The 116,212-nt window shown below is 48.5% G+C and overlaps 3 protein-coding genes across 3 annotated transcripts; 1 reads left to right on the plus strand and 2 right to left on the minus strand.

Annotated features, from left to right (window-relative positions):
• Positions 1 to 2,369: 2,369 nt before the first annotated feature.
• Positions 2,370 to 48,610, minus strand: HCN2 (hyperpolarization activated cyclic nucleotide gated potassium and sodium channel 2). Its single transcript, XM_033136903.1, has 8 exons — positions 48,160 to 48,610; positions 22,788 to 23,211; positions 14,870 to 15,031; positions 12,655 to 12,873; positions 8,803 to 8,949; positions 6,774 to 7,014; positions 5,419 to 5,583; positions 2,370 to 3,379 (listed from the first exon to the last, which is right to left on the minus strand). Exons 1-8 carry the CDS (start codon positions 48,534 to 48,536, stop codon positions 2,370 to 2,372), a joined length of 2,745 nt encoding a protein of 914 aa, XP_032992794.1. The 5' UTR covers positions 48,537 to 48,610.
• A 7,985-nt stretch (positions 48,611 to 56,595) lies between these two features.
• On the minus strand, positions 56,596 to 96,884 carry POLRMT (RNA polymerase mitochondrial). Its single transcript, XM_033136742.1, has 21 exons — positions 96,785 to 96,884; positions 94,447 to 94,542; positions 92,396 to 93,108; positions 89,946 to 90,076; positions 88,962 to 89,148; positions 87,820 to 87,969; positions 85,685 to 85,846; positions 83,456 to 83,626; positions 82,035 to 82,274; positions 79,603 to 80,385; positions 78,924 to 79,046; positions 77,570 to 77,692; positions 75,659 to 75,838; positions 73,722 to 73,808; positions 72,986 to 73,099; positions 69,794 to 69,846; positions 69,025 to 69,123; positions 65,348 to 65,420; positions 63,212 to 63,303; positions 61,835 to 61,908; positions 56,596 to 56,873 (listed from the first exon to the last, which is right to left on the minus strand). Exons 1-21 carry the CDS (start codon positions 96,828 to 96,830, stop codon positions 56,824 to 56,826), a joined length of 3,747 nt encoding a protein of 1,248 aa, XP_032992633.1. The 5' UTR covers positions 96,831 to 96,884; the 3' UTR covers positions 56,596 to 56,823.
• Positions 96,885 to 100,391: 3,507 nt separating this feature from the next.
• GPX4 (glutathione peroxidase 4) lies at positions 100,392 to 112,421 on the plus strand. Its single transcript, XM_033136507.1, has 7 exons — positions 100,392 to 100,495; positions 105,937 to 106,031; positions 107,780 to 107,924; positions 108,060 to 108,211; positions 109,780 to 109,804; positions 111,601 to 111,660; positions 112,262 to 112,421. The coding sequence occupies exons 1-7, from the start codon at positions 100,421 to 100,423 to the stop codon at positions 112,292 to 112,294; spliced, it is 585 nt and encodes a 194-aa protein (XP_032992398.1). The 5' UTR covers positions 100,392 to 100,420; the 3' UTR covers positions 112,295 to 112,421.
• The last annotated feature ends 3,791 nt before the right edge of the window (positions 112,422 to 116,212 follow it).

The raw sequence follows: 116,212 nt of genomic DNA on the forward strand, positions 1-116,212 counted from the left end.
ATTTGGTACAATGCGGTATCTTGGAGGAGACTGGCGGGGACAATTATTATTATTATTATTATTATTATTATTATTATTATTATTATTATTATTATTATTATTAAGATTTGCATACTGCCCGATAGCCATAGATCTCAAAGCAGTTCACAATGTAAAATTGCAATATGGAGAATGCAAAATAGATGACAAAAACAACAACAAGAAAAGCAGTAATCTCCTCTTCCACAACAGATTTTTAAAGGGCATAGTACGTCAATCAGCCCAAGCCTTGGTTGAAGAGGAACGTTTTCACCTGGCGCCTAAAAGTGTACAGCGGCACCTTGGTTCTCGAACGCCTTGGTACTCAAAACAACTTGGAACCCAAACACTGCAAACCCAGAAGTATGTGTTCCGGTTTGCGAACTTTTTCAGAAGCCGAACGTGCTCCGTTTTGAGTGCCACGCTGAGGTCCGTCTGTTTTCGCTATTTATTTGGCGTTTTTGTATTTGCGGATCTTTTTCGTTTTGTTTTTGTGACTGTGCGGAACCCAGTCCAGCTACTAATTAATTGACTGTGTGACTGCTGCAGTACATTGCTTATTGCTTTCGTTTTATGGATCTCGCTAGATAGCAAAATCCATGCTCAATTGCTGTTTTAGGGGTTGTTTTTAAAAGTCTGGAATGGATTAATCTGTTTCGCATGACTATGGGAAAGCGTGCCTCGGGTTTGGAACGCTTTGGTTTCGGAACGGACTTCCGGAACGGATTAATTTTGAGAACCAAGGTACCGCTGTATATGTTTTGCGAAATGCGTTTGTTTTAAACCATTGGTCACGCTGGCTGTTTGTGGGGGGCTGATGGGAATTGGGGGTCCCTGAGTGGGCACACACAGAGGGCCTCCAAATTCCCCCCCCAACTCCACACACAAACGCCCCATGCAATTGCATTTCCGCTGATCACCACTGTCAGGTAGACTGCCCCTGAATGTGGATGCTCTGTTTTAACTTTTGCACTTAAAGTAAGCAGTCAAAGTAAGGAAAGTAAAATAAGACAAATGGAAGGAACACTAAGAAGCTAAGTTGAGCCCCGCTGGAACAGATCACCAGTCCATCAAGCCCGGTATCCCGACTCCAATGCTAGTAGGAAGCAGCCAGTGATATACTGCCTCCAGCGATGGAGGCTCCATCTCGCCAACAGCATCCGCTTAGGCCCAACCTCTGCGAATCGGTATCAACTCTCTCCCCTGCCCCCACCTCGTTTTTTTCTTTTTAAAGGGTTTTTTGTGGCGCTTCAAAGGGCCAGGAAACCCACAAATCCCGCCAACGCACATGCAAGGAAACAAACGGGGGGAAAGGTTGTCGCCAGAACTGCCCTCCCTGAATTTTGCCCGAAACCTTGTGGCAGTGAGTTCCGTAAGCTGCTAACGACAGGCTTGCAACAGGAAGGCACTAGAGCGGAAGGCTGGGGGGGGGGCGGAATAGCAGACAGGCAAAAACACGCAAATCCTTCTCCCTGGACTGGGGACGTCTGGAGAACCGACTCGCCATTCCCCAAATGTCGCACCCGGCATTTAATATGTGCCCCCCCACCAAAAAATAAAGCCTTTTAGCAGGCATGCAAAGACAGGAAAACTAGGTTTTCACAGGATGAGGATGGTTCAACTGCTGGCAAGGTATGGTCATTGTCTGCCGCCCCCCGCCCCCGATCCCCTCTCTCCAACGACCCCACTTTTTCCTAACTGCCCCCCAAAAAAACACAAATCCCCTTCCTTTCGGGTTTCTCCGTGGAGCAAGTTGCATAAGGCTGTGCGCATGTGGTCTCTTTTCCCCCCCGTATAGATATCTATAATTGATATATCAGTTTTGGATATATTATGCATTTATGTATGTATACACCTTACACATATTGGATTAAAGTTGCGCGGCAAATCTAGATATGGCTTTCGGTGGTGCGGTCACAGCAGGGCGAGGCGGGATGGAGAAGAGATGGCAGCGGGGCTGGGAGGAGGGGGTCACCGGGAGCCAAACTTTGGTCAGGAGCGACGGGTGACGGGGGGCGGCTGGCTCTCTCTTTCTCTCTCTCTCAACACACACTCAAACGCAAACACCCCCTTTTCCAGTGAGAGGAACAGGGCTCCCCCTCTAAGCAAACTTCCCCCAGCTTCTGTACGCAGCAGCCATCGGGGGTTCCTGCCCCACTTTCCCTGGAAGCAGGCTTCGCGCTCCCCGGTGGGCACGGGCGCAGCGACGGGGGACGACACCCTGCCCCCCAAAGATCTAGCCTGCCCCCCCTTTCCCCCCTCCGCCGCCGCCAGTTTTTGTGCAGCAAAAGGAATGGTCCGCAAGAGAGAAAAGGAGCCGCGATGGTGCTGCCGGCCGATCGGATCAAAGGTCACAAGTTGGAAGGAAGCCTTGATTTTGCTGGGTCCGTGTCGGGCGTGCTAACGGCAGAGTCCTTGCGGGCGCCGGCCGAGTCCGGCGGTGGCGGCGGAGGCGTAGGGGAGCCCGTGGGGGCCGGGTGTGTCAGGCCCCCTCGGGGCGGAGGCGCAGCCCCCCGGGGCGCCGCCTGCGGGGCACCTCCAGGGCTCTGGGCGGAGGGGGCAGGCGAGGGGGAAGAGGAGGCCGGGGACGGCCCCTGCCCAGCCGCGATGGAGGAGGAGGACTCGCGGGCGGAGGGCGGCGGGCTTTGGCCCATGGTCTGAGAGACGCCGTGCGGCAGCGAGGGCTGCGAGGCCGAGAGCGGGCGCGTCTCCTGGCTCAGGCTGCTGGTGGGGAGCGCCTGCGTGCTTTTGTGCGCCGCCAGCCTCTGCGGCGAGCCGGGAGCCTTCTGTTGAGTCAGCGAGAGCTGGGAGCCCGACTGGCCCTTGGCGCCGCCGTAGGGGAACGTCCGGCTGGCCAGGGGGCTTTGGACGGGCGGTCTGGGCGCCACTGCAGAGAAGGGGGCGGGAGGCTGCTGCGGCGGGGGGCGCTGTGGCAGTGGCTGCGGTGGGGCGCCATGTTGTTGTTGTTGTTGTTGTTGCTGCTGCTGCTGCTGTTGCAGGTTGAGCTGCTGGTGTTGTTGCAGCAGCGCCGGCGAGATGGCAAAGGGCCCCGGGACGGCTCCTTGGTACTGCAGCCGGCGCACCATGCGCGGGGAGCCCAGCCCCAGGGGCCCCACCAACGGGCTGGCCATCTGCGGGCAGAAGCTCATGGCCACGGCCTGCTGCAGCGTGGCGATGGCCGACGTCACCTGCGGCTGGGGCGGCGGGGCAAACATGGCCGCGTGCTGGTGCAGCTCTGCCTGTTGCACCATCTCGCGGTCGTAGCGGACGATCTCCTGTATGATCTCGTTCTCCTGGTTGTTGAAGACGCCCGAGTTGAGGTCGTGCTGGACTTTGTGCAGCAGGATGGAGTTCTTCTTGCCTGGCAGGGAGAGGGGAAAACAGAGATTGGGTTGACATTGTAGCATTATTATCATCATCGATAATCATCCCCGACCCAGGGAGCTGGGTATGTTTAGCCTGGAGAAGAGAAGGTTAAGGGGGGATATGATAGCCATGTTCAAATATATCAAAGGATGTCATATAGAGGAGGGTGAAAGGTTGTTTTCTGCTGCTCCAGAGAAGCGGACACGGGGCAATGGATTCAAACTACAAGAAAGAAGATTCCACCTAAACATTAGGAAGAACTTCCTGACAGTAAGAGCTGTTCCGCAGTGGGATTTGCTGCCAAGGAGTGTGGTGGAGTCTCCTTCTTTGGAGGTCTTCAAGCGGAGGCTTGACAGCCATCTGTCAGGAATGCTTTGATGGTAGTTTCCTGCTTGGCAGGGGGTTGGACTGGATGGCCCTTGGGGTCTCTTCCAACTCTAGGATTCTATGATTCTATGATGTTGAAGCGCTAACAGGCCAGTGTGATGAATCAGATCTAAGTTAGGGGCTGTTCAGAGACCCTCGGTGTTTTAGGAGTTAATGGGCACCCCAATTTGAGTGGCAGATAACCCTTGGGAGGCGGGACAATCCGCTCTTTAAAAAGGAGGGAGGAGCCATTAGTGTGAGTTTGGAGAGTGGTGACTGGAAGAAGGAGGGCGTGGGGCCAGGATAGTGGTGGGTAGGTTAGGATAGGTTAGGATCGTTGAAGATGTGTATATGTTGCTGAAAGGAAGAGTTTACACTGTTATGAAACTAAGCTTAAGAACCATCACTGAAACCGTTATGTTCTGTAAGAAATAAAGATCTCTTAGAAATTTAAAGGCTATTAAAAAAATCGTGAAAAATTAGATATCTGAAGCAGAATCAATGAATATAAGTGCTTTTAGCTATATGATGTTAGGTTAAAATAGTATATTAGAAGTAATGTTTATGGAATGTTTGTGATATTAAGTGTAGTAATAAGTATTAAGTGATAAGTTTGATATTAATGGATTTGGATTAAGAATAATGATGAATGATGGGAAAATAGTTACAAAGTTACTAAAGTAAATTAGTATTGAACGCAGTTGAGGGAACGGGGGAAGTCCCCACATAAGATTTGAAATTAAGAGTTAAACAATAAGGATAGATTGTTCCTGTGTTCGTGTGTTAGGTATGTATAAGTTTTCTTTCTTTTTTATTTTTAGTTTGATATTGTATTTGCAGTGTTTTAATTGTATTTTTGTGATTTGTTTCTGTGTTTTTGTTGTTTAATGTGGAAAATTAATAAAATCTTTATAAAAAAAGAAAAAAGAAATAAAGATCTCTTGTTGTTGAGCTAAGAAAATATCGCCGTTCATTTGGTCCAGCGAGTTATCTAGGCTCTTGAGGAGGGGAACTCAGGGAAAGGACAAAACTAACCTGAAAGGCGATAATTTGTGTCTTGGAGTTCCTTCAGGAGGGGCTAGCGGGCGGAAACCCTGGTATTGCTGCTAAGAGGGCTTAGCCAACTGATATAGTGAGGGGATCTAATAAGGAGAGACCCCGAACTGTAGGCAAAGGAGAGGTTAACCCCTGAAGCCCAGAGCAGAGGATATATAACCGGCCACGGCCACTGGACAGGAAAACTCCCGTTACTAAGAAATTCCCAGATTATTAATCAAAGGGAAGGGCAATAACAGACGGACCTCAGAGGGACAGGTGGGGTGCATTGTAATTTGACCCTGATTAAAAATTCACTTAGTAACGAGGGGAGAGTCTGAAGTGGAGGTTCGTCGCAGCCAGCGCCTTTGGTTTAAACCACAGAAGGTCGGCGGTTCGAATCCCCGCAGCGACGGGGTGAGCTCCCGTTGCTCGGTCCCTGCTCCTGCCCACCTAGCAGTTTGAAAGCACGTCAAAGTGCAAGTGGAGAAATAGGTACCGCTCCGTAGCTGTCAACTTTCCCCCTTTCTTAAAGGGAAATTCCCTTATTCCGAATAGGATTCCTCGTGAGAAAAGGGAAAAGTTGACAGCTATGCTCAGAGCGCCCATGGGGTGAGGGACCCCGCAAAATACCTATGCGGTCTAGGCGGTCGATGGCGACTGTCTCAAAAGCTCTCCTCATCATAGGATATTCTTCCAAGACTTCGTTGAAGTTGTCCACCGAGAGGGAGTACAGGCGGCAGTAAGTGTCTGCGCGGACGCTGGCGGTACGGCGGCCTCTGGTCAGCAAGCAGATTTCTGCAAGGCAAGATAGGGAAGAAGCTTAATTTTCCCACGGCACACAAACACACAAACATACCCAACACGGATTTCAGTCACAACCCCCGCCAAGTGAACAGAAACCCCACCGCACCGAATCGCCTCACCTCACCAAATAGAAAAAAAGCTTACTGTAAAATTGGGAAAGGTGCAGGAATCGCAGAATAGGCAGATCAAGTCGATGGATTTAGGCCGAAATGGCAAATGTGACCGGAGGAATCAGAAATCGGGGAAACCAAAATGATCTGAGTTTTAGAAAGCGTCTGAAGGCAGCCCTGTTTAGGGAAGTTTGTGATGTTTGATGTTTTATCGTGTTTTGACAAAATTAAAAAAATAAAAAATTCCTTCCAGTAGCACCTTAGAGACCAACTAAGTTTGTTCTTGGTATGAGCTTTCATGTACATGCAAACTTTCGTGTTTTGGATATTCTGTTGGGAGCCACCCAGAGCGGCTGGGGAGGCCAGCCATTATGGGTGGGGTATAAGTAATAAAATAATAATAATAATAATAATAATAATAATAATAATAATAATAATAACAACAACAACAACAACAACAACAATAATAATTTTAAGATGAATTCTAAATTTCCCACATTCTATAATCAGGTAGGTAGCCGTGTTGGTCTGCCCTAGTCAAAACAAAATAAAATAAAAAATTCCTTCCAGTAGCACCTTACGAGACCAACTAAGTTTGTTCTTGGTATGAGCTTTCGTGTGCATGCACACTTCTTCAGATACACACTGAAGCTCATACCGAGAACAAACTTAGTTGGTCTCTAAGGTGCTACTGGAAGGAGTTTTTTTTTCTATTTTTTTTTCTCTCTCTCTCGTTACCAACAAACAGATGAGCCAAATCGAGAGTCAGCCAACAGCCGAAACGAAGAGGCTTATAAGATAAGATGTGGGAAAATTACAATTCATCTTAAAAACCACCATAAGCAGTTAGGATCGTTAGTAGGGTTGGAACGACGCTTGTAGTGCAATGGTGAATTTTGGATACAATGGATTTGGATGATCATAAAAGATGCAGCAGGAAAGTGTTAAAAAAAATTGATCCAATTTTTTTATTTTCTTAAAAAAAAAAACCATTGATTTTTATCCACTCTGCCTGGAAGGTAGTGGGCTCTCCTTCATCGGACATGGTTTTTTGTGGGGACACAGCCTCACCTCCGAAGTAAGAGCCATCCGAGAGTTTCATCTCTTTGTTCCCCTTGGTGAGGACACTGACCACGCCATGCTGAATGAAATACATCTTCTTGCCAATGGTGCCCTCGCGGATGATGTAGTCGCCCGGCTGGAAGACCTCGAACTTCAGCTTCGTCAGCATGGCGGTGACGAAGTTGGGGTCGGCGTTGGCAAACAGCGGCATGGAGGCCACCAGCTTGCGGCAGTTGAAGTTGACAATCTCCTGGAGAGGAGGGCAGGAGAAGGAGGCAGGTTTACATATAAGCTAAACAAGCTACAGCTTAGGGCCCCACTCTCTTGGAGGCCTCCCAAAAAAATTAAAGGGGGAAAAAATCCTGGATGTACATTTCCAAAATATAAGGTAAAAGGCAAATCGAATCAAACCTACATCCAGCGACAGTGTTTTGTGTTGTGTAGGTTCCTGTGATGGAAGTCATGGGTCCCGTCTGCTAGCCTGCTCCCTAAAATATCACTGGTTTGCTCCTTTCTATATATAGGGTCCATGGAGTTTTCTTGGCAGGGATACTGGAGTGGCTTGCCAGTTCCTACTCCAGGTGGATGTTGGGAAAGATGGAGGGCACAAGGAGAAGGGGACGAGAGAGGATGAGATGGTTGGACAGTGTTCTCGAAGCTAGCAACATGAGTTTGGCCAAACTGCGAGAGGCAGTGAAGGATAGGCGTGCCTGGTGTGCTCTGGTCTATGGGGTCATGAAGAGTCGGACACGACTGAACGACTGAACAACAATATATAGGGTGCTGGAGGAGACTCTTGAGAGTCCCATGGACTGCAAGAAGATCGAACCTCTCCATTCTGAAGGAAATCAGGCCTGAGTGTTCACTGGAAGGACAGATCCTGAAGCTGAGGCTCTAATACTTTGGCCACTTCATGAGAAGAGAAGACTCCCTGGAAAAGATCCTGGTGTTGGGAAAGATGGAGGGCACAAGGAGAAGGGGACGACAGAGGACGAGATGGTGGGACAGTGCTCTCGAAGCTGCCAACATGAGTCTGACCGAACTGCGGGAGGCAGTGGAAGATAGGAGGGCCTGGCGTGCTCTGGTCCATGGGGTCAAGAAGAGTCGGACATGACTGAACGACTGAACAACAACAAATATATAGGGTGCCTAAAATGGTAAAGGGACCCCTGACAATTAAGTCCAGTCGCAAACAACTCTGGGGTTGCGGCGCTCATCTCGCTTTACAGGCCGAGGGAGCCGCCGTTTGTCCGCTTCCGCAGACAGTTTTTCCAAGTCATGTGGCCAGCATTACTAAGCCGCTTCTGTCAAAACCAGAGCAGCGCATGGAAACGGCATTTACCTTCCCGCCGGAGTTATACCTATTTATCTACTTGCGCTGGTGTGCTTTCAAACTGCTAGGTGGGCAGGAGCTGGGACCGAGCAACAGGAGCTCACCCTGTCGCGGGGATTCGAACCACCGACCTATCGATCGGCAAGCTCAAGTTTAACCCACAGCGCCACCCGCGTCCCTATAGGGTGCCTACATTCTGCCATTTATAATTATTAGTAGCTTGCATCATATATTTACACCATCTTATTATTTCATGTTATAGCAAGTTTCTAGAGACTAGATTATGACTCTTTGTCAATTGTGTTTCTAAAGGAACTCTTGTTATGGCCAAATGACAATGTGTTTGCATTATTAAGTTTGCTATGAATAAAAAAAAAACATTTTAAGTTGGAGCTTAATAATTATTTCACGGTTAATATACTTCTTCTTAATTGTATTTCAGTTCAACAATTACTTTGATAAAATACATGTTTTGTGATGTGCAAATAATAGCTTGAGATAGTTATGAGGTCCATAAATTGCCATATAGCATATATTCAACATTAAAAAAACAGCGACAATTTGTGGTTGACAAAGGACAGCTGCACATATATAAAGGGCCCCATTACCTTCAGGAGCTGAGGGCCTCATCAAACCTAAAGCTGGCCGTGCGCAAAGGACTAGTCTCTGCCCTCTTTTTCCACTGGGTCCGGGGACAATCCTTACCTCTCTCAGAGGCTCGTTGAGTTCCTCAAGGATGCTGTCCTCATCGAACATCTTGCCTTGGTAGCGGTGCTCATAGTAATCGTGGATTTTCTGTCGGAAGTCGGCGGGAAGCTTGTGGAATGACATATATTGCTCCACTTGTTTGTACTGCGGGGAGGAGAGAGAGAGAAATGCAGGAGGAGAGAGAGAAATGCAGTGAGCACGGAGGCGTTTCGAACCCTTAATTGCATTGGGAAGTACGGAAGAGAAAGCTAAATCAAACGACATAGGAGCAGAACCTTCAGTCGGCTGCGCAGCATCGTTGGATGCCAGAAAAACCCATATAGACAGAAAGAAAACAGGCAAAACGGTCCTTTCTTTGAGACGGCAACCTCCTCTTGTGAAAGATAGAAAGCCAGAGCTCTCCACCACGGCCTGAAAAACCCGTTGACCTAAAAATCCTAGGAACAAAAAAGTCCAGAATCTCCTGGTAGCTGAATCTGGCCGTTTCCCATCTGGGGTCAGGTTTGCCCTACAGATTTGTGTACAACAAAGCAGCACAAAAACGGCGCACACAAATCTACCAAATCACTCCACGTATTGAATTCTATATTGGTAGTCCAATCAAAAAGTGAGCAATACAAGAAGTCAAACAAAGAAGCCACAAACAGAAAACTCATTCAAGTTAGTACAACAGGACCAGATTTGGTACATTTGAGAAAGAATTTATTGAAGAAGAAGACTAGATGTTCTAGTTTAGATGAGATGTAACATGTAAATTGTAAGTATGGATTTTTGTATTTGTCTGTTCAGACACTATTTACAAACTTTGATACCCTTTGCAGTGTATGTTTTAATACTAATAACGTTTGACGTATCCCACCAGTGTATGTATGAATATACAGTAAATCCTGGGAAAGTAATTTACTGAAGAAGCCCAAAATTGTCCATGGGCGAAACAGGGGACAAACGCCGGCACCCTGTCTAATTTTTGTGCGTCACATCTTCAATATTCCATCTGATTGGACTTGCTTTCATCTATTAACATCTGTGCGTATCATCTGACTGGACCTATTTTCATCAATATCTACAGGAGCCTGGCTAAAGACATTTATAGACTGAAATTGTCCTGTTGTGCTCATTAAAGAACCTTTTAATGAGGGTGAAAGAGGAGAGCGCAAAATATGGTCTGAAGCTCAACATCAAAAAAACTAAGATCATGGCCACTGGTCCCATCACCTCCTGGCAAATAGAAGGGGAAGAAATGGAGGCAGTGAGAGATTTCACTTTCTTGGGTTCCATGATCACTGCAGATGGTGACAGCAGTCACGAAATTAGAAGACTCCTGCTTCTTGGGAGAAAAGCAGTGACAAACCTAGACAGCATCTTAAAAAGCAAAGACATCACCTTGCCGACAAAGGTCCGTCTAGTTAAAGCTATGGTTTTCCCAGTAGTAATGTATGGAAGTGAGAGCTGGACCATCAAGAAGGCTGATAGCCAAAGAATTGATGCTTTTGAATTATGGTGCTGGAGGAGACTCTTGAGAGTCCCATGGACTGCAAGAAGATCAAACCTATCCATTCTCAAAGAAATCAGCCCTGAGTGCTCACTAGAAGGACAGATCCTGAAGTTGAGGCTCCAGTACTTTGGCCACCTCTTGAGAAGAGAAGACTCCCTAGAAAAGACCCTGATGTTGGGAAAGATGGAGGGCACAAGGAGAAGGGGACGACAGAGGCCGAGATGGTGGGACACTGTTTTCGAAGCTACCAACATGAGTCTGACCAAACTGCGGGAGGCAGCGGAAGACAGGAGGGCCTGGCGTGCTCTGGTCCATGGGGTCACGAAGAGTCGGACACGACTGAACGACTGAACAACAACCAATATAGAATTCAATACGTGGAGCGATTTGGTAGATTTGTGTGCGCCGCTTTTGTGCTGCTTTGTTGTATACTGATTTACCACGAGTATTGGCAGCATAGGTTTAATTTTTCAGCTACAGATTTGCATGGCAGGGATGCCAAGGCGTTGGCGAGAGAGAGAGAGAGAGCTCTATTTTGCTTTCTGCACCTTGTGCCAATCGCCAACCCCACAAGACCGCTGCTGTCAGAAGTCGGGTGGCAATCGCATCCGGAGATCGCTCAGTCGAAGCGGGGGTTTTTGTTTTTTTTAGCAGGGGGGTGCCTCTGTGGACCCAACGATGTTGTCAAAAAAAGAGAGAGCCTTTTGCTTCAGGAACGGGAAGAGGACTGGTCAAAACAGCCTCCAGCCTTCGGCTCTAAAAAGGAGCTGTCATCTTTCCCTTAGAGATTTTCACGGGGAAAGGGAAAGGAAGGATTCCTCAATTTAAAATAAATACTGTTTAACGGAAAGCAGAGAAGAGGGAAATTCGCATGTTTCAAATACAGGTGAAACTCGGAAAATCAGAATATCGTGGAAAGGTTCGTTTCTTTCAGTAATTCAACTTAAAAGGTGAAACTGATATATGAGATAGACTCATGACATGCAAAGCGAGATATGTGTCAAGCCTTTATTTGTTATAATTGTGGTGATTATGGCGTACAGCTGATGAGAACCCCAAATTGACAATCTCAACTTTGGGGTTCTCATCAGCTGTGTGCCATAATCATCACAATTATAACAAGCAAAGGCTTGACATATCTCGCTTTGCATGTCATGAGTCTATCTCATATATTAAACTCCAGTAGCTAATGAAAACAATTGCTTACATAAATGGACTTTTCCACGATATTCTAATTTTTCGAGTTTCACCTGTACTTTAATCCTGTTTTCTTCTTTCATGTAAACACCAGGTGGAAATTTCCCCCCATTTATTGCTGCATTTATTTTTCTAGGTCTCTCTCTTTCTTGCCTTTATTTTTATTGTTCCTTCCTTTCCTTCTTCCCGCCCCCCCCCCCACCTCGGGCAGGCCTTAGCTGCAATTTTACTGTTTTATGGGGAAATCTCAACAACGACAACAAAAACTGATCAAAAGAAAAGAAGAAGATTGAGATCCTCATGATTCTTAAAAGACTCTTGGTTCTAAAGGAAAAAATAAATAGGAGACCTTATTGCTCCCTATATACTGAAATACATACCTATAGATTAAATAATATCTACTGTGTCTCGGGGCCCTTGGAGAACCCGAAAGGAGGGGTTGTAATGGAAATGACAGCTATGCGGAACAGCAGCAGGGCTCTGTTTCTGTTTTCCTATTTTCCCCCAGCTAGATGGAGCTTCCACATTCAGGAGCAGTCTACCACCGTGGGAATAAATGCCGAGGAGCAGGAACGTATGAGGTCTGCCACCCTCGTGCTCTCCTGGCGAGCTCCCTGGCACAGGGAAACGCAACCCGACGGACCACGCGTCTTTGCGTAACCTCGCCTTCTGTCAGGAAAGCCCCCTCCCTCCCACTGCGGCCGGGATCGCAGGAGTTTTTAGAGTACAGAGACCCACGTCCGCTGTTTACGAGCTACTCCTCCTCCTCCTCCTCCTCCAGTGGAAGCTCGCATACCACACATTCCTCAGGCGGGGAAGGAGAGGGGGAGACAGAAAGGCAACGTAAAGGCTTAGAAAGAGTCGGAGAGCCGAAACAGCACAGGGAAAACAAAGATAGAGGTCAGGTTCTCACGCTACGTGGTGGGTCAAAGAGGGGGAGAAGGAGGGGCTTCAGGTTTCCCAAGCTGCTCTGTTGGAAGGGAAACCGAAAGAGTTCATTCCTGGACACTGATGAGTAAGGGAAAGGACGTTTGAGACTTTGCTTTGCTGTACATAGCTTGTACAATAAAGAACTTAGTTTTTAGAAGTTCTTTGCCTTGGACTGTTACTCATGAGCAACCACTAAGCGTCCTTACACCTTCCCTGCCCACAAATACCTTCTCTTGGTATTGGCGCCGGGAGGAGTCGAGGGACTGGATGAGGGCGGTGGCGTGGCCGATGAACATGGCGTAGCACGTGGCGCCCACAATCATGCTCAGCATGGTCAGCCAAATGTCGGTCATGCTCTCCGGTGCTTGGCGGCCGTAACCGATGCACAGCATGTGGCTCATGGACTTGAAGAGGGCGAAAGAGTACAGCTCGCTCCAGGAGTCGTTCTGGAACAGAGAGAGAGAGTCAGGTCACAGGAGGAGGAAGTGTGGCAGCCTGGACACGACACAAGCCATTCCTCCTGCCCGACAGGTCCGTGTTTTCGCTATTACTAACTCAACCAGCGCCGGATTTACGTATAACAGGGGCGGCCAACTCCTAAGAGACTGCGATCTACTCACAGAGTTAAAAACTGGCAGTGATCTACCCCCTTTTGGGGGGGGGGGTTCAGGTCAAAGTTGTTGAGCTTTTCTTTAAGGAAGCAGCAAGGCCCATTTTTGGGGGGTTTGGGTCAAAATTGTTGAGTTTTTTCAGGGAGGTAAAATATTCAACTTTTTTTTAGGGGAAACACAGTTGTTCAGTTTGTTTGGGGGGAGTCAATGATCTACCAGTGATCTACCGCAGACGTCCAGTGATCTACCGGTAGATCACGATCTACCTGTTGGACATGCCTGACGTATAAGATAAACAAGCTACAGCTTAGGGCCCCACTCTCTTGGGGGCCCCAAAATAATAAAAGGGTGTACATTTCTGCAATATAAGATTAAAAAACACAAATAAAATAAAACCTACATACAGCATTTTGTGTTGTGTCGGCTCCTGTGATGTAAGTCATGGGCCCCGCCTGCTAGCCTGCTCCCTAAAATATCACTGGTTTGCTGCTTTCTATATATAGGGTGCCTACATTCTGCATGGACTGGTTGCATGGTGGGGGGGAAGATGCATAGTGGGGGGGGGGGGAGAGACGCATACCCCTAAACCAGGGGTCAGCAACTTTTCCACCGTCCCTCAGACCATATGGTGGGCTGGACTATATTTGGGGGGGAGGGAATGAATGAATTCCTCTGCCCCACAAATAACCCAGAGATGCATTTGAAATAAAAGCACACATTCTACTCGTGTAAAAACACCAGGCAGGCCCCACAAATAACCCAGAAGTGCATTTGAAATAAAAGGACACATTCTACTCATGTAAAAACACGTTGATTCCCGGACCGTCTGCGGGCCGAATTTAGAAGGCAATTGGGCCAGATCCGGCCCCCGGGCCTTAGGTTGCCTAAGGTAAAGGTAAAGGGACCCCTGGCCATTAGGTCCAGTTGCGGACGACTCTGGGGTTGCGGCGCTCATCTCGCTTTACTGGCCGAGTGAGCCGGCGTACAGCTTCCGGGTCATGTGGCCAGCATGACTAAGCCGCTTCTGGTGAACCAGAGCAGCACACGGAAACGCCGTTTACCTTCCCGCCGGAGCGGTACCTATTTATCTACTTGCACTTTGACGTGCTTTTGAACTGCTAGGTTGGCAGGAGCAGGGACCGAGCAATGGGAGCTCACTACGGTCGTGGGGATTCGAACCGCCGACCTTCCGATCGGCAAGCCCTAGGCTCTGTGGTTTAGACCACAGCACCACCCACGTCCCATAAATGCGTATAGGTGTCTGTAAATGTGGGATGGCATTCAATTTTGTTGTACTATGTACAATGACAATAAAGTATCTATCATCTATCTATCTATCTACCTTCCCGCCGGAGTGGTACCTATTTATCTACTTGCACTTTGACATGCTTTCAAACTGCTAGGTTGGCAGGAGCAGGGACCGAGTAACAGGAGCTCACCCCCACGCAGGGATTCGAACCGCCGACCTTCCGATCGGCAAGCCCTAGGCTCTGTGGTTTAACCCGCAGCGCCACCCGCATCCCTACCCCTGCCCTAAACCTTTTGTGAATCTTTGAGCTCCGGTCCATTTACTGCATTCATTTCCCCCGATTTGAACTAGAAAATGGTGGTTTTCATGAGTACCCCTAAACATTTTTCTTTAAGGGAAAAAAGCACTGTGTACTAGAGAGAGAGAGAGGGATAAAGGAAGGGGAGAGAGAGGGCCTATGTTTCCCCGAGGTCTGCATTTCCGTGATGAGGAGAGAGGGCAGGCAATTAGAGGAAGAGGGTGTTCCTAGTCCTTATGGAGGCCAGCCAAGAAAGGGGGAGATATCGGGGCAGCCGGACTCACCACCATCCCGTTGATGGAGACCCAGCAGTCGCTGGGGAAATCCTGGAGCATGGGCACCAAGAACTGGAGGCAGCCATCCCAGTGACACAGAAGTAGCATCATCCCAATTAGGTTGATTATCCTCATGACGGCGCTTGCCAGGTCGTAGGTCATGTGGAAGATCTGCAAAGGAAGCGCAGAGGGGGCGTCAGAATCGAGGGGGGGGAGGAGAGACAGAGCAATATGCGCCTCAAACAATGCGCAGGGAGAAAATTTATAATGAACTTTAAAAAGTGTTGAAAAACACATTTACTAAGAAACCAGAGGCCTTTCTGCTGGGCATGACCAATCATGAGATCCCCAACAAAGATAGAACATTTTTTTATGTATGCCACAACAGCTGCTAGTATTTTAATTGCTAAAAACTGGAAAACGGAAGAATTACCAACAGTGGAAGATTGGCAGAAGAAATTAATTGAGTACATGGAACTCGCAGAACTGACCGCGAAACTCCGAGACCAGAGGGAAGAGAAGGTGCAAAGAGACTGGAAGAAATTTAAAGAATATATGAAACGACGTGAAAAGTTAGATATTTGAAATTGAAATCAGTGGATATTATAGGCGATAGCATTTAAATGTTAGTTTAAAATAGAATATAAGAAGATAGAATTGTGATTATAATTTTTTGTATCTTTATTAAGAATAAAGTGATAGATATAAGAGGATAGATAAGGATTAAGATTAATTGTAAAAGTAAAGGGGTTAGAAAGTTACCACAATATATTTGAAATGAACGCAGAAGAGAGGGCGTGAGGAAGTCCCCTAAGTAAGATTTTAAATAAGATTAGAATAGTTAAATGAATGTTTGATTGTGAGGTTTTGTCTTTGTCTTTTTAGTTAGGTTGTTGTTTATTATGTTTGTTTGTATCTTGTATTTTGTAGTAGTATGTATTTTTTTGTATTTTTGCTTGTTAAAATGCCAATAAATTCTTACAAACAATGCTCAGGCTGCAAATTCAAATGCATCCCTATCGTGTTTTATGATTGCCTCGATATTGTATGTGGGCTGGAACTGGTCTGTGATCGTAATAACAGATTCATTCAATGTGCAGGCGAACCGGTAAGGTTCATTACTCCGTTACCTCTTTCCACCTGGCGGACTGGGAGCGGCCGCCAAGACCACATTAACACTGGTCCTGAAAGACCTACATCGGCTCCCAGGGCGTTTCCGAGCACAATTCGAAGTGTTGGTGCTGACCTTTCAAGTCTTAAATGGACGGGGTGGGCAGGTGTGGGGGACCCCCTGGTCCTGAATGGGGTGACTGTGCCCCTGAAGGACCAGGTGCGCAGCCTGGGGTTCATTTTGGACTCACAGCTGTCCATGGAGGCGCAGGTCAATTCTGTGTCCAGGGCGGCTGTCTACCAGCTCCATCTGGTACGCAGGATGAGACCCTCCCTTCCCGCAGACTGTCTCACCAGAGTGGTGCATGCTCTGGTTATCTCCCGCTTGGACTACTGCAATGCGCTCTATGTGGGGCTACCTTTGAAGGTGACCCGGAAACTAAAACTAATCCAGAATGCGGCAGCTAGACTGGTGACTGGGAGCGGCCGCCGGGACCATATAGCCGGTCCTGAAAGACCTCCATTGGCTCCCAGGATGTTTCCGAGCACAATTCAAAGTGTTGGTGCTGATCTTGAAAGCCCTAAACGGCCCTGTATACCTGAAGGAGCATCTCCACCCCCATCGTTCTGCCCAGACACTGAGGTCCAGCTCCGTGGGCCTTCTGGCAGTTCCCTCCCTGCGAGAAGCGAGGTTACAGAGAACCAGGCAGAGGGCCTTCTCGGTGGTGGCTCCCACCCTGTGGAACACCCTCCCACCAGATGTCAAGGAGATAAATAACAATATGACTATTAGAAGGCATCTGAAGGCAGCCCTGTTTAGGGAAGTTTTTAATGTTTGATGTTTTCTTGTGTTTATAATATTCTGTTGGGTGCCTGCCCAGAGTGGCTGGGGAAACCCAGCCAGATGGGCGGGGTATCAATAACAAATTATTGTTATTGTTATTATTGTTATTATTATTATTAATCTCCAGTTTGACAAGATCACTCTTCCTCCATGGCTGTGAGATTGCAAATGGTGAATACTGGCAATTATTCATTGGGACAGTGCGATTTTTGCTGCTATTGTCAAAGTTGCAGAACAAGAAAGCACAGGATGGAACAATGGAGAATTTCTGACACAAGCATGGGACGTCATCTCTGCCCAAAGCTTGATGGAGAACAGCAACAACCGGGAAAAGGTAAGACATAACATTTTACAAGGACAGGAAGCAATGTCATGGACAGAATAATTGCCACACACAGGAAGAACAAGGATATAGGTTTGAGTGCCTCACTTGTAGTTTTATAAATCGACATGAATGTGTCAACACGGATAGAAGTTGTTGTATATGGGATTATTATCTTGACTGGGAAGTAATTGGAATTAATAAGATTTTGGAACGCAGATATAAGGAAAATCATCAAACCATCAACTCTAGCACGTGGGGGGGGGAGGCACCTAAATTAATTAATTTGGTATTTGGAGAGAACTTTCTGACAGTAAGAAATTTGAAATGAAAGATAGAAAATCATAAGGAAGGTTTGAAGGAAGTCGGGGCCCTGAAAATCCAAAATGTATAATATAAGGGGAGATATTGCAATGGAAAGCATTAATGTAAAACTAATAAAAATGATATGTAAAAAGAAGTCAGCTTCCCACAGATCTTCTCCCGCCCCCCAAGTAAGACAAAGAGCTTAAACCTCTTTCCGCACCAGGAAAAACCAGTGCCAAAAGAGCTTTCAGGCTCTCTGCCTTGTTACCATTTATCTTGCAGAATTTCACCCAGAAATGGTTAAAAACACATGTGGGTCGCGCACTGTATTTTATCTGTTGTTTCATTTTGCCGCTTTCATTTGTGGAAGACGCCTTGAGTCCCCAGTCTGCGAAGAGGCGGGTTCGAAATATCGCTAACCGACTGAGCAGGAAGGTTGGGTGAGAGAGGAGGGCCTCTGGTATTCTTAGGAAGTAGAGGTGCCAGGAATTTGAACCCAGGGCTTTGCAGATGCCACAGAGAAATAAAACAGCTCCCCGCTTCCCAGAAGGAGTTAAGGCAGGATTCGAACTGGCGACCGCAACCATTTGCAGAGGGGGGGGGACTCTCTCTCACCTGCCCTGCGGACCACCAACGCTGCAGCTTGGATCGCAGGCTCCAGGCGGCATGGAAATTGCTCTCTCTGTGTGTGTGCGCGCGGAGGAAACGCAATCACAAAAGGCTCGTCGTTTGACGAGGGCGTATTAATTGTTCCAACATTCAATCTAGCGGGTAATTACAACTGGGGTCAGGGGAGAGACAAGGGCCTCTCCGCTGCGCGTGGCCTGCGTCGAGGGGGGAGCCGGCATGTGCCAGCTCGCAGCCGATGCACAGATGCTCCCCTCCCGGCGCAAATTACGACGCGGGGATGCAGAGGACAAAGAGAGAGAGAGAGCTGCAGTTTCAAGCGCCCCGGTGCGACTCATAGAATCCTAGAGTTGGAAGAGACCCCAAGGGCCATCCAGTCCAGCCCCCTGCCAAGCAGGAAACACCATCAAAGCATTCCTGACAGATGGCTGTCAAGCCTCCGCTTCAAGAACTCCAAAGAAGGAGACTCCACCACACTCCTTGGCAGCAAATCCCACTGTCCAACAGCTCTCACTGTCAGGAAGTTCTTCCTAATGTTTAGGTGGAATCTTCTTTCTTGTAGTTTGAATCCATTGCCCCGTGTCTGCTTCTCTGGAGCGGCAGAAAACAACCTTTCTCCCTCCTCTATAGGACATCCTTTTATATATTTGAACATGGCTATCATATCCCCCCTTAACCTTCTCTTCTCCAGGCTAAACATGCCCAGCTCCCTAAGCCGTTCCTCATAAGGCATCGTTTCCAGGCCTTGGACCATTTTGGTTGCCCTCTTCTGGACACGTTCCAGCTTGTGAGTATCCTTCTTGAACTCAGAGGAGGCTGGGCGACACCGAAGGACAGGGCAAAGGGGTTGACATGAGGCCGGGTCCACCTTTGGGGTTCTGCCTTGTCCCACTCCAGGCCAGTGGCTCCATAAACACACACCCTCCCTGGCTCCATAAACTCATCCCCTGTGCCCCCTACCCTACCAAAAGCATTTACAGTCGTACCTTGGATCTCAAACCCCTCAGCTCCCGAACGATCGAAACCCAGAAGTGACCGTTCCGCTTTGTGAACTACCGTATCTTCCGTCTATAAGACGTCCCCCCACAATGTATAAGACACCCCCTATTTGGGGGGACTCCGATTTAAGAAAATGGGGGGGGGAGATACTATCCTTGTGGTTAAACCACAGAGCCTAGGTCTTGCCGGTCAGAAGGTCGGCGGTTCGAATCTCCGCGACCATAGTGAGCTCCCGTTGCTCGGTCCCTGCTCCTGCCAACCTAGCAGTTCGAAAGCACAAAGTGCAAGTAGATAAATAGGTACCACTCTGGCGGGAAGGTAAACGGCGTTTCCGTGCGCTGCTCTGGTTCACCAGAAGCGGCTTAGTCATGCTGGCCACGTGACCCGGAAGCTGTATGCCAGCTCCCTCGGCCAGTAATGCGAGATGAGCGCCGCAACCTCAGAGTCGTCCGCGACTGGACCTACCGTCAGGGGTCCCTTTACTTTTATATGATTCCAAGTGCATCACACTCTACTCTCAAGTAAGTAACTATGTGTGCCAAATTGAAGCCCTTCATTTCTCTCCTTTTTTTTTATAACGGTCCCGGTTTCCTATTGCACAATTTCCCCGGGGGGCACCGTTAGGATCTTAGCTGCCCATGTCTTGTTCCTGCTTGTCACTTGTTGTAGTTTAAGGTGGCAAAACTGAAGATCTCTCCCTGTTAATGAGCGAGGAAGTGTCAAATCTTCGGGGAGGGGGGGGGAAAGGATGCAGAGGAGGAGGGAAATCGTAGACTTGCAGAAACCACGTGGCTTTCAGGACCACGGACAGAGGACTAGATTTGCCTCCAGGACAGAGATAAATTGGCTTCCATTCCTTCCACACACACACACACACACACACACCCAAATTACAAAAGCCTTGCATGTCAAGTATACTCCCAACATCCACTGTACACAGAAGACAATGTCAGGCGGATTTACAGCAAAAAAAACTTAAACAACTTAAACCATTCAAAGGCAGATCAAATGAAATCCGTGTCAACTTCAGAGGGGAAATAACACTCTCGGTTTTCCTTGTTTTCCTCCTCCCCTCCCCTCCCATCTATGGTTATAAATGGAAATTTGAATATAATCCAGATAACATTATAAGTAGCAGTGTAAAATGAAGTACTATGGAAACCACGGAGGTGGAGGGAAGTTTAGGGATTCAGGGAATCATATATATGTATAAAAATGATTATATTTGAATGCAAAAGATATTTGTAAAAACTGAATACACCCACCCACACCATATTTTTCCGTGTACAAGGTTTTATTCCTTAAACGTACAGTGGCACCTTGGTTTAAGAACCAGGGGTCAGCAAACTTTTTCAGCAGGGGGCCGGTCCACTGTCCCTCAGACCTTGTGAGGGGCCGGACTATATTTTGAAGAGGAAAAAAAATGAACGAATTCCTATGCCCCACAAATAACCCAGAGATGCATTTTAAATAAAAGGACACATTCTACTCATGTAAAAACATGCTGATTCCTGGACTGTCCGTGGGCCGGATTTAGAAGGCGATTGGGCGGCATCCGGCCCCTGGGCCTTAGTTTGGGGACCCCTGGCTTAGTTTATGAACAACTTGGATTAAGAACGCTGCAAACCCGGAAGTAGGTGTTTTGGTTTGTGAACTTTGCCTTGGAAGCAGAACATGTTTCGCTTCCTGTTGAGTGTAAATTGAGTCCCCCACTGCTATGGGAAAGCACGTCTTGGAAGAAGAAGAAGAAGAAGAAGAGGAGGAGGAGGAGGAGGAGGAGGAGGAGGAGGAGGAGTTTGGATTTGATATCCCGCTTTATCACTACCCGAAGGAGTTTCAAAGCGGCTCACATTCTCCTTTTCCCTTCCTCCCCCACAACAAACACTCTGCGAGGTGAGTGGGGCTGAGAGACTTCAGAGAAGTGTGACTACCCCAAGGTCACCCAGCAGCTGCATGTGGAGGAGCGGGGAAGCGAACCCGGTTCACCAGATTACGAGTCCACCACTCTTCACCACTACACCACACTGGCTCTTTAAGAACGCTTTGGTTTAAGAACGGACTTTCCTGAAAAGTGGGAAGGCCAGGCTGTCTCCATTTATTCAACCATATGTCTTTACCTACTAAGAGTAAAAGAGTAGACCTTTCGGAGCATCCATAGAACGACTTCAGCCTCTGTGGTCCATTAAGTGTGCACTAATGTTACCTATCAGGTATGGATGGAGCCAAAAGTTTCCATCTAGTCCAATATCCTGTTCTCACAGTGGCCAGTCAGATGCACTGAGGGGAAGCCTGAAAACAGGACACAACCACAGCACCAACTCTTCCCAGTTCCCAGCAACTGGTAGTGCCTCTGACGCTGCCACCATAATCCCATAGCCATTGACAGCCCTCTCCTCCTCCATGAATCTGCCCGATACTCTTTTAAAACCATCCAGGTTGGTTGCCGTCACTGCCTCCTGTAGCAGGGAGTTCCGTAGTTCGGCTATGCGCTGTGTGGAAAAGGGCTTCCCAAGGGAGCAGAAAAGTCTATTTATGTACACGGCTGTGTGATTGCTACTAGCCCAGAGATGGAAAGAAGAAATAAGTCCCTACCAGAGAAGAAAGGCAGATCAAGTTGATGGACTGTGCCAAAACGGCAAAGATGACCGGAAGAATCAGAAACCAGGAAGACCAAAAATTTAATAAGGAACGGGGTGGGGGATTTATAATCTATCTTAAAAACCATTGTAAACAGTTAAAATCATTAGTGGGACTGGAATAGCACTTGAATGGTGAATTTTGGACATAATGGAGATGCCAAAGATTTGGATCATTACAAAAGATGCAGGAGGAAAGGACCCACAAAGGGGAGGAGGGAAGTCCAGGAGATTCTGTAGAATCTCGTTTCTATATTGTATGCTGATATGTTGTTGTAAAATTTTAATTTGAAAAACCGAAAATAAATACATTTTCAGAAAGAGAAAGAGAAAAAGAACTTCCTTGTTCTGGGCTCAATCCAAATTTTGGTTCCCAGAACAAAACAAAACAAATATCAGACCAACAACCCCCTACCACAAACATGCTTCAAAGGCCATAGGATGTTTCAAAGGCCTGGTTATATAGAAACATTTATGCCTGGAGCCTAAAGATATGTTAATGAAGGTGCCAAGTGAGCCTCCCTGGAGCCACAGCACTGAAAGACCATCGCGGAGCTCTCCGTGGTCCTGAATGATGACTGTGCTCTCCGTGGTATCGAAAGACCACATGAAACTCTCCATTGTGCTGAATGACCACTTGGAGCTCTCCATGGTATTGAAACACAATCTCAAATTCCTTCATAACACTGAATGGCCACTCCAGAGCTCTCCACGGCACTGCATGGCTTGCCTGATCTCCCCACCTACCTGGGAGCATAGCTGTCAACCCTCCCTCTTTTTGCCTTCCCTTCTGGGGGGGGGGTGTCAACCTTCCCCCTATTCCAGCTATGGTTGGAATAAGGGAATTTCCCGCAAAAAAGGGGAAAGGTTGACAGCTATGCTTGGGAGCTCTCTGAGCTTCAGGGAAACAACTACCCCAAGCTCAGAGCTCTCCATGGTGCTGAAAGACTACAGGACCACAACTCCTATCATCCTTGACCACTGGCCTCACCGGCTGCTGCTGAAGGAAGCTGCAGTCCAGCAAGATCGGAGGGGGGGAGGGCAATGGGTTAAGGAAGGCCGCAAATGAATAAACAACCCTACCTCCTCCCATTGGTGAATGTAACGGATGAGCCTCGAAAGACGAAGCAGCCGCAAGAGGCTGAGGATCTTGGTGAAGCGGACGATGCGCAGAGCCCGGGCGGTCTTGTAGACCTCCGAGTCGATGCCCTTCTCCACAATGAGGAAAATATAATCCACAGGGATGGAGGAGACCAAGTCCACCACGAACCACGTCTTGAGGTACTTCTTCTTGATGCGCTCCGGGTCCAGGATGATCTCCGTGTTGTCCTCAATGACGATCCCCGTCCGGAAGTTCATCACCAGGTCCATGAGGAAGAAGGTGTCAGAGACCACGTTGAACACGATCCAGGGAGCCGTGGTCTCGTCCTTGAAGAAGGTGATGCCAACGGGGATGATGATAAGGTTCCCCACCATGAAGAGAAGCATGGTGAAGTCCCAGTAGAACCTACAGAGGGAAGGGGAAAAGACGTCTTAGGAACACAGGAGCCAGCCAAACAGCGAGTGTCATAGACTAATTGGATGCAACATCAGAAACCAACTGAGGAACCCCCTGGGGAAGAAGGCTCAGAGCCAGGGGCTGCGCGTTTCCGCTATGTAAATAAAACGTGTGTGAATTGCATAGAAATCGTTACAAAAAATGATTGCCGAGTACCTGCAGTTATATTATCTGTTAATATTATTGTTGTTGTTTATCACCGCTTGGGACACTGGTGGCGCTGTGGTCTATACCCCTGATGCTCTTGGGCTTGCCGATCAGAAGGTCGGCGGTTCGAATCCCTGCAACGGGGTAAGCCCCCGTTGCTCTGTCCCAGCTCCTGCCAACCTAGCAATTCGAAAGCACGCCGGCACAAGTAGATAAATAGGTACCACTGCAGCGGGGAGGTAAACGGCGTTTCCGTGCGCTCTGGCTTCCGTCACGGTGTCCCGTTGCGCCTGAAGCGGTTTAGTCCTGCTGGCCACATAACCCGGAAAGCTGCCTGCGGGCAAACGCCGGCTCCCTCGGCCTGAAAGTGAGATGAGCGCCGCAACCCCAGAATCGCCTTTGACTGGACTTAATCATCCAGGGGTGCTTTACCTTTTACCTTACCTTATTTATCATCATTATTTAGCATTACCTGATATTTTCAGAAGGTAAAATTAAAACGCTTTGGTTTCCCCAGAGAAGTTTATGTGCTTCTTCGCCAAACATATACAGTGGTACCTAGGGTTACAAACGCTTCAGGTTACAGACTCCGCTAACCCGGAAGTAGTACCTCGGGTTAAGAACTTTACCTCAGGATGAGAACAGAAATCGTGTGGCTGCCGCGGGAGGTCCCATTAGCTAAAGTGGTACCTCTGGTTAAAAACAGTTTCAGGTTAAGAACGGACCTCCGGAACGAATTAAGTTCATAACTAGGGGTACCACTGTACTTGCCAAGCTGAACGTTGTCCAATCACACAAAAATAATACCAGATTTGAACCCCTCACACCCCAAAAAAACCTGTTTTTAAGACACCTTGCTGAAGAAAGTTGAAAGAACTAACTTTCACCCCCTTAAAATGACACGCCGTGCTCTTATACTGTAGTTTAGCAGCGATTGAAGTGATACCCATTCAGTTCAGGAAAGAAGACAGATCTGAACTTTGAACACCCTGATCATAATCATAGGTGCCAACTCCCTGGGGCCCTGGGAGCACCCACAAAATTCCCCATGAAACGGCCGGGCACCCACAAATTTTGGTGCCAGGGCTGTGCACTCTGCATGGCACCCCCGGCCCCGGACACCCATAGTTGCCGGACGAAGCTGGAACCCCTGGTGACCATCATGTAACCCTGGATATATGTAAAAGATCTGCAGCACAAAAATAAGGCACATCTTTCAGGGGAAGGGGCACGGGTGGCGCTGTGGGTTAAACCACAGAGCCAAGGGGCTTGCTGATCAGAAGGTCGGCGGTTCGAATCCCCGCAATGACGGGGTGAGCTCCCGTTGCTCGGTCCCTGCTCCTGCCAACCTAGCAGTTCGAAAGCACGTCAAAAGTGCAAGTAGATAAATAGGTACCGCTCCGGGGGGAAGGTAAAAGGCGTTTCCATGTGCTGCTCTGGTTCGCCAGAAGCAGCTTAGTCCTGCTGGCCACATGACCCGGAAGCTGGACGCCGGCTCCCTCGGCCAGTGAAGCGAGATGAGCGCCGCAACCCCAGAGTCAGACACGACTGGACCTAATGGTCAGGGGTCCCTTTACCCTTAACTTTTCAGGGGAAGGAGAGGGGAGTTGGCTCCTGCGCCCCCCCCAGCTCACCCACGCACCCTTCCTCCCTGATCCCCACCAGCCATGCGACTCAAACCATCAGTGACCTTCCTCGAGAGCCTGCAAGGTCGGGCCAGGCAGCATGCAGCAATTTGGAGATCGCTGTGCATTGCCGCTCAAGATTAAACGCAGCAACACCTGGCTTCTTCACCAGTCAGACTCATCTCTGTCTCCTGGTCCCCCTCCTCTCCTGCCTCTGATTCCGGACTGCTCTCTGCCACAGACTCTCCCCTCTCACTAAACCCTGTCCCCTCTTCGGTTTCCAATGCCTTCTCCTCCCAGTCTTCTCCCTCTGACCACTCGTCGTGTCCCACCACTACTTCCCGGGCTCTGAGCCTTCTTCCCCGGGGGGTTCCCTTGGGGGGTTCCCCAGCTGTTGCCCACCCACCACTCCTCTGCCTCCAGCAGTCCCGTGACACAAGGGGCTCTTGCACTAGCAGATGGGCGAGTTGTAGCACGGTGTGACCGAAAAACGCAGCACAGCAACTGCATGGAAACCTGTTGCAGAACCAACCTCCCAGCCAACGCTATTGCATAACAACATTCCCCCCCCACCCCCGAGTTATACTGCTAAGTGAATTAACTCTGTACTCCATGCTTAGGCACCCGCTTCCGGGATGAAGCTCTACCGCACCACTTTTAAACAGCAAGGGCTTCCCGGGAAACTGTAGTTTGCTAAGGGCGCAGCGAATTGTTAGAAGAACACACACCACACCCCCGCTCCATCTCCGCCACTGAGCTATCTTTCCCAAAGTTCCCCACGAACAGGGATTATTTGAGAATCGTGGCTCTGAGGAGGGGGAATTAGGGGGTTCTCCTAACGATTCGCAGCACCCACAATGAACTACAGTTCCCAGGATTTGGGGTGGGGTGGGGTGGGGAAAGCCATGACTGCTTAAAATGGTGCAATGCTGCTTTAAATACACAGTGCAGATGGAGCTTCAGTTGGATTCAGTTATTTTTAAAAGCCGGGGCAGAGTCTTAAGAAACAGCGAGTGGGGGGACAATTCTCTCCAGGGGTTGTAGACCCATCACTTGGAGACAGTAAACTGGGTAGAAAAGGAGAGAGGGAGCCATGTTTGACTCCTGACCTTAATCCAATGACAGCGTTTTGGGAGCAGAGGGTTGCCGTGGCAACTGCCTGTGATGTCACAGCCGCGCAATTTTGACTTCAGGGATGCTGTGCTGGCTCCTGGTGTATCCTTCAACTCTCCCTAGCGACTGCAGCAAAGACTGAACCAAAAAAAATCACCAGAGAGAGAGAGAGAAAGAGAGAGAGAGAGAGAGAGAGAGAGAGAGCGGGAGGGAGGGAGAAAGGCGAGCTGGCCAGCCGTATTATGAAGAAAACTGAAGGGCATTTACGTATTTTTGTTTTTTTTAAGCATCCCAGAGTAGCGTAAGGTCCCCAAAACACACGGCACTAAAGGAAAGAGGAGGGGGGAGGGAAGAGGAAAAAAAGCAAACTCAAGACACCGGTTCTTCGGTGTTAAGGTTTCTCCCAATAACCAGCTGGAATGGAAAGTTTCAAGAGCCAAAGATTAACAGCTGGAGTTTCCCTTGGGGGGGGGAGAGTCATGGGAGTTATAGTTTGTTCAGGGTGCTGCAAGTTGTTAGGAAACTGTAAGAATTGACTTCTTACTCTGTTCAATCATTGATTCAACTGACCAAAGCATTAAGAAACCCCAGCCAAAGTACAGAAACAAGAACTTAACATGCTCCTATAACAAACCCAAACCGCCCCAGAGATGAGCACCGGAGACCACAGGCACGCTTCCAAATTTAGGGGCAAAGGATAAATGGAAATTTTAAGAAGTGATCCAGCCCTGCTTTCTGCATTAACTACAAGCAGATTTCTAGCTACTGGCCCTGAAGCCCATTTACAGATGGGGAAAACTGAGGCACCCTGCGCTGCCAGCATTGAGAGGTTATACCCAGAACCAGATGTCGTCCATGGAGATTCTGGTCTCGGTTCTCCAAACACCCCTCCCGTTTTTATTTCTTATGCCCGCCGACAGCGGTACCTCTCTCTCTCTCTCAACAAAAGGCAGGCCGGCCAATCCACAGGGGCTTTTTGTTATTTAATACAGCGTCCCACTGCACCAGCGCCAGGCAAAAAATAGCAAGCCTCATCTTTGAAGGGGGTGGCCCGTAATGGCTATGTTTTGTCCTTGGCTGGCTGCAGCCGGCCGGCCAGCTTTGCCTCCCTCTCCTCTCTCTCTCTCTCTCTCTCTTCCCCACCTCCCCAGTTTGTAAACTGACCCCAATTCTCGTCATCTGCTGCAAAATGTCCTCGTGGCTATTTGGGATGCAGAGCTGCAGAGATTGGGGAGGGGGGGCGCAGCGGAGAAGGAGGAGGGCCGGAGATGGATGGAGGATAGAACAGGAACATGCACAGAGAGAGAGAGGCAGCTGCCAGCGGAGGGTTTGAGCAGCAGACTGGTGGGGGGGGCGAAAGTGGGGGGGGGAGCCACAGCCAATTAAAAGCATGTCATCATTCCTTGAAGGAGAACTACCGGATTTTTCCGTGGAGAACACGCCACCATGTACAAGACGACCCCTATTTTTTGGGACCGCCAAAAAAAAAAAATTGAGAGGAGGAAATTGAAGTTGTTGAGCTTCTTTTGGAGGGAAGTTGCCCAGAGTTATTGAGCTTTTTTGGGGGGGGGGGACTGCCGGCAATCGCTCTACAGCCTCCCGCCACTGCAAATCGCAGCACGCATCAAGGCGGCCAGTGAGCATTCAGACCCAAAAGCCTACCCAACGCAGCCACAGCCGATTGCACACATGCCTTGCCGCAGCCGTAAATCAACGTCTGCAGGCCTTGCTGCAGCAACCAATCACACGCACAAGGTAAAGGGTAAAGGGACCCCTGACCGTTAGGTCCAGTCGCGGACGACTCTGGGGTTGCGGCGCTCATCTCGCGTTACTGGCCGAGGGAGCCGGCGTACAGCTTCCAGGTCATGCGGCCAGCATGACTAAGCCGCTTCTGGCGAACCAGAGCAGCGCACGGAAACGCCGTTTACCTTCCCGCTGGAGTGGTACCTACTTATCTACTTGCACTTTTGACGTGCTTTCGAACTGCTAGGTAGGCAGGAGCAGGCCTATAGAGCGAGATGAGCGCCGCAACCCCAGAGCCGTCTGCGGCTGGACCTAACGGTGAGGGGTACCTTTACCTTTACGCTGGACCCTCTTCTTGCCAGAGACCAGGGTGCAAACAGCAATATGAATGATGAAATATGAAATCTCGCTGGCCACAGATCTCAGAGACTGCACTTGGCGGGGGGAGAAGAGACAAGAGGCCGTCACCCGGGGACAGTTGCGTAGCTGGGCTATTAAAATATACATTTCGGGGAAATAAAAATAGGATGCCCGGAGGGGAACAGAGGGGTGGGGGTGGGGGCAGAGATCTTGGCTCTCCTTCAAAAAAAAGGGATCAAAAAACCCCAGGCGGATCAGAAGTGATGGACTCAGAGGTAGAAGAATCTGGTAAGAGCAGGAGGAGGGGCGGGGAGAGAGAGATGTTTGCTTGGTATCCTATTTCAGTCCGCTCGAATTCCAGTTGCCAAGCAGCCACCAAGGGGAGAAGGCCTTTCAGACCCCGGCTTGCCGTGGCAGCTGGAGTACCGCAATGCGCTCTTCGCGGGGCGTCCCTTGGAAACGTCCGCCTGTGCCGAATCCTGCAGTCAAAACGATGACCGGTGGAAACGATCGAATCACTCTATCACCCTCTATTTTGCTACTGGGCTCATTTCTGGGTGCAATTCGCAGCGTTCTTTATTCCCTCCGAAGCTCTAGTGCCAAAAGATCATTGAGGGATCTCCTTCCTGTTAATTTTACAGTTTAATATCCCACATATCAATCATAAAAAAGGAAAAGAATAACAAAAATCTGAATATCCCCACCACCACCACCCTATGACTTCCCTCAACTTCCCCTTTCGGCACTTAAAAATTTGCCGCTTCTGCTTAATTTATTTTTCCTTATTCTGTTAATCTTTAAATTAAATGCTCTTTCCAATCATGTCTTGCCCCTTAATTAATTTCCAAATTGCTACTTCTTAATCTTTACATTTGTTTTCTTAGTTGTGAGTGTTTACTCAAATCCTGCTAATGAGTCCAATTCTTTACAACGTTCCTGTAGATACAGCATCAACGGTTCCCGGTCTTTTTTTAAAGTCTCTGTTGTCTGTCATTGTCTCGAAGTCTTCCTGTGAGTTTTAGCCATTTCTGCGTATTCCATAAGTTTAACTTTCCATTCTTCTTTTGCTGGTATCTTGTCGTCTTTCCATTTTGGGGCTAGGAAGATCCTAGCTGCTGTTGTAGCATACACAAGAATAGCTTCTTCTGTTCTTTTGGCAATTCCTGTCCTTTAATAGGGACGCGGGTGGCGCTGTGGGTTAAACCACAGAGCCTAGGGCTTGCCGATCAGAAGGTCAGCGGTTCGAATCCCCGCGACGGGAGTGAGCTCCCGTTGCTCGGCCCCTGCTCCTGCCCACCTAGCAGTTCGAAAGCACGTCAAAGTGCAAGTAGATAAATAGGTACCGCTCCGGCGGGAAGGTAAATGGCGTTTCCGTGCACTGCTCTGGTTCGCCAGTAGCGGCTTAGTCATGCTGGCCACATGACCCGGAAGCTGGACGACGGCTCCCTCGGCCAGTAAAGTGAGATGAGCGCCGCAAACCCAGAGTAGTCCGCGACTGGACCTAATGGCCAGGGGTCCCTTTACTTTTACCTTTATCCCTATAATCCCCAAGAGAAAGGCTTCTGGTTGTTGTTTTTACAAACCTTCTTTTAAACATCCTTTGTATTTCATTGCATATCATTTTCCAGCAAGCCTTAACCTTACTACAAGACCATCGCATATGATAAAAAGAACCTTTTCCCTATAATACCTTGTCCTATAATACCAAACAAAAAGGCCTCTGGCTTTTTAACAAAAGTTATCTTCTTCAGTTCATTATAAATGATTTCCCAATAATTTTGGATTACTTTACAACTCCACCACATATGGTAAAACAGGAATATTGTTGTTACAGGTAGGTAGCCGTGTGGCCTGCCATAGTCAAAACAAAATAAAAATAATAAAAATCCTTCCAGTTGCACCTTAGAGGACCAACTAAGTTTGTTCTTGCTATGAGCTTTCGTGTGCTGTATCAGCTGCTATAGCTCTCTCGAACATCCCAAGGGCCCCTCTTCCCCTGTCTCAAGGCACACAGATCACCTTCTCCCTTTCAGGAAGCTTTTACCACTATTGCTATTTTTTAAAAAAATAAGAATTTATTGGATTTTAATAATAAACACACATATAATACAAACACTACAAAAACTGCAAAACAAAGTACACACAAACAAAACACGTATTTATCCATCCTTATCCTCTTATAATCCTTAGTTTGGGACTTCCTCACGTCCTCTCTTCTGCGTTCATTTCTAGCCTTCTTCAGTAACTTTGTAACATTATAAAATCTTCTTTCTCACACCTAAACTTAATCTTACAGCCATAAACCTCAAACCTCAAATCTTATTCTTATCAAACTAAACATTACATTACATAACTCAACCTCTTATATCCTCTTAATTTAACTTCTAATACTGTAGCCTATATATCAACTATTGCTATTTTTAAGTCGTTAAGCCTCATTTACTGAGCAGCGTTCTCAGTTCTCATGTGGGATATGTAATCGTTTTAACGATGCGGGTGACAGGCCGATAGCCATACACGGTCTTCACTTCAGACGCAAAAGGTCCTGGTCAAAACATCAGCCGCGCTGTGAATTTCCCGCTTGGCTTCCAAGGGTTGCCCCAGGAGCAGTGCGCTGCAGTAGCCCAGCTTCAATTATTTGCACAGGTTTTCCGTGATCCATAAAACTAAGCCCCGTACCACCGACATTTTTCTCCTTACAACATCGCTCGCGTCCCTCTGTTCTGTGGTGCTGTGCACCACTCAGAACCCTTTGAAAATATTTGCATCTTTAGAAAATACTTTTAAGTGGATAACAATGTTGTTGGACCACAAATCCCATCAACCCAGAGTCCATTTGGCGGAGGCTGATGAGAACTTATGTCAAACAACTTCTGGAGGGCACTGGGATAACTTAAAAACATAGCCCGTGTCAAAATTCTACAAATCCTACATTGTCTCCAAGTACATTTCTGAGCACAATTCAAAATGTTGGTGCGGACCTTCAAAGCCCCAAACGGCCCAGTATCCCTGAAGCAGCGTCTCCATCTCCATTGTCCAGCCCACACACTGAGGTCCAGCTCTGAGGGTCTTCTGGCGGTTCTCGCCCTGCGAGAAGTGAGGTTACAGGGAACCAGGCAGAGGGCCTTCTCGGTGGTGGCGCGCTCCCTGTGGAACGCCCTCTCATCAGATGTCAAGGAAATAAACAACTCTCTGACTTTCAGAAGACATCTGAAGGCAGCCTTGTTTAGGAGGCTGATTGCCGAAGAATTGATGCTTTTGAATTATGGTGCTGGAGGAGACTCTTGAGAGTCCCATGGACTGCAAGAAGATCAAACCTCTCCATCCTTAAAGAAATCAGCCCTGAGTGCTCACTAGAAGGACAGATCCTGAAGTGAGGCTTTGGCCACCTCATGAGAAGGGAAGACTCCCTGGAAAAGACCCTGATGTTGGGAAAGATGGAGGGCACAAGGAGAAGGGGACGACAGAGGATGAGATGGTGGGACAGTGTTCTCGAAGCTACTAACATGAGTTTGGCCAAACTGCAAGAGGCAGTGAAGGATAGGCGTGCCTGCCGTGCTCTGGTCCATTGGGTCACGAAGAGTCGGACACGACTGAATGACTGAACAACAACAACAAATGTTTGCCTAAAGAAAAAAGTTTTAGCAGGCACCAAAAAGAGGCAGGGAGGGAGTTTGAAAGTGAAAAGATGGATGTTTCAGATTCCTGCATCGCAGGGGGTTGAACTAATGACTCTCATGGTCCCTTTCCAACTTTATGATTCTATGGCCAGCCAGTTTTCAGGTCACCACCCCGTGAGGTTTTGTAGGGTCCAGGGTCATGGGTAAAACTTGCCCCGCCGTGCCGATTTACGTCCAAGGTCTTTGCTTCGGATCCAGAAAGTGATCCTGAAATGCTCTTTAATGCTCCACACTTTATAAATGATTCAGAGCTGAACACTCCTCTCTCCAAAGCCATTTGGAAATCTGTTCAGACGGGAGAGACAGCCCAAATGGGGTGTGCGAGACAGAGAGAGAGAGAGAGCACACTCCATTCATTTGCAAATCACACAAGGAAGGAAGGTCGGAGGGGCTGGTCCACAATGCGCAGGAAATGGGAACGTCTCAGCTAAAGAGGGGTCTTCTTCCCTTACGTACTGGCTAGAGCAGGGGTCCCCAAACTAAGGTCCGCGGGCCGGATACGGCCCAAGCGAGCCAATTATCCGGCCCATGACAACCCTCGCTGCCCGCTGCTTGCTCTTACCGGCGTGGCACGGCGCGGCTGCCCATCTCCAGGTAGGCGCGGCACCGGAAATAGTTTGCACGCATGCGCAAGCATCATTTCCGGCGCACTTCCGAGTCTGCGGAGGCCTGTGCCACACCGCACAAGCTATTTCTGGTGCTCTGCTGCCCTGGAAGTGTGCCGGAAATGACGCTTGTGCATGCGCGCAAGGTATTTTCAGCGCCGCGCCGACCCGGAAAAAGCATGTGCGCGCATGTATGGGCATGCGCTCCCCTGCCCTCCGGCCCACCCCGCGATCAGCGCCGGAGGAACCGGCCCAAGGCCAGGTAAGTTTGCCAACCCCTGGGCTAGAGTGTTGAGCGAGGGCTGTGGAGCGCCGGATTCAAATCTCCCACTCAGCCCTGGAGCTCAGTGGGCAGCCTTGTACACAAAATAACGAATAAATAAATATTAAAGGGAGTCTGATACCGAGTAGAATATATGTACAGTAGTACCTTCGTTCCCAAACTTAATTCGTTCCGGAAGTCCGTTCCAAAACCAAGCGTTCCAAAACCAAGGCGCGCTTTCCATAGAAAGTAATGCAAAACGGATTATTCCGTTCCAGACTTTTAAAAACATCCCTAAAACGGCAACCTAACATGAATTTTGCTATCTAACGAGACCGTCGAGCCATAAAATGAAAGCAAGAAACAATGTACTGTGGGCACACAATCAATCCATCAGTACCTGAACTGGGTTCCACACAGTCGCAAAAACAAAATGAGCCGCAAAACAAAACGTAAAATAATAGTGAAAAACAGATGCACCTCAGAAACAGAAGCGTAAAACTCAAAACTGAACACATCTGGCTACTGATAAAAGTTTGCACCCTGGAACACTTACTTCTGGGTTTGCAGTGTTTGGGTTCCAAGTTGTTTTGAGTACCAAGGAATTTGAGAACCAAGTAAGATTATAAATAAGATTAAAATAGTTAAATAAGTGTTTAAATGTAAGGTAGGTTTCTTCTTCTTCTTTTTTCTTTGTTGTCTTAGGTGTGTTTTTATGTATTGTATTAGTTTTCTTTTGTCTTGTATTTTGTAGGTTGTATTGTATTGTGTATGTATTCTTTTTCTTGTGTTTTGTTCAAATACCAATAAATTTCTTTTTTTTAAAAAGAGAGAACCAAGGTACCGCTGTATATGAAACAAAATAAAAAATAAAATAAAATTGGAATTTTTTAATTTTAATTTTTTATTTTGTTTTGACTATGGCAGACCAACACGGCTACCTACCTGTTAACTGTATCTGAAGTTCGTTTTCAGCACCACGGACAGCACCCCGAGGAATAAGGATTTCTGACGGCTGGGGTTCGGCTGATAACTGCTCCTTTGCAATGTCCCAAATCTCCCCGCTTTCAACCATTTTGGGGGGGGAGCGGGTTTTAGGGACAGTCCACGCCCCCACAAAAAAATTCAAGGTGCTTTTCACCATTTGGCGGTCGATTACAAGCACAGCGCAATCCCGTTTACTCAGAAGTCAAGCCCCACTAAATTCAACGGGACTTACACACTTGTAAGCGCATTTCAAACCGCGGCCGTAACAAACGGCGCTTCCCCCAAACCGCCCTTTCTCCGAGGAGTTCGGAGGACACCGTACACTGCCCTTCCCCTCATTTTATTTCCCCTTTATTTATTGTCCTTTATGTCTCAAAAAGCAGAGTCTATTTCTGCACATTTAAGTGCTTTAGATAGGAATTCACAACTGTAATCCTAAAACAAACCAACAAACCAACCCAGACTTGGTGGAAGGTGTTTTCCCAGGTGTAACTTCAGCGACACGCAAATCCGGCGTGCCTCTGAGCATGTGCGGAGTCCCTTACCATCACCACAGCCTGCCTACCCAAGTCCAGGGATGGAAGGGGACAGAATAAGTTTTTAAACTGATGAAAAGGCAGCCCCATGTCGAGCGCATGGCAGTAGTCCAAGCGAGAGAAAACCAGAGCATGCACCACTCTGGTGAGACAGTCTGCAGGCAGGGAGGGTCTCATCCTGCGTACCAGATGGAGCTGCCCTGGACACAGAATGGACCTGCGCCTCCATGGACAGCTATGAGTCCAAAATGAGCCCCCAGGCTGCGCACCTGGTTCTTCTGGGGCACAGCCACCCCATTCAGGATCCTGTCCCCCCCCCCAAAAAAAGACAGTGCTTCTATCTTCTCAGGTTTAACCTCAATCTGTTAGCCGCGATCCATCCTCCAACTGCCGCCATAGCTGATGAAAACCCCAAAGTTGAGATTGTTAATTTGGGGTTCTCATCAGCTGCACGCCATAATCATCACAATTATAACAAATAAAGGCTTGACACATATCTCGCTTTGCGTGTCATGAGTCTATCTCATATATTAGTTTCACCTAATTGAATTACTGAAAGAAATGAACCTTTCCACGATATTCCAATTTTTCGAGTTTCACCTGTGTGCAAATCTGCATGTGCAAATGGCTATTAGGTCCATCAATGACCATATAGCATATATTCAACACAAAAAACACAGACAATTTGTTGTTGACAAAGGACAGCTGGACATATAAAGGGCCCTGTTACCTTCAGTTGCTTAGGGCCTCATCAAACCTAAATCTGCCCCTGATCTTGATATAATTTCTTCACTATGGTGAATGATTTTTCCCCTCCTGTACCCATCCGTCATATCCCTGGTTGCTTCAAAACTAATCCCCTATCGGTTTCTGACAAGGATAATGCCAGGAACCTCTTTATCAGAAGGTTATCGCAGCGCTATTAAGAGCGGAGGAGGCAAGATGCTGTCGCACCGCGTTTTCCCGTTGCTGTTAAAAACCCAACCGTTTGATAAGAGGGCAAGCGATTGTTCCCCATTCAAAAAAGGTGTAGGCATGTCCCAGAGGATAAACTAGTAACCCTCAACCACCCAATATCGACCCAAGAGATTGAGGATGCAATTAAGAACATGCAACTAGGAAAGGCACCAGGACCAGATGGACTAACAGCAAAGTTTTATAAGACTCTTAAAGATTGGCTTTCGCAGCCTTTGAAAGAAGTTTGCAACAAAATATTGGAAGGAGATAGGGCGCCAGAGACGTGGAAAGAAGCCTTTATCACACTGATCCCAAAACCAGATACAGATAGAATGCAAATGAAAAATTATCGTCCAATTTCCCTTTTGAATGTGGATTATAAAATTTTTGCAAATGTTATGGCTACAAGATTAAAAAGAGTGCTGAAAGATTATATACATAAAGATCAAGCGGGTTTCCTTCCAGGAAGACAAATAAGCAACAATACAAGAATTATTGTGGACATTCTAGAAAAACTGGAAAGAAACATAAATACAGAGGCAGCACTATTGTTTATTGATGCGGAGAAAGCCTTTGACAAGATATCTTGGATGTTTATGAAAAAGAATTTGGAAAAGATGGGAGTTGGAGAAAGATTCTTAAATGGTATTAGAGCCATTTATACAGAACAAAGAGCAAAAATAATAGTAAATGGTGTGATATCGGAGGAAATTGAAGTTGAAAAAGGAACAAGACAAGGGTGCCCTATCTCCCCTTTATTATTTATTACGGTCCTGGAGGTCCTCTTAAATATGTTACGAAAAGAGAAACAGATAAAAGGAATTAGGGTGGGAGAGAAAGAATACAAACTACGCGCCTTTGCAGATGATTTGATGCTATCCCTACAAGAACCAGAAAGCAGTGTCCCCAAAGCCTTGGAATTAATTGAACAATTCGGACGTGTAGCTGGCTTCAAATTAAATAAACAGAAAACCAAAGTTTTAAGTAAAAATATGAGTGCAGAACAGATACAAAGATTACAAGATGGCACAGGCCTCAACTTTGTTAAAACTGTAAAATATCTAGGTATCAATCTCACAGCAAAAAATGTGAACCTGTACAAAGATAATTATGAAAAACTGTGGATAGAGATAAAGAAAGATCTGGAGATATGGACTAGATTGAAACTGTCGTTAATGGGAAGAATAGCCGCGATTAAAATGAATGTCCTACCAAGGATGCTGTTTTTATTCCAAGCCATACCGATTTTGGATAAAATGGACTGTTTTAAGATATGGCAAAGGGACTTATCGAAGTTTATATGGCAGGGCAAAAAGCCGAGAATTAAGTTTAAGGTTTTGACAGACTCTAAAGAGAGAGGAGGCTTTGCCCTGCCGGATTTAAGACTTTATTTTGAAGCAGCTGCCTTTTGCTGGTTAAAAGACTGGTTTAAATTAGAGAATGTAGATGTGTTGGACTTGGAAGGACACGATAACATGTTTGGTTGGCATGCATACCTTTGGTATGACAAAGTTAAAATTCACAGAACCTTTAAGAGTCACATAATCAGGAAATCTCTGTATCAGGTTTGGATTAGGTATAAAGACTTGCTGGAGAGAAAGACTCCTAGATGGATATCACCAGTGGAGGCCAAGGCCTATAAGAGACCAAACATGTCTGCAAGTTGGTTACGATACATGGACATATTGCAGCAGGAAGGGGACTCATTTAAATTGAAAAGTTACGATCAAGTCAAAAGTCAAGTCCCTGACTGGCTGCAATATCACCAGGTACATGAAACATTTAAATTAGATAAAAAAATTGGTTTTCAAGTGGAAAAATCAAAACTGGAAACAGAACTGATCGAATCGAACTCTAAAAACCTTTCCAAGATGTATAATTTGTTGCTAGAGTGGCATACGAAAGACGAATTGGTTAAATCAACAATGATAGATTGGGCAAAAGATGTGGGTCATAACATTATGATGGATGACTGGGAGAGATTGTGGCGGAAAGGTATCAATTTTACTGCATGTAATAGCTTAAGAGAAAATGTAATGAAAAGGATATATAGATGGTATCTGACACCAGTTAAGTTAGCTAGAATGAATTCTAAAATGTCGGATGTGTGTTGGAAATGTAAATCGTCGAAAGGTACCTTTTATCATATGTGGTGGTCATGTTCAGGGGTAAAGGCCTTCTGGGATAAGATTTATAATGAGCTTAAGAAGGTAATGAAAATTACCTTTTGTAAGAAACCAGAGGCATTTCTTTTGAGCATGACCAACGAAGAGATACCCAGTCAGGATAGAGTATTTTTTATGTATGCCACGACAGCGGCTAGAATTTTATTGGCAAGAACTTGGAAGGGTGAAGAGATACCGACAATTGAAGAATGGCAGATGAAGCTGATGGAGTATATGGAGCTCGCAGACCTGACCGCCAGAATCCGAGACCAGAGGGAGGAGAAGGTGTCGCAAGATTGGAAGAAATTTAAGGACTATTTAGTTAAGCATGTTAAATTGAATGTTTGAATATTTGTGCAGAAATATATAAAAGAATCGGCTTTAGAAGTTTAAGGTTAGTTATAATGGTCTTAGAAGAAATTTTGATGTGATAGATCTATTTGTATAAGAAGGTGTTAAGATACAGAATATAAGTTAAGAAATATATTGGTTTAGATAAACTTAAAGAACATTAGGATATTGAGCATGAGTTAATGGGAAAAGAAATGAAGCTACCTAAAGAGTATATATGTTTTTGAAGACAGAGGAGGGATCAGGGGAAGTCCCCCTAAGAAGTAAAAATAAGTGGAGAAACTAAGATAAGTATTTGGCAAGGTTTGTATAAGTTTTCTTTTTTGTATGGTATTGTTGTGTTTTATATTGTTGATTGTGTATTATGTTCTTACTGTGTTTATGTATGTTTAATGTTATTCTTGTTTTGTTTTATGGTAAAATAATAAAATCTTTAAAAAAAAAAAAAAGGTGTAGGCATATTAACTAAACTCCAGAAAGTATGTAATCACAACAGGGGAAGGGAAAAAATTTCTATTTTTCATCGGGCAATGGCATTTCCACCTATGACTTTGAGAACAGCAACAGCAGCAGGGAAGAGAAGAGTTCAGGGATATATTTGTTGCTGTTCAGTCGTTCCGTCATGTCCGACTCTTCGTGACCCCATGGACCAGAGCACGCCAGGCACGCCTATCCTCCACTGCCTCCCGCAGTTTGGCCAAACTCATGTTAGTAGCTTCAAGAACACTGTCCAACCATCTCATCCTCTGTCGTCCCCTTCTCCTTGTGCCCTCCATCTTTCCCAACATCAGGGTCTTTTCTAGGGATTCTTCTCTTCTCATGAGGTGGCCAAAGTACTGGAGCCTCAACTTCAGGATCTGTCCTTCTAGTGAGTACTCAGGGCTGATTTCTTTGAGAATGGATAGGTTTGATCTTCTTGCAGTCCACGGGACTCTCAAGAGTCTCCTCCAGCACCATAATTCAAAAGCATCAATTCTACGGCGATCAGCCTTCTTTATGGTCCAGCTCTCACTTCCGTACATTACTACTGGGAAAACCATAGCTTTAACTATACGGACTTTTGTCGGCAAGGTGATGTCTCTGCTTTTTAAGATGCTCTCTACGTTTGTCATTGCTTTTCTCCCAAGAAGCAGGCGCCTTCTAATTTCGTGACTGCTGTCACCATCTGCAGTGATCATGGAGCCCAAGAAAGTGAAATCTCTCACTGCCTCCATTTCTTCCCCTTCTATTTGCCAGGAGGTGATGGGACCAGTGGCCATGATCTTAGTTTTTTTAGATATTAAAATAGTTTTATAAGTTGTGCTTCTTCAATTTGATCCTTTTGTGTGGTTCTGTATGTTCTGTGGCATTTTCAAATCCTCTCAGCCTGAGCTACCTTGCAGGGTTATTGTGGTGCTTAAATGATGCGACGGGGTGGAAACAGCCATGCAATTCTCCTTTTAAGTGTGCGGAAGGGATGAAAAAAAATAATGCAGAACTATGGGACCCACTGCTGCAGGAGGCAGGGACAGCTACTAAGCTAGATGGCTTGGATTATAGAATTTTAGGGGTGGTAGCTCTGGTAAACCTCATGAGAAGAGAAGACTCCCTAGAAAAGACCCTGAAGTTGGGAAAGATGGAGGGCACAAGGAGAAGGGGACGACAGAGGATGAGATGGTTGGACAGTGTTCTCGAAGCGACTGGCATGAGTTTGGCCAAACTGCGGGAGGCAGTGGAGGATAGGGGTGCCTGGTGTGCTCTGGTCCATGGGGTCACGAAGAGTCGGACACGACTGAACGACTCGACAACAACACCTTTTCTGCTGGGAGAAGGCATATCTCTGAATAGGCAAGAAGGGAGAGATGCTTTTTTCCTGCAAGCTTCTCAAAGTGGCCAATTGCTAGACTGATCCAGTTGACAATGTGTTCTCTTATGTTCCCATAAGCTAACACAGCATGACAAAGTACCCAATGGCAGGGTTGGGCCAAAATAAGCTCTATCCATAGAAATTAATGGACCCAGAGATGGCCATTAACTTTAGCAAGTCTGCTCTTGGAGCTGAATTAATTGATGCACTTTCCTTGAAGCGAATCCCCGACTACCCATAGAAATGCTCCGGAAGCATCGCAGCTCAACACCTGAGGAAGAACGACGGCAGGACAACTGCAACACCGCCTCAATTAATAAACCATGCAAAATTCATAAAAAACATTAAATCGATAAATCCTCCTAACATTTCAACAACAGGGAAGGTGGATCATATTGCACGGGGCTTGGGTGGTGGATAGAAGCTAAGGTTGCAGCGTGAAATGATTAAATCAAGTCAAGGTTTGAGCCCGAAGTCTCTGCCCACAGGAGAGAGGCTGTCCGTCGCCTCTCTGCATGATCCACTTGCTAGCTCTGCCTCCTGTCCTACTGCCTCCTTCTGTGGGTGAAGCGATTCTGCCGGGTCTGTGCTGGACCACCCGATCCCTCTCTACACGGAGATCTAGTGGGATGACACAACTAGATCCACTGCTCTGGCCTAATCTCCTTTGGGCCCCTGGGAAAACCAGAGGAAGCAGAGGAGAAACAGAACTGCCTGCTCCCAGAGGAGACTCTCCATTGTCTCCCTGTAAGTCTTATTGCAGATTGCTGCTTCGATTTTAAGGCAAGACCTGAACAGGAAAATCGGGGGTGTGCATTTGATTTAAAGCGTCGGCAATATAGGAAAGGTAAAGATAAAGGGACCCCTGACCATTAGGTCCAGTCGTGTCCGACTTTGGGGTTGCGGCGCTCATCTCGCTTTATTGGCCGAGGGAGCCGGCGTACAGCTTCCGGGTCATGTGGTCAGCAGGACTAAGCCGCTTCTGGCGAACCAGAGCAGCGCACGGAAACGCCGTTTACCTTCCCGCCGGAGCGGTACCTATTTATCTACTTGCACTTTGACGTGCTTTCGAACTGCTAGTTTGGCAGGAGCTGGGACCGAGCAACGGGAGCTCACCCCGTCATTGCGGGGATTCGAACCGCCGACCTTCTGATCGGCAAGCCCTAGGCTCTGTGGTTTAACCCTCAGCACCACCTGCCAAAACAGAGCGCTGGGGGGGGGGGGTTAAAAAAATAACACACCCACCCGTGAATTCAAAACATAGGAGGTTGCGCACTACAATACCCAAGGCCATCGCTGTTTCTAATCCTCTAATTTTCATCTGTTGCTCACGGTGGGGATGTAAAACTACAAAACGATTCTGGAATGAGGTATATGAGGAGTTGAAAAAATTATTTATGATTTCGTTTACTAAAAAAGAAACCCAGTCTTTTTTTTTGCTAGGTCTAGTCTCCAATGACATCCCTAGAGATAAGAGAAATGTACCAGTATTTCTTTACTCGACTGCAGCGGCCAGAGGCCACTCAAATCAGAAAACAATTAAGGAATGGGAGGGAGCGAAGGAATATATGGAGAAATGCTGTTCTGGAATTGAAATATGAACAGATAATGTGTGAAACGTGCAAGAAAAGAACAACAGAATGAATTGGATGATAATTAAACAAAAATTAACACAACAAGAGGGAAGAAGTAAAATATCGAGGGGTGAGGGGGAATGTGGGAATTTGTAATTTATATAAATCTTATATCAATTATATAAATTTCCTAACTGCGTTGTTACTGTGTACAGTAAAGGGAAATTAAGAACAACGATGTATAAATTGGGGAAATTTAGGCAACAGACTATGGTTAGAAAATGCATTCGGGTCTTGAATTTGATTGCTGTATTTCTGAATGTGATGTTTGCATGTGGTTTGTTCTGGTGGTTTTGAAATAATAATTTTTTTAAAAATCCACCTGTTGCTGTAGCTCAGGCTTCCTCCACCTCCGCCCTCCAGATGTGTTTTTTTTTGCCTACAACTCCCATGATCCCTAGCTAGCAGGACCAGTGGCCAAGGATGATGGGAATTGTAGTCTCAAAACACCTGGAGGGCCGAGGTTGAGGAAGCCTGCTATAGCTGTTTTATGTCCATTACAAAATCAAAACAGAAAATCTTTACCAAAAAAACAAACAAATCCCGAACGTTTATTGCAGTGTCTGATCAGACCCAAAGTTTCTGATTCTAACTTTTGACAGGCATGGTTTGCAAGAAACAGGGAGTCGCAAACGCCGAGGTGCGGCCCTCTGTACCTTCACCCGGCCCTTGTGACTCTCCCCTAGGCCATGTCCCGCTGGCCACGTGACCCGGAAGCTGTACGCCGGCTCCTTCGGCCAATAAAGCGAGATGATCGCCGCAACTCCAGAGTCGTCCGCGGCTGGACCTAACGGTCAGGGGTCCCTTTACCTTTTAAAAAAATTCCATGGGAACCTGGGTCCTTTTTATCCTCACAACAGCCCTTCAAGGTAGGCCAGTCCGGGCAGCCCAAAGTCATCTAGTGAGTCATGTGGTCGAGAAGGAGTGTGGCCCTCTCTCTCTCTCTCTTGTCTGTAGCACAGCCTCTAGCCTCCGGAGGTCTAGTCCAAAATCTCCCACCGAAACCTGCTCTAACCGCTACACGGCGCTGCCACGAGTCTCGGAAAAGCACCCTCCTTAACCAAATTCTGGCAGATACATTCCCGAGCATCTCCCGTTCAACAGAGGCGGACAGCTTTGCAAAACGCAGCAGCGACGCTCCATCCTCTCCCTCCCAAAATTCAAAGCACGCCAGATCCAGTTTATAAACACACCTGAGAATGGAGGGAGGGAGGGGGCTGGGAGCAGAGAGGGAAGGTGGGGGGGGGGCGAAACACGGGAGAAAAAGCCGGCAAATTGAGAGTTCAGCGCCCAGGCATTTGCACACAAATTAGGAGGAAATCGGCGTCATAAATAAATGTCTGGTTCCCCCCCCCCTTTTTTGTTTTTGCAATGCTGTCCAAAATAAAAAAGGACACATGTAGTTGGCAGGGATTAGCGGTTTAAGAGCATGCAATGAGAGGGGGGGGTTGAGAGGGGAGGGTGAATATCAGCATTCCTGCAATGCCTCTAGATGCAACCCCCCCTCAAAAAAAACAACAACCACATACACACAGAGAACTGGCTACCCAAATCTATCTGTCGCCTGACCGTTGTTGTTTTTTTTGCAAAAGGATGAGTTATATTATGATCCTTCGCTGCCGCCCCCCCCCCACCGCACAACACACAACCTCAAGGATGGGAACCACGCACAGGGAAAAAATACAAGGGGGGGACACACACACAATGAACATCCTTGTTCAAGATGGATTCCCCACCCCCCAACCCGGCACCTGCTTATTCTATAAAGGGACTGTTGCATTCCCCAAATTGTGGGGGTTGTGGAAGATCCAGAAAACTGGGGAGGCCGGGGGGTGGGGATAAATTAGTTATCACAAACATATCTATAGCGATGCAGATACAGGAAGTGGGGGGAAAAACAGCAGCTCGTTTCTGCCACCCCCCCAAATACATGATCTCAGCGAGCATCTTCTCTCTGAACATCTCAAGGTGCCCTTCCCAGCAACAGCATCCCGTTCTCTCCAAATTTGGGGGTGGGGTGGGGGCGCAGATGGGTACCCGCTTTGCAAAAACCGAGGAGGGTGGGAGAAGGAAGACGCATAGGTGGGGTGGGGGTGGGGGCAGAGAGATATATATAACCTTTTCTCCTAGTTCAAACCTTTAAAAACACAAAAATGAAACGCGCAGTTTTGTTTTTTTTGCTGCTGGCTAATTCGACTCCCCCCCAGACACGATAAAGACCCCCCCCCAAAAAAAATTCACACGCCAAGTCATTTCCTTCCTTTGGTGTTACTGAAGTGTCGATCCAGCTTCTTCCTCAAACAGCAGCCTGCCCCCCCCCAGCCCCGAAATTTCTCCATGCTGTACTCTCCTTGCCGGTTCCCTTTTATCGGATGCAGAGCTTGACTTCCAAAGTCTCGCTCCATCTTCATCCCAACCAGCCGGTCCTGGGGGGGGGGCACATTTGGGAAGGGGGCCCCCCTCCCCGCCCGAGCCTTCGGTTGAAGAGGGGACACCGGGGGGGTGTCTTCCCCCAAAGTCATTGCCCGATGGGCACCCCAACTTCCCATAACAGCAGAAGGAAGTCGGTGAAGTTGCTTTTTCCCTCTCCTTGCATAGCTGCCCTAACATTTAATAATAATAATAATAATAATAATAATAACAACAACAACAACAACAACAACAACAATAATAATTTATTATTTGTACCCCGCCCATCTGGCTGGGTCTCCCTAGCCACTCTCTCCCCCCAACCCCCCAAAATAACGAGGATAATAACACTAATGATAACCCACCTATCTGGCAGCGATTAACACGCACAAGTTATTGATAAAGGGCCCTCCCCATAGCGTTCCCCCACTTGAAGTTGCTGTAAAAAAAGGGGGGGGGAGATCGCAAGCAAAACCGACCCACAAAAACCTAGATACTGCCCCCCCACCTCATCTTAAACTTCAAAACTATTAAGAAAGGGGTGGGAGATCTTTCCCCCCACACACACACACACATTTACAGGGACCAGACACCTGAAGTTGATTGTTTGGGAGGGGTCAGTATCCCAAATCGCTGCAGGGGTCGTCCAGCTTTACTGCCCCCCCCGAAAATAATATACATATTATATATATAAAATTCCAGTTACCCCATAAATATATATATGGGGTAACTGGAAATGGCCTGGGAGACCAGGGTTCAAATCCCTCCCCCGGCCATGAAGCTCGCTGAGTGTGACCTTGGGGGCGGGGGGGGGCCACTCGCCGTTTCTCCAGGCCTATGCTACCTTGCAGGGTTGTTGTGGGGATTTAAAGGGGGGAGATGCATGCACACACCACCTCAAGATCTTTAGTGGGGTGGGGGGGGAAGGTGGGATATAGAATAAATAAATCCGGGTCGGATTCCTGGAGCTGTCTGCAACATCGGGCCCAACTCAGAGCAGACCGGTTGAAATTAGCCGCCCACTAATTCCAGCCGGTGTGCTCTTGGCAAATCTCTGCTGGCGACAACCCCTTTTTTGCCTATTTAACCCAATTAAGACTTAGCAAACCCCTTTTGCCTATTTAACCCAATTAAGACTTAGCGGTGGTTTCCTGGCATCAGAGGCCCTCGAAAAAAGCTCCTGAGCGGTGGAACGGATTCTCTCGCGAGGTGGCGGACTCTCCTTCCCTGGAGGTTTCGAAGGAGAAGCTGCGTGCCCACCTGCCAGTTGAGATTCCAGTGGGGTTGGGCTAGATGACCCCCAGGGGTCCCCCCTTCCACCTTTACAACCGATCGCAGCAACAACAACAAAAAACCCACCCATTTTGAAGGACATCGAAGGAGTCTGTGCGGTTGAGACCACCAAGTGCCCCCCCCCACCGAGCCTCGCGGCTAGCTGCTTCCCCTCCCCTCTCCGCCCCCCCCAACAACCTGCCATTTTAGGGTCTCCCTAAATAGTTGCCCAAACTCCGAAGCGCTGGGATTTGCGTGACCCTCCACAAATCCCAGAGGTGGAACCGGACACTGGGTCTGTGGGCAAGTCGATTTTCTTTCTTTTAATGGTTTCAGAGAGTGAACAATCTACCTTGGGGTGGAGGGTGGGGGTAACCAGACATGGTTTCTGGGCTCTGTTACCCCAGGATGAGTTTTCAGTCTCTGGAAAGGTAACTAGTAGTCCCACCCGTCTCCTACCCCAGAGGACCCCCTACTTTACGACTCTAGAGGCCAGCCTCCCAAACGAGAGGCTTAAGAGGTGGCCCCCACACCTGCCAACGCTGCCCCCCCCCCCCGCCAGCCGAGCCTCTTGGGAGTTAAATCAAGATTTTTGCAAAGTCATTTTCATTGCAAACCCCACGTCCTGCACAGAAGGTAGCTCTGTGGTGGAGCTGAACTCAATCAGGTTAAAGTGTTAAAGGGTTTCGATCTTTTAACTTCCACAAACACCACCTTTGAAGGGGGGGGGCGACAACCCTCCAAGGTTATCCGAAATCACGGGGCGGTGAGGATCCTGACACACACACCCCACCGCACCCCGTAGAAAGGCACCTCGCACTGCCCTCGAACCCTAAACAACGTCCGCTCCCCTCAAACCACTAGAATGGTTTAAGAATCTAGAAGCATGAAGTTGGGGGGGAACCCCAAGGCTCATCTAGTCTAGGGTCATCTATGAATACAGATAAGGTGAACCTCTGCCCACCCTCCCCTCCCCCAAGATGTCGCCGAACTACAACTCCCATCATTGCTGGGCGCTGATGGGAGTTGTAGTTCGGCGGCACCCAGAGGGCAAAAAGGCTCTCCCCCTCCCGCACACCCCTGCCTTACAGACCACAAATCATACAGGGTTGCCACTGGCTGGTTATTAACTTTGGAGGGGAGCAATCCTAAAACAGACTTGCCTACGCGGGGTAGGGGAGAAGGGGGGGGGGTTTGCTTTCAAGTCAATGTGCATTGGATCCCGCAGGCCGACCCCCCCCCCAAAAAAATCACTGCCAACTCTGTCTCGCACCCTCCGAATAAAACAGAAGCTTTAAATCGCTAAAGAAAGAGGAGACTTGTTTGATCCTGTCCCCATTGCTCTGCGCCTCCGAATTGGCTGTTCTCTGCTCCCCAGGGTGTCCTATGAAAAGGGCCCCCCCCTTACCCTGGTGGGAACTGCCTTTGAGCCCCCCCCCCCATTTCCCTCTAAAGACTCCCCAGAGTAGATCCCTGGAGGAATCATAATAAGAATAGGAATCAGGCAAGGAAATCCCTGTCATGGCCGACCCTTATGGGCCTTACCCCTCGGTGGTACCCCTCCAGGGTAGTTAATCTCACCCTGCCAGATCTGCCCCCCCTCCATTCCCTGCCTTAAATCACCCATGGGGGTGACTGGCAGTACAAAACATTCTCCACCATCAAAATCCCATCTTTTCCACCGCTCACCCCCCCTCCAGAGGTAGTTACCCCATATTACTGCAACCAAGGTAGCTGCCCTCGAATAACCACCCTTCCTTTTTTTTGCTGCCTCCGAGGGAGAGGAAACCCCCCCCCCCGATTCTCCACCCAATTTAACCCCCTAAATTTTGACTCGCCGGAAATCTCCTTGCGCCGTTCTATCAGTACACATCCCTGGCCCAGCACTAACCCTGAGGTAGTTACCCCAGGGTGATCCTCTGTCACTAACCCCCCCCCAGGATTTCTACCTCTCTCCCCCCCCCCCGGGAGACCTTGCCCAGGTGGGATCCAGCCCAGATTTCTCCACGGCGCCTCGGCCACGCTTGAAAAATCCACGGGCGGGCCTAACTGCTTAGTTCTTATCCCCTTCTGTCTCTAACTGGGGTAGTTAATTTGGGTTAGTTACCCCTGAGTTGCTCCTCCCTCAATCGGGGGGGGGGGGAGAGAACCCTTGCTAGGCCTGAATTTGCTGTGTGACAGGTATAGTCAAGTACATATAGGGTTTTCTGTCCCTAGACAAAATAGTTACCCCTGAATTCTTTCCTCCCTTGCAATGGGGGGGGGGGGACACACAGAGAATCCCTGATCTTGCCTAAAATTGCCTTAAGGCTCACTGTCAGTACAAACCAGAGGTAACTACCCTGAGATCTCAACCTCCCAAGCTGGGGGTCGGAAAGAGAGAGAGAGAGAGAAGAATCCATGGCCTTACCTGGAATCTGATGCAGAGCTGACGGCCAGTAGCTAACCCTTACCCCAAAGGTAAGACCCCCTGTCCGCTCCCCACCCCAGACCCCTGCCTGAAATCACTGTAGGCAGTTACCCCCACCCCAAGTTAGTTCCCCCCAAGTTTAGATACCCTAGGTCTCCCCTGCCACATACCCAAAACAGCTGCAGGTAGTTAACTGCCACACACCCCCCCAATATGAGTTACCCCCCAAAAAACCACCTCTTTCCCCAAATCACTGAAGGTAGTAGCTACCCCCAAGGTGAGCTAGCCAAATTGCCTGAAATTCGCTGCAGATTCCCCCCCCCCAGGTTCTCTCCCCTCCCCACTCCGCCACTAGCCCCAAATCTCTGCAGGTAGTTTCCCCCCCCCCCAATGAGATGAGTTACCCCTGGGGTGAGTTACCCCCCCATCTCCCCCACTCGCCTGAAATCACTGCAGGTAGTTTATCCCCAAGGCAAGGTAACCCAGACCCCCCTCCCCCGTTCCCTGTGTCTCCAAATCGCAGGTGAGTCACCCCCAGGGGTTAGTTACCCCCTCCATCTCTCTTCCCCGCGCCCCCCCCCCCCGCCGTGCTTGCCTGAAATCCCTGTCGGTTGCTTCTCCCCTCCTCGCAAGGACAGTTGCTCCGCCTCTCTGCAGGTCGTTCCCACCCACCGACCCACCCCACAAGGTGAATTCCCCCAGGTGAGTTCCCCACACAGGTGAGTCTCTCTCTCTCTCCCCCGGGGGGGGCAGGGAGGGAGGGAGGCAGGGTTCAAGGGAAGAAGGCCCACTCGCCTGAAATCGCTGTAAGGGTGGATGATCCAGGCACCGGCGGACTTGACCCGCTCCTGCTCCCGCTCGACGGCCTTCTGCGAGCCGAACATCCGCAGCGAGAACTTGTTGACGCCCGGCTGGAGCATGGCGCTGAACTGGCGTTGCATGAAGCTGGCCTGGCTGCCTCCGGGATCGCCCTCCGACGGCAGTCCCGCCGCGCCCGCCGACGCCCCTTCCTCGGCCGCCTTCGGGGAGCCGTCGGCGCTGCACGAGAAGGAGACCTTGGGCTGGGAAGAGGGCGCCGGATCGGGGCCGCCGCCGCCGCCATCCTCGCCCTCGCCGCCCCCCCGGCGGCACTCTCCGTTGGGGGAGCCCCCCTTGCCGGCGCGGCTGCCCATGCCTCCTCCGCGCAGGGAAAGCAGCCGCCCCTTCGAGGCCGCCGGAGACGCCGCCGGTGAGGATGCAGCGGGAGAGGCGCAGCCCGAGGCTGGCGCAGTGGGAGCCCCGCCGCCGCCGCCGCCGCCTCCTCCGCCGCCGCCCGTCCGCATGCTGGACTCCAGCACCACCACCAGCCCCTCGGCTGCAGCAGCGGCGGCGGCGACGGCGGCGGAGGAGACGGAGACCGAGGAGGAGAGGCAGAGGCAGCGACGGGGCGGGGAGGTAGGAGGAGCCTCGAGGACCGGGGGAGGGGCTGTCGGGGGAGGGGAGGAAGAGGAAGAGGAAGGGGAAGGGGAAGGGGAAGGTCAAACTGGGAGAGGGGGAGAGAAGGGCGAAGGATGGAGGGGAGGAGGGGGGGAGAAAGGGGAAGGTCAAACAGAGAGGGGGGGGACCAGGGCAAAGGAGGGAGGGGAAGGTCAAACTGGGAGAGGGGGAGAGAAGGGCGAAGGAGGGGGGAGGAGGGGGGAGAAAGGGGAAGGTCAAACCGAGAGGGGGGGACCAGGGCAAAGGAGGGAGGGGAGGGGGAGAAGAGGAGGGAGGGGAGAAAGGGGAAGGTCAAATAGAGAGAGGGGGGACAAGGGCAAAGGAGGGAGGGGAAGGTCAAACTGGGAGAGGGGGAGAGAAGGGCAAAGGATGGAGGGGAGGGGGAGAAGAGGAGGGAGGGGAGAAAGGGGAAGGTCAAACAGAGAGGGGGGCAAGGGCAAAGGATGGAGGGGAAGGGGAGGAAGGGGGGAGGAAGAGGAAGGTCAAACTGGGAGAGGGGGAGAGAAGGGCAAAGGAGAGGGGGTGGGAGGGGGAGAGGGGGACAAGGGCAAAAGATGGAGAGGAGGGGAGGTCAAGAGAGAGGGAAGGAGGGGAGGGGTAAAGGGAGAGGATGGGGATGGGGAAGGTCAAACAGAGAGGGGGACAAAGGGGAAAGGGAGGGGAGGAGAGGAGGGGAGGGGAGGGAGGGAGGGAGGTCAAACAGAGAGGGGAAAACAAGGGGTTGTTGTTGTTCAGTCCTTTAGTCCTGTCTGACTCTTTGTGACCCCATGGACCAGAGCACGCCAGGCAGGCCTATCCTTCACTGCCTCTCACAGTTTGGCCAAACTCATGTTAGTAGCTTCGAGAACACTGTCCAACCATCTCATCCTCTGCCGTCCCCTTCTCCTTGCGCCCTCCATCTTTCCCAACATCAGGGTCTTTTCCAGGAAGTCTTCTCTTCTCATGAGGTGGCCAAAGTCTCGGAGCCTCAACTTCAGGATCTGTCCTTCAAGTGAGCAAGGGGAGGGGAGTGTAATGGTACGAATGATGGGGAGGAAGGTCAAGAGAGAGGAGGGGGGAGGTCAGGGAGAAGGGAGATGGGGAAGAAGGTCAAGAGAGGAAGGAAGGAAGGAGAAAGAAAGAAAGAAAGAAAGAAAGAAAGAAAGGTCAAAGAGGAAGAGCTGTGGCTAAGGGGGAGAAGGAAAAGAACTGGGGAAGGAGGTCAAGGGAGAGGGAGGGGAAGGAGAGAGCAAGGAGTAACAGGAGGGAAGGAAAGAGGGAGGGAAGAAGGTTAAGCAGAAGGAAGGAGAGGAAGAAGAAGAAGAAGAGAAGAGTTTGGATTTGATATCCCGCTTTATCACTACCAGAAGGAGTCTCAAAGCGGCTCACATTCTCCTTTCCCTTCCTCCTCTGTGGGGTGAGTGGGGTTGAGAGACTTCAGAGAAGTGTGACTAGCCCAAGGTCACCCAGCAGCTGCATGTGGAGGAGCGGGGAAGCGAACCCGGTTCCCCAGATTACGAGTCTACCGCTCTTAACCACTACGCCACACTGGAATAAATGGGAAGAAAGGAGAATGCCAGAGGAGGTGGGAATGAAGGTCCAAAGTGCCTCGACTTTCCAATTCCATTCCATTTGGCAATTACAGTAGCTTATATATCCAATGCCGGTTGGGGCAACTGTTCGGCCACTATGAGAACAGGGTGCTGGACTAAGATGGACATTCAGCCTCATTGAGCTGCAGGCCTCTTGTGATATCCTTTTGAGGATTATGGAGGAGCCTTCTGCCAAAATGCTTGGGCTGCCTCCGTGGGGCAAGACTGCAGCCTGATGCGACCCAGAATTTCCATGCTGAGCACACCCGCCTCCCCAGGGCCACATTTTGCCGCCGGAGAGGCTTCTAATTTAGGCTGCCCATCCTCAAAGAAAAGAGGGCGAAATAAGGATTAGTGTCACAGCCCGTAATACTCAGGTCCCGGGATACAGAGCAGCCTAATTTCATATACAAATGCATGAAGGCATTTTTAAAAAATTAAAATTAAGGGGAAGCGGTGGCTGCATGGGAAACAGGGAATCAGTTGTGCATTTTGCTTTAGATGCAGAGAGCATTTTGACCCTGCATTGGCCCTTAAAGCAGGCTGTTCTAGGCCTTGGACCCCCATTTTCCAGACAGCACAACTGAGGGGGAAGTGGCTTGTGAATCTGTGCTGGAGGAGCAACAACCGTTGACCTTCCTCTCCAATTTACATCCTTGACAGAACAGGAGTTTGCGTTCTGAAATCTGGGAGGTGTAGTGGTTAGATCCACCGACTAAACAATGTCTGGATGTTTCGAGTTGCAAGCTGGGGGTGGGGTGGCAGACGCTGTCCGAAAACATCTGGAGTGAAGGGCTAGGCTAGCTGCTCACATCCTCTCAGCCTGAGCTACCTTTGCTTGCGGGGAGGTCGCTTGGGTGCTGCTGACGCAGCGGTTTGACTTTCACCCCTGAAGGTGCACTCCATTGTCTCTCGTGGCAGGCGGGTGCCAACGTACAAATTCATGGGCTGCTAATGGCTCCCGGGAACCACAGAAGGGGATTGTGCCCTTGTGGTGAGTGGTTAAGAGTGGTAGACTTGTAATCTGGTGAACCGGGTTCGCTTCCCCGCTCCTCCACATGCAGCTGCTGGGTGACCTTGGGCTAGTCACACTTCTCTGAAGTCTCTCAGCCCCACTCACCCCACAGAGTGTTTGTTGTGGGGGAGGAAGGGAGAAGGAGAATGTTACCCGCTTTGAGACTCCTTAGGGTAGTGATAAAGCGGGGTATCAAATCCAAACACTTCTTCTTCTTGTGCTTGAATCCTGCTGGCGGGCCGGACGCTTTAAGAAGAGGATGTTGGACCAGATGGGCCATTGGCCTGATCCAGCAGGGCTCGTCCTTCTGTCCTTATGACTCTGCCTCAGAACGACTTTCGCCATTCCCTCCTCTCTTTCCCCTCACTTTTCTGCTTGGTGGGACTATTTCAAAACACGATGCATCGTTCTGCAAAGCGGTCGAGAGCTCGCACCTGTTTGGCCTTCCTCGCACGTCCTTCTGTCTGCGTTTTCCTGGGGCTGTCTGGCCCCCGGGGAGTGGCTGTTTGGCTGAGTCCTGTATGGCGATAAGCCGACAGGCGCAGACAAGGCAGCGCTGACATTTTGGAAGGTGTGTTTATGTGTGTGTGTGAGAGAGAGAGTGACCAGCAGACAGGCAGACAGTTATTTGCTCCCACTCTCAATGCCAGCAGGGGAGCTGTGTTTCTCCCCATGCATAAAAACAGCATCCATGCCTAAACACAGGAGTTTTTGCATGCATTCTGACTAGGAAAGGGGGGGAGGACAAGTGTTGACTCAGTAAGGGTGTCACAAGATACAGTGAGTGACTGGATGGCTTTCAAACAGGATTAGACCAATTCACAGAGGATGAGTCTGTCCCCGGCCCTACTCAGAAAATGTCAAGGATTGAATAAAAGGGCTTTGGCATGCAAAGCAGATGTTCTGCCCTTGAGCTGAGGTCCTTTCTCCCGAACATCAAGTAAGATTCCAGTCCTCATTGTTGTTGTTTTTTTTAATTAAGTGGTTTTTTGCTGTTGCTTCTGGCATTCTCTTTTCTTAACGTTCTGTTGGTTTTCAAAACCAAACAAATACGATACAAAACAATACGCAACGATCAACAAAAGGCAATCCAAGATCAACACTCGATGCAAAAACGAGAAGACTAGAGACTCCTTCCTTCTTGACCCCCGGACCTTTGACTTCGTGACTTTCTGCTTCCTGACCCTCGGACCCCTGGTTTCTGGACTCACATTCCCAGGGCCGTCTTAAGTGTATCAGGAGCCCTGGCGCAGCCGTCCAGCTCGCGTTCCCGCGCTCCACTGGGCAGCCAGAGTGCACGGTGCGGCCGGCCAACTCACGCTCCGCCGGTCAGCCGGAGGGCGCTGCCGGTGGGGCTGGAGGCTGGAGTGGGGTGGGGTGGGTGTGGCACGGCATGGCTGAGGCACCCTCCCGGCCCTGGCACCCTGGCGCCTTGCGCAAGTCGGCTCTATGGCTGAGACGTGCCTGTGCATTCCTGCTCCCACCTCGCCATCTTGCCCCCCGGTCCTGATGCCCTCTGCTGTGACTTCGTTCACCCGTAGACCGGACCGGGACACCCTCAATTCCTCCATCCAAGTCATTTATAAAGACGTTGAACAACAACGGGCCCAGGACAGAGCCCTGTGGCACCCCACTTGTCACTTCCCCCCAGGATGACGAGGAACCGTTAATGAGTACTATTTGGGTTTGGTCGGTCAACCAGCTACAAATCCACCTAACAGTTCCCTCGTTCAACCCGCCTTTTACCAGCGTCCTCAAGAGAATATCATTGGGGGGGACTTTGTCAAAAACCTTACAGAAATCAAGATATACTACGGTCGCAGCATTCCCCTGATCCACCAAGTTTGTAATTCCATTTTTAAAAAAAAATGAAAAGAAAGGAGATTGGTCTGTCATGACTTATTTTTGAGAAACCCACGCTGGGTCTTAGTAATTGCAGCATCCTTTTCTAAGGGTAAGAAAGAATAATAAAATTATAATAATATATATGTCCATCACTTCAAAACTGGGAAACAAGGGAACTCCTCACAACTTAACAGTATCCTGTAAATGACTCATGAGCTTATTTATACTTGAGCGAAATAAGCTTACATATATACGACATCATTTTATAACCTTGATTACATTTTGCTGTCATTTTGCTGTTCTTGTTTTCCTCGTTTTTTTGTTTCTATGGGTTTCTTTCCTTTCCCCTTCATCTTAATTCACTGCAAAACTTTTAATAAAACATAAATATTTAAGAAACACACAAAAATTAACAGTACCCTGCAGGAAGACTTGCTATCTGGGGCGTTTGTGGCTCGCTATCCATGCTGCAGAATTTGGTTGCGGGCCACACTCATTCCGATAATCCTCAAACGCAGAGCGAAAGAGTCAAGGAAGCTGATAGGAGAGGCCAAAGGAGCTTCTGTTTAAAAAATAAAAAACATTCCCACTTACGACCCTGCAGTGTCTTCTCTCGCTTTCCGCCCGGCTCTCCTCATGCGGAAGTGGAACCGATGCAAAATCTTTCCGCAGGGAGAGAAGCAAAATTGTCAGCCGCAGGGAGAGAAGCAAAACTGTCATTTTAAAATGTAAGAGATGCCTCCTCTCGGGTTGGTTTGTTCGTCTCTTTAACCCAAATGCATCCAATGTCCTAACTCCCGCTCTCGATTTCAACTGTGCGGCGCTCGGCAAAGTTTGCTCGACAGAACCTCCATTTGCAAGAGCAGGATACCTGCAAGAGCGGGAGACCGTTCCTCTCACAGGTGGGTTAAATTTGAGACAAGACAACTCCCACCTCCTCGCTCACTCAAAGAAGCCTTTTCGCATTTCTGATCTTTGTTGGGAGAGCCATTGCAAGGTCCTTTGCCCAACGTGGGGCTCAAACTCACGACCCTGAGATTAAGAGCCCGACGCTCTTATCAACTGAGCTACCCCAGCAGCACCGAATTCAGAAATAATAATAATAATAATAATAATAATAATAATAATAATAATATATTTATACCCCGCCCATCTGGGTTTCCCCAGCCACTCTGGGCGGCTCCCAAAAGAATATTAAAAGCACAACATGGCATCAAACATTAAAACCTTCCCTAAACAGGGCTGCCTTCAGATGCCTTCTAAAAGTCAGGTAGTTGCTTGTTTCCTTGACATTCTGGTGGGAGGGTGTTCCACGGGGCGGGTGCCACCACCGAGAAGGCCCTCTGCCCGGTTCCCTGTAACCTCGCTTCTCGCTGGTCAGCTCATTAGTTATTACGATGGTTGCCAGCTTCATTCGAGGGTTTCCCTTTTCCGAGCAGGAAATGTAAACATTTAAATCCATAAATGGGGGGGGGGGGGGAGAACCCTGCCCGGTTTTCTTGCTTCTGGGTCACGTTGCCCTGCGACCGAATTTAAGCAACGGACTCTGGGCAGATAATGTAGATGTTAGGGAGCCGAATCACATCGCAATACCCAGCTGAAAATTTAATCACGGGCTACAGGCCCTTGTCGAAAACGAGAGAGATTCGGAAGTCTGCAGCCGCGATAAGAAACAAGGGGGGGAAATGTATTAAAAACCTACTAATTATAGCACAAACAACACACTCCCTTGGTAACATTCCAGATAACTAATAGGCAGGCTGTGTTTCTATTTTTAGCCGCAATTGAAGCGTTAAGACGCCACAGCCTCTCGCGAGTGAAGCATCCTTATCTCGGAACAGGTAGGGGAAATGTCTTGTGTCGTGGGAATGACGCAAGGACGCAGGAGGGGGCCCTGGCTTCGGATCTAGCCCGTCGTCCTGTCCTCACAGTGGCCAGCCAGCTGCCCCCATGGGAACCCCACAAGCAGGACCCGAACAGCCTCTCCACCTTGAGAACCAACGTCGAATACCTACATTAACACCTACAAAATGAGCAAGTATGTATAGAACCGCTTCTAACGTATGTTGGAAGTGTAAGGAGAAGGAGGGCACTTTCTGCCATGTGTGGTGGACGTGCAAGACAACAAAGCCTTATTAACAAAGTCGGCCCCCTGCCTCTGGTGGCAGTGAGTTCCACAGGTCGCACGGTGCCCTTCGCCTGTCTCAAATCTTTCAACGCTCGGCTTCGCTGGGTTTCTCAAACATTCTAGTATTAGAAGGGACAACTTTTTCCCTCTTTCCACCCACTTTCTCCATAACCTTATCCAATTCCCGTCACGTCTGCTCCTACCCGCCTTTTCTCTAAACAAAAACAAAAACAAAAACGCTGCAAGCTTTCCCCAATGGGGAGTTGTCCCACCCTCCCTTGATCATTTGGGCTTTCCTTTTTCTGAACCTTCCCCAACTCCGCCATATCCGTTCTGAGATGAGGCGACCAGAACCGCGAGCAGCTATTCCTCTCGGTGTTGTCGAACTGCGTCTCTCCTCATTCCCCCGACCGCCAGCGGAAGCCCCAAGCAGGGACTCATTGCAGAGACGCTGCGGGCTGCCTCCTCGCTTCTCAAGGCAAGAATTCGTTCCCCGGCGTCAACGGATCAGAAATCCCAGAGGCGAGGCGGAGATTTCTTTTTAGGCTTTTAATTCACAGGCAACGGCCGAGGGGGACAAAAACAGCTCTCTTGGTGCATCGAAACGGCACTCTGCCGGAACAAACTTAACCGTTCCCTGACGGAGAGGATAACATCCCCCTGCGGAGGAAGCTCAGGACTCGATTCTGCACCCCACAGGCAGCAGTTCGAGGGGGCAGCCCCGTGCCGTGGTACCCAAAAAGCGGCAAGCGGGTTGATGCGGGAAGGACCGAGGCAGGCAGCGCCAAGCAAGGGAATTCCACCCACATTTTCTCTTCCCACGTGGTTCCTATGCTCTGCAGCTTCCAGCAAGCACGAATCCCCCAGAAGCTGTGGGCTCCTGCTCCAACCAGCCCCCAAACGGTTCGGGGGCCTGACGGGAGCTGGAGCCCAACACGTTGGCGATGCCAGGGTCGTCGCCGACTCGGGCCGCCCTGAGAAAGGAGGAGAGGAAGCCTGCGGGGTCAAAGCTACCATCTCCTGCTCCACAAAAACTCTCCTGGTTAAGCTCTGGGGGCAAATAGGGCTGACGGAGGTTTGGGGTGGCAAGCCAAGTGCCCTTGGGTGTGTGTGTGTGGTGGCACCAAATGACCTAAGCAACACCAAACCGGTCCTTCGATTCTTCACCATTCGGGCATTTAAAAAAACAAACGAAAACAGTGGGCGTACGGAGGCAGAGTTCTGGGGTGGAAAAGAGGGAAACGAAACCTGGTGCAGGCTCAGGGCAGAGAGACCGAATATGCTTCGGTTTCGCACGGGGCAAGAACTTCCTCCCCGCCGTTTTTTTCCACTCTGGAGGTAGCAGAGCCCGTTCCGAGCCGGATTACGGGGCGGCGGAGGCAGGGTCCCCTCCCCGGGAACAGCTTCCGACACGCCTTCCTTGGTCAGCTGAAGAAGTAGGTAGATTCTTTCACCTTCTCCAGGTCGAAGTCGCCTGGAAGAGAAAGCAAGTGTGTGGCGTTCAGAATGCAAGGGGTCAGGACATGGTGCCCAGTGCTGGATTTACGTACACAGGTGAAACTCAAAAAATTAGAATATCGTGGAAAAGTCCATTTATGCAAGCAATTGTTTTCATTAGCTACCAGAGTTTAATATATGAGATAGACTCGTGACATGCAAAGCGAGATATGCCAAGCCTTTGCTTGTTATAATTGTGATGATTGTGGCGCACAGCTGATGAAAACCCCAAAGTTGAGATTGTTAATTTGGGGCTCTCATCCGCTGTACGCCATAATCATCACAATTATAACAAATAAAGGCTTGATGTATCTTGCTTTGCATGTCATGAGTCCATCTCATATATTAAACTCCAGTAGCTAATGAAAACAATTGCTTATATAAATGGACTTTTCCATGATATTCTAATTTTTCGAGTTTCACCTGTAAGCTAAACAAGCTATAGCTTAGGGCCCCATTCGCGTTACTGGCCGAGGGAGCCGGTGTACAGCTTCCGGGTCATGTGGCCAGCAGGACTAAGCCGCTCCTGGTGAACCAGAGCAGTGCACGGAAATGCCGTTTACCTTCCCGCCGGAGCGGTACCTATTTATCTACTTGCACTTTGACGTGCTTTCGGACTGCTAGGTGGGCAGGAGCAGGGACAGAGCAACGGGAGATCGCCCCGTCATTGCGGGGATTCGAACCGCCGACCTTCTGATCGGTAAGCCCTAGGCTCTGTGGCTTACACCACAGAGCCACCCGCGTGTCTCGGCCCTTTTATATCGTACCCTGTCGGGAATCGTGTCAATTGAAATGCTTTTAATATGCAAAAATACTAAGTTCAATAAAGCAGGAAATGGATGGCACGCCGGTAGAGTCCCACCTCGCCCTAATCCTGCAAGATAAGGTCCCTACCACAACCCTGCTGGTGGCAAGGTTCTTAAACTCTGTCTTATCTCAAAAAAAAAGGCGAACCGGCCAACTTCAGGACTTGCAAAGGTCTCTGCTACTTTCCCTCTTGATTATAGTTTAATACCCCTGGGCTGGCTCATTTCTGGTGGCCATGATATGGTTTCTTGCTCTTGTGGTTTTATGTTTCCCTGTGTTTTATGAATGTTTTTGTTTTTTTATGTAACGTTTATATGGGCTTATAGCCGTAATAAATAAATCTATCTATCTATCTATATCTATCTTTTAATATCTATCTATCTATCTATCTATCTATCTATCTATCTATCTATCTTTCTATCTCTCTACCTACCTACCTATCTATATCTATCTTTTAATATCTATCTATCTATCTATCTATCTATCTATCTTTTAATATCTATCTATCTATCTATCATCTATCTATCTATCTATCTTTTAATATCTATCTATCTATCTATCTATCTATCTATCTATCTATCTATCTACCTACCTACCTACCTACCTACCTATCTATATCTATCTTTTAATATCTATCTATCTATCTATCTATCTATCTATCTATCTATCTGTCTATCTTTTAATATCTGCTGTTTGGAGACGGTTATAAATACACTTAAGGCTGTGCCCAGCAAAGTCACGCACGGTTCCTAAAGTGGTTTGACGGTCAATCCCCCGGGAACTTTTGGCACCCCCCCCCAAAAAAAAAAAATTTAAAGGGAAAAGAAACCTGGATGTACATTTCCAAAATATCAGATAAAAAGGCAAATAAAATAAAACCTACATACAGCAACAGTGTTTTGTGTTGTGTAGGCTCCTATAATGTAAGTCATGGGCCCCGCCTGCTGGAGAAGAGAGGAGAGGAGAGGAGAGGAGACAAGACTCTGTAGAAAATGGGCAGCCAGCCACAGATCCCCTGAAGAGGGTTTGTGTACGACTACAGAGATGAACTGAGAGTAGCAACAGAACACACCAGGGAGGAGGATGGAAGGAGGTGGGAAATGCCTTTGAAATGAAGCTGTAGACAGTGGCTTCCCACTTCCAGATCGGCAGATGGTGATGGGGAGGGGAGTCCTTGGCTAGGATTCAGGTGAGGTTTCTTTTGTGTGTGGGGGGGGGCAGATGCTTATGCCCCTTATGCAAAACAAGAAGAAGAAGAAGAAGAAGAAGAAGAAGAAGAAGAAGAAGAAGAAGAAGAAGAAGAAGAAGAAGAAGAAGGCAAGACCAGAACAGTTGGTCTAAAAAAACCAGGGCTGCATGGGGAATAAACCTTTGGATTTTATACTTTGAACGAAGGAAAAGTCCCGGGGGATGCCATGTGCTGGCGTCGAGCCTTTGTAAGAACATCAGAAGAGCCCTGCGGGATCAGGCCCATTTAGTCCCTCGTCCCGTTCTCAACAGTGGCCGACCGGGCGCCCCCAAAGGGAAACCTGCAAACAGGATCCGAGGATTTCCCTGCAAATGGTGTTTGAAGAGGAAGAGCCCAGCCATCTCGGCTCCTCCTCCACGGACATGTCTAATCTTCTTCTAGGTTGGTGGCCATCAGGGACTCATGTGGCAGGGCGTTCCGCGGCCAAACGGATCTGCCTTGGATCTTCCAACATCCAGGTTAGGATGCCACACGTAACAGTTTTTACAAACTTCCACCCCGCCGCAGCCCCCCCGCTTGCCTTTTGTCTAAACCTGAAGGTCCCCAACACGGCAAAATTTTCTTGTTGGGTGCGACAGGGAGACATGGAACCAGCGAGGACTAGGGACTTGGCTTCGTTTCGAGCCAATCGCCGGTCTCTTCCGGCAGTTTGGAGCTAAAAGGCCGATTCCACGTGGAAGCCCACGCAGGTGGTGAGGAAGGCCAGGCGCCCCCCGTTCGAATCTCGGCCCGGGCTGTGAAATCAGGGCGCGCCTACGAAAGCAGGAATCGTGGCGCCGACTGGGATGTTTCTGCTGGCGAGTGAAATGTTACAAACCACCCCGTAAAACGCCCAAGGACGGCTACCATTTGGTGCTGCAGTCCATTTAAGAGTTTGGCATGCACGGCAGAACGCCATGGTGTTTTTTTTTTTACGATAATCGGCCCTTGCCTGGATCCTGGCAGCTTCACAGCAAACGCGATTCTCTCTCTCTCTCTCTCTCTCTCTCTCTCTCTCTCTCTCATTGCAGGCAGGTAGCCGTGTTGGTCTGCCGTAGTCGAAACAAAATAAAAAATAAAAAAAATTCCTTCCAGTAGCACCTTAGAGACCAACTAAGTTTGTTCTTGGTATGAGCTTTCGTGTATGTGAAGAAGTGCGCATGCACAAAAAAGCAGAGACATCACCTTGCCACCAAAGTCCGTACAGTTAAAGCTATGGTTTTCCCAGTAGTGATGTGTGGAAGTGAGAGGTGGACCATAAAGAAGGCTGATCGCCGAAGAATTGATGCTTTTGAATTATGGTGCTGGAGGAGACTCCTGAGAGTCCCATGGACTGCAAGAAGATCAAACTTATCCATCCTTAAAGAAATCAGCCCTGAGTGCTCACTGGAAGGACAGATCCTGAAGCTGAGGCTCCAGTACTTTGGCCACCTCATGAGAAGGGAAGACTCCCTGGAAAAGACCCTGATGTTGGGAAAGATGGAGGGCACAAGGAGAAGGGGACGACAGAGGATGAGATGGTTGGACAGTGTTCTCGAAGCTGCCAACATGAGTCTGACCAAACTGCGGGAGGCAGTGGAAGACAGGAGTGCCTGGTGTGCTCTGGTCCATGGGGTCACGAAGAGTCGGACACGACTGAACGACTGAACAACAAGGTGCTACTGGAAGGATTTTTTCTATTTTCTCTCTCTCTTGTTACCAACAAACAGATGAGCCAAACAGAGAGTCAGCCAGCGGCCAAAATGAAGAGGTTTAAAAGATAAGATTGGGAAGAGCTCAGCATGGCTAGGAAGGGAGGCGATGGGGCGGGGGGGGGGGGCGGGAGAGAATTAGGCAACACACAGGGCAGCGATTCTGGAAATGTTTCCCCCCCTGCCTGATTGCTGCGTCCCCAGAAATGGGGTGCTTTTCAGAGGCCTGTACGCCCCAGGGCCCACGATTCACACCAGCCAGGAACCGGGCGCTACGAAAACCAGCTTTTTGGTTCACTTGACATTTTTGCTCCCCTTGAAAACTCCTCTTCTTATAACCGCTTCCACACCAAACCGTGATGCCACGGTTAAAGGTTCAGGGGTAAAGGGACCCCTGACCGTTAGGTCCAGTCGCGGACGACTCTGGGGTTGCGGCGCTCATCTCGCTTTACTGGCCGAGGGAGCCGGCGTACAGCTTCCGGGTCATGTGGCCAGCATGACAAAGCCGCTTCTGGCGAACCAGAGCAGCGCACGGAAACGCCATTTACCTTCCCGCCGGAGCGGTACCTATTTATCTACTTGAGCAACGGGAGCTCACCCCGTCATTGCGGGGATTCGAACCTGCGACCTTCTGATCGGCAAGCCCTAGGCTCAGTGATTTAACCCACAGCACCACCCGCGTCCCTGGGTTTCCTAAAGAACAGCCCCAAAGAGATTTTGCAAAAATAAAAGCTCAAAGCAAAAATTAGTACCTCTGTTGGGGGACATGGCATGCTCTTTCTGGAGGTACTTTGCCCAATTTTGGTCCCTGTCGTCAGCTCTCACCTGGAGCTCCTAGGAGCTGTCACCAGGCAACAGAGGCCACAATCCTGGGAACAGCTTTGGCTGGCTGGCTAAACGAGGCGAGGGGAGCCGATGAACCTTGCCTAAACAATTTCTTTTTTTGCAGGCGCCGAAAAGGGTATGATTAAGGTGGCTGTCTTTATCTCAACTGGCAGGGAGTTCCAAAGGCTCTGCCACGCTAAATGACCAAGTTGTTTTAAAGCTGGTTTTCAAAAGAAATTTCAGTTGTGTTTGTACGGTCTGGGTTCCTTCGGAGGCAGGTCCAGGGAAGAAATCTAAGATTGGCCCTGGCGTGGATTGTCTGCTGACGGAAGGCTCTCCCGCCCCCCCCCCCCCGGCCCCCAAAATCAAGATGTTATGTGTTCGTACCTTTCTTAGGGATGCTGGACAGAAGCTGAACCAGCCTCTGGTACTCATTCGCTTTCTTATCCTTCCACTCAACCCTGGAGAAGGAAAATATTATTTTCGGTAAGAAAGGTGTCACCCGAATAATAATTAAACATCTTTGCAAGAAAAAACCACCACCACAACAAGGAAACCTTCTTTGTTTTCCAGGCAGGCGCTATCCGTATTTTCTTTTCGGCATGCTCTGTCCTCATGGAGGGGCAGATCAATTCTGTGTCCAGGGCGGCTGTCTACCAGCTCCATCTGGTATGCAGGAAGAGACCCTCCCTGCCCGCAGCTGTCTTGCCAGAGTGGTGCATGCTCTGGTTTATCTTCTGCTTGGACTACTGCCATGCGGTCTCCGTGGGGCTGCCTTTGGAGGTGACCCGGAAACTGCAACTAATCCAGAATGCGGCAGCCAGACCGGTGATTGGGACTGGCCGCCGAGACCATATAACACCGGTCCTGAAAGACCTACATTGGCTCCCAGTACGTTTCCGAGCATAATTCAAAGTGTTTGTGCTGACCTTGAAAGCCCTAAACAGCCCAGCATCCCTGAAGGAGCGTCTCCACCCCCATCGTCCAGCCCATACAGAGGTCCAGCTCCGAGGGCCTTCTGGTGGTTCCCTCCCTGCGAGAAGTGAGGTTACAGGGAACCAGGCAGAGGGCCTTCTCAGTAGTGGCACCCACCCTGTGTAACGCCCTCCCATCAGATGTCAAGAAAATAAACAACTACCTGACTTTTAGAAGACATCTGAAGGCAGCCCTGTTTAGGGAAGATTTTAATGTTTGATGTTTTATCGTGCTTTTAATAGTCTGTTAGGGGATGCCCAGAGTGGCTGGGAAGGCCTCGCCAGATGGGCGGAGTATGAATAATAAAATTATTATTATTATTATTATTATTATTATTATTATTATTATTATTATTATTGGAAATTATTCCAGCAGACAAAAATATTCCATTAAATGTAACCCGTAACACTACAAAACAAAACTGTAAGACGTACTGTAAAATGAACACTGAGAGTGGGGTATGTATGTAATAATATTTATAATTGTAATGGTAATTATAATTATTATTATTATTAAATGCCTTTCTGGGGAAGATCTTTATCCTAGCTTGCATTGGATCTGAAATATGTTCCTACAACTGAAAGCACTAATTTTTTTGGGGGGGGGGGGGGAGTTTGGTTTGTTGCAACTGCATACGAAGTTATTCTGCTGTTTTATTTTTTTTTAAAAAAAACCCTCTGAAATGGCTGCGGCGGATCTTTCGCAAAGCGGTTCGACAAACGGAAACCGATCAGGTGTTTAAATAGAATATTTGAAGAGTGGCGGGCGAAGAAGGCGACGCACACTTACGGGACGTAGGAACAGTATTTCTGCAGCATGAACTGGGAGAGTTCCTCTAGGATGGGGTGGTTGTGGAGCTGCACAAATTGTTCGCGGCACACCTGAAACGCAAGAGGGAAGGGGGGGGCAATCACCGCCGTTGTCCGAAATGCTAGGACTCGCGAAGCCAAACGACGGGAGATTCGGGGACGGTTAAAAGAAGGGCTCCTTCGTTAAACTGTGGAACTCGCTGCCGCAGGAGGCTGAGAGAACCGCCCATTTGGATGGCTTTTTAAAAAAGACAAATTCGTGGCTACGCTCTGCTTCCATGGTGGTCCCTTGGTTTCTCAAACTTAATCCGTTCCCGAAGTCCGGTTCCAAAACCAAAGCGTTCCAAAACCAAGGCGCGCTTTCCCGTAGAAAGCAATGCAGAACAGATTACCATATTTTTCGCTCCATAGGGCGCACCTCGTTTTTAGAGGAGGAAACACGGAAAAAAACATTTTTCTGGTTTTCCTCCTCTAAAAGCCCTGTTTTTCTGAGGATCAGCTAAAAGTTTTGCAGCTTTTTTTGCAAAGGGAAAAGCCCTGGTGTGTTTTTTTGTTTGTTTTTTTTTAGGATCAGCTAAAAGTTTTTCAGCTTTTTTGCAAAGGGGGAAAAGCAAAGCTCCTTTTGCAAAGGGGGAAAAGCAAAGAGGAAAAGCCCCGTTTTTATGGGGTTCAACTCACATTTCTGCAGCTTATAAAGGAAAGGGAGCCTTTCCTACAGTTTCCAGACAGATAATCTAATCAGCCAGTCCCATGTCACTGGGGAAACAAACAACCTCCCTCTGCAGCACATTCAACAAAGGAGGGCGGGGCTGAAAGGGAGCCAGGACTCTTATCTCTCTGCCGATCTCTTGCTGATCAGCTGCTGAGCAAGGTCCTTTAAACACCCCATTTTCTCTTTGTAAAATTAAAAGCACGATCTGGTTTGGCCCCTGGGCAATTCAGCTCCAGGGACCACCATTCACTCCATAAGACGCACAGATATTTCCCCTTCATTTTTAGGAGGAAAAAAGTGTGTCTTATGGAGCGAAAACTATGGTAATCCGTTCCAAACTTTTAAAAACGACCCCTAGAACAGCAATTTCACATGAATTTTACTAACTAACGACGGGCCATCGACTCCTAAAAATGAAAGCAATAATCAACGTACTGCGGTCACACAATCAATCGACCAGCAGCTGAACTGGGTTCCGCGCAGTCACACACAATAAAAGAGCCGCAAAAACGTGTTACGCAAAATAAATAGCGAAAACAGACAGACCTCGGCGGTAACACTCAAACCGGAAGCGCAACACTCAAAACGGAGCGCGTTCGGCTTCCGGGAAAAGGTTCGCAAACCGGAACGCTTACTTCCGGGTTTGCAGTGTTTGGGTTCCAAGTTGTTTGAGCACCGAGGCGTTTTGAGAACCGAGGTGCCACTGTGTTTTTTGTGTGTGAATACCAGTTGCTGAAAACCACGGGAGGGGAGAAGGCTCTTGTGTTCAGTTCCTGCTTGCGGGGTTCCCATCGGGGGGGGGATGTGGGTGCCCCCCCAAAAAAATAAACAGGATGCTGCTGGCTTCAAGTTACAAGGCAGGAGATACCGACTCGACATTGGGAAGAACTTTCTGATAGTGAGAGCTGTTGGGAGATTCCCTTGTGGGGGTGGGGTGGGGGGTGGATTCTCCTTCCTTAGAGGTTTTGAAGCAGAAGTTTCATAGACCTGGAAGCCAACCCCCTACAATGCAGGAATAAGCAGCTGGATCCAACCCACTACCTTGCGATTATCACCAAGTGAGCCAGCAGCCTAGTTTACCGGCTACCCGCCATAGATGCACAAGCTGAGATTCCTGCCATGCAGGGGATTGGACCAGATGACCCTGGGGGGGGGACCCCCTTCCGACTCCACCATTCTACGATTCCGTGACTAGGTGGGCCCCCCCGCTGGCCTGATCCAGCGGGAGCTCTCCTTACATTCCTATCCTCATTGGTTACTTGCCAGGGTTAAACGCCACGTTTTTTTCCTGACGAAGGGGGCTCTTCAGATAAGCCGGCCAGAAACCCCCGGCCAGCTTCTGCCGTGGGTCAGGGCTGAGGATCTGGGGGTGGGCGAGGGGGGGGCGGGGGAAGACCGGCTTACCCGATTCATGACGTCGACTGTGAGCGCGTGAGTCCAGTAGCAATCGTGCACAGAGACAAACGTCAGCCCCTCCCTAGGAGAGACACAAAAAAAGTCAAGATCTCTGTCGCTTCTACTAACCCACGACGCACAACGGCTGAGGTCGAGGCTTAATAATAATAATAATAATAATAATTTATTATTTATACCCCGCCCATCTGGCTGGGTCTCCCCGGCCACTCCGGGCGGCCTCCAACAAATACTAAAATACAATACAAAGTCACAAATTAAAAACTTCCCTAAACAGGGCTGCCTTCAGGTATTTTCTAAATGACAGGTAGTTGTTCATCTCTCTGACCCCTGATGGGAGGGCGTTCCACAGGGCGGGTGCCACTACCGAAAAGGCCCCCTGTCTGTCTTTCCTGTTCGGACAAGCCCACCCAGGCGCCGAGATATACCAATGGTGAAATGCACATATTTTTTTTTGTACACAGCGGTACCTTGGTAAAGCCTTTCCCTGCCTGAGGGCCGCATTCACTTCGAGGCAGGTTTCTGGGGGGGCCGCATAATACCGGTGGGGTGGGGCCGGAGGCCAAAATAGGCGGAGCAATGAATGTTAAGTCGTGGCTTGGGATGAGAAAATCCACCCCACCCCACCCCACCCCCGGATTATTTAATTATTTAAATAAATATAATTTTTTTAAAAAGAAAAGAAGGAAGCCAGAAAAAGAGGAACAGGCAGTCAGGCAAGTGAAAACCCGTCTGCTCCCTGACCCCGTCTTCCAGAACCACGGTCTCCCAGAACCAGGACACCTAGAAAATTCAGGTTAGGAGAGACTCCATGCCTGCAGAGGCACTGCCAACCAGTGCAGGCACTGCTGGTCTAGATGGGAGCAGTGGCTTAACACTGAGTAAGGCAGTTTCCGACTCCCTCTCCAGCCTCCTAAAAGGAAAAAAACCGTTCTCCAAAACAGAAACGGATTGGGGGGGGCGCGAAGGAGGGCCGACCCCTCCCTGTGGTCAAGAGCTCCGTTCCAATCTAATCCCCGGGCCGGGAGCGCCACCCAGTGGCGTTAAGAGCAAAGAGCAAGAAAAGGAGCGGCTCTGAGCTAGTTTTACTTCCCTAAAAGCCGTGCCCGGTGTATGCTGACGGGCTTCGCAAGTTGGATTATTTAACTGACAGCCCGGGGACGCCCCAATACCGCCCCAAAACCCTTGGGCCGGATCAGGGCCACGCGCCTTTCTCGTGCTTCGAATCCGGCGGCTCGGGTCCCGCCCTCCGGAGCGGCAGGAAACAAGGGACAGCTCCGTCGGGAACAGCGTGAGGCGCTCAACCTCGGGGTTGTGAGTTCGAGTCCTGCGCTGGGCCCAAAGATTCCTGCACCGCACGGGGTTGGGATAGGTAACGCTTGGGTCCCTTCCAACCTTAGCTTTCTAAGATTCTAAAAAAGCCAGCTGGTTGTGCCTTCCTTGTGGCAACAGCCCTTCAGGTACCGGAAAAGGGGCTCTCTCGTGTCAGCTCTCGGTAACTAAACATCACAGAATCGTAGCTAGAAAGGACCCTGAGGTTCATCTTAGTCCAACCCCCTGCAACAAAGAACCCCAATTATTCTTCAACATCAACTTCGTACCCCTGACCATTAGGTCCAGTCGCGGACGACTCTGGGGTTGCGGCGCTCATCTCGCTTTACTGGCCGAGGGAGCCGGCGTCCAGCTTCCGGGTCACGTGGCCAGCATGACTAAGCCGCTTCTGGCGAACCAGAGCAGCGCACAGAAACGCCGTTTACCTTCCCGCCGGAGCGGTGCCTATTTATCTACTTGCACTTTGACATGCTTTCGAACTGCTAGGTGGGCAGGAGCTGGGACCGAGCAATGGGAGCTCACCCCGTCATTGCGGGGGTTCGAACCGCCGACCTTCTGATCGGCAAGCCCTAGGCTCTGTGGTTTAACGCACAGCGCCACCCGCGTCCCTCGCCTCAGAATGTAACCCCCATGTAAATTGGGAGATGGAAGAAAAACAATCCCGACCAGGGCAGAATGGCAAACCAAGTTGAGATAGACTATGCTGAAAGGGCAAAATTAACTGGGAAGCTCAAGGAACCAAGAGGATAAGAACTTTTTTTAAAAAAAATGGGGGAAATGACCAAAGATGAAGGTATTGTAATATGGATAATAGAATTTGGGATTTAAGGGAAAGCGGATGAATGATGGAATTTAAGAAAACTAAAGTAGAGAATGAAGGAAGTCAGAAAACTCGGCGGAGTTTAGGTATCATTGTAAAAATTGTATCCGACAAATGTGTGTTAAGTTTTGTTTATTCTTGGAAAATAAAAAATATATTTGCAAAAAAAAAAAAATGGGGGAAATTTTATAATTTATTTAGGAGACCCACTGTAAGCAGGTGAAAACATTAGCAGGATTTTAACCACACTTGTAAAGTAACAAAAACTACGGACAGCTTGGATGGATAAAAAAATGTGGATAACGGACTGATGTAATATTGGCATTAGGACCCATGGAAGGGGGAAGTCCTGAGATTCAGAGCAATCTCTTCATACGGATTTTTAATAGACTTTGTTATAACTTCATATTTCCTGAAATCAAATAAAAATGACCAAACAAGTAATAAACTGGGAGATGCCTGTAGCATGATAAGCAAACTACGACAACAAATTCGTCAGAACTGAGTTATTAGAAGGTAGAAGCAAATTTTTGACAAAAATGTATGAATTGTTGCTGGAATGGTATACAAAAGATGAGTTAACGAAAGAAGTGATGATAAAATGGGCAATGGACTTTGGGCACAATATTGAGTAAGATGCATGGACAAAACTATGGAATGAGAGTTTGAAATTTACTGCATGTGTAACTTTGAAAGAGAATGTTTATAAGATGATGTACAGATGGTATTTGACTCCAGTGAAATTGTCGAAAATGTATAGAATGCATGATAAATTGTGTTGGAAATGCAGACAAGAGGAAGGGGACTTTTATCACATGTGGTGGACTTGTAATAAGGTCAAGGCGTTTTGGGAATCAATTTACAACGAATTTAAGAAAATGTTTAAATATACTTTTCCGAAGAAGCCTGAGGCCTTTTTGTTGGGTTTGATGGGAGAAGAAATAGCTAAGAATTACAAAAAATTGTTCATGTATGCGACAACTGCAGCAAGAATACTGTTTGCCCAAAAGTGGAAATTACAGGAATTACCAACGATTGACGACTGGCAGACGAAGATGGTGGAATATGCTGAACTTGCAAAACTGACCGGCAGGGTCAGAAACCAGGATGACTCGAGGTTTCGAAGAGACTGGAGTAAATTTGTGGAATACTTAAGATTGAACCGAGGAAGTTTAAAAACACTAGTAGGATTGGAATAAACCTTTGACATAGTTTAATATGGAAGCGGTAAAAACTGTGCGATGAGAATGGACTAGAAAACCTGCAGACGAGAGGGAGGGGAGTCGTAGCTCGGCAGAGCATTGATTTGTGTAATTTGTGTGTAGATGTTAAATTGGCTGTAATTTGACATATTTGGAAAATAATAAAAAATTATTTGAAAAAAAAAATTCATCAGAATAATTAATACAACTTTGGCGCTGCGGAAAGTTGCTGTCGCCCCGTTGGCCGCTAACGACGTTCGAGGAAAGGTAAGCGCCCCGAAAGCGTCTCAGAATACAAAAAAATAACCCCTTACCTGTGACAGTGCAAAGCTGTCAGCATCATGTGTGTGGAGTCCAGGGAATGGATGAAGTTCGGAGGGAAAGCGTTTTTCTGCTTCACCGTGTCGGGCTTCCTGCGGGGAAGTCGAAGCAAGAGAGGGTGTTTTAGGAGGAGGGCACAGCTGCTCTCGCACTCGGTTCCCGCTTGCGAGCTTCCTGCGGACGCCCTGGGCAATTTCTGGCGCTGCACAACGTTCGGCTATCTACAGGCGAAACTCGAAAAATTAGAATTATCGTGGAAAGGTTCGTTTCTTTCAGTAATTCAACTTAAAAGGTGAAACTGATATATGAGATAGACTCGTGACATGCAAAGCGAGATATGTGTCAAGCCTTTATTTGTTATAATTGCGATGATCGTGGCGTACAGCTGATGAGAACCCCAAATTAACAATCTCAACTTTGGGGTTTTCATCAGCTGTGCGCCGTAATCATCACAATTATAACAAGCAAAGGCTTGACATATCTCGCTTTGCATGTCATGAGTCTATCTCGTATATTAAACTCCAGTCGCTAATGAAAACAATTGCTTACATAAATGGACTTTTCCACGATATTCTAATTTTTTCGAGTTTCACCTGTAGCATCTCCATCTGGTACGCAGGCTGAGACCCTCCCTCCCCGCAGACTGTCTCGCCAGAGGGGTGCATGCTCTGGTTATCTCCCGCTTGGACTACTGCCATGCGCTCTACGTGGGGCACGATTCACCTAACCCCCCCCCCAAAACCACCACGATGAGATACTCACTGGGTGACGTCGTGTCGCGACTTGAGATAGACCGACTGCATGGTGCTGTTAACCTTGGGGAAAGGAGCGGGGGGGAGACAAATAAGTACAGGTTGGTGTTCGCCGGAGAATGCATCGGCTTCGCAAGGAGAGGAAGGAAATTGGAGCACCCTTGGGTCTCATCTCACATTTGGGGAGACAGCAGGGGTTCAGAGTGGTTCAAGACCCTGTGAAGTCCACTGGGCAAATCTGGGGCCATCTTCTAATCCAGAATGCGGCAGCTAGACTGGTGACTGGGAGCGGCCGCCGAGACCCCATAACACCGGTCCTGAAAGCCCTACAGTGGCCCCCTGTCCGTTTCCGAGCACAATTCAAAGTTTTGGTGCTGGCCTTGAAAGCCCTAAACGGCCCGGTATACCTGAAGGAGCGTCTCCACCCCCATCGTCCAGCCCGGACACTGAGGTCCAGCTCCGAGGGCCTTCTGGCGGTTCCCTCCCTGCGAGAAGCGAGGTTGCAGGGAACCAGGCAGAGAGCCTTCTCGGTGGTGGCTCCCGTCCTGTGGAACGCCCTCCCACCAGATGTCAAGGAAATAAACAACTACCTGACTTTTAGAAGACGTCTGAAGGCAGCCCTGTTTAGGGAAGTCCCTAATGTATGCTGTTTTATCGTGTTTTCAATATTCTGTTTGGAGCCACCCAGAGTGGCTGGGGAGTCCCGGTGATGGGCGGGGGTATAAATTATTATTATTATTATTATTATTGTTGTTGTTGTTGTTGTTGTTGTTGTTGTTGTTATTCCCTTGGACTAGCCTACCCTGCAGGGACGTCGTCCAAATAACATGTGTCGCAGAGAGCCATGCCTGCCACAACTCTGAGGTCAGGCAGGCAGGGCTGCAACTAATGAATGAAGCTTTCTCGATTATTATTACTGTATTATTATTATTATTATTAAAAATGAAAAGCTTCTGTATCCGGCGTCAAGTCCTACTCAAGAGTAGAACCACTGAAGCTTCTTAGGCACGACACGCATTTCAACGAGGCGGCTCTAAGCAGGGCTTAGAGGGCTTCTTAAAATCAGAAGCAGATAATTTTACTCCTCGGAGGAGGGATCATTAAAACCACATTTATTTCTTCATATTTGGGGGGGGGGGAGTTCAGTGCGCTCTGCCTTCCCCAGGCGGACCCATCGGCGAGGGCGGCGATCGGCTAGTTATTCCTGGCAAATGTCACCTTGACTCTTCCACACACACCCCTTCTGTGGACTCACTCCCTTCTGCTTGCTGAGTCATGCTTTGCCACTGCAAAAAGCTGAGTCACTGCCCTGCTGCCTGTCCTCAGGCAGGAGACTTGATTTGCAAAGCAGCCCTTTTAAAATGTGGGGTGTTTTTTTTTCCCACGCGTGGGGAGCGGGAGGTTATTGGGTTGTTGTTTTTTATTTGGATTATCATTCAGTCAGTCTCTTTTATTACGGCAAAAGCCAGCAGTACATAAAAATCATAAATCCAAACAGAGAAAAATCGGCAACGACATCACCAGAGATAAAGCAATTACACAAAGGAACTTTACAATGTGTTGTTGAATAAAAGAGATTTACGCTTCTCAATAGCTAAAGTGCAGAATGTGGATTATATTCGGATTATGTGTTTTGGTGGTTTTATATTTTGATTTTATTCTGTGAACTGCCCTGAAACCTCAGTGCATAGCGCGGCATATAAATTCAACAAATGAATAATAATAATAATAATAATAATTCTGCTTCTGCGCATGGGCAAAGCTCCCATCGCCCCAGCCAACAACGCCTCTCTTCCCCTCCCCAATCGCACGATTCAAATCCTAACCCACAAGCTTTAACAAACACACACAAACACACTTCCCTATTCTGAGAGGGAGGGAAGTGTTTTAGTGCGTGTTCATTTGCATTCGTGAGAGAGAAACAGTGCGACTTACTTGTGCGAGGCAGACAGCGCTTGCCCATGTGTGTGAGAGAGAGCATGTGTTCGAGCGTAGGAAAGAGTGTGTCTTTTGTGTGTGTGTGTGTGTGTGTGTGTGTGTGTGTGTGTGTGTCTGGCAGTGTCCATCTGCGTGTGAATGCACCCTCTCCCTCTCACGCACAAAGGCACACACACACTTATCTGTGTGTGAGAGAGCTCGTGCGTCTGTTTGGCAGGGAAAGCTCCCTCAAACACACACAAAAGTAGACACAAACTCTCTCTAACACACAGCGAGACAAACCGTCTATTTCCACGTGAGAGCCTAGGACTTGCTGATCAGAAGGTCGGCGGTTCGAATCCCTGCCACGGGGTGAGCTCCCGTTGCTCGGTCCCTGCTCCTGCCAACCTAGCAGTTCGAAAGTACGTCAAAGTGCAAGTAGATAAATAGGTACCGCTCTGGCGGGAAGGTCAACGGCGTTTCCGTGCGCTGATCTGCTTTCGCCAAAAGCGGCTCAGTCATGCAGGCCACATGACCCAGAAAAACTGTCTTCGGACAAACGCCAGCTCCCTCGGCTAGTAAAGCGAGATGAGCACTGCAACCCCAGAGTCGTCCGCGACTGGACCTTAAGGTCAGGGGTACCTTTTACCTTTAAAGGCAGGTTTGTACATTTGTGAATGGCATGGAGGGACCGCTTTGCTCTCAAGGGCTCAGATACAGGTGGGTAGCCGTGTTGGTCTGCCATAGTCGAAACAAAATAGAAAATTCCTTCCAGTAGCACCTTAGAGACCAACTGAGTTTGTTCTTGGTATGAGCTTTCGTGTGCATGCACACTTCTTCAGATGTTTAGGGCTCAGATGTTTAGGGGGGAAAAGGTAAAGGACCCCTGGACGGTTAAGTCCAGTCAAAGGCAACAATGGGGTTGCAGCTCTCATCTCGCTTTCAGGCCAAGGGAGCCGGCGTTTGTCCGCAGAGTTTTCCGGGTCACGTGGCCAACAGGACTAAACTACTTCTGGTGCAACGGGATACCGTGACGGAAACCAGAGCAGCGCACGGAAACGCCGTTTACCTTCCCGCCGGAGCGGTACCTATTTATCTACTTGCACTTTGACGTGCTTTCAAACTGCTAGGTGGGCAGGAGCAGGGACCGAGCAACGGGAGCTCACCCCGTCATTGCGGGGATTCGAACCGCCGACCTTCTGACCGGCAAGCCCAAGAGGCTCAGTGGTTTAGACCACAGCGCCACCCACATCCCAAGCGCCCGGATGTTAACGGCTTGGCTTACCAGCGTGGTCTTCGAACGATGGTACGGCTGGACGATGGGCAGCCCCAGCGGGGTCACCCACTCCACCGTCCGGCCAGACTTGGCAATGCACCGGGCGCTTTCGGTCAGCCAGCCCTGCGGGGGGGGGGAGAAAGGCAGTGAGCAATGCAGATAGAATGAATGAACATGTATGATTTGTTTTGTTCAATTTTCTTTTTGATGTATTATGGTTTTGTGTGTGTGTGATGTTTGTTTTGTTGTGCATTGTTTTTAATGTATGAATGTTATAATTCTCAATAAAGTTTATTTTAAAATAAAATAAAATAAAATAATGATTTATTATTCCTACCCCACCCTTCTGGCTGGGTTTCCCCAGCCACTCTGGCGGCTCCCAACAGAACATTAAGAAGAAGAAGAAGAAGAAGAAGAAGAAGAAGAAGAAGAAGAAGAGGAGGAGGAGGAGGAGGAGGAGGAGGAGGAGTTTGGATTTGATATCCGCTTTATCACTACCCGAAGGAGTTTCAAAGTGGCTAACAATCTCCTTTTGCCTTCCTCCCCCCACAACAAACACTCTGTGGGGTGAGTGGGGCTGAGAGACTTCAGAGAAGTGTGACTAGCCCAAGGTCACCCAGCAGCTGCATGTGGAGGAGCGGGGAAGCGAACCCGGTTCACCAGATTACAAGTCCACTGCTCTTAACCACTACACCACACCGGCTCTCCCTGAAGCGTTTGCAAATAAATGAGGCCCAGGGGTTACCTGGATTTCTCGAGTTCCTGAGAACATCTCCTTGAGGCTGTTGAAGACCTGCTGCACGAGGTAATGGGAGGCTTCCCAAACGTATTCCTGGGTGGAGGGAATGCAAAATGGGTATATATAAGAGGCAGAAATGGGGGAATCTCACGACCCTTTCGCCCCTCACCTCTTTTGCTAGGACTGGTTCTCAAACTTCCTTCTCTGCGTCGCACTTTCGCAATGAAAAATAAAATTCCTCCGATTATTTTAAATAGAAAGGTTGGAAAACGAAAAGAATCAACTCCCAGCTGTGCTTGGTTTGTAACAAAGAACGCACTGGCTTTATCGCATGACCGCGGGAACGTGCAGAACGCATGAGACGATGCAGCTGCGTGAGAACACGAATCAATCCCAAAATATAAACGTTTATATAATACAAGGTCTGACCTGGACGTTCGGTGAATGGTCACCGAAATGGGACAGCGAGAAATATCAGAACATACAATCGGCATCGGAAACCCACGAAGCGCTCACAATTGTGCAAGATGAAGCCAGAACTTGAAAGACAGTGTGTACGAGCGGTTTAAGCGTTTCCGCAAAGGGCGGCAAACCATCGAAGATGACCAGACCATCGGCAAGCAGAACGGCGGCCAATGTCGACAGAGTCTGCGAGTTATTGACGCGGGATCGCCGTTTTTCCGTCCGAATGCTGGCGGAAGAATTGCATATTCCACGCGAAATCGTTCCCGAGGTTACAGAGTTGTCCCGCCCTCCGTATTCTACCGATCTGGCCCCACCGGATTACTTTCCTTTTTCCAAAACTGAAATCTGCGCAGAAAGGGCGCAGGTTTTTCCAACGTTTCACACGTCGAAGCCACTGTGACGAGGGAACTGAAAGCAGTACGGAAAGAGGACTTCTCCAGAAGTTTCCAACAGTTCTACGAACGTTGCCAATGGTGCATTGCGTCAGAGGGGGCCTACTTTGAAAGCATGTATGTTCGAATATTTCTCGCTGTCCTATTTCTGTGACCGTTCGCCGAACTTTCCGGTCACACCTTATAGAATAATAATAATACAGGTGAAACTCGAAAAATTAGAATATCGTGGAAAGGTTCGTTTCTTTCAGTAATTCAACTTAAAATGTGAAACTAATACATGAGATAGACTCATGACATGCAAAGCGAGATATGTGTCAAGCCTTTGTTTGTTATAATTGTGATGATTATGGCGTACAGCTGATGAGAACCCCAAATTAACAATCTCAACTTTGGGGTTCTCATCAGCTGTGCACGCCATAATCATCACAATTATAACAAGCAAAGGCTTGACGTATCTCGCTTTGCATGTCATGAGTCTATCTCGTATATTAAACTCCAGTAGCTAATGAAAACAACTGTTAACATAAATGGACTTTTCCACGATATTCTAATTTTTTGAGTTTCATCTGTATAATATAACGTTGATTGTCCTCGACTCTTCCCGCTGCATTTGCCATCCTCTCCTGACGCAGCCTTTGGGTACCACTGCGCTAGACAGAAGAAGGAGAATCATAGAATCATAGAGTTGGAAGAGACCCCAAGGGCCATCTAGTCCAACCCCCTGCCAAGCAGGAAACACCATCAAATCATTCCTGACAGATGGCTGTCAAGCCTCCGCTTAAAGACCTCCAAAGAAGGAGACTCCATCACACTCCTTGGCAGCAAATCCCACTGTCCAACAGCTCTCACTGTCAGGAACTTTCTTCCTAATGTTTAGGTGGAATCTTCTTTCTTGTAGTTTGAATCCATTGCCCCGTGTCCGCTTCTCTGGAGCAGCAGAAAACAACCTTTCTCCCTCCTCTATATGACATCCTTTTATATATTTGAACATGGCTATCATATCACCCCTTAACCTTCTCTTCTCCAGGCTAAACATACCCAGCTCCCTAAGCCGTCCCTAAGAGAGAGAGAGAGAGAGAGGACCTGGGGGAATTCGTCGATCTCCTTGAGGCGCTTCTCGATTTGGAGACGCCCTCCGTAGCGGGTGACCCCGTACACAACCGTCATCACCGTCTGTTTCACCACTTTGCGGCCGATGAAACCATCCAGGACCTGGGCGATTTTCACGCCTTGCTCGGCGTCCCGCTTCCGGTACACTTCCACCTGCAAGCGAGGAGGGGAAGGGGCAAAAGACCAAGTGCATTTTAGTACATTTATGGTATTCACTGCCCTAACCTTCCCGGGGGCCAGCTGCGGCACAGCCACACGGTGTTGAAAATAGCATGGCAAACAACTTGCAACCACAGCCTAACTTCTGCTCTGCTGAATCGTAGAATCGTGTACTCCAGCAGCTAATGAAAACAGTTGCTTACATAAATGGACTTTTCCACGATATTCTAATTTTTCGAGTTTCACCTGCATGTAAGCAATTGTTTTCATTAGCTACTGGAGTACACGATTCTTTTTTATTTTATTTTATTAAGAATTTATTGGGTTTTAACAATAAAAGTACACAAAAAAACAAATACAAACACTACATAAACTACACAAAATAAACACAAACAAAACAATTATTTACTTATCCTGATCTTCTTTATAATCCTAAGCTTGGGACTTCCTCACATCCCTTCTTTTGCGTTCATTTCTAATCTTCTTCTTTTTTTAAATTTAGAAACTTATCTTTATTTCTTTCCAAAACAGTACAATGTAAAAAGACGTAATCATAATAAAAAGTAATTTACATAGCCGATGAATACAGTGTACATTTCAATTATCTCCTCTTCCCTTCCCTCCCCCCCTGGTTTCCCTCCCCCCCCCCGTTACTTCTCAGCATACCCATCACTGCGTTTATATCATTCCTTCTTCTATCCGCATGTCCTTATATCTAATCATATTCCCTTTTATCTCAATTGTTTGGGCCTTTACCATTCTGCCAGGAGATCGGCTTCTTCAACGTATAATTTAAACAAAATAGAAAATTCTTTCCAGTAGCACCTTAGAGACCAACTGAGTTTGTTCTTGGTATGAGCTTTCGTGTGCATGCACACTTCTTCAGATACACTGAAACAGAAGTCACCAGACCCTTAAATATAGTGAGGGAGTGGGGAGGGGTATTACTCAGAAGGGTGGTGGGAATGGGTGATCAGCTGATAGGTGTGGAAAACCTGTTGACGACTCTTAACGGCTGCAATTAGTCTTGCAGGGAAAGGCAAGGGGTGAGATGGCTAAAGATAGCTTTGTGATGTATAATGAGCTAAGAATCCAATGTCTTTGTTCAGACCAGGTATAATTTAAAATAATCCTTAAGTAATTTCCAATTCCTCTCTCTTTCTAATTCACTTATTCCTTTTATTTCCTCATATTTTAATGCCAGATTATAGTATGTTAGCATTTCTAATCTTCTTTAGTAACTTTGTAACATTGTAAAATCTACTTTCTTACATCTAATCTTAATTTAACTGGAGTACACGATTCTACGACTCTACGACATGCAAAGCGAGATATGTCAAGCCTTTGCTTGTTATAATTGTGATGGTTATGGCGCGCAGCTGATGAAAACCCCAAAGTTGAAATTGTTAATTTGGCGTTCCCATCAGCTGTACGCCATAATCATCACAATTATAACAAATAAAGGCTTGACACATAACTCGCTTTGCATGTCACGAGTCTATCTCATATACTAGTTTCACCTTTTAAGTTGAATTACTGAAAGAAGTGAACCTTTCCACTACATTCTAATTTTTCGAGTTTCACCTGTAGAATAGCATTCACCTTTTTTTGCTGTTGCATCACATTGTTGAAGAGGCAAAGGCCTCCTTCACGCAGCATATAGTTAAATAATGGAACTCGAAAGGTTTTTCCGCAGTGGGAGCACCCGGGGGCCCAAGCGCTTACCTGCTGAGCCACTCCGCTGTAGACATCCTGCGGAACGTTGCAAGGGGAAAGGTTCACCGAGGTGGCGCCCACCACGTCCCGCCCGAGCGCCGCGTAGTGCTGCAGCCCGTTGCAGGAGCCGTCCTGGGGAGGAGGGAAAGACGCAAAGGGAATCAGACGGCAGCAGTGGGGATTAAAATAAAACGGGTGGGTGGGTCGAAAGGAACCGTGCTGGATCAAACTGATTCATGTGCGGGTAGCTCAGACTTCACTTTCTTGGGTTCCATGATCACTGCAGATGGTGACAGCAGTCACGAAATTAGAAGACGCCTGCTTCTTGGGAGAAAAGCAATGACAAACCTAGACAGCATCTTAAAAAGCAGAGACATCACCCTGCCGACAAAGGTCCGTATAGTTAAAGCTATGGTTTTCCCAGTAGTAATGTATGGAAGTGAGAGCTGGACCATCAAGAAGGCTGATCGCCGAAGAATTGATGCTTTTGAATTCTGGTGCTGGAGGAGACTCTTGAGAGTCCTATGGACTGCAAGAAGATCAAACCTATCCATTCTCAAGGAAATCGGCCCTGAGTGCTCACTGGAAGGATAGATCCTGAAGTTGAGGCTCCAGGACTTTGGCCACTTCATGAGAAGAGAAGACTCCCTAGAAAAGACCCTGATGTTGGGAAAGATGGAGGGCGCAAGGAGAAGGGGACGACAGAGGATGAGATGGTGGGACAGTGTTCTTGAAGCTACTAACATGAGTTTGGCCAAACTGCGAGAGGCAGTGAAGGATAGGCGTGCCTGGCGTGCTCTGGTCCATGGGGTCACAAAGAGTCGGACACAACTGAACGACTAAACAACAACAACAAAGCTCAGACTTCAGGCAACAGCTCCCCCCACTTTGCATGTTCCTGGTCCTCAGCGGTTAAGAATTGCAGGTAGACTGCCCCTGGCTCTGGAGGTTCCACTTTTCTATCATAAAACATACGTCAGGAAGAGGAGCCCTGCTAGATATATCTCTGTCCAAGATTGATTTGAGACTGCCTGAATATTCTTTGAGTTTGCATTAATTTGGGTTACAGCACATGTCACATTGAGATGCAGTCGCACCTCAGAAGTTGAACGGAATCCGTTCCGGAAGGCCGTTCGACTTCCAAAACATTTGGAAACCAAGGCGCGGCTTCCGATTGGCTGCAGGAAGCTCCTGCAGGTGATCGGAAGCCGCGGAAGCTGCGTCGGATGTTCGGGTTCCAAAGAACATTCGCAAACCGGAACACTCACTTCCAGGTTTGCAGCGTTTGAGAGCCAAAAGGTTTTGACTTGCAAGGCATTCAGGATCTCAAGGTACGACGGCGGCCCCATCTCCAAATACGTACCTGGTGGACAGGGAAATGGGAGACGTACTCGGCAGGATTCGGGGCTCTGGCGGCCTTGGCGATCTCCATGCAACAAGCCAAAGCCTGCCACGGCTCGTCCGTGCTCATCCACCACTTCCGGCCCTGGGAAGGGTAAGGGAGAAAAGGGTTAAACCGACCGGGAGATTAACGCAGGACTAGAAACTTAAGAAAAATTCTGCACAGCGGTGTGGAGGGTTGTTGTGAGGGTGGAATGGGGAGGGGAAGAACCACGTACACTCCTCGGGAGATAAAACGTGGTGCAGGAAGTGAGGAAGGGGATGCCGGGGTGGGAGTGGGATGGGGGGAGCCCTGTTCTAGCGCCCGTTAATTTAACGGGCTTAATGTCTAACTAGTTTTAAATAAAAGGACACATTCTACTCCTGTAAAAACACGCTGATTCCCGGACCCTCCGCGGGCCAGATTGAGAAGGCGATTGGGGCACACCCAGCCCCCGGGCCTTAGTTTGCCCACTCTCGCCTTTCAAGACCTCGTTTTAGGGGTACAGCCTACAATCAGGGGTGACCTATATCAAAACAGTGCTTTATCGTTTTTATTGGTCTCCGGGTTAAGATGGGTCTTCCCCCAAGGTCTCTCAGACCAATTCCCGCCCGCAATGGACCCAGCACTCGCCCGCCCCCCCCCACTCCCGCTGACCCACCGTCAGGGGGCGGTCCGCCGAATCCAAGACGTCCTCCATGATTTCGTTGGCGTAGGCCAGCCTGCCCCGCAGGCTCTCCTTCTTCTTCAGCCCCGTGAGGTTCACAAGGTGGACCTTTAGCCAGTCAAGGCCATGCGGGCCCAGAGGCCTCCCCTCGGCGAACAGCAGGATGGCTCTCGTGAGGTCGCTGCCGAGGTGGTTGAAGTGGGGAGGGCAAGGGTAGGTCCTCCCTCGGAAGTCCATGTTGTGCGGGAACCAGAAGACCCGGCCGCTCATGTGCTTGGCGATGGAGAGCTTGTAGAGAGCGTCCATGCGGAGGCTGTGCATTTCCGTGGCCTTCTTGCGGCACCGCGCCGCCTCCCGCCGGAGGGCGACCTTGCTCGGGGCGGCCCCGCCGGGGAAGTGCGTGGCGGGCTGGGGGGCCTCCGAGGGCGGCGGAGGGACGTCCAGCTTCTCGTTGCCCTTGTCGTTGAAGACGGAGATGACCACGTCCAAGACGGCTCGGTTGACTTTCCAGGGGCAGTTGCCCAGCTGGTTCAGGGCATCCATGACGGGGTAGAGGCTGCTGCGCGGGGAGCGGTCGAGGAGGAGCTGGTGCTGCGTCGCCCCTTCCACGTAGCGCATGAGCTTGGTCGGGGCGAAGACGTAGGTGCCGAACTGCGTGGACACCCAGGGGATAGGTGGGCAGAGCATGGGGATGACGAAGGAGTCGAACGTCAGCGTGGTCTCGGCGGCCTCCATGAGAAGGCGGGTGAACAGGGGGTGAGGCCTGATGAAACCCACCTGCAGGAGAAGGAGGGGGGAGAACATAGCGCTGACATTATTTCCCCCGTGTATAAGAAGAAGAAGAAGGAGAGTTTGGATTTGATATCCCTCTTTATCACTACCCGAAGGAGTCTCAAAGCGGCTCACATTCTCCTTTTCCCTTCCTTCCCCACAACAAACACTCTGTGGGGTGAGTGGGGCTGAGAGACTTCAGAGAAGTGGGACTAGCCCAAGGTCACCCAGCAGCTGCATGTGGAGGAGCGGAGACGCGAACCCGGTTCCCCAGATTACGAGTCTACCGCTCCTAACCACTACACCACACTGGTAAAGGGACCCCTGACCGTTAAGTCCAGTCGCGGACGACTCTGGGGTTGCGGCGCTCATCTCGCTTTACTGGCCGAGGGAGCAGGCGTACAGCTTCCGGGTCATGTGGCCAGCATGACTAAGCCGCTTCCGGCGAACCAGAGCAGCGCACGGAAGCGCCGTTTACCTTCCCGCTGGAGCGGTACCTATTTATCTACTTGTACTTTGACGTGCTTTCGAACTGCTAGGTTGGCAGGAGCAGGGACCCAGCAACGGGAGCTCACCCCGTCATTGCGGGGATTTGAACCGCCGGCCTTCTGATCGGCAAGCCCTAGGCTCTGTGGTTTAACTTACAGCGCCACCCGCGTTCCTCCCCCATGTATAAGACGACCCCTGTTCTTTGTAGCCCAAAATTTGAAAAAAACAGTATTTTAAACATCAAACAGAAGAGCTTTGATATTTTATCAAATACAGAAATGCCTTGGTACTCAAACTCCTTGGTTCTCAAACGCCGAAAACCTAGAAGTAAATGTTCTGGTTTTCAAACATTTTTCAGAAGCCAAACATCCGATGCAGCTATTGTTTCCGGGGCGCCTGCACCAATCAGAAGCCGCGCCTCAGTTTCCGAACATTTCGGAAGTCAAACGGACTTCCGGAACCTATTAAGTTTGGCGCTTTTGTTTTTGCTATTTATTTTGCGTTTTTCTTTTTGAGGCTTTTTCGGTTCATCTGTTTTTTGTGACTATGTCGAACCAAATCCAGCTACTGATTGATTAATTGTGTGGCTGCGGAAATGGATAAAAAAAACCCGGGATCCAAACAAGGACTATCATCAGTGCAGCTAAGAATTGTTTAAATTTTAATTCTTATCATGTACGACATTGTCTTATTTATTTTTCAAGTACTGTGCATTGGTTATTGCTTCCGTTTTATGGATCAACGGTCTCGTTAGATCGTAAAATCCATGTCCAATTGCTGTTTTAGGGGTCGTTTTCAAAAGTCAGGAACGGATTCATCCGTTTTACGTTGCTTTCTATGGGAAAGCGCGCCTTGGTTTTGGAACGCTTTGGTTTTGGAACGGAATTCCGGAACGGATTACGTTTGAGGACCAAGGTACCGCTGTATTTTAAACAGCAAACAGAACAGCTTTGATATTTTATCGAATATTCAAAGCATTGGCACCGGCATGGCAAACCCCTGCCGGAGCTTGGGGGCAGCAACGGAGATAGTCCCCCCCACACACACACATCCAAGATAGCCTGAAGATATTCCCACCCCCCAGTTTCCAGTCTGTTGCAAGCAAAGGTTTCCTCCTGGCCGCTGCTAATTTGCAACCGGAGGGTCCTTGCCCTGTTCCCCCCTACCTGGCGGCCGCTGCGGAACGAGTAGACGTGGTAGAGGACGGGGATGAGCTTCTGCTCCAGTCCCGGGTTCAAGAGGTTGCTCTCCATCTTGAGCACCTGCACCAGCAGCTCCACCAGGTGCAGGCCCAGCTGCACGAGAAGCGCGTGTGGCCAGGTGTGCTCCTTGCACACCAGCGAGGGGCTGCAGCCGTCCTCGGCCGCCAGCTTCTCCCAGTACTCGCGAGGCAGGTAGCCGTCCGGCTGCAGGGAAAGGAAGGGCCCGAGGTTAGAGGCAACTGCTGTCCCAGGTTCTTTTTGCTTGTTTGCTATTGCATGGGTGCGGCCGATGTTTATCAGTGGTGCATGCTCTGGTTATCTCTCGCTTGGACTACTGCAGTGCGCTCTGCGTGGGGCTGCCTTTGAAGGTGACCCAGAAACTACAAATAATCCATAATGCGGCAGCCAGACTGGTGACTGGGAGTGGCCGCCGAGACCATATAACACCGGTCCTGAAAGCCCTACATTGGCTCCCAGGACGTTTCTGGGCACCATTCAAAGTGTTGGTGCTGACCTTTAAAGCCCTAAATGGCCCAGTATAACTGAAGGAGCGTCTCCACCCTCATTGTTCAGCCCGGACACTGAGGTCCAGCTCCGAGGTGGAGGGCCTTCTCGGTGGTGGCGCCCTCCCTTCAGATGTCAAGGAAATAAACCACTATCTGACTTTTAGAAGACATCTGAAGGCGGAGGGCCTTCTCGGTGGTGGCGCCCTCCCTTCAGATGTCAAGGAAATAAACAACTACCTGACTTATAGAAGACATCTGAAGGCGGAGAGCCTTCTCGGTGGTGGCACCCTCCCTTCAGATGTCAAGGAAATAGACAACTGACTTTTAGAAGACATCTGAAGGCAGCCCTGTTTAGGGAAGTTTTTAATGTGTGATGTTTTATTGTGTTTTTAATATTCTGTTGGGAGCCGTCCAGAATGGCTGGAGAAGCCCAGCCAGATGGTCGGGGTATAAATAATAAATTACTACTACTACTACTACTGCTACTACTACTTTTAATATTATTATTATTAATTATTCCAGCAGATGAAAACATTCCATTAAACGTAACCCGTAACACTACAAAACAAAACTGCAAGATGTACTGTAAAATGAACACTGAGAGCCAATGTTACAGGGCTGGATATATTAAGAGGGCTGGATTATGACTGGGAGAGACTCGGGTTCGAATCCCCACTCAGCCACGAATCTTTCGCCAGGTGACCTTTGGCCAGACGCTCACTCTCAGCCGAAACTACCTTCCAGGGTTGTCGCGAGGGCAAAAAGGAGAACCATGCGTCTCGGGAGGGAAGGCAGGATAGAAATGTCACGGAAAGGAAGGAAGGAATTCGGGAGACTTGGCTGAGCAAGAACAGCGGCGTGAAGGCGACGGTCGCTTACCTGAGTGTCCTTCGCGAGCAGCTGCACGTATTTGTCGTACAGCCTCTGGATCTTCTCCACCAAGCGGCTCCCGGATTTCTTCTGCAGCATGAACTTGCTGTAGACTTTGGAGCCCAGCTCCCTCGCCAGCACCAGAAGAGACTCCCCTTGCGGCGACAGGTTGTTGACGCTCTGAGGGAGAAAGGAGGTTATTATTTTATTTATTGGATGTACATACCACCCTATACCTGGGGGTCTCAGGGCGTTTCACAGAATGAAATCTAAGATATAAAACCACAAAATCCATATATATATAAATGTTCCCATTGCGTGTACGCCAGAAACCTATGGTCTCCATAACCGCTGCACCAAACAGCATGAAATTAGGATAAAGCGTAACTTGACCATCAAGGAAGGATATGGCATAATATTTCTTAAAAAAAAAACACACATACGTAAAATAAAGGATAAAGGGGGGGGGAGTGGCGCGCCAATTATACCTCACCAGCAAAAGGAATGAAGACTCCAACAGCATCCAATAGAAAGGCGGATTGCCTGTTGACGTCATCAGACCTGCGCCGACAAATAATGCAGTGCCCTCACTTAAAATGGCCGCTGCACACTCACAGGCATTTTAAAATTTTCCCAAGTGCCCTCACCTAAAATGGCCGCCGCAGCTTCGCATGTTCAACACACACACGGTTCCAAGTGATCAACACCACCGACCAATGTGTCCTTTTATGTAAAATGCATCTCTGGGTTATTTGTGGGGCATAGGAATTCGTTCATTCACATGGTCTGAGGGACAGTGGACCGGCCCACGGCTGAAAAAGGTTGCTGACCCTTGCTCTAAAGGGACAGGGAAGAACGAAAACAGGAGCTTCCAAAATACTCTCTGGGTCAGAATTTTAAAAAGCAAAAAACCCCACAACAACGCGTGGCCGGGCCAGCTAGTGCATAATAAAAATTAAAATGACGACCCAACACCCATCCCACCCCCACAAAAAAACACATTTTAAAAGGGAAGAGGTTTTTAATCAGATCAACCAAAGGCCTGGTTAAAAAGGGATGTATAATGAAGGCGCCAGGCAAACCTCCCTAGGGAGAGCGTTGCACAGACGGGGAGCCACTGCAGAGAAGGCCCCGTTCTCGTGTTGCCAACCTCCGGACCTCTAGAGGAGGAGGCACACGAAGGAGGGCTCAGATGATGATATTGGGGTCCGGGTAGGATCAGATGGAAAGAGGTATTGCGGTCCTGAGCCGCTTAAAGCTTTATAGGTCAGAACCAGCACTTCGAATTGGGCCTGGAAACTTATTGGAAGCCAGTGGAGTGAGTCGGACCAGGATCGGTGTAATATGCTCAAACCGTCTTGCCGCTCGGTGAGCAACCTGGCCGCTGAATTCTGCACTGGCTGAAGTTTCCGAACCGTCTCCAGGGGCAGCCCTACGTAGAACGCATTGCAGTAGTCTAACCTTGAGGTTGCCAGAGCATAGACAACAGTAGTTAGGCCATCCCTGTCCAGATAGGGGCATAGCTGGGCCACCAGCCGAAGATAACGGAAGGCGCTTTGTGCCACTGAGGCCACCTGAGTCTCGAGCAACAGCAAAGGATACAGGAGGACCCCCCCCCCCCAGTTGCGAACCTGCTCCTTCAGGGGAAGTGTGACCCCACCAAGAGCCAGCCATCTGGTCTAAGGAACCCCCCACTAACAGAGCCTCAGTCTAATCTGGATTGAGCTTCAGTCTGTTAGTTCTCATCCAGCCCATTGCTGAGGCAAGAGACTGGTCCAGCATCTCCACAGCCTCCGGTGAGCAACCTGGCCGCTGAATTCTGCACCGGCTGAAGTTTCCGAACCGTCTCCAGAGGCAGCCCTACGTAGAACGCATTGCAGTAGTCTAACCTTGAGGTTACCAGAGCAGGGACAACAGCAGTTAGGCCATCCCTGTCCAGATAGGGGCGTAGCTGGGCCACCAGCCGAAGATGACGGCCACCTGAGGCCACCTGAGCCTCGAGCGACAGCAAAGGGTCCAGGAGTAAATTAAATGTAAATTAAGTTTTGGCGGATAAAACAATGGAATACCGAATGGTTTAGTAGTTTATGTAAGATACACAGGGATTTGTTGTGCAAAATGAACCGTGGAAAGAGAAAAAGGGAAGTCGTTGGGATTTTAAGGTTGTTTAAAAGAACATTCCAACACGTAAGGCAGTAAATTGAATAAAAATTATAGGGGGGGACGACACCCTCTTACCCGCATGAGGATGTCCACGTATTCTTCGTCTTTCAGCACGCAGAGGAAGGGGTAGAGGTTTAGCTGCCCCGATTTCCGTTGCGCCAGGTGCAGCTTTGACTCCTGCAGGCTCTGGAGGAGACATGCGTGCCAGCGGCTGCGGAGGGCGGACAGCAGGCTCCGCTGCGCATGAGTAAAACCGCAAAGAAAGCTACATCATCATCATCATCATCGTAACAATGGGGCATTAAGCGGCCGCAGCATATTCCCAGGGCTGCAGAGAGAGGAGCATAGGCGGCCTGCCGCTTTGGGGCACCGTAGCAGCAAGTCAGCCGCAAACTACAACTCCCATCAGCCCCTGCCCGAGGCAAATTTTTAAAGACGGGGAGCAGGAAGGAATAGGCTTTGGCACAACAAGGTGCTAGATCTCATGGTTTCCCCCTCCCCGGCTAATCTCCGCTGGTAGCTGGCATCATGGGAGGGTGGATTTGATTTAAACGGCCTCGGTCTCCACCCCCATCGTTCTGCCCGGACACTGAGGTCCAGCTCCGAGGGCATTCTGGCGGTTCCCTCCCTGCGAGAAGCCACGTTACAGGGAACCAGGCAGAGGGCCTCATCATCAGCGGTGGCGCCCTCCCTGTGGAACGCCCTCCCACCAGATGTCAAAGAGAAAAACAACTATCAGACTTTTAGAAGACATCTGAAGGCAGCCCTGTTTAGGGAAGCTTTTAATGTTTAATAGATTATTGTATTTTAACATTCTGTTGGAAGCTGCCCAGAGTGGCTGGGGAAACCCAGCCAGATGGGCGGGGTATAAATAATAAATTATTATTGTTGTTGTTGTTAAAATCACGATTTAAATCACTAGTCGGTAAAACTTGGTTTAAATCGTGTGGTTTTTTACAGAAAGACTCATTCTTGCTGGTATCATCTTAATATTTACAACCAGATGAAGGTTTTGTTTTGGGAATAACAACTCTTCAGAGTAGTTTTTACAGCTGTATCCAAAAAAATTACCGATTTGGTTATCCTATAAGAAATACACAGACAGATAATTGTGAAATCACTGTGAGGTTTAATAAGTTACCGTATTTTTCGCTCCATAGGACGCTCCGGACCATAGGGCGCACCTCATTTTTAGAGGAGGAAACAAGAAAAAAATATTTTTCTGCTTTTCCTCCTCTAAAAGCCCTGTTTTGTTTTGTTTTTTGTTTTGTTTTTGAGGATCAGCTAAAAGTTTTGCAGCTTTTTTGCAAAGGGAAAAGCCCTGGGGTTTGGGTTTTTTTTTTTTTTTTTTTGGAGGATCAGCTAAAGGTTTTGCTGCTGTTTTTGCAAAGGCAAAAGGCCTTTTTTGAGAATCAGCTAAAAGTTTTGCAGCTTTTTTTGCAAAGGGAAAAGCCCTGGGGTTTGGGTTTTTTTTTTGGAGGATCAGCTAAAGGTTTTGCTGCTGTTTTTGCAAAGGCAAAAGGCCTTTTTTGAGGATCAGCTAAAGGTTTTGCAGCTTTTTTTGCAAAGGGGGAAAAGCAAAGAGGAAAAGCCCCATTTTTATGGGGTTTAACTCACATTTCTGAAAAATCTTGAGGAAAGGGAGCCATTTCTACTGTTTCCAGACAGATAATCTAATCAGCCAGTCACATGTCCTGGGGAAACAAACAACCTCCCTCTGCAGCACATTCAACAAAGGAGGGCGGGGCTGAAAGGGAGCCGGAGACTCTTATCTCTCTCCCGATCTCTTGCTGATCAGCTGCTGAGCGGGTCCTTTCAACACTCCCTTTTCTCTTTGTAAAATAAAAAGCACAATCTGCTTTTGGCCCCTGGGCAATTCAGCTCCAGGGACCACCATTCGCTCCATAAGACGCACAGGTATTTCCCCTTACTTTTTAGGAGGAAAAAAGTGCGTCTTATGGAGCAAAAAATACGTAACCGTTTAGATTTGGAGAACTTTTCTGCTGTACTTTATCGGAAGGAGAAAGATTATCATTTTCCTTGATAACAATTTAAACACTCCATTTAACCAAAACAATAACATCATAGCACAATTTAAATCAAATCCACCCTGATTCCATGGTAACTATCCAACCTCCCAAAATTTCAACACTGTTTGACCCCTTTCCGTTTTAACGGTTCAAATTCTTTCCTCTCCCTCGTCCTTTTACCGCTCTGCCGGCTTCCTCCGTCAAGGGCTTGGCCGCCTCCACGGAGTCGATGGTGACCGTGTCTGATGCCTCCATCGCCAGCTGTTTCCGGAACTGGTCCCGCAATTCTTGCGCCGTGAAATCGAGCTTGGGGTAGGAGACGGGCTTCCCCTGGGGCAAGATAGAGAAGCGAGTGGGGTGTGTGGGCAGGGGGCCATGGGGTGCCCAGAGGCGTTTGGCACAGACGGGCGCTGCTCAGCAGGCAAGGGGCATTGAGGCAGCAGAGTACTCTCCTGTCTTCCTTATCCCCAGCGTTTACTAACCACAGTTAGACTGTTCTTGGGGCTGGAGGATCCACTGTTTTGGGGGGACAGGGGGCAGGCAGGTGTGGGGGGTCTCCCTGGTCCTGAATAGGGTAACTGTGCCCCTGAAGGACCAGGTGTGCAGCCTGGGGGTCATTTTGGACTCACAGCTGTCCATGGAAGCGCAGGTCAATTCTGTGTCCAGGGCAGCTCCACCTGGTACGCAGGATGAGACCCTACCTGCCCGTGGACTGTCTCACCAGAGTGGTGCATGCTCTGGTTATCTCCCGCTTGGACTACTGCAATGCGCTCTACGTGGGGCTGCCTTTGAAGGTGACCCGGAAACTACGACTAATCCAGAATGCGGCAGCTAGACTGGGGACTAGGAGCGGCCACCGAGACCATATAACTCCAGTCCTGAAAGACCTCCATTGGCTCCAAGTATGTTTCTAAGCACAATTCAAAGTGTTGGTGCTGACCTTGAAAGCCCTAAACGTCCCAGTAGACCTGATGGAGGATCTCCATCCCCATCATTCGGCCTGGACACTGAGGTCCACCTCCGAGGGCCTTCTGGCGGTTCCCTCCCTGTGAGAAGTGAGGTTACAGGGAACCAGGCAGAGGGCCTTCTCGGTGGTGGCTCCCACCCTGTGGAACGCCCCGCCCCCAATCAGATGTCAAGGAAATAAACAACTACCTGACTTTTAGAAGACATCTGAAGGCAGCCCTGTTTAGGGAAGCTTTTAATGTTTGATGTTTTATCGTGTTTTTAATATCCTGTTGGAAGGCCGCCCAGAGTGGCTGGGGAGGCCCGGCCAGATGGGCGGGGTATAAATAAATTATTATTATTATTATTATTATTACCTTCGCGTAGAAGTCCCGGAGTAGGGGAACAGTGCAGATTTCGGCAGGGCGAGGAGGCGGGGGCCGGAAGTCTTCCACAACCCTCCGTACGGCTTTCAGCACCATCTTCCTCCAGTCTTCCTCGAACCCAGAGTCCCGGAAGAGGTCCTTCACTTGAAAGCCGTCTTCCTTGAGCTGCTGAAGGCATCTGTGGGGGTCAGGGGGAAGAGGAAGAGGAAGGAACGGCAGGGGAAGAGGCTTGGGTCAGCAGTGTCCGAAGACAGCGGCCCCCTCCCATTTCCCCCTTCCGGAGACTTGTCATTACTGACTATCAAACAACGGCTATCGAAATTAAATGGCTTTGAACGAGACGGCAAAGTTATAATCGAAAGAAAAATCACCGCTGGCAGTTTATGAATGACTGGAAAACCCTTCTGGACTTTTTGCGCAGTAAAGAAAACTTGTGGTATTGGGGTTTGAAGACTGGGGGGGGGGGGGTTATGGGAAATGGAGAACTTAATGTTATTATTCATGTTCCCCACGTATCTCCTGGCACAAGCACTAACCCGCCCCCTCCTTACAGCAGCAGGGAGGACAGAGAAGCTTGCTAATCCCATTGGCATGTGCAGCGTGACGACACCCTGCATTTCTATGTATATAGCAAGATATCTGTATATCATGTTTTCTCCCAAGGAGCTCAAGGTGGTGTGCGTGGCCCTCCTCAGTCAACCTGTCAGGTAGATTAGGTGGAGAGGTGGTGACCGGCCCCCCAGTGCCCCCCTCCCCATCCCTGAAAGCTTCATGGCCGTAGCGGGGGAGTCAAACCCTGGTCTCCCGAGTCCTAGTCCTCATTTAATCCGGTAGGTGGGTTAGGCTGAGAGTGTCGACTGGCCCAAGGTCGCCCAGTGAGCTGTCATGGCAGAGTGGGGATTCGAACCCAGGCCGCAGCCCAACGCTCTAACCACTGTCGCCGAGTAAAGAAGGGACCAACGACAAGAGTAACACCTGGAGATGATGTTGCGAGACGCCCCACACTGCCCCATGCAAGCGAGCGCAGCGGCGTAAGAGTCCGGGTTGGGCCTCAAGCCAGCTTCCTCGAGGAGGTGGAAGAGTCTGCCAACCTGTGTCAGGAGGCCCTATGGGGAGAAAGAAAGGACAGGTGACTCAAACCAGGACCGGGACTTGTCACTTATCTGCATTCAAGAAATAAAGTATAAAAGGTTGCAAGGACTCAGGCCAGGACAGCAATAAACAATGGAGCAATGGGATAAATTTTGGGGAAAGGATATTAAATTCACGGCTTCATATAACATTAAGGAAAAAAATTTAAAGATGCATTATAGGTGGTACTTAACTCCTGTGAAACTTGCGAGCATGTACAAATTGAAGTCCAACCTTTGTTGGAGATGCAAGAAAGAAGTGGGAACGCTATTGCATATGTGGTGGCTATGCGAGGACATAAAAATTTTTTGGTTAATGGTACATACAGAAATGACAAAAGTGATGAAAAAATCAATAGTAAAGAAACCAGAGGCATATTTGCTAGGTTTATTAGATGAGCAAATACCTAGTGGAAAGAAAAGTGTATTTTTGTATGCTAGCACGGCCTCCAGAATGGTGATAGCAGCTAAATGGAAAACACAACAGGTCCCAACAAAGGATGAGTGGATAGGCAAGTTAAACGAGTATTTGTTAATGGCAAAATTGACAGCAGCAATAAGAAACCAAACAAATCAAAATTTGAAGGAACAATGCAAATGTTATGAGGAGTATATGGAGAAACATTGCTCAAAGAAAGAAGTGCTAATATGCTTGGAGTAAGAGGTATGAAGGAATTGTTAAATAATAAATTAATATAAAGAATTAAAGATGATTATAGAAATATATAGAAATTAAGATTGTACAAATAGTGAACAAACAGTTTATAATGGAAGTCGAAAGAGTGACGGAGGGAAGTCAGAGGGGTGTTTGGTGGTGGGTGTGAGGATGGGATGGAAAAATGGGAAATGTATGATAAAAATGATATTGTATGTTAATGTGAGAATGTAATGGATGTATTGTGTTTTAATCAATAAAGTTTTGCAATAAAAAAACAAACAAACAATGGTTTCCTCTATTTTTGTTGTTGAAAGTATAAAACAAATTCCAGTTACGATTGTTAACTCCAGGACAAGGCCCTGTTTCGTTTATTCTAGTTTTATGGGCTCATAAAACTAAGAAACGGTAGCTGATGAAGAATATACGAAACAGGGCCTTGTCCTGGAGTTAACAATCGTAAGTGGAATTTCTTTTATACTTTCAACGACAAAAATCAGAGAAAACCATTGTTTATTGCCGTCCCGGCCTGAGTCCTTGCAAACCTTTCTACTTTATTTCCTGTTTTCTCCAAGGACTCCAATTTTCTAATTATCTGCATTCAAGGCAGATGCTTTGCTGCACAACTACAAAGCCCTTCTTCACCTCGAAGTGAATTCTTCCAAGCAACTCTGTGCAAAAGAAGTGTGAGCCTGTGACTCGTCTGAGATCATTTGCGTAGGGCTAAGCCAGGGGTCAGCAACCTTTTTCAACCGTGGGCCGGTCCACTGTCCCTCAGACCTTGTGGGGGGCCGGACTATATTTTTCGGGGGGGGGGGGTGAACGAATTCCTATGCCCCACAAATAACCCTGAGATGCATTTTAAATAAAACCATACATTCTACTCATTTAAAAACACGCTCATTCCCAAACTGTCCGGGAATCATTTCCAAAGATAACAATTTAAACAATTCATTGAAAATCATTTCCTTGAGAACAATTTAAACAATTCATTTAACTAAAGCAGTAACATTATAGCATATGTAATGATGTTTCTTAACTGATGTGGTCAAACTTTTTTTTTTTTTAAACACAACTTAGACTGAGTTTTAGCACACATGAAAAACTTAAAACAAATCCTTATTTCCTGATGAATAGCCTTTGGATTATAAAAGTAAAGGGACCCCTGACCGTTAGGTCCAGTCGCGGACGATTCTGGGGTTGCAGCGCTCATCTCGCTTTACTGGCCGAGGGAGCCAGCGTACAGCTTCCTGGTCATGTGGCCAGCATGACTAATCCGCTTCTGGCAAACCAGAGCAGCGCACGGAAACGCCGTTTACCTTCCCGCCGGAGCGGTACCTATTTATCTACTTGCACTTTTGACGTGCTTTTGAACTGCTAGGTTGGCAGGAGCTGGGACCAAGCAACGGGAGCTCACCCTGTCGTCGCGGGGATTCGAACCACCGACCTTCTGATCGGCAAGTCCTAGGCTCTAAAGCATTTTATTTTAAAAATCCGATTTAAATTTGTAAAAATCCAATTTAAATTTTTTAAAAAATCCGATTTAAATCAAAAAGATCCGATTTTTTTATTTTAAAAAATAAATTGATTTTTATCCACCCTGGCACGACCCCTGCAAGAAGGCATGCAAATCTCCTTACCTTCTTAGCGTACCCTTGCATAACGAGATTGTACATCCGGATGTCGAGCCGCTTCCTCCGGGCGTGGGAGCGGTGATAGAACATCAGGCACTGGTGGGCCCTCTCGGGCTGACCGAGAAAGAGGCAAGCGTCCAGATACGACAGGATGCTCAGCTTGACATTCATGTGCCGGTTCCCGTCTTCCTCGTCCAGGGGCAGCATCCCCTCGGCGGTGTCCCAGACCCGAAAGGGCTCCCTCGACTCCTCGCAGCTCCCGGGAGGATCTCGAGACTGCGTCCCGATCAAGACTTTGGCCATCTTCTTTGGCTGGCCGTCGTTGCTGGGCTGCTGCGACTTAGATGCTCGCCCCTTGAGCTTCGCCCGGGTCTCTTTAGCGGGAGACCTCAGGGAGAAAGCCTCATCCTTTGCGCAGCGCCCAGTCCAGTCCAGGACGGGCTCGGCCGCGTCGCCCGGGACGGCAGCCGAGAGTTTGGCCTCCAATTTCAGAAGGCGTTTGTGCTTCATCGACTTCTCCTTCTTCAGCTTCTCGATCCAGCGGCTAGGCTGGTTCTTTTCCTCGCGTTTCGGGGCGCTCTCGTTCCGAGCCGAGCTGGCCGTTTTCCGCGGGGCGGGCGGGAGGGAGCCGACCTTGCGCAGGCGAGAGCGTTGGAGCTCGCCGACCGCCACCTCCGATACATTTTCGGCCTTCAGCTGCTTCACTCTCGCCTCCAGCACTGCAGTGGATTAAAGGAAAGAAAGAGTCGAATTGCAGGGTAATTAATGTGGCACGCCGAGTTAAAGAAGGCATCCATAAATACAACGGAATAAGTTATGTACGGAAGTGAGAGCTGGACCATCAAGAAGGCTGATCGCCGAAGAATTGATGCTTTTGAATTATGGTGCTGGAGGAGACTCTTGAGAGTCCCATGGACTGCAAGAAGATCATACATCTCCATTCTGAAGGAAATCAGCCCTGAGTGCTCACTGGAAGGACAGATCCTGAAGCTGAGGCTCCAATACTGGCCACCTCTTGGGAAGAGAAGACTCCCTGGAAAAGACCCTGATGTTGGGAAAGATGGAGGGCACAAGGAGAAGGGGATGACAGAGGATGAGATGGTTGGACAGTGTTCTCGAAGCAACTAACATGAGTTTGGCCAAACTGCGAGAGGCAGTGGAAGACAGGAGTGCCTGGCGTGCTCTGGTCCATGGGGTCACGAAGAGTCGGACACGACTGAACAACTGAACAACAACAAGTTATGGAAAATGAGTGTGTGTTCGCACTACAAATAACATCAGGGATTAAAACGCACCACTTTGATAGCGGGGTTGTAATCAATTGGGTGCATACTTTCGCTTATGTTGGGAGACTGTGTTCTAGTCAAAACGTTTTGGAATTAGGTTTATAGTGAAACAGGTACTGCAGTAGCACCTCGGTTTTCGAAAGTCTCCATTTTGTTTTTTAAACCCGGATGTAAACGCTTCGGCTTTCGAACTCGCTTCGGAAGTCGAACATGACACGCGACCTCCATATTATGTTTTCCCGTATTAATGCTTCTGTACTGAGTCTTTGGTTTTCGAACATTTCAGAACTCGAACCGTCTTCCGGAACAGATTACGTTCAAAAACCGAGGTACCGCTGCACTGCCCTGTTTCGCTAATTCTTCCTCAGCTAGATCACCTTGACCATGAAAATCTAGCTGAGGAAGAATTAGCGAAACAGGGCCTTGTCCTGGAATTTATTTCGACTGGAATTTGCTTCAATACTATAATAATAAAACTGTTCGAAGACTTTTAAACTGATCTCCCGCCTGGCCAGAGTTCTTGGATTCTTTAATTTTTGACTTCTGGGTATTACCAAGAACTCCAATTTCTACATCAGTTCTCTGTAAGCCGCCTTGAGACCTTGTCTGGTGGGGTATGAATAAAATAATAATAATAATAATAACAATAACAACAATAATAATAATAATTAAAGCTTCCTCAATAGAACTGGTTAAATAGGGAGAGTTTTAAAATAATACTAATACTAATACTACTACTACTACTACTACTAATAATAATAATATGCTTACCTTCCAACAACCCTACTTGTTCACACACCCATCTTTTTCTGGCTTCTTCCTTCGCCCTGGCCGAGGAATAATTCCTCACTCTGATCCAAAGGCTCTCTGAAACGCAACGGTAAGGGTGAGCATTAACGGGGGAGAATCTTGAAGGGAAAAAAGTGGGGGGGCCCCAAACCAGAATGAGGAGAGAATGAGTCCGCTTCCCACCACACCCCGAAGTTTAATTCCCACCCTTGTTTTGGGGGCGACGGGGTTGGTGGATAAGAACGAGACGCCCCTGTTAAGAAATACAAAGGCACCGCCCAAACAAAATGAAGGAAAAGGGATGGATTCAGCCCCCCCCCCCCGTCGTTAAGGGGCAATGAAGCAACTGTAAAGGGGGAAAGGGGGTTTCATGCTTCTCTGCAAATTACAAGACAGGGAAGGCTTCACACACACGTATAGGGTTGCCACCTGTCTGGTATAACACTGAAATGTCCTGTATTTCAATATATAATGCAATGCGTCGTGTGTTGATACAGTTTTGTCCTGTATTATTATTTATTTTTATATATAGCGCCTTATATCGGATTTTCCCTCTCTTTTTTCCTTCTCTCTCTCTCTATATGCCAACCATAGTTCCAGTTACAGGTAGGTAGCCGTGTTGGTCTGCCATAGTCAAAACAAAATAAAATAAAAAAAATTCCTTCCAGTAGCACCTTAGAGACCAACTAAGTTTGTTCTCGGTATGAGCTTTCATGTGCATGCATACCAAGAACAAACTTAGCTGGTCCCTAAGGTGCTACTGGAAGGAATTTTTTATTTTATTTTGTTCCGTATGCCAAGTTAGGGATCCTCTGCAAATGCATGTGTGCGAAAGGCCATTTATTTAAGCAGAGACTTATTTACAAATTCATGCGTGTGAGTTTCCGTGCGACGAATTCCAGAGGGGCCGCCCTGTTGGTTGGGCTGCAACAGATTGTAAACAGATTGCTTTAAAGTCACTTCAGCACCTGAATTTTTATTTTTTATTGGGGGGGAGGGGTCAATCGCAACACCCACCCACCCAACCACCCCTTTACTCTGTATTTTACCCAAACAAAGGTTGGCAACCCTACATGATGCCATACACCCCTCTGCTCAGTCTGGGGGTGGGGGTGAGGGTGGGGGAAGCGTGGGTGGGATTTCAACCCCCTCCTAAAGGACCTCCACCCCGCATTTCAATTCCCCCATTCTTTAGGGAGGGACTGAGTTGGGTTGAGGCTTAAACCCCCCCCCCCACCGCCATATGGTAAGAAGGGTCCAACCCCCTCCCCTCCAATTTGCAATTATGGGTTAGGGGACTTCACTCTCCATTGTGGAGGGGGAGCCCCTGAAAGGAAGAGTGTCAGGGTTGAATTAGACCCAACCCTCCCATTGAGGACCCCCCCACCCCACACCTTCCCCATATTATAGGGGGGGATAGGGCTCCAGCCCCCCTCCCCAATTTTTTTTTTAATTTGGCCCAGCCCTCCCATTGAGGACCCCCCACCCCACACTTTCCCCATATTATAGGAGGGGATAGGGCTCCAGCCCCACTCCCCAGGTTTTTTTGAATTTGGCCCAGCCCTCCCATTGAGGACCCCCCACCCCACACTTTCCCCATATTATAGGAGGGGATAGGGCTCCAGCCCCACTCCCCAAGTTTTTTTGAATTTGGCCCAGCCCTCCCATTGAGGACCCCCCACCCCACACTTTCCCCATATTATAGGAGGGGATAGGGCTCCAGCCCCCCTCCCCAAGTTTTTTTGAATTTGGCCCAGCCCTCCCATTGAGGACCCCCCACCCCACACTTTCCCCATATTATAGGAGGGGATAGGGCTCCAGCCCCACTCCCCAAGTTTTTTTGAATTTGGCCCAGCCCTCCCATTGAGGACCCCCCACCCCACACTTTCCCCATATTATAGGAGGGGATAGGGCTCCAGCCCCACTCCCCAAGTTTTTTTGAATTTGGCCCAGCCCTCCCATTGAGGACCCCCCACCCCACACTTTCCCCATATTATAGGAGGGGATAGGGCTCCAGCCCCACTCCCCAAGTTTTTTTGAATTTGGCCCAGCCCTCCCATTGAGGACCCCCCACCCCACACTTTCCCCATATTATAGGAGGGGATAGGGCTCCAGCCCCACTCCCCAAGTTTTTTAAAATTTGGCCCAGCCCTCCCATTGAGGACCCCCCACCCCACACTTTCCCCATATTATAGGAGGAGATAGGGCTCCAGCCCCCCTCCCCAATTTTTTGGGGGGGTTGTGTGTGCGTCTAAAGGGAGGTGGCTGCCTGATTCCTCCGTCCCCTCCCCCTCCCCACACCACCTGTTGAACTGCCTACCTGTGCCCCGCAGCAGCAGCGCCCCCTGCAGCTTCAGAATGGACATGCCCCTCTCCTAAGACCCGCTCATCTCAGCTCCCCACCGAGACCACATTGGCTGGCCCCAACTGCGCAGGCGCGGCGTTGCTCCTCCTCCTCCTGCTCCTCCTCCATCACCCCGCCAGCCAATAGGCATCCCGCTTTGCGCAGCCGGGTAAGCAGGAACGGGTTGCGCGCGCGTGTGTGGGGAAACTACGACTCCCAGAAGGCATTGCGGGGGGAGGCGCATGCGGAGGGAGGCGGCCGCAGGGAGCAGCGTGGTCGTCAGAGCTAAAAAAAAAAGGGAAGAAAGAGGTGTCTAGTTATATGTGTGGGTCGGTGAATTCCGGGATCGCGTTTTAGAACATACGTACAGAGAGAGATTAAGATGTAGAGATGTATTTTGTTTCCTTTTCATTTCCTTTGAATTATTTTTATTTTTATTATTTCATTTCTATACCGTTTTATATTTTTTAAGAAAAACCTCAAAGCGGTTTACGGAATATTAAAACATCAATAAACATATCAATAAAACATTAAAACATCAATAAAACAATCTGAAGGAAATAAAATATACAGTATACAGTCAAAGCAACATAACTAACAGAAAACTAAAATGTTTCAAAAATTTCAGAGTATCTGACGAAGTGTGTATCACACACGAAAGTTCGTGCCTTGAGAGCTGCTATTTAGTTGATCTTTAAGGTGCCACTGGACTTAATAAAAAAAAATATTTTTTTTCATCTTTCATCTTGTTATTTATTATTTCAAAATAAAGCATTACAAAAAGAGGTCAACTACAGAATACATATTTAACACAAGGTTAGCAAAAAAAACGCTAAGTGAAGTCAAATATAAAATGCACATTTAAAACAGCATAACAAGAGAATAAAATATCACAAGCACTACAACTGATTATTATTATTATTATTATTATTTTATTTATACCCCGCCCTTCTGGCTGGGTTTCCCCAGTCACTCAGATCAAAAACATCAGGCATTAAAAACCTTCCCAAACAGGGCTGCCTTCAGATGTCAATATATCCATTGATTAGCTCAACGGAGGTCGGCCGGCCTGCCAGCGATTATTTGGCATTGCAAGGGGTCAGGCAAGGTGACTGTCAGGGGTCCCACCCAACTCCTGTTTTATTATTGTTATTATTTATATCTCATTAAGAGAATTAAAATAATTTCGGTTACTGTATAGAAAATAATGCAGGGCAAGGAGCATACCTCGTTTTATTTACGACACTGCAGAATTCTTATAACAAAGGCCAAATGTGCAAATCCCAAGGCCGATGCAGTAATAATATTCAAGAGTGTGGCTATGTTCTACTGGCTCTCTGTGTAGCCCAGTCCTAATATTATTGCAGGGAATCTAGCAGGGGCTGAAAGTGGCTTACAACAGCCCTGCAGTGCAGCCCAGTGTTAAAATTCAAGGTGCAGGGAGAGTCAGGCCGAGGCTGAGAGAACAGCACAACAGCCCTGTGATGTAGTCCAGCGTCTCATTAATTAATTAACTTAATTAATTTCAACAAAACTGACGAATTTGATCCAGCGATAACAGGTTTTCAGTCTGATAGCCATTTACACCTCCAGTGCCCCACGACTGCTGCCCACCTGCCTCTTAGTGTGCCCCCTAGGTAATCCCCCCCACCTGTATATGAAAACACGACTGTTGCATTAATAATAATAACAATAATTTATTTATACCCCACCCACCTGGCTAGGTTTCCCCAGCCACTCTGGGCGGCTTCCAACCAAATATTAACAACACGATAAAACATCTAACATTAAAAACTTCCCTAAACAGGGCTGCCTTCAGATGTCTTCTAAAAGTCAAAACAAAATAAAAAATTCTTTCCAGTAGCACCTTAGAGACCAACTGAGTTTGTTCTTGGTATCTCTAAGTTGGTCTCTAAGGTGCTACTGGAAAGAATTTTTTATTCTGTTTTGACTATGGCAGACCAACACGGCTACCCACCTGTTTCTAAAAGTCAGATAGTTGTTTATTTCCTTGACATCTGATGGCACTCTTCTTAAATGTGCGGCCACCTGCTAAGATTTTCATAATAACAAGGCAGTGGGGGGAACCGGCATCAACCATCACACATAATTAAAAAAATTGTAAGCCCAGGGGAGTAGAAAGATAGTTTGCCTGGTGCTAAAAAAACACAAACAAACCAGGGGAGCCTCTCTCCAGGGAAAAGGGTCCGCTCCAAAAACAGGGATGCACCTGAGGAAGCTGGCTGCAATTTATCTGGCTCTAATAAGAATACCTGGCTCCCTTTAGAGGCAGAGAGCAGAGGTCCAAACAAATGAGACAAGCATAAAATCAATAACAGGCAGGAGAACTTTGCTTTCTTGACTTTGACTTGACAGCCAATTTAGCTACTGTACTTGAATACAAGATGGTGACAGCAGTCACGAAATTAGAAGACGCCTGCTTACTGGGAGAAAATCAATGACAAACCTAGACAGCATCTTAAAAAGCAAAGACACCACCTTGCCGACAAAGGTCCATATAGTTAAAGCTATGGTTTTCCCAGTAGTAATGGACGGAAGTGAGAGCTGGACCATCAAGAAGGCTGATCGCCGAAGAATTGATGCTTTTGAATTATGGTGCTGGAGGGGACTCTTGAGAGTCCCATGGACTGCAAGAAGATCAAACTTATCCATCCTTAAAGAAATCAGCCCTGAGTGCTCACTGGAAGGACAGATCCTGAAGTTGAGGCTCCAGTACTTTGGCCACCTCATGAGAAGAGAAGACTCCCCGGAAAAGACCCTGATGTTGGGAAAGATGGAGGGCACAAGGAGAAGGGGACGACGGAGGATGAGATGGTGGGACAGTGTTCTTGAAGCTACTAACATGAGTTTGGCCAAACTGCGAGAGGCAGTGGAAGACAGGAGTGCCTGGAGTGCTCTGGTCCATGGGGTCACGAAGAGTCGGACACGACTACTGAACGACTGAACAACTACAACAACAACAACTTGAATACAACTGGCGGAATTATGTTTTAATGATGAGTACAATTGACCTTGGATTCCACTCTTCATGTTCCAGGAAGAATACAAATGTGCATTCAATAAAATTAGATTGATAAATTAAGTAAAATGTAATATGTAACAGTGTATGTGTGTGTGTGATAAAGAAGAATAAATTCAATTTTTTAAAAAATGAATAAAGTTATGCTGAACCAAAGGTTTAGCAACCTAAAAGTGTATTCTAGAATCACCAGGAGCATAAACGTGGGGAGCGTCGCATCCTGGCTCCTTTCCCACTTTCTGAACCATTTCCAAGGATGCTCCAGGTGTTAATCTCCAAGACAACCGCATCTGGGGGATGCAGATCTTCCCGATTAGCTGCGCCACCTGCCCGTAACGTTCCCGGCCCTATCAGCGCCCCGCGCTCTCACGAAAGGGCGGGGCCTCGCGTCCTACCCGCCGGCTGCTAAACCTTGCCCCGCCCTCCCCGCTGCCCCATTGGTCGAGAGAGAGTGGGGCGCGGCTTTCAACGAGGGGCGTCCGGAGAAGCCGCCCGCTGATTGGCTGCCGTGGGGGTTGAGCCGTTTCTGAGGGGAAGGATAAAGGCGGAGTCCGGAGAAAGCGGACGGTGAGATGAGCTTGGAGCGCTTAGTGAAGAGGACGATTCTCTGCGGGCTGCTGGCAACGCGGGGCCTGACCAGGACTATGGTGAGTTTTTAATAAGGGCTTGGTCGCGCTAGTCCCGGCTAGGCCTCTCAGCCGTGCCCGCTCTAGCCACCCCTGTGTTCTCGGTGGGCATATCATAGACGTGGGGGCTAGAGCGTCTCCCTCCTGGAGGACCTAACAAATCCTTTGGCCATTGTTTTACCCCCCCCCCATCCCTTTGGATCCATGGTCTATCTCCCCCATGAAATGGAGTGATTTCCTTCCTAAATTCTTTTTCTTTTGCTAGTGTTGCAATAATTCCCATAATCCTCTGGGGCAGTTTCCTCTGTGTGTGTCTGTGTGTGTGTGTGTGTGTGTTTATGTGTACGAATGTGTGTGTATGTGCACACACACACACACACATATATATATATATATATATACACACACATATATATCATTTTGTCTCGCATTGGGAAGGGGGTCTTGGTGTGTGAATATACGTGGCTTTTAATTCTGCCTTTTCTCAGCAGCTGTGGAGTGTGGCTACCAGTTCCCAGATTTCCAACTGTGTCCTATAAATGCATTTAAAGATAAGGAAGATGCTGCTGCCATAATGAGAGCCAGTGTGGTGTAGTGGTTAAGAGTGGTAGACTTGTAATCTGGGGAACCGGGTTCGTGTCTCCTCTCCTCCACATGCAGCTGCTGGGTGACCTTGGGCTAGTCACACTTCTCTGAAGTCTCTCAGCCCCACTCACCTCACGGAGTGTTTGTTGTGGGGGAGGAAGGGAAAAGGAGAATGTGAGCCGCTTTGAGACTCCTTCGGGTAGTGATAAAGTGGGATATCAAATCCAAACTCTTCTTCTTCCTTTCACCCTTTCTCTGGGACTTGGGTCGTTATATCCCCCAGCATGCTTGCAATATATTCGCCGCACATTTATTGCAAGGAGCTAAAGGTGCTGCTGTATGCGATACTACCTCCGCTCCCCGTTTCATCCTCGCAACAGCCCTGCGAGGCGAGTTAGGCTAAGGGGCGTTGACCGGCCGGCCGGTGAGCTTCATGAGTGGGAGGATTCGAACCCAAGCCCTTCCAGGTCCTGGCCCAATGCTAACCACTGGCTTCGTGGGGTTGGCCGGCTTGCCTTGGGTCACGCTGCTCCTTTTTGCGACATGGCCCGATGTCTTACCGTTATCTGGCTGCTTCCAGAGCACGATGGGTGGAATCCTGGTACGGTACGTTCTACCCATGGAAACGAGTAGACCTAAATTAGCAGTGTCAGTTAACATTGGGTGGGTCTGCTTGGAGTTTGCTTCTCTTCCCCCCACCCCCCACCTGACTCTGTGGGGCAACCGGTTCTTCCTGTTGGTCTCTGGGGTCGGTTCCTATTCCCTCGCTGTGGTGGGCTTTGGAGCCTAAAAGCACATGAACCTCATTTCATAACTTGGTCTGTGCTAGAAACTCTCTCCTGCCTCGCACCTGTGTAGCATCTAATTCTCTGCACCAGTCTTCCCCTGAGCAATTGCCTACACCTGTCCCAGTGTAGGCAATTAAGTGCAATTAGTTGCTGCCTCTAAATTAATCAAAAGCAGAGCAACTTTCACCTGAGGCTTCTCCATCTTGAATGCAGCTCTCTGTTGCACCTCGAGCAACGTATAAAGTTGTTTATTATTAATGCCGTGGGAACATCTCTGGCCAAGCTTATAATATTTTTTTTTAATTCAGGTGTGCTTACCAACTCTCTTCTGCTTTGGGGAGGAGGGAGAAAAAAGCTCACCCAGTACAGTATCCCCAAGGCAGTATTCACGTCCTATTCCATATTTGGGATTCGGAGGTAGAAACTCGGGCGTCTGAAAGTCCCTTTGAAAACCTTGGTTTACCATGATTGCAATAGCTGCTCAGATTACCTATTGTCCGTGAATTCTTTCCAGTATTAAAAGCCATCGCAGTTAGAAAGTGATCCGATCTTGTAGCCGTGGCTTCTACAACTTAACCACACACAGGGCAGAGTGCTTCCTTCTGTCCAGAAGTCGCTGCCAATTTATTTTACCTGTGTGGAAGAAATGCTTTTTTTTCCCAGGGGAAGGGAGTCCGTTTATAAATGCCGTTCCTGTCTCTCCATTTTCCAAGACTATGGCTCCTAACAAAAGCACGTTTTAATCCCCCAACAGCACTGTTTTGGCTGGCGATTAACCCAGTTTATGTTGCGAAACACTCCATCTGGGGGCACGGCAGTGTTGGCACCCAGCCGACTTCCCTGGTTTCTGCCTGACTTGGCTGTTCTCGAGAAACAAAAGTCCAGAGGGCCTTGAAGTTCGTGGCGGCAGCTGATTTCAGCTGCAATGCAGTGGCAGGAACTGAGAAGTTGGTGGAAATTTCCACCTCTGAGACTAGCCCTGCCATCTTCATTATGAGTCAGAAGGGTGTTGGGTTTATTTACTGCTGTTCATTTGCAGAGCCTTCTCCTTTGGGATCTTGATTAAGCCTGGTTATAAAAGGCAACCAGAGTGGCCGTTCTGCAATCCTTCCTCATCTTTCCTCTTTGTGTAATCTTATTGCGTAATGGAGCCTTTTGTGTAATGGGGATTGGGGGGGCGGGAGGAGAGAGAGAGAGAAGGCGAAGGCCTTGGAGCACCCACGCACATTGTCTTCGATCACATGAGCATCAGGGAAGGATGTTGAAAGGCAAGGATTTTTAGAGGTCGTCGTCAACAAAGGGACAGGGAGAGAGTTGGCCATGTTGCTGTTGGAGATTCATTCCCCATGTCTGCAGGCATGAGATGATTGTTGTTATAAAAATTAGGTTCAACCCCAGAAGGGAGTCCACGAACCCGGGGGAGAGCCTTAGTAGGGCTCCCCTCCTCTCAGGAGCACTTATGAATAAATAGAGACGATACAGAATCTCCCAAAGCAAGGCGATAGCCCTTTATTAGAAGCTGCTGCAGCAGGGTGTCTTGCAAGCAAAAGACCCCCAACAAAGGTGCGCAAGCTCCTATATAGACTTTTGAAATTGCCCCCCTCCAGCTCAAGACCACCCCTCCATACATCAGAATTACATCAAAAATTGGGAGGGTCTGGTAGCAGTGATCTGAGCATCTTGGACCCTGCCCCCATGTCTCCTCTCGCCCTCCACCAAAAACCCATCAAGTGAAGCAAAAGATATTTACATTTCCCTATATCCCAGCCAAGTTAATCACACCCTTTTGTCTGACACGGGTATCAGGATGCCAGAGATTATCACTCAGGCAGGGGGCTGCTGAGTAGCTGGAGGGGCAACCCCCCCCTTTGTTCCTGAGACAAAGAAATACTTGGTCAGTTGGGAGTCAAAATGGAGTGAGGCCTGTCTTCCTGTGTCTGTTTTCCAGACATGTGGCCTTGTTTGTTTTGGTACATTAATAACAATTATTATATATAAATAAAACACCTTAAAATTCTTACAACATTGTCTATCACATGACGCTATGTGTTTTGGGTTACTGCTTTTGTTTTTGTTTTGTTTGCCAAATCATTATTAAACTTTTCAATACAACAGACAATCAAAATCGCATCGAAATATTGCAAATTACATTCCAAATTATTTATGCAATTATCAATAAAAAAAAAGAAAAATTCCAATTCTGCCAAAAAATTTGGGTTCCCATGCTTCAAACGCAGGAGGTGCCATCAGCTGTTTTCCATTGCTTTCATCCCCTTCCGATGTTTTCACAGCCTCTGATGTATTCCAACAAACGAGACAGATCAAAGCAAGCAATGTCTCTTGTGTGGATTTAAGTCCATAGTCCATAGGGTTGCTGCTTTTGCTTTGGTTTTATATGTTGTGTTGTTGTGAACCGCCCCGAGACCTCCGGGTGTACGGCTGGTATAAGCTGAATTAATAATAATAATAAAATACATACATTGAATTAATAATAATTATAATAAATGCTTGGCTGCTGTGAGAACAGGACTGGTTCATCCCCGCCTTTTGGCCGGTTCTTATTTTCCTATGTGCGTCCAATGATCTAGAGTCTAGCTTCTTGGTGCCTCACCTGAGCTAGTGGTCATCATAGTCACAATCTATGTGAAAATCACAGTAGGTAGACCACTGATTTGGCATATTACCTTGTCTGCCAACTGTTTTAAAACAGCAATGGGGAGATCTGTGGCCTGCAGAGGTTGCCAGACTACAACCCTTATGCTGCCTGGGCGACAGATTCCACCCCCCAGCCCCCACTTTAGAGGATAACCTGGGGAGGGGATTGAAAGGATAGGGGCTTTGAATCCAGATTAATTTAATCGCATGTTAATTCCATTGAAATCCCTTACTGGTGAAAGCCCCCTTAATTGCAGTTTAGCCTCCTGTGTGTTGCAACAGCTAAATTCGCTTCCACATTGCCCGCCCCCCGCCCCGAAGTCCCTGTTACGCCCCTTGACCCAGTTCAAGGAGAATCCTGGGAACCGTAGTTTTATTAAGGGTGCTGGGCATTGGTTGCCCCGCGAGGACAGCACACTTGGCCGACTCTAGTTGGCAAGGAATAAGCTCTTCTGTTGACCCGCTTCGGAAAGCTGGAGAGGCCAGGCACATGGAGATGTCCGTGGCCAAGGTGGCATCCAGAGATCTCCCCAGGGATGCAGTTGGATATTGCACCAGTTGCAAAATGTGCCTGGCTAATTTCCAACGCTGAGCCCTGGCACTGGGAGGAGACGGAAACTGGAGATTTGCAGCCCTCGAAACACACATGGCGTACAGCTTCTGGGTCATGTGGCCAGCAGGACTAAGCCGCTTCTGGCGAACCAGAGCAGCGCACGGAAACGCTGTTTACCTTCTCTCTGGAGCAGTACCTATTAATTTACTTGCACTGTGACGTGCTTTCGAACTGCCAGGTTGGCAGGAGCAGGGACCGAGCAACGGGAGCTCACCCCGTCATTGTGGGGATTCGAACCGCTGACCTTCCGATCAGCAAGCCCTAGGCTCTGTGGTTTAACCCACAGCGCCACCCACATCCCAATAATAATCAATGTACTGTACTATAAATAAAACAGTATTGTAGATGATAAAACATTTTCTTTCCTTACCTGCACTGATGATAGTTATTGTTTGAATTGGGGGGGGGGGGTTATCCATTTCCGCAGTCACACAATCAGTAGCTGAACTGCGACCCACACAGTCACAAAAACAAATTAACTGGAAAAGCCTCGAAACGAAAAACACAAAGTAGCAAAACCGATAGCACCGAATATAAGCTCCAAATATCACCCCAGAACGCTGTAATCGGAAACGGAAGGCTTGCATTACAATGGGGGGGGGGGTCAAATTAGCAGCACAACAGGAAACACGGGGACGAAAAACGGAGCACATCCGGCTTCCAAAAAAGTTCAAAAACGGGGACATCTGCTTCCGGTTTTGCAGCGTTCAGGTTCCAAGTTGTTGGTAAGCCAAGCGGTTCGAAAACGGAGCTGCCACTGTACTTTGGATTTGAGGTACGCTTCTGCCTGATCCCCGCTTTCTGTTTCTCCCCACCTCCAGTATGCCCAGGAAACCGACTGGCAGTCTGCCAAATCCATCTACGACTTCCACGCCACGGACATCGATGGCTCCGACGTCTCGCTCGAGCGGTACAAGTACGTGCGCGGGATATTTTCTTCCCTCTGTGTATTTGGCTGGGCCCCACCCTTTCTGCCTTGAATCAAGGCAGGCGTAGGGAAACTAGGCCCTCCAGATGTTTTGGGACTACAATTCCCATCATCCCTGCCCACTGGTCCTGTTAGCTAGGGATCATGGGAGTTGTAGTCCCAAAACATCTGGAGGGCCGAGTTTGCCCATGCCTGAATCAAGGCGTCTGCATGTCACTTCCCCCACCCCGGCGTTCGAAATAAGCAGGGCGCCAGGTGCATTTTTCACCTAAAGGTTCTCCGTTTGCGAGCGCCTCCAAAAGTCTGGGTGCCGTTTTTCTGCGCCTGGCTGACACTCGAGGATTACTGGAACATACATGCTTTGAAGCCTCAAAGTATCTGTTAAGGATAGACAATGCCTTCAGGCATTTTAACAGTAAAGATACAGGGAGGTAGCCATGTTGGTCTGCTGTAGTCGAAACAAACAAACAAAAAAAATCCTTCCAGTAGCACCTTGGAGACCAACTAAGTTTGTCTCTAAGGTCCTACTGGAAGGAATTTTTTAAATTTTGTTTTAACCGTAAAGAGTACAGTAGAGTGTTTTGCAGGATGGATCTGATTTGCAAGAAGTGAAGTTACAGGGAACCAGGCACAGGGCCTTCTCGGTAGTGGCACCCCTCTTGTTTTTAATGTTTAGCTGCCCAGAATGACTAGGCAACCCAGCCAGATGGTTGACAGAAATAATAATAAAAATCTGCTGATGCTGCAACAGCTTGACTTAGAGCAGGCATGGCCAAACTCGGCCCTCCAGACATTTTGGGACTACAACTCCCATGATCCCTAGCTAACAGGACCCAGGGGGTCAGGGATGATGGGAGTTGTAGTCTCAAAACATTTGGAGGGCCGAGTGTGGCCACCACTGACTTGAAGGATATCATCAGGTCAGTTTCTTATTTATATTTATATTTTACTTTGTTTATATTTTTCAAATTTATACATTTCATTATTTTTAGTCAATTTGACATTTCCAAATTTAGACGCCCCTTCTCCCTCTTTCCGCGGTTCCTTGAATTAATTTTTTTAGTACCTTCTGCATATCCAAGTTCATCTGGGCTGCTCATTTACTTTTGTTGTTCAGTCGTTCAGTTGTGTCCGACTCTTCGTGACCCCATGGACCAGAGCACGCCAGGCACACCTATCCTTCACTGCCTCCCGCAGTTTGGCCAAACTCATGCCAGTCGCTTCAAGAACACTGTCCAACCATCTCATCCTCTGTCGTCCCCTTCTCCTTGTGCCCTCCATCTTTCCCAACATCAGGGTCTTTTCTAGGGAGTCTTCTCTTCTCATGAGGTGGCCAAAGTACTGGAGCCTCAACTTCAGGATCTGTCCTGCTAGTGAGCACTCAGGGCTGATTTCCTTCAGAATGGATAGGTTTGATCTCCTTGCAGTCCATGGGACTCTCAAGAGTCTCCTCCAGCACCAGAATTCAAAAGCATCAATTCTTCGGCGATCAGCCTTCTTGATGGTCCAGCTCTCACTTCCGTACATTACTACTGGGAAAACCATAGCTTTAACTATACGGACCTTTGTCGGCAAGGTGATGTCTTTGCTTTTTAAAATGCTGTCTAGGTTTGTCATTGCTTTCCTCCCAAGAAGCAGGCATCTTCTAATTGCTCATTTACTTATCTACTGTAAATCTATCTGATGGCCGGATCGGGGCCTTCCTTCACAATCTTTCCCCCTTTCCGTCTCTGCAGAGGCCACGTCTGCATCATCACAAACGTTGCCTCGAAATGAGGCAAGACGGGCGTGAACTACACTCAGTTTGTCGACATGTACAGCCGATACGCTGAGAGAGGTTTGCGCATCTTGGGGTTCCCCTGTAATCAGTTCGGCAAGCAGGTAGGGTGCTGGGAGGCCTGGCCACCAGCTGGTGTGTTGTTGGGGTTTTTTCCCCCCGTTTCTTTTTTTTGAGGAGGGTTGGGCAGGCAAGGCCCCAGCGGCGACCATTTCTCCTCTTCCTTCCCCGAACTGCAGGAGCCAGGCACCAACGAGGACATCAAAGCTTTCGCTGCAAGTTACGGTGTGAAGTTTGACATGTTCAGCAAGATCGAGGTGAACGGAGACGGCGCCCACCCCCTCTGGAAGTGGATGAAGAGCCAGTCCAAAGGCCGGGGGACGCTGGGCAAGTGAGTTCCTTAACCACGGGGAGTGGGAATTATAGTACAGTATATGCTTTGGTAAACGGCCTATATGCAGAGAGCGTTGGAGATTCATTTCCCCGTGTGCAGTCATGGGTTTATTGTCTTATCACATGACGGTATGTGTTTTGATTCCACAGGAATGGGATGTGACGAAGACGGGATGTTAGTCTTACTGTGTTCCCTGAAGTGGGGACTATTGTCCTTTGTTCTCTTTGCTGTCTGATGCTAGAGAGGGAGCCATGTTGAAGTGCTCTGTGTGTGTTTATATGTAAATAAAGTAGATTAGCCTAAATGCTGAGTTCTTAATGAGGCATGGTCCTAACCCCCCCGCCCTTCCCAATTTTTAATCCCCTTTAAGGACGAGGTTCTGTCAGTTTTGCAAACTTTCCCCCCTCTCTATATTGGACAAACAGGCCAAACCCTACGCCAAAGGATAAATGGACATAAATCTGATATCAGGAATCACAAGACAGAGAAACCAGTAGGAGAACACTTCAATCTCCCAGGACATTCTATACAAGATCTCAAAGTAGCTGTCTTAATACAAAGAAATTTCAGAAATAGACTGGAAAGAGAAGTGGCTGAATTGCAACTAATCACCAAACTTAAAACCATGGAGAAACCTGGTCTGAACAAGGACATTGGATTCTTATCTCATTATACATAACATAGCTATATTTAGCCACATCACCCCTTGCCTTTCCCTGCAAGACTAATTGCAGCCGTTAAGAGTCAACAGGTTTTCCACACCTATCAGCTGATCACCCATTCCCACCTTCTGAGTAATACCCCTCCCCACTCCCTCACTATATATTTAAGGATCTGGTGAGTTCTGTTTCAGTGTATCTGAAGAAGTGTGCACGCACACGAAAGCTCATACCAAGAACAAACTCAGTTGGTCTCTAAGGTGCTACTGGAAAGAATTTTTTTTATTTTGTTTGCCCCCGGTGCTGAGTTCCTGCAGAGAATCTGACCCAGGTTCCTAGTCCTCATGATGGCAGGGCAAAGTCCCACAGGAGGGTGTGTCTGTGTTTTGATTTGAAGGTTCTGCAAATAGACATTGAGCGCTCTCTCAAAACCTTAACAAAAAAAACTGGTACCCAGGGGAAAGGAGGGTCTGTGAACCCTTTAGGGGTGGAGAGGTGGTTAACATTTCCTCTCTGTGCTGTTTCTGTGAAGATGGGGGGGCTGTATTTATCCCAGAGCTGCCCGCTGCCTCTGCAGAACTCCAGTTAGGACCAAGCCAAAGCATGTGCCGCTGATCTCCCAGTTCGATAAGGAACCAAGTTGCAACTGTTGTGATTCCCGAATAATATCTTGACCCTTGGCTACGTTCTAGATTACAGGCAGCCGGTGTGGTTTTCTCCAGATATCGCCGCAGCGTCCGTCATCCCTGACAACCAGCTTTGCCAGAGCTGATGGGAGTTGGGGATGGGGGTGGCAGTATCTGAACAGCTTGACCCCCGGGGGACTTTCAGTTTGATGGACGGACCTGTTTTGGATTTCTTGTTCCGGAACTAAAGTGGTGTTGTTTTCTCTCCCTCCCCACCTAGTGCCATCAAGTGGAACTTCAGCAAGGTGAGCCTTCAGCTTTTGACTCCTGGCTCTTGAGTGAATCCCAGCGGGACTGCAGCCCTTTCCCCTTTGGGTGCCCTGGTCAACATCTGTGCCCCTCCAGCTCCCAGCATCCCTGGCCGGGGAAAGTCCAGCAACAGATCTTCCCCATTCCAGCTTTGGAGGGGGGGGCACTTCTGAAGCAGCTCAACTCCCTTTGGAGGCATCGCTGGGCCTATCAAGTCTGGCCTCCTGTTTGCAAGCCCCAAAGCGCTCCCTGGCAGCTGGTAGACTGCCCTGGCAGATGGAGGTTTGATAGGAACTGTCCTCCGTGGAGTTGTTCAATCTGCTTTGGAGCCATTAAGCCCAGGGGTGGGAGGAACGTCAGGCCCGCCGTGGGGGGGGGGACACACACTAAATTACTACTACTTATTCAATGTATAGGGAAGTGGGTGGTGCTGTGGGTTAAACCACAGAGCCCCTAGGGCTTGCTGATCAGAAGGTCGGTGGTTCGAATCCCCGCAGTGACGGGGTGAGCTTCTGTTGCTCGGTCCCAGCTCCTACCCACCTAGCAGTTTGAAAGCACGTCAAAGTGCAAGTAGATAAATAGGTACCGCTCCGGCGGGAAGGTAAACGGCGTTTCCGTGCGCTGCTCTGGTTCGCCAGAAGGGGCTTAGTCATGCTGGACGCATGAGCTGGACGCCGACTCCCTTGGCCAGTAAAGCGAGATGAGCGCCACAACCCCAGAGTCGGACATGACTGGACCTAATGGTCAGAGGTCCCTTTACCTTTAAGTAATGTATATAAACTCAAAAAAGATCCCAGGGTGCATGAAGAACACATTTTTATGGAGCATCAGTAATAAAAAAAGCGTTACAGGCAGCATAATAAAATGATCACAGTAAGAGTCATCCCTCCTCCGCCCAGTTTTTCAGGCCATAGGTTATTTAATGGCTAAAGCCCTCTGAACTTCTCAGGGAGAAGGGACACAGAGAAGGGCCTCCGACAAGCGCAGGATCTGGGTCAGTTTGCATGGGGAGAGGCAGGCCTTCAGGTACAGTGGTACCTTGGTTTTCAAACGCCTTGGTATTCAAACAACCTGGAACCTGAACACCACAAACCCGGAAGTATTCAGTGTTCTGGTTTGTGAACTTTTTTCGGAGGCCGAACATTCTCTGTTTTGAGTCCTAGGCTTCTGTTCTGAGTGCCGCACTTCTGTTTAGTGTTGGGCTGAGGTCCGTTTTTGCTATCTATTCTCAGTTTTTGCAGCCTTTTGTTTTGTTTTTGTGACTGCGTGGACCCCAGTCCAGCTACCGATTGACTGTGTGACTGCATTCCATTGTTGGTCGCTTTCATTTTAGGGATCAGTGGTCTCGTTAGATAGTAAAATTCATGTTAAATTGCTGTTTTAGGGGTTGTTTTTAAAAGTCTGGAACGGATTAATCCAGTTCGCGTTACTTTATATGGGAAAGCACGCCTTGGTTTTGGAACGGACTTCCGGAACGGATTAAGTTTGAGAACCGAGGTACCACTGTATAGAGGTCCTGAGCAGTGTAAGGAATGGTGGTCCCCAGGCCCGTCTGCCTGGCCCTCGGCACCATGCCCATCGCTGCTGCTCCTCCACCTCTGCATCAACCTGTCCTTGGTCCCGGGGATCCCTGGGAGGGAGTTGCGAGTCCGGCAATATTGGGAGAGCCAGGGTTTCAGCTGTGCTGAAAGATGCCCCGGTTTCATCCCATGTCGAAGCACCCTGGATTTCCTTCCCCGGTTCAAGGCTCTCTTTGTTCACCAGCTCTCCTCCATTCTCTCTCTTCCTCCAGTTTCTCATCAACAAGGAGGGCCAGGTGGTGAAGAGGTACAGCCCAATGGACGACCCCTTTGTAAGTACCGCACTGAAATTTCAGTTTTGGCTTTGCACCGGGGTGCCCCTTCTACCCTTGGGTGGCATACAGTGGTGCTGTGGTCTAAACCACTGGGCTTGCCGATCAGAAGGTTGGCTGTTCAAATCCCCGTGACGGGATGGGCTCCCATTGCTCTGGCTCAGCTCCTGCCAACCTAGCAGTTTGAAAGCACGCCAGTGCAAGTAGATAAATAGGTACCGCTGTGGCGGAAAGGTAAATGGCATTTCCGCACGCTCTGGTTTCCGCCATGTGCCAGAAGCGGTTTAGTCCTGCCGGCCGCATGACTTGGAAAGCTGTCTGCGGACAAACGCCGGCTCCCTTGGCCCGAAAGCGAGATGAGCGCCACAACCCCATAGCCGCCTTTGACTGGACTTAACCGTCGAGGCGCCCTTTACCTTTTTAGGGTGGCATCGGAACTGTGGCACGCACAGCAAAGCAGTTTATCTTTTTTGGTGAACCACCTTGAGCAGGCATAGGCAAACTCTGCCTTGGAGGGACTGGTTTTAAGGCGAAGATGCCACATAGGTGCTGCTGGAAGCTGTCTTGCAAGCATTGATCACCTTTTCTCCTCTGCCTGCAGGTGATCGAGAAGGATCTGCCCGCTTACCTGTAGGACTTAGCTGAACACACCGGATCACCCTGCATTTCCCCAGCCCCATCTCTCTCCTCTGCTTTCCTGCAAAGTTTGCCTTGATGATGGCCTGCCTTGAAGCCAAACCCATTTGGTGGGGCAGGCCTGAGAAAAAGATATATATCTATTTTTGCAAACTCTTGCCGGAACGGGGAGGCGGTAGACTCTGGGGCTGCCTGCCAGTGCCGTAGCAATAAAAAGTGTTTTTGTCTCTCCTCCTGACTTGACTTGCGTCTGTGGAATTCTGTCTCGCTGCCGTCAGACTTTAAAGATGAGAAGAGGCGGGAGAGATGGGCTTGTTCCATCAGCTGCGGAGCAGGGCCCGAGCGTCCTTTCCTTGCAGCTTTCGTTTTGGTGCAGCCTCAGTTCAGTCGTGACTAATGTGCTAAATGGCTAACTGGGACCTGTTTGGCAGCGGGATGCATGACTTGAGAATGTGGACTCCCTTCTTCGCTGAAGTTTCTAAAGAGAGGTTGGGTGGCCCCTCTGTTGTGGATTCTTTAGCTGAGAGATCTGCATTGCTGGGGGTTGGACTGGATGACCATGGACAGTTTGTTGTTCTTTAACAGAGGCATGAGCCTCTTTTAAAATGCTTGCTTGCTTTCCTACAATTCTAGGGAATTGCTGCCTCCTTTTTTGCCCTGAGGGAAGAGGCTGTTGGTCTCCTTTTACATTACATTGGTACCTTGGTTCCCAAACAGCTTGGAACCCAAACACTGCAAACCCAGAAGTAAGTGTTCCGGTTTGCGAACTTTTCTCGGAAGCCGAACGTGCTCCGTTTTGAGTGTTACCCTGAGGTCTGTTTTTGCTATTTTGTGTTTTTGTGACTTTTGTGGAGCCCAGTTCAGCTACTGATTGATTGTATGACTGCAGTACGTTGTTGCTTTCATTTTATGGTCTCGTTAGATAGTGAAATTCATGTTCAGTTGCTGTTTTAGGGGTGTTTTTTAAAAGTGTGGAATGGATTAATCCGTTTTGCATTGCTTTCTATGGGAAAGCGCGCCTTGGTTTTGGAACGGATCAAGTTTGAGGACCAAGGTACCACGATTTCAAGGAAAATTAGCAAAGCATTCCACACATCTATGTTAAGAGTTTGAGGTCAGAGTATCCTAGAATGGGAATGGGTTATCTAGTTCAACCCCCTTGCGATGCAGGAATCTTTTGCCCAACGTGTGTGTTGAACCCACGACCCTGAGATAAGAGTCTCACGCTCTATTGACTGAGGAAGCTCTCGATCTGCTCCTCGAGAGTAAAAGGCATTTTACCCAACAGAATCAAAATCAGAGGAGACTCTGCAAGAAGCCCCTTTCGAAGCCGAGGTCTGCATTCCTTTTGGGGGGAGGTTCTGGGGGCCACATCGTGGGGGGGGGTGGAGTTGGGGACAGCAGCCCCCTCCTCTATTGGCCATGGCAGTTGCGGTTCATGCTTTCACAATTTAAGGGTGTTCTACGGGAAGGGATTTTGGAAAACCTAGCGAATCGAAACCATACAAACACACCCTTTATTTTCTCATGCGCGTACAAATTTCGAGACTCGGGACATCTTCACTGAGCTGAAATGCCAACGTTTTAATCCTTCGGTAGAAAATTCCAGAATCACGAGTTAAAAGGCACATTTCCTCATCGACAAAAACGAAACAAAAAAAAGGGTAAAGACTTCTCCCCCTTCCTCTTCGCAGGCACCCCCCCCTTTTACATATATATATTTACACAATTTTGAATTATAAATATCCATAGAAAAAAAAATAAGCGGACAAAAAGGAAGTTGGTTAGAAAGTGCCAACCAGGAAGAGGGAAGAGATTTTCCATTTTAAAAAATACATACAATCAATAGAACAAAAAAAACACAGCATAATAATTTAGTTTTCTTTAAAAAGTAGTTGTTACATATTAAGTTTTCCTGACAAAATGGAGGGCGAGGGTACAGCGGGTTGTATCTCCTTAAAGGGAGTCTCACTGCCCTGGGAAATACAGATTTATTTATTTTTTGAAAAAATAATTAAGCCACCATAAAATAACCACATAACAATTCTGAGATATTTCTATTTGGGGGGAGGGGGAGCAGCCCGAGCTGAACGCACCTCCAATTCTTTCCTGAGTTTTTAAGCCCCCCAACACCCAACTCCTTTCGGGAAACGGATCCTAAAAGCAGGCTGCCGGGATTCACTTATGGCTACTAAAATCTTTAAACGGCAACGCACGATTGTGATGGGGCAAATGAAAGGAGAATGTGGTCTCTGCCCTCAAAGGCAATACAAATTCTGGCGAAAACCAAATCCCTCCTGCTGTCTGCAAAACAGCGTATTTGCATAGTTTCTTTCTCTCTTTGCATAATTGCTTCAATTCCACTGCTTCTGGGGGGAGTCGGGGGACACTGGAGCTGCCTTGCAAATCTTCCTCTCTTTTACATACCCACCCACCCTTTCCTTCCTTCTAGGTCCCCACCATCTTGCCTGCAAACTTGTGAGAGTCACGAGGACTAGAATTTTCATTTTTTTTAAACGGCGGGGAGGGAGGGGACCGATTCTCAGAATACATGAAGTTGCAGGCGTTCTGAAACCATGGCAATCCTGAGCGCTGTGGATCTGGGTGGGGGAATTTTGATAGAAATGGGAAATTCCGTCTCACCAAGAGAGGAGAGCAGAGGGGCAATTGCAGCAGCAAAGGAAAGGGGCTACGGAGGGAGGAGGAGAGAGACAAAACTAATAAACTATATGCTTCCAACAACAAAGGAGGAAGCCCATGGCCCATGCCAGCGCCCAGGGAACCTCGCCTATGCGTTTTCAAAAACTTTTTAAAAGTGACAGTGGGTACTGCGACTTGCAGAAGACGACTTCACCCTGATAGCGTGGATTGTTACCGGGATGAGGTTGGGGGGGGGGGGGGAACACATATATGCCTCCTTGGGAGAAGGTGAGGGTTTTTTTCTTTAAGAAGTGCAGGTAGGGGTGTTTCTGTTGGGGGAAAAAACAAGCATTGGGCTGTTCGAAACCACTTGCATAAATGCAAATAAACCAGGAAGGGAAAGAGCTCTTCTCTAGCGACGGGGCTCCATCCCTGCATAGATCATCTGGAGCATTGAGCTGGGTTATTATGGGATAGAACACCTTCAAGATTCCCTGCAGACTATTTTTTTTGGGGGGGGGGGGTTGGAGAAACCAACTTCCCCATGTTTTCCCCTACCTTCATATGGAAACTGGTGGTTTTCTCTCCGAAAGAGGAGATAAATGTTCTCAGGGGCGGTGTCAGAAAAAAAAAACCATGGTTTGCATATAAATTCCAAGGCAACCTATATAACACTCACATTCGGCAGCCCCTGACCTGGAGCACCCCTCCCCGAAATAAAAATCCTGACGGGTGACCTCCGCCCACGCTTGGGCCTGACGGGAACTTCTTTTGGGCTGAGCAGACTGGGCCCCTCTTCCTCATCCACCATACCCTGAGTGTTTAATGCTGTCCTGGCAAATCCGTCCTCTCCTTCCCTCCCCACAGTTTCAGTACAAGGGAATAAAAGTTACCGCAACTCGGGAGAGAAATTCTGCATGCTTTTGCGCAATTATTTCTATTTAGATGCTCTCACTAGCCTTTCTTAGCTGCTGCGCTAACCCCTCTTGTTTTGCACTACAATTCCCATCGGCGCCTGGCTGTGAGATGCCAGGCGCTGATGGGATCTGTAGTCCAATGGATGCAGACTGGGAATAGGCGCTGAGCCCCAGGCACAGAAAAACAGGGAGGACCGCACAAATTCTGCCACCCACGCCCACCAAGCGTTTCCCTACCTCCACGAGGTCTAGAAAATTCCAAGGAAATTCCCCCGACCCCTTTTTTCCTCAGAACCAGAAGCGTGCAGGGCTGTGCAGCATCGCTCGAACCCTGAACCTGTGCAAAACAACCCGCCGGA

This window comes from Lacerta agilis, chromosome 18, assembly GCF_009819535.1.
Source record: "Lacerta agilis isolate rLacAgi1 chromosome 18, rLacAgi1.pri, whole genome shotgun sequence".
Taxonomy (NCBI): domain Eukaryota; kingdom Metazoa; phylum Chordata; class Lepidosauria; order Squamata; family Lacertidae; genus Lacerta; species Lacerta agilis.

Coding starts and splice junctions, on each gene's coding strand:
- POLRMT (XM_033136742.1), bottom strand. CDS start 96,830: ATGTCCATTCTGAAGCTGCAGGGGGCGCTGCTGCTGCGGGGCACAG. Junction 73,100..73,721: donor CAGGAACTCGAGAAATCCAG/GTAACCCCTGGG, acceptor CCCCCCCCGCAG/GGCTGGCTGACCGAAAGCGC. Junction 63,304..65,347: donor CAGTCGACGTCATGAATCGG/GTAAGCCGGTCT, acceptor CTTGCGTTTCAG/GTGTGCCGCGAACAATTTGT.
- HCN2 (XM_033136903.1), bottom strand. CDS start 48,536: ATGGGCAGCCGCGCCGGCAAGGGGGGCTCCCCCAACGGAGAGTGCCGC. Junction 15,032..22,787: donor ACATTCACCAATGGGAGGAG/GTAGGGTTGTTT, acceptor CTTCCTTTGCAG/ATCTTCCACATGACCTACGA. Junction 3,380..5,418: donor CGACCGCCTAGACCGCATAG/GTATTTTGCGGG, acceptor TCTCCCTGCCAG/GCAAGAAGAACTCCATCCTG.